This window comes from Leptodactylus fuscus, chromosome 7, assembly GCF_031893055.1.
Source record: "Leptodactylus fuscus isolate aLepFus1 chromosome 7, aLepFus1.hap2, whole genome shotgun sequence".
Lineage (NCBI taxonomy): Eukaryota > Metazoa > Chordata > Amphibia > Anura > Leptodactylidae > Leptodactylus > Leptodactylus fuscus.
The window spans coordinates 72,498,929-72,643,107 of NC_134271.1; the positions used below are offsets into that span (position 1 = coordinate 72,498,929).

Sequence of the window (144,179 nt, forward strand, 5' to 3'; positions counted from 1 at the left end):
TATTGGGCACCCCTGCTATAGATCATTGTTATTTATAGTTTTCCCCACAAACACAGATCACATAATTGACACTGTAATGAGACAAAGTCTGTGCAGTGCTGATTATTTCATAATATGTCATTTGTCACCATCTAGTGGATTCAAAAGGGAATTGGTTTTTTTTTTTTTTTTGTTACACAAGGTCCCCTAGAAAGATTAAAGAGTAGTTAGAGCCCCTTTAATATCTTAACAATTTTCTATCAGCAAAATTATGCTGTATGAGCCCCACATATGCATGAATAGCCTTTAAAAAGGCTATTCAGGAACCGCTAATCTTATTTTAAATCCCCTCCCGTTTTAAAATAATACCCTAAAAATGAATATGCAAATTATACATACTCTGCACGGTGGTCAGTCGTGCACTGTCTGATGGCATCTTGCTGTCACGCCTTCCTCTTCTTTCTTCTTCCAGCGACGCTCTCCTGTCCTGGCTCTTCCCCGCCTTCATCTTCTGGTCTTCTGGCGGGTTTGGTTCAAATCCCGCGTGTGCGCAGTAGTGCTCCCATTGGGGACATTTTTGTAGTTCTAAGTTCCCCTTGCCAGTGGGGTAACTAGGAATGGTGGGGCCCCGTGGCGAACTTTTGACATGGGGGCACCCCCTCCCTCCCGACACCGAAGACCTCGACCGACCCCCTCCTACGCATTTCTGCGCGTTCTATTATGCCCCACAGTGGCCCCTTAACACAGTATTATCCCCCATAGTGGCCCCTGCACACGGTATTATGTCCCACTGTGGACACCCATAAACAATTATTATACTCTGGGGTCCCAGAGTATAATAATTGGAGACCCGGGGGAATAAAAACATAAAAAACTACTGTTACTTACCTGTCCCCCGGCTCCTACGCGGTCTTCTCCGCTGCTGTCCTTGTTCAATGACGTCGGACGTCACATGACCTGGGACGCAGGCTGGGTTCATGTGACGTCAGAGACGTCAGAAAGGACATCAGGAAGGAGGCCTGGCAGGATCCTGGAGAGGTAAGTAACATGTTTTTTATGTTTCTTACCTCTCCCGGTCCGCCGATCATTATACTCGGGGTCCAAAAAGACACCCCCCCCCCCCCCCCCGAGTATAATGGTAGCAGCTGTCACCGGGCCCCTAATGGCCCGGGCCCTGTGGCAGCTGCCTCCGCTGCTATGGCGGTAGTTACGCCACTGCCTCTTGCATGCGCATGAGCAGTACGCTCGCGAACCTCTTCATTCCGGAAGAACAGAAGATCAAGGCATGGAAAAACCAGGACAGGAGGGCGTCGCTGGAAGACGAAAGAAGGAGGAAGAGTGACAGCAAGATGACGTCTGACAGTGCACAACCACCCAGCGTGCACGGGTAAGTATCATTTGTATATTCATTTTTAGGGTGTTAAAATAGGATTAGCGGTGCCTAAATAGCCTTTTTAAAAGTTATTCAGGTATAGGTGGGATCTCATACAGCATAATTTTGCTGATAGAGCCCCTTTAAGTGGCCCAAATATAAATATATGTATATACCATGTTTCCTTGAAAATAACACAGGGTATTATATTATTTTTTGCTCTGAAAGATAGGTTAGTGCTTATTTTCAGAGGATGTCTTATTTTTTCCATGAGCAATACCCCCATACACCAAAAACAATTTAGAGTTCTCAAGTGCTAATGGTGGATGGGTTCTTACACACAGATATGCGACACTCCTTTCTCAGGCCCCTTGCCATTGCAGCAGCGTTCCACTGCATCCAAGTGTAGCAGTTGGCTCCCCCTGGTGACCGGAAGCAGCCACAACGTAGTCATGTCAGCGGGACTACACAATCTGTGTGTGAGAAACCAGCACTACTGGTAGTCAACTCTCTCACTAGTGCCAGCTACTAGTACCAGTGTACAGCTAGCCACCATTAAAATCGAATTTTTCTCGACACGTAGGAATAGCCTTAAGAAAGGCTATTCTTCTTCTACCTTTAGATATCTTCTCCGCGCTGCCGTTCGGTATAAATCCCTGTTTTCGCCAGTATGCAAATGAATTTTTTTGCAGGGCCAAATGTACTTTTTAGTTATACCATTTTGGGGAATGTTTATTGCTTAGATCACCTTTTATTTAAATCAGAGGCAAAACGGTGAAAAAAAACCCCCGGCGGATTGGCACATTTGATTTTGACGTTCACCGTACAGGAAAACTATTAGTAGACCGGGCATTTGCGGACACAGGGATACCTAATGTGTACGTGTTTCACAGTAATTTTCTACTTTTATATGTATTCTAGGGAAAGGAGGTAATTTAGAACTTTTATTTATTTTTATTTTTTTTATTATGTATTTTTAAAGTTTTTTTTTTTTTTTTTTAACTATTTTATTAGTCCCCCCCCCAGGGGGCTTGAACCTGCGGTCATTTGATTGCCAGTCCCATAGATAAAACTGTATTGCCGTCTATGGGACATTCTGTATATTACTATTGCGGAAGGTCATAGACTAGCTGCAATGGTAATATAGCAATGACAGGCCTAGGAGCCCTCAGTAGGCTCCCAGCTGTCACCAGAATAGGTCGGCTCCTGCGATATCGCCACTCAGGAGCCGGCCTGCAACTTTACAGGCATGGGGCCGGTGGGGACTGGCTCCGGGGGGGTGGGGGAGTATTTTTTTATACTTTGGGGGGGAAGGGGGGGGTTCCGTTTTTATGCCTGCAAATAGAATGCATTCTGATTGCGGGCATTAGCTTCGGGCATCCGCGTATAGCGGAAGCCCAGTTGCTATGGCAGCCGCTCTGCAGCAGAGCAGCCGCCAATACAGACCCGGCATCTGCCTTACAGCGGATGCTGGGGAGGGTTAGACACCGGCACAGGTAACGGGGCCTGCGGTATAGCTATGCTCCTGTCCTGCAGGAAGCTAGCAGCGGCAGGAGCGATGCTGCTATTCCGCTCTTCCGCCCCCCCTTCCCCCCAGCTCCTCAAGTCCACATCCAAGTTTGGGAGAAAACAGTGCGTCTTATAGTCCAAAAAATACGGTACTTTTTTTTTTTTTTTTTTTTACATGTACTGCTGCAGTGGTGTAACTAGGAACAGCGGGGCCCTGTAGTGAACTTTTGACATGGCCCCTTCCCCCCTTATCGATGCCTGCCGAAGACCCTGACCGACACCCCCCCCCCCCCGCACTCTCTATTATGCCCCGTAGTGACCCCTGCACACACTATTATGCCCCATAGTGGCCCCTGTACACAGTATTATGCTGCATAGTGACACCTACACACAGTATTATGCCCCATATTGTCCCCTGCACACACTATTATGCCCCACTGTGGACACCCATGAGTATAATAATCAGAGACCGAAGGGAGGGATACCAAGATAAAAAACAATGTTAATTACCTATCCCCGGCTCCGCTGCAGTCCTCAGTAGTGTCAGCCATCTTCAATGACATCTGGGACGTCACATGACCTGGGACGCAGGCCCATTTGTGAGTCACAAAAGTAGGCCTGAAGCCTGCCCGGAGAGGTAAGTAATATATTTTTTTATGTTACCTTAACTCCCCTGGGACTCTGATCATTATACTCGGGGGTCTGAAAAGACCAGAGTATTATAATAAAACTCCAGCCGGTAACAGCCTATTAAGAAAAGAAAAAAAAGAACGCAGCGGTAGTGGCTGTCGCCGGGCCCCTAATGTCCCGGGCCCTGTGGCAACCGCTACCCCTGCTACCCCGGTAGTTATGCCACTGTACAGCTGTCTGGACACTGTCTTTTTTAGTAAACTGAAGCTATTTTCGGGGTAGGTCTTATTTTTGGAGAAAAGTGGTATCTATCTATCTATCTATCTATCTATCTATCTATCTATCTATCTATCGAACTGTTACTAGGATGACGCCCAGTGGGTAGGCCAGTACTATGACAGGTATTTTAATTGCTCCAGAGAGGTATTTCGATAGCACCATATATACATCTGAATAGTATACTGTGTATTGATCTGGAAGTCACACATTTAGTGTCAGCTGTTTCATATATATTTTGAATGTTCCTTTAAGACTAACATGTGACCTTGTTTATTGTATTGTATTTGTTGCAACTTTTTTTTTTTTTAGTGTAGATTGTGAGCCCCATACAGGGATCCCAATGTCCACGCAAACACGGGGAGAACATACAAACTCCTTGCAGATGTTGCTTCTGGCAGGATTCTAACCCAGGACTCCAGCGCTGCAAGGCTTCAGTGCTAACCACTGAGCCACCATGTTGCCCCATATGTGTTGCAACTTCTGTTAGGTGTTTTGGACACCACAGACCAGGGATCAGTATTTGGCACTTCAGCTGCTGTGATACTACAATGCCCAGCATGTTCCACACACTTCTAGTGGGGTTCCAAGAAGAGCAGAGAAAGTATGGCGTTGGTACAATCTGTTCAACAACGGATTGAATGCTGAAGGTTGCCTATCCCTGACTGTATACAATACTGTAGATAGAGAAGTAAGGTCCCTAGCAGAACAGGGCAATTCAGAAGAGGTGATGGAGACAGGATTCACAGCAGAGTATTTCAGGAGAGAAGTGGAGGCAGTGACTTATCCACTCAAGAAATTCTGTTATTGAAGCTTTAAAACTCCATAAAAGTGAAATTTATTTAAAAGTAGAAATTAGATCACTGACGCTGTCTGATTTACAAGTAAAACACACCCCTGCCCCCTGCACTGTAGAGGAAATTGCTTTGCCTCTACAATTCACTGTGATCACTTTCATCCACTGACTCTGTCCGGATTTTCTCTGGAAGCACCTTAGCCCAGAACTTGCGTTTGTCCTCCTTCAGCCTTGAAGATATTTTCTGCTTTAGATTAATCTCCAGAAACTGTTCATCTGTCCCGTATTGTGGCCAAGCTGTCAGGTCAGGACCGTTGGGGTTCCTTTAGTAAACAATGTGGCATTAATATTAATGAACAGATAAGAAGGAGACACCAGCACAGTCAATGTGTAGTCATTCTACTTTAGTGTTACAGTCTTACCCAGTCCGTGCAAAGTTTGCCCAGTAACTCATCATTGTCCTGCTCAGGACTTTCTCTTCATGGGTTGCCTTTCCTGAAAAAGTAAATATCATTGTTAGTGACAGACATGCAGTCCTCTAGGAGTTGTAGTTTGTTACAATGTACAGATAACATGCATCATCCACAGGCTTTTCAGCTCACAGAGGACTGCCTGGCATTACTAGGTCAGACTGGTTTGTCTCTACTTCAGAATTGCTAATGTCTCAATACACTCAAAAGAATGAGTAAGGCTGTAAGGCTGCTTTAAAGGGGCTCTATCACTAGGAAAAGTCATTTTTAACTAATCACACCTATGCATAGCCTTCAGAAAGTCTATTTCACACCTACCTATAGTATGTAGATTGCCTCAGTGGTTTCTGAATAAGTCCGTTTTTATTCATATGCTAATTAGACTGGTGCACGATAGATCGTGCACACCTCTCCTATTGTCTTCTATGGGAGGCTGCTGCTGCTGCTGATGACTCAGCTTCCTGTTTGCTTCACACACATAGAAGATAATGGGAGAGAGGAGGCTGCTGGGAACTTCCTGAGCTGGCTAGAAGCTCATTAGCATATCAATAAAAACAGACTTATTCAGAAACCACCGAGGCAATCTACATACTAAAGGTAAGTGTGGAATAGACTTTCTAAAGCCTATACAAGGATGTGTTTAGATAAAAATGACTTTTACCAGTGATAGAGCCCCTTTAACCCCAGTGCAGACATTTTTCGATTTTTGTTTTTGACTTCCCACCTTCCAAACTCCATACATTTTTTATTTTTCCCTTCACAGAGCCATATAAGGGCTTAATGTTTGTGGGACAAATTGTAGTTTATAATGATCTCATTTAATATTCTGTACAATGTACTGAAAAGCTAGAAAAAAAAAACTGGAGAAAAACTGCATCTGTGAGACATTCTTATGGGCTTCGTTTCTTATCTTCACTGTGCTGTCAAAACTGCATGTCACCTGTATTCTATGGTTCGATATGATTCCGAGGATGCCAAATTTATATACTTTATATGGTTTTATATATAGCTGAAATCCCTTAAAGTATCTAAAACTTTGCAAAAAAAATTTTCTTGGAGTTTTTTTTTCTTCTGTATTTATTAGGCCTCCTAGTGGGGCTTGAACCCCAGGGGGTCTGATAACTAATGTGATACTTCAAAATTCTAACACATTACAATGCATTGGAAAGTGGCGGTACTTCTATTTTAGATTGCATAAAGCAGCCTGCAATAGAAATGAATGCCAGGCAATCTTGGAAGCCTTCAATAGGCTCCTGGCTGTCATGGCAATGCATCACTGGCCCTGGATCTCATTCCAGAAGTCAACAATCCTCCTCAATATGGTGGTGCTGGGAAGATCCTTCCCCATGTGCTGCCAGGAAAATGATGCCTCAACCATCTTTGACCAAGGCACCTGGGTCTTTGCCATTTAATACATATTTAAATACCCACCAGTGGCTGTATTATTAAAGTGGATGTCGGGAATGGGTTAATAACAAAAACAATAGGTCTATTCACATGTCCACTTTTTTGATTCACTATTTTATGTGCCTATCAAAACAGACACGCTCTATCTTTGGCTTCATTCACATGATAACACCCTGCACTCCCCTGTGATAAAGGTATTTTTATGCAGCTGAATGCACAACCCAGGGTAATCCTATTTCATGACTGCCCTGGGGACCACCATTAATACATACTTTACTTTTAACCAGATTGGTGTCTTCAGGCCTGCGGTTTACAAGACACCAAGGGCACAAACAGAAGATGTTTGCTTCTTGGCACAGGTGGGTGCCATGATATCATGGTATTGCACCTCCTGTGTTGAGAGACAGATGTCTTCTGTCTCTGCTCTCGGTGTCTTGTTAACCGCAGGCCTGAAGACATCGATCTAGTTAAAATAGAGCAGATCAAGAAGTGAAGGTGACGACTCAGTCCGTTAAAGGATCACAGATAGGGGAGTATATTTTATTCTTTTTTTTTTTTTGTGTGTAGGCATTTTAATATTATAAGGGGTTGTTAGCAGGGTACAGTCTGATGATAGGGTGGTAATTATACAAGGGGTAATTTATATAATGGTGCATTTATAGAAAGGCTATTAGAAGCATTATGAATACAAGGGGGGTGTTATTCACTGTATATAAGGGTTCATTAGGGGGATTATGATTAGAAGAGGACATCATTTATATAAGGGGTCATTAAGGGAGCAGTATTTACTTATTTTTAATGTAGATTCTGAGCCCCATATAGAGCTCACAATGTACTTTTTTTTCTTCCCCCCTATCCCTATCCCCCCTATGGAATATGGGATGGAAATCCATACAAACACGGGGAGAACATACAAACTCCTTGCAGATGTTTTTTTGCCCTTGGCTGGATTTGAACACCAGGACTCCAGCGCTGCAAAGCTGAAGTGCTAAACACTGAGCCACCGTGTGGCCCCCAGGGGAGCAGAATTTATGTCACAGGATATAATGTAAGGAGGTAATTTATTTAATTAAGGTGGCATTTGGGCTTTATTAAGGGAGTTTTCCAGCTCATTTTGATTGATGATCTATCCTCACAATAGATCATCAATAAGAGATCAGTGGACTCCCCCCCCCCAACACAATGATCAGCAGTTTGAAAGGGCTATGGCGCCTGTTTATATCACACAACTTCTGTTTATAGTGACCGTGTGATTTGCAGTCTAGTCAAGTGTATACGACGAGGCTGTAGTTATATTACATGGGTGCTATAAAATCAATGACACTATGTAAATAGAGAAGGGGTCACGGCGCTTACACAGGTACTACAGTTTATTCAAACAGCTGATCAATCGGGGTTCCTGGTATAACCTTTTATTTAGGAAACACACAATGCATTATTAATAAGGGACATTAAGAAGGTACACACAGACATTATTATTATAAATATGCACTTGGGAGTATTATTCATTATGGAGGGGTTATATCATATATTTTATAATTGGGGGTAGCAGCAGGATGGGAACTTTATGTAGGTGAGGGCAATATGGGTCAAATGCCTGGCAAAGTGAGGAGCCAAAGATGTCTGTGCTGCAAACTATACAGAGACCAGGCACTGCTAGAAGAAGTGGTCATGGCGGTGAAATGTAAATGATTGGTGTGAAGTTGTTATAAGTATGTTCTTTTCTGCTTACTTATTTTGCTTTGTCTGCCTAGCAACAGTGAGGCAGTAATGGAGGAGGAGCTGAGCTTGGGGGGGGGGGGGGGACGACTTGCTAGACAAGGAGCCATGATGGAAGCATGGGATAAAGAGTTCTGATCCATAAAAGTAACTATCGCATAGTTGACTTATTCCAGAAGACCTGCATCCTCACTACAACACTACAATTGGTCAGAGGCGTCACCTGTAAATCACTAAATATTACTGCACTGTATTTGCCTAAAATGGTCTGTAGAGCCCTGTGTAGAACTATACAGTCACTGTATAATATTGGTATACCTGAATTGGGGGCCCACTTGGACGTGTTTGCTCCCACTGTGCTGAACCCTTAGCTACATATTGTGCGAAATGGCCACTGCCACTTTGCTGGTCTGATCCTCCATCCCAGCCTCCTGTACCTTTTATTGGGAATTGGTAAAAAGGATGTTTTTAATTTACCACGTTTTGGTGATTGCCCCTCTTTTCTCCATTCTTGGATTGTACTTCTATTTAGTTATTTATTTTTTTACTAAATTATGCATTTTTTGAAAGTTTTTGATTTATTTATGTTTTCTACTTTTTCTCAAACTTATTATCCTTTTTATATATTTTTTTTGTAATTTGGTCCCCTGTACTAAATACTGCAATATTTTTGTTCAGCAAACCATGCAATCCATAATGGTGGCATTATTAGCAGCGGATAACAAATATAATACCACTAATAAAGGCTTATACAACCATAGATGCTGCAATGTTTTTGTATCAATTGGATAATCGTGTGTATTGTTTGTACACTTGATAAAGGGGTAATACCCGAAACACTGTTCTAAGCGTCGTGTGTGTGGAAAATTCAATAAAGTGTGTGTTTATCCAACGCCAACGGAGTTAGCGCAGTGTCTTTCCCATCCTCTGGTCATTCTTCACACTATTTACTTACTGATCCCTGTTCCTTCTCACTGCTGCCTGCACTTCTCCTTCTGCAGAAGGTGAGGCAGCTGTGATCAGGAGTGGGGATCAGTAAGTGAGGTCACGGGCTCACGAAACCCACAAACAATGCTATCATTATACTCTGGGGTCTTTTCAGACGCCGGAATATAATGATCGTTGGACCAGGGGAGGTGAGGGAACATCAAAAACACTTACTTACTTCTCCTGAGGTCCAGAAGGCTTCGGGTCTGTTTGGTGACATCACAGACGTCACATGGCCAAGGCCAGCATCATTATGCGTCGCAACGCTGGCCTGGGTCAGGTGACGTCTGGTCCAGCATTGAAGATGGACGAAATCAGCAGGGAATGCGCTCTTACCCAGCGAGAGGTAGGTAATGTTTTTTAGGTTTGTATCCTCCCCATGGTCTCCAATCACTATACTCTGGGGTCTGAAAAGTAATAATTGCTCATGGGTGGTCCATAGAGATGAGTGAACACTGTTCGGATCAGCCGTTCCGAACAGCACGCTCCCATAAAAATGAATGGAAGCACCTGGCACGGCGACCGGCCGCCGGCAAAGTGTACGTGCCAGGTGCTTCTATTCATTTCTATGGGAGCGTGCTGTTCGGAAAGGCTGATCCGAACAGTGTTCACTCATCTCTAGTGGTCCACAATGGGGCATAATACTGTGTCAAGGGACCACTATGGGGCATAATAGTGTGTGCAGGGGCCACTATTGCGCATAATAGTGTGTGTGTTTAGTAGCCACTATGGGGCATAATAGTGTGTGTGCAGGGGCCACTATTGCGCATAATAGTGTGTGTGTTTAGGAGCCACTATGGGGCATAATAGTGTGTGTGTAGGGGCCACTATGGGGCATAATAGTGTGTGCAGGAATGCGGTTTGTAGGGAGGGAGGTTGTCAGGGGACTGGGGGGTGCCATTCCTAGTTACACCACTGCCTGTTGGTTTGGGTGTGTAAAGTCAATCAGGATTAGTAAAGTATAGGATTCTGAACAGTGGGTCAGCAATTGACTAGGATGTTACACATTCAAAGTATGTGACCTAGGGTATTTCACACCACATTCACATGCAGTAAAAATATATATAGAATTATGTCTGTAATGTAGAAAAGTGAACTATTGAGTACGAGCTTTGGATTTCAACTGTAGATACTCTTGTAAATATAAGTCAGATTTTCATATTCATAAATATTCAGCAAATCTGACATGTGTGAATATAGCCTAAGAGGTTTACCAAGGTATTCAAAATAACACTATAGAAAACTTTTAGTTTTCATTTCATGGACTCACCAGAGAATACTACTTCATCCCTCAGGAAGGGTCCTCCAAATATACTCACAAGCTCATCACCATGATCAGCATTCACAAAGTCTGGTCTTGAATGAGCCAGCAAGCTTGGTGGGTGCTGGTACTCATAAAAGTAGACAGGGAGCCCCATATCTAACAAGTGAAAAGAAGAGTTAACTAACAAGCATGCATTGTTATGTGTTCTTATACATCATTGTTGTCCATGTGATACATATACATTATAGTCTCCTACCGTAAAGGAGGCAGATGAAATAATTGTTAAATATTGTACTTAGGGGCTACACCCATCTTTCTGCTGCCTGAGGCAAAAAGGGAAATGGAAATAATACCTCCCTCTCCCAATAAGAGCAGAAATTGAGAATTATACCAAACAAGATAAGTGATACTGTGTAGTATGTATAATACACACACACACACACACACACACACACACATATACACATATATATATTTAATTAAAAAAAACCCAGGAAAATAAATAAACCTTGACTTTAGACACAAATGGAGCAAAACAAAATACAGCTTTGTAAGGCTAAGGCCCCATGTGGTGTCCTGCAACAAAAAAAAGTGCTGTGGAAAAGAACACAACCACAACGCATCTTGTTTTTTCCCCAAGTGCTTTTCATAGAAAGCCCACAGAGGTTTTCTCTGTGGACTTTCTGCTTCCATCAGATCTATAGGGAAACAACCGTACCATGTTTCCATAGATATAATTGACATGCTGCGTGTCCACCTTGTGTATTTTCCCACACTGTAAGGATGGGATTTGCTAGAATCCCATACACTATACAGTGACTGTAAACCACCGCAGTTTTTTCTGCGGCGTTTACACTACATGGGGCCCCAGCCTAAAGTGGTTTTGTCATTGCAGTCCTGGAAACTCCAATGAAGTGAACAGAGTGCTGGTCGAATAAGCACACTGGCACTTTCTTCACGTGGAAGGTACAGGCAGACTTTTAGGTCCTTGTTTTACTGATTGCTATAGGTCCCAGCAGTCTCACCCCCAACAATCTGACACCTCTCTCCTATCCACAGGATAAAGAGTAAGTGTATGTAATAACATATGATATGGAATAATGTGAAATTGGGAAAATTATCTGCTCCATCCTTTAGAGATTTACTGACAGGGAAAGGTATTTGTGGGCATCCTTAATCTCCAAGCCCATTGACATGGACCAAGTACCTATTCAGATCACACCTAATTGTTATTAAATATGTTTTGATTTTACTATTTTTTTATTGAAATACATGTGGTGCAAATAGTATCTACCCAATATGGTGTTTTTGTTAAGATTTTTAACAATGTAGCTGCAGCTGACAGGGGAATCACATGATACATAACTGTATTGTACATTATTGTATATTATATTATTGTATATTATTTGCTACAAGAAACGATGGACATTAGAGTCTCAGGATATCATTTTTAATACTTTTGTTTCAATACATTGAATTCTACAACTTCCAACATGTCCTGACACTCAATACCTCTACATATGAGCTACAATCTGAATGGGTTTTACCTTGATGGTATTTTGCAAGCTTTGTAGCTGGATTAACAAACAATATATCTCCACACAAATCCAGGAATTGATCACGAATTTCCAATGGATCAGTGGAGTCACCAAGATACTCCTCAACAACAATAGGAATTTCTTCAGGACTCAGACCCTATGAAATTAACATTAAGTATAATAAAAAGAAGGATGTTTAGAGAAAATTAATCTGAAAATAGGACATAGAACATAAAGGAGATGTGCTTATTTTATCTTACCAGTATTGGAATATTTTGGAGCGCCGTCACCACAGACTCCCAAGTCATTCCTTCTGTTATCCCAGTTATATTTAATATCTAAATAGAAAGATATAATATAGTTGTAAGTATTCCCTGAGAAATGGTGGCTATTCGATGCTGGGTTTGATTGTAACACGTTTCTGAATGTGCTGTGTAACCATTGTTAATGCAAAGTGTATAGTGTCATGTTTGCAGGTGCAATGTGGGCAGGCAGAACGTTGATTTCACAACGCCAGGGCAAAAAAAGTACTGCTTCATGTGAGGTCTGAGGCCCAGTCTGTGAGTGTGGCAGGAAACATTGCCTGCGAGTGGTGCCCACTTTAAGTGACTGAAGTTACTGGGTAACGTGTGTACTCATTACCTGTCAACTATTATGAAAAAGGGTAAAAATCACATTTAGGCCGGGGCCCCACGGGCCGGAAATACCGCGATTTGCCCGTGTCAGAGACATTGTGGGAAAAATCGTAGCATTTTACAGTATCTGCAAGGTGGATGGGATTCATGCGAATCCCATACCCACTTTACGATTAAAAGCACAGCACGGACACACTCCGATTTCCAAAACCAGCACGGTTTTGGGAATCGCAGCTTGTCAATTATATCCGGAAACGCCAGCGGACACATATATGAAATGGTGGGTTATATTACATACAACAATGCAATGTTTTCTTTTTGGGCATACAACAGGGCATAGAAGGGAACTAACGTTATTCTGCTTTCAGGTTTAGATGATTTGTTTTTTATTTTCATACCTCTAGGTTCCAGTAAAGTGGAATCTAGTGGGAGTGGAAGAAACCCATCTAAAACATTTAATAAACTCTCTGCCCTCTGCCCGCAACTTGTACTTTTTTTGTTACCATTTTGCAGTACATATCACTTTATGATCGCATTTTTATTTTTTATTCCACATTTTGTGAGGCTAGAAGATGATAAATCATTACGTTTGATTTTAATTTTCTTATGGCACTGTTTGGGTTAAATAATACTTTTGTTTTATTGTACAGGTTGTTATAAACTTTGCAATGCCAAATTCGTATTTTTAATTCACTCATAACTTGTTCTTCCCTTTTTTTTTTAACATTTTAATTAATTTAAAATTTTAGAATTTTTAAAAACTTTTAAAACTTTTTTTGGTTCCACTAGGTGACTTAGTGTATAATACTGAACCAGCATTTAGCTAGGCTGTTATACTGTGTTGCCATATATTTCTTTTTTTTTTTTTTTAAATGTAGATTGTGAGCCCCACTTAGAGCTCACAATGTACATTTTTCCCTATCAGTATGTCTTTTTTTTGGAATATGGGATGGAAATCCAAGCAAACACAGGGAGAACATACAAACTCCTTGCAGATGTTTTTTTGCCCATGGCGGGATTTGAACACCAGGACTCCAGTGCTGCAAGGCTGCAGTGCTAACCACTGAGCCACCGTGTGGCCCCTGTGTTGCCATATATTTCTGAGCAGGTGCCATCGCCATAGCATAACAAGACTTCATGATACCTTAACTCCTTGATATACTGTATTATTACACCATGGTGTGGCATGTGATTAAGGAGTGTCTTGTGGTTTTCCTTCTGACGTGACTACATTGCAACATCATTCTGTGCGGGTGTAACATGCATACTGCTGCATAGTAATACCTGAAGTTTCCATTATAGGCGGATCATTATTGGTAGATCACTGTTATTTAAGAACATTGCACCTACCATTGTGGAAGTCCAGCCAAACTCATGATTATTCATTCCAATCAGAAATGGGACCCTGTTGCATTCCTTGTTAGCCAGCATCTCCTCCACTGGTTTAGGTAGAAAAATCCCATCCACACGGGCAGGAAGAAATGTCATGCCCTGTAAAGATAGGCAGGACATGACGGATAGAACACAGAACTGGTCATACATATCCTGCAGAAGCAGACCACACATCTGCGATAGATCAGCAGTTATACCTGTGGTTAACAGTGCATTCTATAGAAGAATATTTTACACTGCACATTTAATAGGTAGTAAGCGGGAATGATTAAGTTTAATTGTCCGGTTCTATTGGAAAGTTGGCTTACAATCCATACCAAGCCAAATGGATACTCCTTCTGATGATAGTCTGCCGCAAGTGTTACACAGATTGCCTATCATAAATGTTCCATACATTGACCGCAATAGTTATCTCATACATTGACTGCTACAGATGCACTATATGTTTTATGGTGAACCTAGCTCTATATGTGGCCTGCCACAGATTACCCATACATTACCTGCCACTGAGCACTGACAATTGGCAATTGCTAAAAAAGCAAGATATTTTATTGGGAAAAACAGTAAGATTTGGGCTATGACCTTGACAAGATTTGGTTTAAAAATTCACCGATATCCATCAAGAAGCCCCTGAAAGTGGAGGAAGGTTCTAAAAAGGAAAATAAATTAAGCAATATACTTGATTGTGATATGTAAAAATGCCCAAGTACCTGAAAAAAAGAGTATATAACATTGCAGTGTGATGCAACACTTACCATTGCTTTGGCAATAGCGGCAAGCTCTTCCTCCGATTTCTTCTTCAGACAGTCAGCTATAGAGGCCACATCACAGTCTGATGTCTTAGCTACCAACTGTAGAGAAAACCAGATGTTACATTCCGATATTGCAAATATTAATTTCAGGATTGGTTGTTGGTGTCGTAGTCAAATAACAAAAGGAGATGAAGATGTTGTAATTGGAAAATGCTGGGAAATCTCCAATAATACAATATGTGAGAAGTCACCCATACTGTATACTGTGTAAATTGAATATACTACTGAAAGTTCAGAACATACATACAGTAAAATGAAAAGTCTATATCACACAAATAGGTATGTGGGGTAGCAGAAATTCATGTCAGTCTAGTAAATAAATTGAAATAAACTGCATAGTGGAAGCAGTAAAGTTATAAGGAAAACCCTTTAAAGAAACTATTAGTCAGCAGGCAAATGCAATTTGTCACAGCCACATAAATGGTTGGGAATATTGTTTAGCTGCCAGTTATCATGTCATCTCCTCACAATTACATGTAAAGTCTGCTCTATCCATTGTGCATATTACTGCTTTATGGAAATAGGAGATGTAAATCTCCTTTATCACAGACTCAGACTGGCCCACAGGTGAACAGGCAAATTCCTTATTGAGCCAGTTGAAGCCCATCTAGTCAATCACATTGCAGGGACCCCAATAACCAGTCATCCTGCAGCGTCTTGCTGCTGTGTGGGCACACACCTCCAGCTTAAAGAGCTAAGATGACCTAGTTCAAGGCAAGAGTCAGTCAGCAGGCTTAAAACAGGACCCCAGAACAGTAACAATAAGAAAATAGGACTAGGAAGCTGGCTACTAGTGAAAAATAGATTTATACTGGCGACCTTATAGGAATTTGTCAGGTAATATTGGCATATAGCTGAATAGTGAGCTCCCAGAATGAACTTTACGGGTGGGCCCTGGCCCTAGGCATCCAAGTCCGACACTGATCACAAATAATGTTATTTCACAAACAAAAAACATGGCTGTTCCTCCTCTGAGAATAAATGCATGCTGCAGGACCCGGCTTCACATGGGAATATTTCATTTTTTGTTTGCGTAGTGGCCCCATAAGAATTGGGACTGGTCTATTTCGTATGTTGTTTGTGTGCAGTTTATATACGTTTCAATTTCTAAAAATGCTGACATCCAGTTTGGCAGTCCAGTATAGGAACACTCTATTTATGGCTGTGTTGTTATGGAAACCTGGTAAATGAAATTTGAAGATAGATTGGCTGATATACGTCATACGACTGAATACTTAAGGACCTTTGAACTGCTATTGACTAATACAGGTCCTAAATAGCTTGCTTGCTATGAACACCTGAAGAACCTGCGAGTTTCCATTGGTTCATAAGCATCATGTAATCATTTGTAACTCAGTTTGGATATCAGTGAAAAACCTGCGATTGGTTATTAAGGAAACCTGGAGTAAAGCTGTGTGCATGTGACCTTGTGTAACTGTGTCATCCACAGTTACCTGCGTCTTTAAGGCTGACCTACAGCAGTGAAGACAAATGGCTGTGTTGTTATGGAAACCTAGAGTAAAGCTGTGTTGCTTGTGGAGACTGCCTGCGAGCTTCTATTGGCTGATGAGTGACATGTGACTGTGTGTATGGCAGTCGGAATATGAGTGCCGGCTTCTCTTGGCTAATGCAGGTCGTTTTCTGGGAATACTGTGTCTCAGGAACAGTTTGCCCTAGAGAGCTGAGACTAAAACCTTCCCAGACAATTGAATTACCTGTGTGCCAAATTTGGTGAAGATCGGTCCAGTCGTTTGTTTGCGCATACAGACAGACAAACAGACGAACAGACAGAAACAAACTCATTTTTATATATAGAAGAGATACCTACATTTTGGAAGTAGAGGACATCTTTAGACTTGCTGACCACAAAATACGGCATTGTTGTAGCTCCACTTTGAGCAATAGCACGGTGAAAAAGTCCTTTGCTCAAAGGAGAGAGCACCTGTATGGGAAGGCAATTCATAGGATTCTCATCATAAACCCTTGGATTAGGGACATTTATTATGACTTTTACCATAATATTTTCAGGTTAAAAACACAGGCCTCTATTTTCTGGTACAAGCTGTCACAGACCAGACTAATCTGATTATAGAAGTTAAGCAAATTCTCCATTAGCAATTTCTACTATATGACTATGAATGGAAAAAAAGTTTCACTATGAAGTCTATTCACAATCATAAGCTAGAAAGTTTATCTGGAAATGACAGATGCCCAATAAGTAGAACCTCCCAACAAATACTAGACACAACTTACGAGAGCAGAGACGCTGATTGCCCCAGCAGACTGACCAAATATAGTCACAGACGTGGGGTCACCACCAAAATCTGCAATGTTTTCCTGAACCCACTGGAGAGAAGCAACTTGGTCCATAAAGCCGTAATTGCCTGACAATTGTTTATCTTCAGTACTGAAATAAGAAAAGGGAAATATTATTAGATAAGAGAGACGGAAACTTGTGGCCACCTCAGACCACCATTTAAGGGCTGTATTATACGAGTCTGCTGATGGAGATAGTGTGTGTGTGTGTGTGTGTGTGTGTGTGTGTGTGTGTATATGTATATATATATATATATATATATATATATATATATATATATATATGTACAAACGTTATTTTTTTACTGAACCTAGGGGTGTAGCTATAAAGATTCCAGCGATAGCCAGGCCCTGGATCCTGAGGGGTCAAAAGATTCCTTTTGATGTACACCACTCAAACTATTAATATACTCTTGGGTCTTTTTAGACCCCATAGTATAATGATTGGAGGCCCAGGGAATGTGACAAACATAAAAATCAGTGGTTCTTACCTCTCCACTGCGGTTCTCTTTAATGACGCTATTATGCGCCATGATGCTGGTCTGACTCACATACCTTCTTTGACGTCACTACAGAGGCTGAAGACTGCATGGAGTCTCATCAGAGTGCAGGTGAGTAACATTGGTTTTTATGTTTGCTCACTTAAGCTGGGTTCACACTACAGGAGGTGTCCAACAGCTAGTGTCCGTAGCCAATGTCCACGCAAGATATTAGCAACGGACACTAGCTGTGTCCGTTTACAATTTCCATTAATTTAAATGGTATATTGTGTTGTGTCCTTTAGTGTCCGTGTGTGTCCTTAATAGAGATGAGCAAGTAGTATTCGATCGAGTAGGTATTCGATAGAATAGTACGGTATTTGAAATACTCGTACTCGTTCGAATACTATGGCTATTTGCAGTAAAGATTCGATTCAGAACCAGCGTTGATTTGCCAAATGCTATACACTGGATACCATTCGGCAAATTAACGCTGGTTCTGCAGCAGGCTCGTCCTTGCTAGTCAGGAGAGCTGGCAGCTTGCATTTATGCGAGAGCTGACTTTTTCTCATAGGAATGCATTGACCAGCGTGGATTGGCTAGTGTACAGCATTCAGCCAATCAACGCTGGTTCTGCCGGAGGCTCGTCTGTGAGGAGGCGGAGTCTAAGTTCGAACCACAGCAGTCTCCATTGTGGTCCGATCTTAGACTCCGCCTCCTCACAGACGAGTCTCCAGCAGAACCAGCGTTGATTGGCCGAATGCTGTACACTGTATAGCATTCAGACAATCAACGCTGGTCAATGCATTCCTATGAGAAAAAGGCAGCTCCCGCATAACCGAAAGCTGCCAGTAGGGTTGAGCGATCGGCATCTGAGATGTAGCAGAGCTGTGTGCTCAACTCTGCTACATCACTGATGTGGATACATCTGCAGCCACCCTCATCTTGGTTAATGACAAGCTTTGACTGACGTTGTGACATTCACAATCATATAAGGGGAGAGGCCAACTGGTCATTTCTGTATATAAAATACAGAATTCTGCTATTTGCTGCTTAGTGCTTGTACTTTTTTCCCTCTTTAAATGATCTAACCCATTTTTAGAGAGTAAACTGAGAAAAGAAAAAGGTGCAGTCAATGAGAAAAAAAAAGTTTTTAATGGTATAATCCCTTTAAATAAACTATGGTTCTGCTCCTGTGTATGGATGCAAAGTAGATTACTCTCACAGATATGACAGAGCGTCTTACACTCTAATGATAGCTGTAAAACTAAGACCACTCTCAGTCTCAGCTCAAGTCTGACTTGTTCAGTAGGGACACAGAGAACATCCATGCAGGCATGTGCTGCCTTCAGGCTATACAGCAGAATTGATACAGTCAGATGCTGGCTGAAGTTCACCCTACTTATCCTACACAAAAGTCCCAGTAGAGCACACAAAAATAGTTAAATGGTCCTATTGAAGCAAAGGAGGCGCTCTGAAATATAATGCTACAAAGTAGATATTTTGCTGTTTTAGTCACTCTAGTCTAGCTCATCAGGAGAGTCATAGCTATTAGAGATGAGCGAACAGTGTTCTATCGAACTCATGTTCGATCGGATACTAGGCTGTTCGGCATGTTCGAATCGAATCGAACACCGCGTGGTAAAGTGCGCCATTACTCGATTCCCCTCCCACCTTCCCTGGCGCCTTTTTTGCTCCAATAACAGCACAGGGTAGGTGGGACAGGAACTACGACACCGGTGACGTTGAAAAAAGTAGGCAAAACCCATTGGCTGCCGAAAACATGTGACCTCTAATTTAAAAGAACAGCGCCGCCCAGCTTCGCGTCATTCTGAGCTTGCAATTCACCGAGGACGGAGGTTTCCGTCCAGTTAGCTAGGGGTTAGATTCTGGGTAGGCAGGGACAGGCTAGGATAGGAAGGAGAAGACAACCAACAGCTCTTATAAGAGCTAAATTCCAGGGAGAAGCTTGTCAGTGTAACGTGGCACTAACGGGCTCAATCGCCGCAACCCAGCTTTCCCAGGATCCTGAATGGAATACACTGTCAGTGTATTCCCGTATACCCGATATATACCCCCGATACCCGTTCCAACGGTGTGCCCCCCCACCTTCACCCCAGAAATACCCTGCAAGTCCCCTAGCAATAGGATTGGGGCTATATACACCCACTATTTTTGCTACTGCCATATAGTGCCATTGTCTCACTGGGAATTCAAAGAATATATTGGGCTTACATATAACTTCAATTCCAGGGAGAAGCTTGTCAGTGTAACGTGGCACTGACGGGCTCAATCGCCGCAACCCAGCTTTCCCAGGATCCTGAATGGAACACACTGACAGTGTATTCCCGTATACCCCATATATACACCCCAAATCCCCGTTCCAACGGTGTGCCCCCCCACCTTCACCTCAGAAATACCCTGCAAGTCCCCTAGCAATAGAATTGGGGCTATATACACCCACAATTTTTGCTACTGGTATATAGTGCCATTGTCTGACTGGGAATTCAAAGAATATATTGGGGTGACGTGCACCCACAATTTTTGCTACTGCTATTCAGTGCCATTGTCTCACTGGGAATTCAAAGAATATATTGGGGTTACGTGCACCCACAATTTTTAATACTGGTATACAGTGCCATTGTCTGACTGGGAATTCAAAGAATATATGGGGGTTACGTGCACCCACAATTTTTAATACTGCTATACAGTTCCTTTGTCTCACTGGGAATTCAAAGAATATATGGGGGTTATGTGCACCCACAATTTTTAATACTGGTATACAGTGCCATTGTCTGACTGGGAATTCAAAGAATATATGGGGGTTATGTGCACCCACAATTTTTAATACTGGTATACAGTGCCATTGTCTGACTGGGAATTCAAAGAATATATTGGGGTTATGTGCACCCACAATTTTTACTACTGGTATATAGTGCCATTGTCTGACTGGGAATTCAAAGAATATATGGGGGTTATGTGCACCCACAATTTTTAATACTGGTACACAGTGCCATTGTCTGACTGGGAATTCAAAGAATATATGGGGGTTATGTGCACCCACAATTTTTAATACTGGTATACAGTGCCATTGTCTGACTGGGAATTCAAAGAATATATGGGGGTTATGTGCACCCACAATTTTTACTACTGGTATACAGTGCCATTGTCTGACTGGGAATTCAAAGAATATATTGGGGTGACGTGCACCCACAATTTTTGCTACTGCTATACAGTGCCATTGTCTGACTGGGAATTCAAAGAATATATGGGGGTTATGTGCACCCACAATTTTTAATACTGGTATACAGTGCCATTGTCTGACTGGGAATTCAAAGAATATATGGGGGTTATGTGCACCCACAATTTTTACTACTGGTATATAGTGCCATTGTCTGACTGGGAATTCAAAGAATATATGGGGGTTACGTGCACCCACAATTTTTGCTACTGCTATACAGTTCCATTGTCTCACTGGGAATTCAAAGAATATATGGGGGTTATGTGCACCCACAATTTTTAATACTGGTATACAGTGCCATTGTCTGACTGGGAATTCAAAGAATATATGGGGGTTACGTGCACCCACAATTTTTAATACTGCTATACAGTTCCTTTGTCTCACTGGGAATTCAAAGAATATATGGGGGTTATGTGCACCCACAATTTTTAATACTGGTATACAGTGCCATTGTCTGACTGGGAATTCAAAGAATATATGGGGGTTATGTGCACCCACAATTTTTAATACTGGTATACAGTGCCATTGTCTGACTGGGAATTCAAAGAATATATTGGGGTTATGTGCACCCACAATTTTTACTACTGGTATATAGTGCCATTGTCTGACTGGGAATTCAAAGAATATATGGGGGTTATGTGCACCCACAATTTTTAATACTGGTATACAGTGCCATTGTCTGACTGGGAATTCAAAGAATATATGGGGGTTATGTGCACCCACAATTTTTAATACTGGTATACAGTGCCATTGTCTGACTGGGAATTCAAAGAATATATGGGGGTTATGTGCACCCACAATTTTTACTACTGGTATACAGTGCCATTGTCTGACTGGGAATTCAAAGAATATATTGGGGTGACGTGCACCCACAATTTTTGCTACTACTATACAGTGCCATTGTCTGACTGGGAATTCAAAGAATATATTGGGGTGACGTGCACCCACAATTTTTGCTACTGCTATACAGTGCCATTGTCTGACTGGGAATTCAAAGAATATATGGGGGTTATGTGCACCCACAATTTTTAATACTGGTATACAGTGCCATTGTCTGACTGGGAATTCAAAGAATATATGGGGGTTATGTGCACCCACAATTTTTACTACTGGTATACAGTGCCATTGTCTGACTGGGAATTCAAAGAATATATGGGGGTTATGTGCACCCACAATTTTTACTACTGGTATATAGTGCCATTGTCTGACTGGGAATTCAAAGAATATATGGGGGTTACGTGCACCCACAATTTTTGCTACTGCTATACAGTTCCATTGTCTCACTGGGAATTCAAAGAATATATGGGGGTTATGTGCACCCACAATTTTTAATACTGGTATACAGTGCCATTGTCTGACTGGGAATTCAAAGAATATATTGGGGTTATGTGCACCCACAATTTTTACTACTGGTATACAGTGCCATTGTCTGACTGGGAATTCAAAGAATATATGGGGGTTACGTGCACCCACAATTTTTAATACTGCTATACAGTGCCATTGTCTGACTGGGAATTCAAAGAATATATGGGGGTTACGTGCACCCACAATTTTTAATACTGCTATACAGTTCCTTTGTCTCACTGGGAATTCAAAGAATATATGGGGGTTATGTGCACCCACAATTTTTAATACTGGTATACAGTGCCATTGTCTGACTGGGAATTCAAAGAATATATGGGGGTTATGTGCACCCACAATTTTTAATACTGGTATACAGTGCCATTGTCTGACTGGGAATTCAAAGAATATATTGGGGTTATGTGCACCCACAATTTTTACTACTGGTATATAGTGCCATTGTCTGACTGGGAATTCAAAGAATATATGGGGGTTATGTGCACCCACAATTTTTAATACTGGCATACAGTGCCATTGTCTGACTGGGAATTCAAAGAATATATTGGGGTTATGTGCACCCACAATTTTTACTACTGGTATATAGTGCCATTGTCTGACTGGGAATTCAAAGAATATATGGGGGTTATGTGCACCCACAATTTTTAATACTGGTATACAGTGCCATTGTCTGACTGGGAATTCAAAGAATATATGGGGGTTATGTGCACCCACAATTTTTAATACTGGTATACAGTGCCATTGTCTGACTGGGAATTCAAAGAATATATGGGGGTTATGTGCACCCACAATTTTTACTACTGGTATACAGTGCCATTGTCTGACTGGGAATTCAAAGAATATATTGGGGTGACGTGCACCCACAATTTTTGCTACTGCTATACAGTGCCATTGTCTGACTGGGAATTCAAAGAATATATGGGGGTTATGTGCACCCACAATTTTTAATACTGGTATACAGTGCCATTGTCTGACTGGGAATTCAAAGAATATATGGGGGTTATGTGCACCCACAATTTTTACTACTGGTATACAGTGCCATTGTCTGACTGGGAATTCAAAGAATATATGGGGGTTATGTGCACCCACAATTTTTAATACTGGTATACAGTGCCATTGTCTGACTGGGAATTCAAAGAATATATTGGGGTTATGTGCACCCACAATTTTTACTACTGGTATATAGTGCCATTGTCTGACTGGGAATTCAAAGAATATATGGGGGTTACGTGCACCCACAATTTTTGCTACTGCTATACAGTTCCATTGTCTCACTGGGAATTCAAAGAATATATGGGGGTTATGTGCACCCACAATTTTTAATACTGGTATACAGTGCCATTGTCTGACTGGGAATTCAAATAATATATTGGGGTTATGTGCACCCACAATTTTTACTACTGGTATACAGTGCCATTGTCTGACTGGGAATTCAAAGAATATATGGGGGTTACGTGCACCCACAATTTTTAATACTGCTATACAGTGCCATTGTCTGACTGGGAATTCAAAGAATATATGGGGGTTACGTGCACCCACAATTTTTAATACTGCTATACAGTTCCTTTGTCTCACTGGGAATTCAAAGAATATATGGGGGTTATGTGCACCCACAATTTTTACTACTGGTATACAGTGCCATTGTCTGACTGGGAATTCAAAGAATATATGGGGGTTATGTGCACCCACAATTTTTAATACTGGTATACAGTGCCATTGTCTGACTGGGAATTCAAAGAATATATGGGGGTTATGTGCACCCACAATTTTTACTACTGGTATATAGTGCCATTGTCTGACTGGGAATTCAAAGAATATATGGGGGTTATGTGCACCCACAATTTTTAATACTGGTATACAGTGCCATTGTCTGACTGGGAATTCAAAGAATATATTGGGGTTATGTGCACCCACAATTTTTAATACTGGTATATAGTGCCATTGTCTGACTGGGAATTCAAAGAATATATGGGGGTTATGTGCACCCACAATTTTTAATACTGGTATACAGTGCCATTGTCTGACTGGGAATTCAAAGAATATATGGGGGTTATGTGCACCCACAATTTTTAATACTGGTATACAGTGCCATTGTCTGACTGGGAATTCAAAGAATATATGGGGGTTATGTGCATCCACAATTTTTACTACTGGTATACAGTGCCATTGTCTGACTGGGAATTCAAAGAATATATTGGGGTGACGTGCACCCACAATTTTTGCTACTGCTATACAGTGCCATTGTCTGACTGGGAATTCAAAGAATATATGGGGGTTATGTGCACCCACAATTTTTAATACTGGTATACAGTGCCATTGTCTGACTGGGAATTCAAAGAATATATGGGGGTTACGTGCACCCACAATTTTTGCTACTGCTATACAGTTCCATTGTCTCACTGGGAATTCAAAGAATATATGGGGGTTATGTGCACCCACAATTTTTAATACTGGTATACAGTGCCATTGTCTCACTGGGAATTCAAAGAATATATGGGGGTTATGTGCACCCACAATTTTTAATACTGGTATACAGTGCCATTGTCTCACTGGGAATTCCACAAATAATTTGGGGATTCATTCACCCTACATCTCAGGCTCTTGCCATATTCACCCAGGTTGTCAGTGCTGCACCAGCTCGTTCCCAGACAGCTCGGCCCGAAAAACACGTTACCTATATAGAGGATTTGGACAATGAAGACAACATGTTCTAAATCTAATGTCTGCACCTTCTCCAGAATTAAAATAAAGGCAGCGTTTAACTTTCAAATAGCACTGCACAAAGGAAGAGCTTATCAGCTTGTCTCATGACATGCTACTGAAAAGTTTCATTTGTGTATCTTAATGTAAATATAGTTGTATAAGCTTTTTGGGTTTTAGGCACTGCCAAGTTATTTATTACCACCCGCTCCCTTATAATGATGATGACGCCAAAGTCACTGTGGGTGTTCAGAGCTCACAGCTTTGGGTGACATTTGTCTTGCTCTCTGTCGGTACCAGCTGTCTTTTTGGATACCGTAAAGTTATGTTGACTTTATTAACAGCTATAGAAGCTTTAGCCAGGTTGTGACGGTGTGTAACCCTAACAACACTAAGTGGGATACACATTAATAGTCAGTCTATGTACGCTAAACGTATCACTGAAGTAATTTTTTTTCCCTCTCCCCTAATATAAGAAAGGAACAGACATTAGACCTAGACCGGGGTTCGAGGCTTGAAAAAATCCAGTATTATTTGTTCTTCATGATGTGAAATATGTGTTGAAAAGCAACCCAAGATGAAGTCAGCCATGTGTGCCAGTGTGTTACTTGGCATGCCTTTGCTGGCCCCAACTGTAAGGGTCACTCTCCATTTCCTCCATTTTCCACTCCCCTTCACACCATTTGTGGTGAAGCAATGGGATGCACTGAAGTGCACCCTCTAGCCTCGTGTGGGATAGGGACATCAGATGCCACTCCAACCCCCTCGTCTTCCTCCGCCAGCCAACGGTGCGAAGATGAGAGGAGTGTGCTCTGAATGTTTTCTGCCTAGCAGAGGCTAGTTCTCACTTACGAAAATGGCCCCACTTTGACCTGTATATCAGGCACAATGGTGTAGGTTTCAAAGAAACATGGCACCAACAAGTTGGAAAACGTGGGCCATGCGTGGACCGTGTTTGAGTCTGGCAAGCTCCAGATCTGCTACCAGGTTCCAGCCATTATCACAGGCGCAAAAATGCCAGGCCCCAGGTGTAGCAGGGAAAAAAAAATGCCATCTCAGCCAGGATGGCATCCCTGACCTCGGAGGCACTGTGCTGTCTGTCCCCCAAGCTGATCAGTTTCAGCACGGCCTACTGACATCTCCCCATGCCAGTGTTACAGTGTTTTCCGCTAGTAGCTGGGGTGGAGGTTGCAGCTTCGTAGGGTTTCAGTCTACTCCTGCCATGAATTTTGGCCTGGGAGAGGAGATAGGCCACCCCAGTTTGCACCCGGGGAACAGACTCCACCACATTCACCCTGCCTGTCATTAAAGATAAGCACTGCAGCATCCCTGACCACAGGCGCTTGTCCATGTGTCGGTGGTCAAGTGGACCTTGCAGCAAAGCGCAGAGCTCTGGGCCCGACTGATGTTATGGGACACATGCAGGCGCAAGGCAGAGACAGCACACCAAGAGAAGTAGTAACGGCTAGGCCCAGCATAGGGAGGTGCCCCAGCTGCCATCTGCTGACGGAAGGCCTGGGTCTCCAGAAGCATAAACAAACACCAACATCTCCAGGGCCAGCAGTTTATCGATGAGGCTGTTACAGGCTTGGGCATGGGGGTGGGTTGTATTGTACTTCTGCCTGCAATGAAAAGCTTGGGAAATGTGGAGTGGCTGGGAAGAGGCGCATGATGGTGCAGGCCAAAAGGGCGCATGAGGGTGAACTCCCCAATGTGTCAGAGATAGGTGTGTAGGTGTCCTTGCATCATATACTTGCACCATATTTGGCTTTGGAAGTTAATTTTGTGCCAAAAAGTGGTTAAGACAGCAATCCCTCAGCTACTCCCGTTACACTGTCTATTGAAGTTACCATCTGTGGAAGTGGACCACCATTTCTAAGATCCCAAAGGAAGCAGGCAAGAGATGTGCAGTTCAGAAAAAAAGATGAGAAAATAAGTTTAGGCTGTAGAGCACAGAGGGATCGGAGAGGACAGAGCTGGTGTCGGCCAGGTATTCCCACAACATGCGCCTATACTTGTCCCTCCTGGTGACACTAGGCCCCTGAGTGGCAGTAATTTGTCCAGGGGGGCCATTAACGTGTTCCAGACCTAGGAATAAGTCTTCCAACAGGGTAGAGTTTTGCATGCCTTTGCTTCTACCCACTGTTTTTGCTGCTTAGCTTCCCTCCACATCTACTCTGCTTTCACCCCTAAACATCACCCCAGTTTATGCCTTTGCTTCTACCCAGGTTTTTTGTTGATTTAGCTTCCCTCTACATCTACACTGCTTTAGCCCCTAGACATCACCCCTGTCCATGTGGGGTCGGTGGCCTCGTCATCCACCAACTCCTCTTCCAATTGCGCACTGCCCCCTTACTGCAAACCGCACATGACCACAGCTTGCCTTGATGGCAACTGTGTCTCATGATCCCCACTTAGGTCCAGACAAGTCGGTGGCGGGTCCAAAACCCCAAAATTGGAAGGAAATGGCAGATGCTGCAGTATTTCTAACACCTGTTCCTGGTGCTCGGGCCTGGTCTGTGTTGTACCCTGCACCCTGCTTAACGCATCTGCCATATCCGAAGTTGTGCTGAGCGCATGCTAATGTTTCGTGTCCAGTGCAATGGATGGGATGGGATTTCACATAAGTCTGCCACCCATGGCCACTCATGGTTGAGCAACTGAGGGAGTTGACTTTGACGAACCCGAGGGTTTTGGAGTTGGAACTACATCAAAGGTCTGTGCTGCTCACACACTCTGCTCAACACATGATATGTTTAGTGCCAGCAGTGTGGAGACGTCGCACAACAGCCGTTGTTCCAGCAGGTACAGGCGTTGTAGGAGTGCATAGAGGCTAGCAGCGGCAACTATACACTTTAAAAACTATCCGCACAAGCGCCACACTTTCACCAGTAGCTCAGGAACATTGGGGTACCTTTTTCAAAAGATTAGCAGCAATGAGTTAAAAACGTGGCCCAGGCATGGAATATGTTGCAGGCTGCCAAGCTACAGAGCCAATCCCAGGTTACGGCCATTATCACACATGACAACATGCCTGGGCCCAGGTGCAGTGGCAAAAACCACATTGCCGTCTCATCGAGGATGGCATGACTCACTTTGTAGGCAGTGTGCTGTCTGGCCCCCAAGCTGATGAGCTTCAGCACGGCCCGCTGACGTCTCCCCACACCAGTGTTGCAGCGTTTCCAGCTCGTAGCTGGGGTCAATTTAACAGCGGAGGAGGGTGGTGTTTCAGCCCTCCTCCCAGGAATGTTGTGTGGGGAGACAAGTCAGGCCACCACATTTTGCGACCCGGTCCACGCCTCAACTACATTCAACCACTGTGCCCAAATTGAAAGGTAGCGTCCCTGTCCGCATGCACTTGTCCATTCGTAACTGGTCACATGGAACTTTAGGGCTAAGCGCTGAATTTAGGGACCGCCTCATGTTTGGGGGAAAGTGCTGGTGTGGACGGCACAGTGCGGTGGCGCAGTAGACACTCTGGCCAAAAAGGGCAGAGTGTCCCCCAGCCGGGATTCCAACATCTCCTGGGCCAGATTTCTTGAGATGAGGCCGTTGAAGCCTTGGGCATGTGGGTGGGTTGCGCTGTACTTTAGCATGAAATGAAAGGCTTGGGAGATGGGGAGTTGCTGGGAAGAGGCGCATGATGGCGCGGGCAAAAGGAGAAATGGCAGGAAAAGGTGAGGATAAGGGTGAACTCCCCAAAGTGTCAGAGGCAGATGTGGAGGTGTCCTGGCTCCTGGTCTGGACTGCAGCGCCAGCCCTGTCAACAGTGGAAGAGGCAGTGGCCGCCAGGCCAAACGACGATTATCCTGCGCTTGCTCTCACCCACTGAGCCCAGGGCTTGCCTTCCAAATGATGGCACCCGCAAGAGGTGGTGAGATTCCTCTCCGCAGATCTCCAAACCATCTTGGACTTGCAAATTGCACTAAATTTGTCATGTAACTGACATGTATATGATGAGTCTATCCATTGTCTGTTCATTTTGGTGAAAGTCAGCCTGTCAGCTGACAGACAGCTGTGCTTGTCAGTGATGATGTCACCGGCTGCTTGTACCCCCAGTTTTTGCTGCTTAGCTTGCCTCCACATCCACACTGCTTTTGCCCCTACACATCACCCCTATCCATGCCTGTGCCTCTAGCCATAAGTCTGCCACCCATGGAAACTCATGGTGCAGAAAGTGAGGGAGCTGACTCTGAGGAACCCTTGGGTTTTGTAGCTGGTACTCCATCAAAGGTCTCTGCTGCTCACACACCCTGCTGAACATACGGTATCTAGGGTTAGAGCGTGTGGTGACCTCGCACAACAGTAGGTGCTTCAGGCAGATGTAGGCCTTGCTGGAGTGTATTGCGGCTAGCTCCAGGTACTGTAGACTTGGGAAAGTGGGTGTCCAAGTGCCGCACTTTCACCCTTAGCTCAGCTAATTTGGGGTATGTTTTTAAAAATCATTGCACCACTACATTGAACATGTGGGCCAGGCATGGAACGTGTTGGAGGCTGGCAAGCTCCAGAGCCCTCCAACAAGCTAAAAAACCTGGCCCCAGGGGCAGCGGGGATAAACAAATTGCCATCTCATCCAGGATGGCATCCCTGACCTCAGAGGCAGTGTGCTGTCCGTCTCCCAAGCTGATGAGCTTCAGCCCAGCCTGCTGACGTCTCCCCACACCAGTGTTGCAGCGTTTTCAGCTCGTAGCTGGGGTAAATCTAACAGCGGAGGAGGAGGAGGGTGGTGTTTCAGCCCTCCTCCCAGGAATGTTTTGTGGGGAAACAAGTCAGGTAAATTCTTGAAACGGGAGAGTTTTGCATCTTTGCCCTTGCTGCCTATGGACATCCCTTTGCCTCTAGCCACCATTTTCCCTGCTTTGCTTGCCTCCACATCCACACTGCTTTTGCCCCTAGACATCACCCCAGTCCATGCCTTAGCTTGTACCCCTAGTTTTTCCTGCTTAGCTTGCCTCCACATCCACACTGCTTTTGCCCCTAGACATCACCCCAGTCCATGCCTTAGCTTGTACCCCCAGTTTTTCCTGCTTAGCTTGCCTCCACATCCACACTGCTTTTGCCCCTAGACATCACCCCAGTCCATGCCTTAGCTTGTACCCCCAGTTTTTCCTGCTTAGCTTGCCTCCACATCCACACTGCTTTTGCCCCTAGACATCACCCCAGTCCATGCCTTAGCTTGTATCCCCAGTTTTTCCTGCTTAGCTTGCCTCCACATCCACACTGCTTTTGCCCCTAGACATCACCCCAGTCCATGCCTTAGCTTGTACCCCCAGTTTTTCCTGCTTAGCTTGCCTCCACATCCACACTGCTTTTGCCCCTAGACATCATCCCTATCCATGCCTCTTCCCCTAGCCATAACTCTGCCACCCCTGGAAACTCATGGTGCAGAAACTTTGGTTGCTGACTTTGAGGAACCCTTGGGTTTTGTAGATGGAACTCCATCAAAGGTCTGTGCAGCTCACACACCCTGCTCAAGATATGGTATTGTAGGGTTTCAGCGTGTGTGAATGACGGACAACAGCCTGTGTTTGGACAGATGTAGGCCTTGCTAGAGTGTTTTTAGGCTAGCAGCGACTCCTGTGCACTTGCAAAAGTGGGCGCACAAGCGCCGCATTTTCAACAGTAGCTTCGGTACATTTGGGTATGTTTTTAAAAAACTTTGCACCACTAGGTTAGACGTGGGCCAAACATGGAACGTGTTGGAGGCTGGCAAGCTCCAGAGCCGCTACCAGGTTCCAGCCATTATCACAGGCGTAAAAATGCCAGGCCCCAGGTGTAGCAGGGAAAAAAAAATGCCATCTCAGCCAGGATGGCATCCCTGACCTCGGAGGCACTGTGCTGTCTGTCCCCCAAGCTGATGAGCTTCAGCACCGCCTGCTGACGTCTCCCCACACCAGTGTTTTAGCGTTTGCCGCTAGTAGCTGTGGTGGAGGTTGCAGCGTCGTAGGGTTTCAGTCTACTCCTGCCATGAATTTTGGCCTGGGAGAGGAGATAGGCCACCCCAGTTTGCACCCGGGGAACAGACTCCACCACATTCACCCTGCCTGTCATTAAAGATAAGCACTGCAGCATCCCTGACCACAGGCGCTTGTCCAAGTGTCGGTGGTCAAGTGGACCTTGCAGCAAAGCGCGGAACTAAGGGCCCACCTGATGTTGAGTGACACGTGCTGGTGCAAGGCGGGGACGCCACACCGGGAGAAGTTGAGACGGCTAGGGACGGCATAGTGAGGTGCCACAGTTGCCATCAGGTCCGGGAAGGCGGGAGTTTCAACAAGCCGGAACGCCAACCTCTCCTGGGCCAGCAGTTTAGCGATGTTGGCGTTCTAGGCTTGCGTGGGTGGGTGGTTAGCGGTGTATTTCTGCCGGCGCTCCAATGTCTGAGAGATGGTGGGTTGTTGTAAAGAAGCGCCTGATGGTGCCTTTGATGGTGCAGGAGAAGGAGATAAGACAGAAACAGGGGAGGATGAGGGAGAAGTCAACAAAGTGGCGGAGGCAGATGAAGTGATGTCCTGGCTCGTCCTCTGGAGTGCATCGCCAGCACTGTGAGCAGAGGCAGTGGCATGAACGGCGGGCGACGTTTGTCCTGCCGTTGCTGCCTGCCACTGATTCCATTGCTTGGATTCCAAATGACGGTGCATTGAAGTGGTGGACAGGTTGCTCTTCTCAGGGCCCCTACTCGATTTCGAGAGGCAAATTGTGTAGACGACACTATATCTGTCCTCGGCGCATTCCTTGAAAAAAACTCTACACCTTCAAGAAACGTGCCCTCGATGGGGGAGTTTTTCTGGGCTGGGTACAAAAGGGAACATCTTCGGACATTCCGGGTCTGGCCTGGCTTCGGCAAAGCAGCTGACCTCTGCCTCTGGACATGTCTCTGCCTCTAGCTACCCTTTTTGGTGCTGCACCTGCCTCAACATCCACACTACTTTCCCAGCTTGACATCTGCCTTGTCCAGGTGGGGTCGGTGTCCTCGTCGTCCACCACCTCCTCTTCCAACTCCTGTCTCGCCTCCTCCTCCTGCACAATGCGCATGTCAACTGGCTGCCCTGACAGCAACTGCGTCTCATCGTCGTCGATGAGGGTGGGTTGCTGGTCATCCGCCACCAAATCGACCGGAGATGGAATGGAGGAGACTCTAGTGTTTGAGCATCTGGACACAGATACTCGTCTGTTAGGTCCGTGGAATCGCGAAATGGAGGGGCAGGTTGCGGTACAGTCAAAGGAAGGGAGAACAGCTCTGGGGAGCAGGGACAGTTGGGGTTATTGTTCTGAGAAGATTGGGAATTTTGGGTGGAAGGAGGACAAGACTGTTGGGTAAGAGGAGGTAGAGGCTGACTGGCTGGTGGACAATGTGCTTTAAGCGTTATCCGACAGCCATTGCAAGACCTGTTCCTGGTTCTCGGGCCTACTAAGGTTTGTACCATTCAGCCTAGTTAATGTGGAACTTTTGTGCAAAGCGCAGAACTTAGGGCCCGCCTGATGTTAAGGGACACACGCTGGTACAAGGCTCAACTCACCCTAAGTGCCAAAAACACTGCTGGTGCAAGGCTCTACTCATGCCAAGGGCCTCAATCTCTGCTGGTAGCTCAGCTTAAGGTCATGTAACTTTGTTTGGAAGGGCTCATGTTAAGGGCTAGAAAAGTGAATTTTGGAAGGTCTTACCACATCACACACACACACACACACACACACACACACACACACACACACACACTCAAAATGACAGTTAAGGGTGAGGGCTTTTGGAATTCCCATTGCCTATTCCATTTGTGGTTGTCATGGGGAACGTGATTTAAAGGGGTGGTTGTTACTGTTTGTTGAGCTTAAATTGGGGTTTGTGTCCATCCATTTGGGGAGTAAAGAAGGTTTCCAGGTATTTTCCCACTTTGATAGAGGTTTTTTTGAATGTGGAAAGTGTGTAGTTGTTAGGCAGTGATGTTGGGGTAATAGAGGGTCTTTGGTGTGTTAGATGCCCCCAGGCATGCTTCCCCTGCTGTCCCAGTGTCATTCCAGAGGTGTTGGCATCATTTCCTGGGGTGTCATAGTGGACTTGGTGACCCTCCAGACACGGATTTGGGTTTCCCCCTTAACGAGTATCTGTTCCCCATAGACTATAATGGGGTTCGAAACCCGTTCGAACAGACGAACATTGAGCGGCTGTTCGAATCGAATTTCGAACCTCGAACATTTTAGTGTTCGCTCATCTCTAATAGCTATGAGAGTTTTTGATGTAATTGCGGTAAAAACTGCAGTTCCCGGGATCTGGATGGCAGGTCCCGGTATGTGGCAGGTTCTCCGACGCTGTTTGCTGAGTATGCTGGGTTTAAATGAGTTGTCCCATCACAAGGATCCTATCTATACTGCTAGTTTATGTGGATTTAAGCCTTTTCCTAAATACATTGCTTTATCAAAACTGCTTTGTTTGGTCGCTATCTTAATTTATTCACTTCATTGTATACACTTCGTTTCTATGGTGCTTGGGATTATCTCCTCATTTGTCAAGTGATGTAGCTGCTTGCTCTCAGAGGGGGAGGGAGGGGCTGGGAGCAGCTCTGAGCTTTTTGAGAACTCCGCTACTTAAATGACACAGATAGGGGAGGTGAGAGCGCCGAGATTTCTGAGCTCTTATCAGTCAGTTTAATTGAATTTGGCTGATAAGGGCTGAGATAGGGAGTCCATTACCTCTGTATGCAATGCAAACTGACTCAAATCCAGCTCTGCTACATCAGCTTCACACTGTGGTAATTCATTTACAACCAATACTGTGCAAGTGAAACCCCACCCACCTATTGTCAAGTCTGAGAACATGAATCAAGTTTCATATGCTTTATATGTCTGATGTGTTTTGGAAATACTAATTTTTCCTACAACTCTGAGACAAAGGACTTTGAATCCAAGATGGAGCTTGCCATGCCTCATGGTGGAATTCTTCAGGTCAGAGGAGGTGGTGCCCAGCTGGATGTCAGAGGTCTGAAGCCAATGAGAGATGGACAACACTCAGGAATTCCAAAGGATGCATTAACCCCTCCTTTCTTTGTCTCTAAAGTGTGTGTACTTTCAATAAAGAGTCAGTTGTGCTGAGCTGGGCTAAGGGGCTAGCATGGCTGGTTTGATACGGAACTCTGTGTCTGTCTCATTATTAGCGATTTGTGCACAAACATGCTCATTTAATTTGGACTGACTGATTGATCCATGATATAGTCAATTCGACTACGACAGTATGTGCCGAGAGAAGCAGGAAGTGAAGAGAGCACAACAGCCTGCAGGTTAGTGAACAAGCGTCATGGGAATACCCCTTTAAATAGATCAACTGTCGCGCCAACGCCACACCCACAAGATGCACCTTTCTCTCTGCAGCCAATTAGATGCTATCTGGCCACTTGCATCATGAGGGGGCATGTCCAATGGGCAAGCTTCATTCTATCGCTCAGTAGCAGCACAGGGGAGGAAGTTACATGGCTCGCTGGCTAGGTAAGTATCCCATGAGTGATTTAACTATCTCTATTCCATGCTACTGTTCACTAAGCCAAATCTGTATGTGATTAAATCAGAACACAGGCACCTATTATAGACGATGCATCTATAACACAGGGTATAGAGAAAGGGAACCATCTTGGAGAATGTAATTAATTACTCATATAGAATATACTAATTCAGGATGGATACAATAAATAAGATGAAGGAGATCATCAATCACTTGTGGCCTCATGTCTAAATCCAAGGCACTAAAATTATAATAAAGTATTCAATCCTCAATTTCAGCCGGATGATCTATATCCAGAATATTTGGAATTCAATAACAGCCTGCTGTTTAATGACACCAAATGTAAATTAATAGAAGAATAGAACCCAGACTAATCCACAAAACGCTGATGCTCGGCTATATTCTTCAGGATCAAAGTTCCCATCAATAAATGGGGTGAAGGATAGGGCCTCATTCAGGCTCAAAGGTTGCACAGACCGGAATAGAAAAATCCATTGCGCTTCTCTGTGCAGAATCGCAGTGTCCCAATCACGCCTTCGAATAGATTTATGGATGCATTCAATCCCTTGAAATTTGAGGGAGAACACGTCACCATGATGGAACTGTCTAACATGATTGGCTACTGGCATGTCTGTCCCTTCAATACATCTACCACGTGATCGAGGATGCGCCTTCTAAATTGTCTTTTAGACTTGCTCACATAGTTCTTTGGACATGGGCAAGAGGCGACATATATGACAGCTCCTGAGGAGTTAGCGAAATGCGTTGAGAGGAAATATCTACTTTGTAGCATTATATTTCAGAGCACCTCCCTTGCTTCAATAAGACCATATAGCTCTTTTGTGTGCACTACTGGGACTTATGTGTAGGAGGCTAAGTAAGGTGAACTTCAGTCAGTACCCGACCAAATCAATTATGCTGTATAGCCTGAAGGCAGCACATACCTGGGGACATACTAAAAAGAATGAAGAAAAAGAATAAAGAAAAAGAATGAACATTATTACCAATGGGGAAAGAAGTAAAATAAAGATTTAGTGAGCTTTCTAGGTTTAAAAGAACTGGAATGAACAGGTTATATCTGTAGTCTATAGTGTAATGAACATATATTCCATAGAAACAGATGTATAACACTTTTCCTGTGCTAGATACACCAGGAATGAACAGGATATATCTGTAGTCTATAGTGTAATGAACATATATTCCATAGAAACAGATGTATAACACTTTTCCTGTGCTAGATACACCAGGAATGAACAGGATATATCTGTAGTGTATAGTGGAATGAACATATATTCCATAGAAACAGATGTATAACACTTTTCCTGCGCTAGATACACCAGGAATGGACAGGATATATCTGTAGTGTATAGTAGAATGAACATATATTCCATAGAAACAGATGTATAACACTTTTCCCATGCTAGATACACCAGGAATGAACAGGATATATTTGTAGTATATAGTGGAATGAACATATATTCCATAGAAACAGATGTATAACACTTTTCCTGTGGTAGATACACCAGGAATGAACAGGATATATCTGTAGTGTATAGTGGAAAGAACATATATTCCATAGAAACAGATGTATAACACTTTTCCTGCGCTAGATACACCAGGAATGAACAGGATATATATGTAGTGTATAGTGGAATGAACATATATTCCATAGAAACAGATGTATAACACTTTTCCTGCGCTAGATACACCAGGAATGGACAGGATATATCTGTAGTGTATAGTAGAATGAACATATATTCCATAGAAACAGATGTATAACATTTTTTCCTGTACTAGATACACCAGGAATGAACAGGATATATCTGTAGTGTATAGTAGAATGAACATATATTCCATAGAAACAGATGTATAACACTTTTCCCATGCTAGATACACCAGGAATGAACAGGATATATCTGTAGTGTATAGTGGAATGAACATATATTCCATAGAAACAGATGTATAACACTTTTCCTGTGGTAGATACACCAGGAATGAACAGGATATATCTGTAGTGTATAGTGCAAAGAACATATATTCCATAGAAACAGATGTATAACACTTTTCCTGTGCTAGATACACCAGGAATGAACAAGATATATCTGTAGTGTATAGTGGAATGAACATATATTCCATAGAAACAGATGTATAACACTTTTCCTGTGCTAGATACACCAGGAATGAACAGGATATATCTGTACTCTCTAGTGGAATGAAAATATATTCCATAGAAACAGATGTATAACACTTTTCCCATGCTAGATACACCAGGAATGAACAGGAGATATTTGTAGTGTATAGTGGAATGAACATATATTCCATAGAAACAGATGTATAACACTTTTCCTGTGCTAGATACACCAGGAATGAACAGGATATATCTGTAGTGTATAGTGGAATGAACATATATTCTATAGAAACAGATGTATAACACTTTTCCTGTACTAGATACACCAGGAAGGGACAGGATATATCTGTAGTGTATAGTAGAATGAACATATATTCCATAGAAACAGATGTATAACACTTTTCCCGTGCTAGATAAACAAGTAATGAACAGGATATATCTGTAGTGTAGAGTGGAATGAACATATATTCCATAGAAACAGATGTATAACACTTTTCCTGCGCTAGATACACCAGGAATGAACAGGATATATCTGTAGTGTATAGTAGAATGAACATATATTCCATAGAAACAGATGTATAACACTTTTCCCATGCTAGATACACCAGGAATGAACAGGATATATTTGTAGTGTATAGTGGAATGAACATATATTCCATAGAAACAGATGTATAACACTTTTCCTGCGCTAGATAAACAAGTAATGAACAGGATATATATGTAGTGTATAGTGGAATGAACATATAGTCCATAGAAACAGATGTATAACACTTTTCCTGCGCTAGATACACCAGGAATGAACAGGATATATCTGTAGTGTATAGTGGAATGAACATATATTCCATAGAAACAGATGTATAACATTTTTCCTGCGCTAGATACACAAGGAATGAACAGGATAAATCTGTAGTCTATAGTGCAATGAACATATATTCCATACAAACAGATGTATAACACTTTTCCTGCGCTAGATACACCAGGAATGAACAGGATATATCTGTAGTGTATAGTGGAATGAAAATATATACTCCATAGAAAGAGATGTATAACACTTTTCCTGTGCTAGATACACCAGGAAAGAATAGGATATATCTGTAGTGTATAGTGGAATGAACATATATTCCATAGAAACAGATGTATAATACTCTTCCTGTGCTAGGCACACCAGGAATGAACAGGATAAATCTGTAGTGTATAGTGGAATGAACATATATTCCATAGAAACAGATGTATAACACTTTTCCTGTGCTAGATACACCAGGAATGAACAGGATATATCTGTAGTGTATAGTGGAATGAACATATATATCATAGAAACAGATGTATAACATTTTTTCCTGTGCTAGATACACCAGGAATGAACAGGATATATCTGTAGTCTATAGTGGAATGAACATATATTCCATAGAAACACATGTATAACACTTTTCCTGTGCTAGATACACCAGGAATGAACAGGATATATTTGTAGTGTATAGTGGAATGAACATATATTCCATAGAAACAGATGTATAACACTTTTCCTGTGCTAGATACACCAGGAATGAACAGGATATATCTGTAGTGTATAGTGGAATGAAAATATATACTCCATAGAAAGAGATGTATAACACTTTTGCTGTGCTAGATACACCAGGAAAGAATAGGATATGTCTGTAGTGTATAGTGGAATGAACATATATTCCATAGAAACAGATGTATAACACTTTTCCTGTGCTAGATACACCAGGAATGAACAGGATATATCTGTAGTGTATAGTGGAATGAACATATATTCCATAGAAACAGATGTATGACACTTTTCCTGTGCTAGATACACCAGGATTGAACAGGATAAATCTGTAGTGTATAGTGGAATGAACATGTATATCATAGAAACAGATGTATAACACTTTTCCTTTGCTAGAAACACCAGGAATGAACAGGATATATCTGTAGTGTATAGTGGAATGAACATATATTCCATAGAAACAGATGTATGACACTTTTCCTGTGCTAGATACACCAGGATTGAACAGGATAAATCTGTAGTGTATAGTGGAATGAACATGTATATCATAGAAACAGATGTATAACACTTTTCCTTTGCTAGAAACACCAGGAATGAACAGGATATATCTGTAGTGTATAGTGGAATGAACATATATTCCATAGAAACAGATGTATGACACTTTTCCTGTGCTAGATACACCAGGATTGAACAGGATAAATCTGTAGTGTATAGTGGAATGAACATGTATATCATAGAAACAGATGTATAACACTTTTCCTTTGCTAGAAACACCAGGAATGAACAGGATATATCTGTAGTGTATAGTGGACTGAAAATATATACTCCATAGAAAGAGATGTATAACACTTTTCCTGTGCTAGGCACACCAGGAATGAACAGGATATATCTGTAGTGTATAGTGGAATGAACATATATTCCATAGAAACAGATGTATGACACTTTTCCTGTGCTAGATACACCAGGATTGAACAGGATAAATCTGTAGTGTATAGTGGAATGAACATGTATATCATAGAAACAGATGTATAAACACTTTTCCTTTGCTAGAAACACCAGGAATGAACAGGATATATCTGTAGTGTATAGTGGAATGAACATATATTCCATAGAAACAGATGTATAATACTTTTCCTGTGCTAAATAGAGTAGGAATGAATAGGATATATCTGTATATATCTATAGCCACATGTGGCTATAGTGGATTTTTTTCCCCTATTTTCCAAATTATGGCATGTTTTTTTGTTATTTTTGTTTTTATATGGACGACCACAAATAATGATCATTATTTGTGGCTGTCTATAATGAGACGATCGCCTTTCACTGAAATGTTCCCAAGTGAGAACATAATCGAAAGGGGAACTCAGGACTGGGCATGTCTGAAAACGGTTGTAGTGGTGTCCGACCTCTGCCATTGACTGCCTGAGTAGAACTGCTGTGTAACATGGCAGGTCCCAGACCAGGAAATGATGAAGACCACAGCGGCAGACTCTAGGAGTCAGTACTGGAAGCACGGTGGGGAGTGGATGTTTTTGTTTTCACCTGGGGTCTACCTGGCCATATTGAAAAAAATAGCCTGTTCATTCCTGATCTATCTAGCACAGGAAAAGTATTATACATCTTTTTCTATGGAATATACTCTCATTCCACTATACACTACAGATATATCCTGTTCATTCCTGGTGTATATAGCACAGGAAAAGTGTTATACATCTGTTTCTATGGAATATATGTTCATTCCACTATACACTACAGATATATCCTGTTCATTCCTGGTGTATCTAGCACAGGAAAAGTGTTATACTTCTGTTTCTATGGAATATATGTTCATTCCACTATATACTACAGATATATCCTGTTCATTCCTGGTGTATCTAGCACAGGAAAAGTGTAATACATCTGTTTCTATGGAATATATGTTCTTTCTACTATACACTACAGATATATCCTTTTCATTCCTGGTGTATCTAGCACAGGAAAAGTGTTATACATCTGTTTCTATGAAATATATGTTCATTCCACTATACACTACAGATATATCCTGTTCGTTCCTGGTGTATCTAGCACAGGAAAAGTGTTATACATCTGTTTCTATGGAATATATGTTCATTCCACTATACACTACAGATATATCCTGTTCATTCCTGGTGTATCTAGCATGAGAAAAGTGTTATACATCTGTTTCTATGGAATATATGTTCATTCCACTATACACTACAGATATATCCTGTTCATTCCTGGTGTATCTAGCACAGGAAAAGTGTTATACATCTGTTTCTATGGAATATATGTTCATTCCACTATACACTACAGATATATCCTGTTCATTCCTGGTGTATCTAGCATGGGAAAAGTGTTATACATCTGTTTCTATGGAATATATGTTCATTCCACTATACACTACAGATATATCCTGTTCTTTCCTGGTGTATCTAGCACAGGAAAAGTGTTATACATCTTTTTCTATGGAATATACTGTATGTTCATTCCACTATACACTACAGCTATATCCTGTTTAATCCTGGTGGATCTAGCACAGGAATAGTATTATACATCTGTTTCTATGGAATATATGTTCATTCCACCATACACTACAGATATATCCTGTTCATTCCTGGTGTATCTAATACAGGAAAATTATTATACATCTGTTTCTATGGAATATATGTTCATTCCACTATACACTACAGATATATTCTGTTCATTCCTGGTGTATCTAGCACAGGAAAAGTGTTATACATCTGTTTCTATGGAATATATGTTTATTCCACTATACACTACAGATATATCCTGTTCATTCCTGGTGTATCTAGCACAGGAAAAGTGTTATACATCTGTTTCTATGGAATATATGTTCATTCCACTAGAGACTACAGATATATCCCGTTCATTCCTGGTGTATCTAGTACAGGAAAAGTATTATACATAAATTTTTATGGAATATATGTTCATTCCATTATAGACTACAGATATATCATGTTTATTCCTGGTGTATCTAGCACAGGAAAAGTATTATACATCTGTTTCTATGGAATATATGTTCATTCCACTATACACTACAGATATATCCTGTTCATTCCTGGTGTATCTAGCACAGGACAAGTGTTATACATCTGTTTCTATGGAATATATGTTCATTCCACTATACACTACAGATATATCCTGTTCATTCCTGGTGTATCTAGCACAGGAAAAGTGTTATACATCTGTTTCTATGGAATATATGCTCATTCCACTATACACTACAGATATATCCTGTTCATTCCTGGTGTATCTTGCACAGGAAAAGTGTTATACATCTGTTTCTATGGAATATATGTTCATTCCACTATACACTACAGATATATCCTGTTCATTCCTGGTGTATCTAGCGCAGGAAAAGTATTATACATCTGTTTCTATGGAATATATGTTCATTCCACCATACACTACAGATATATCCTGTTCATTCCTGGTGTATCTAATACAGGAAAATTATTATACATCTGTTTCTATGGAATATATGTTCATTCCACTATACACTACAGATATATTCTGTTCATTCCTGGTGTATCTAGCACAGGAAAAGTGTTATACATCTGTTTCTATGGAATATATGTTCATTCCACTATACACTACAGATATATCCTGTTCTTTCCTGGTGTATCTAGCACAGGAAAAGTGTTATACATCTGTTTCTATGGAATATATGTTCATTCCACTACACAATACAGATATATCTTGTTCATTCCTGGTGTATCTAGCACAGGAAAAGTGTTATACATCTGTTTCTATGGAATATATGTTCATTCCACTATACACTACAGATATATCCTGTTCATTCCCAGTGTATCTAGCACAGGAAAAGTGTTATACATCTGTTTCTATGGAATATATGTTCATTCCACTATACACTACAGATATATCCTGTTCATTCCTGGTGTATCTAGCACAGGAAAAGTGTTATACATCTGTTTCTATGGAATATATGTTCATTCCACTATACACTACAGATATATCCTGTTCATTCCTGGTGGATCTAGCACAGGAAAAGTGTTATACATGTGTTTCTATGGAATATATGTTCATTCCACCATACACTACAGATATATCCTGTTCATTCCTGGTGTATCTAGCACAGGAAAAGTGTAATACATCTGTTTCTATGGAATATATGTTCTTTCCACTATACACTACAGATATATCCTGTTCATTCCTGGTGTATCTAGCACAGGAAAAGTGTTATACATCTGTTTCTATGGAATATATGTTCATTCCACTATACACTACAGATATATCCTGTTCATTCCTGGTGTATCTAGCATGAGAAAAGTGTTATACATCTGTTTCTATGGAATATATGTTCATTCCACTATACACTACAGATATATCCTGTTCATTCCTGGTGTATCTAGCACAGGAAAAGTGTAATACATCTGTTTCTATGGAATATATGTTCTTTCCACTATACACTACAGATATATCCTTTTCATTCCTGGTGTATCTAGCACAGGAAAAGTGTTATACATCTGTTTCTATGGAATATATTTTCATTCCACTATACACTACAGATATATCCTATTCATTCCTGGTGTATCTAGCACAGGAAAAGTGTTATACATCTGTTTCTATGGAATATATGTTCATTCCACTATACACTACAGATATATCCTGTTCATTCCTGGTGTATCTAGCACAGGAAAAGTGTTATACATCTGTTTCTATGGAATATATGCTCATTCCACTATACACTACAGATATATCCTGTTCATTCCTGGTGTATCTTGCACAGGAAAAGTGTTATACATCTGTTTCTATGGAATATATGTTCATTTCACCATACACTACAGATATATCCTGTTCATTCCTGGTGTATCTAGTACAGGAAAATTATTATACATCTGTTTCTATGGAATATATGTTCATTCCACTATACACTACAGATATATTCTGTTCATTCCTGGTGTATCTAGCACAGGAAAAGTGTTATTGTAACATCTCTGCCTGTTCGGGCCTCTGCGCCACCCTCTGCTCGCATGCTGCGGCGCCGGAGGCGTGTGCAGTTTGACAATCTGCTTAAGGTTTTTAGTTGCACTGTGTGAACACGGCTCTGTCCTTAATTGGATTTGCACCACACCCGTCTTCTGCCAAGGTTACCTCTGTTCATTAAGTGGTTAATCTGTCTTGCCTGTGATTGACAGCTTTTCTTCCTGTCAGGTTCTGGGCGGGTTCTTCCTTCCCTATTTAGTCTTGGCTCACAGTCACACTGGTGCCGGTTATTGCCTCTAGCTTTCTGGTATCTCTTGCTGTTATTTACTTGTATACTGATCCTTGACCTCTGGCTTTCCTACTGACTATTCTCTTGACTCCGTTTTGGCACTGCATCGCTCTCTTGTTACCGAACCCTGGCTACCTGACCTCCCTTTGTTGTTGTGCGTCTTGTCTGCGTTTTGTGTTTCACGTATTCAGGGAGGGTTTGTCCTCGTGGTTGTCGCCTATCACCTAGGATAGGGTCTGGCAATAGGAAGGGAAAGTGGGGGGCTTCAGTTTAGGGCTCACTGTCCCTTGTGCCCCTCCCTCCAGGGTTCACCAGCAGCTTCTGGGGAATTATCATCTGCTATTCCCTAACAGTTATACATCTGTTTCTATGGAATATATGTTCATTCCACTATACACTACAGATATATCCTGTTCATTCCTGGTGTATCTAGCACAGGAAACGTGTTATACATCTGTTTCTATTAAATATATGTTCATTCCACTATACACTACAGATATATCCTGTTCATTCCTGGTGTATCTAGCACAGGAAAAGTGTTATACATCTGTTTCTATGGAATATATGTTCATTCCACCATACACTACAGATATATCCTGTTCATTCCTGGTGTATCTAGCGCAGGAAAAGTATTATACATCTGTTTCTATGGAATATATGTTCATTCCACCATACACTACAGATATATCCTGTTCATTCCTGGTGTATCTAATACAGGAAAATTATTATACATCTGTTTCTATGGAATATATGTTCATTCCACTATACACTACAGATATATTCTGTTCATTCCTGGTGTATCTAGCACAGGAAAAGTGTTATACATCTGTTTCTATGGAATATATGTTCATTCCACTATACACTACAGATATATCCTGTTCATTCCTGGTGTATCTAGCACAGGAAAAGTGTTATACATCTGTTTCTATGGAATATATGTTCATTCCACTACACAATACAGATATATCCTGTTCATTCCTGGTGTATCTAGCACAGGAAAAGTGTTATACATCTGTTTCTATGGAATATATGTTCATTCCACTAGAGACTAAAGATATATCCTGTTCATTCCTGGTGTATCTAGTACAGGAAAAGTATTATACATAAATTTTTATGGAATATATGTTCATTCCATTATAGACTACAGATATATCCTGTTTATTCCTGGTGTATCTAGTACAGGAAAATTATTATACATCTGTTTCTATGGAATATATGTTCATTCCACTATACACTACAGATATATTCTGTTCATTCCTGGTGTATCTAGCACAGGAAAAGTGTTATACATCTGTTTCTATGGAATATATGTTCATTCCACTATAGACTACAGATATATCCTGTTCATTCCTGGTGTATCTAGCACAGGAAAAGTGTTATACATCTGTTTCTATGGAATATATGTTCATTCCACTATAGACTACAGATATATCCTGTTCATTCCTGGTGTATCTAGCACAGAAAAAGTGTTATACATCTGTTTCTATGGAATATATGTTCATTCCACTATACACTACAGATATATCCTGTTCATTCCCAGTGTATCTAGCACAGGAAAAGTGTTATACATCTGTTTCTATGGAGTATATGTTCATTCCACTATACACTACAGATATATCCTGTTCATTCCTTGTGGATCTAGCACAGGAAAAGTATTATACATCTGTTTCTATGAAATATATGTTCATTCCACCATACACTACAGATATATCCTGTTCATTCCTGGTGTATCTAGTACAGGAAAATTATTATACATCTGTTTCTATGGAATATATGTTCATTCCACTATACACTACAGATATATCCTGTTCATTCCTGGTGTATCTAGCACAGGAAAAGTGTTATACATCTGTTTCTATGGAATATATGTTTATTCCACTATACACTACAGATATATCCTGTTCATTCCTGGTGTATCTAGCACAGGAAAAGTGTTATACATCTGTTTCTATGGACTATATGTTCATTCCATTATAGACTACAGATATATCCTGTTCATTCCTGGTGTATCTAGCACAGGAAAAGTGTTATACATCTATTTCTATGGAATATATGTTCATTCCACTATACACTACAGATATATTCTGTTCATTCCTGGTGTATCTAGCACAGGAAAAGTGTTATACATCTGTTTCTATGGAATATATGTTCATTCCACTATACACTACAGATATATCCTGTTCATTCCTGGTGTATCTAGCACAGGAAACGTGTTATACATCTGTTTCTATTAAATATATGTTCATTCCACTATACACTACAGATATATCCTGTTCATTCCTGGTGTATCTAGCACAGGAAAAGTATTATACATCTGTTTCTATGGAATATATGTTCATTCCACCATACACTACAGATATATCCTGTTCATTCCTGGTGTATCTAATACAGGAAAATTATTATACATCTGTTTCTATGGAATATATGTTCATTCCACTATACACTACAGATATATTCTGTTCATTCCTGGTGTATCTAGCGCAGGAAAAGTATTATACATCTGTTTCTATGGAATATATGTTCATTCCACCATACACTACAGATATATCCTGTTCATTCCTGGTGTATCTAATACAGGAAAATTATTATACATCTGTTTCTATGGAATATATGTTCATTCCACTATACACTACAGATATATTCTGTTCATTCCTGGTGTATCTAGCACAGGAAAAGTGTTATACATCTGTTTCTATGGAATATATGTTCATTCCACTATACACTACAGATATATCCTGTTTATTCCTGGTGTATCTAGCACAGGAAAAGTGTTATACATCTGTTTCTATGGAATATATGTTCATTCCACTACACAATACAGATATATCCTGTTCATTCCTGGTGTATCTAGCACAGGAAAAGTGTTATACATCTGTTTCTATGGAATATATGTTCATTCCACTAGAGACTAAAGATATATCCTGTTCATTCCTGGTGTATCTAGTACAGGAAAAGTATTATACATAAATTTTTATGGAATATATGTTCATTCCATTATAGACTACAGATATATCCTGTTTATTCCTGGCGTATCTAGTACAGGAAAATTATTATACATCTGTTTCTATGGAATATATGTTCATTCCACTATACACTACAGATATATTCTGTTCATTCCTGGTGTATCTAGCACAGGAAAAGTGTTATACATCTGTTTCTATGGAATATATGTTCATTCCACTATAGACTACAGATATATCCTGTTCATTCCTGGTGTATCTAGCACAGGAAAAGTGTTATACATCTGTTTCTATGGAATATATGTTCATTCCACTATAGACTACAGATATATCCTGTTCATTCCTGGTGTATCTAGCACAGAAAAAGTGTTATACATCTGTTTCTATGGAATATATGTTCATTCCACTATACACTACAGATATATCCTGTTCATTCCCAGTGTATCTAGCACAGGAAAAGTGTTATACATCTGTTTCTATGGAGTATATGTTCATTCCACTATACACTACAGATATATCCTGTTCATTCCTGGTGGATCTAGCACAGGAAAAGTATTATACATCTGTTTCTATGAAATATATGTTCATTCCACCATACACTACAGATATATCCTGTTCATTCCTGGTGTATCTAGTACAGGAAAATTATTATACATCTGTTTCTATGGAATATATGTTCATTCCACTATACACTACAGATATATCCTGTTCATTCCTGGTGTATCTAGCACAGGAAAAGTGTTATACATCTGTTTCTATGGAATATATGTTCATTCCACTATACACTACAGATATATCCTGTTCATTCCTGGTGTATCTAGCACAGGAAATGTGTTATACATCTGTTTCTATGGAATATATGTTCATTCCACTAGAGACTACAGATATATCCTGTTCATTCCAGTTCTTTTAAACCTAGAAAGATCACTAAATCTTTATTTTACTTCTTTCCCCATTGGTAATAATGTTCATTCTTTTTCTTTATTCTTTTTCTTCATTCTTTTTAGTATGTCCCACATACCTGCATGGATGTTCTCATGCCTCTGTGTCCCTACTGAACAAGTCAGACTTAAAGCGGTATTCCCACATCGCATACTCACCAGTCTTCGTTGCTGTAAATTCTTCTTTCTTCCGGCTTTGTTGCGTCATTGGTGGGCGGGGTTACATATGCAAAGCCAGCGGTGAGATGCCGCTGGCCCTGCGTGCACGCTCATAGACCAGTCTAGCCTTCACAATGTGAATACAGACTCGGCATCCGCTGTAATAGAGAGGCGGATGCCGGGGAGTGTAGACGCCGGCACAGATGCACAGATGCCTGCAACATCGCTATGCTCAGGCTAAGACGCTCAGACGCTAAGTCAAGGGATGTGTAAAAAAAAATGAATAAAGTAAGATAGTGGACAAACAAAGCAGTTTTGCTGAAGCAATGTATTTAGGAAAAGTCTTACATTCACATTAACAAGCAGTATAGATAGGATCCTTGTGATGGGACAACCCCTTTAAGCTGAGAGTGGTCTTATTTCTACAGCTATCATTAGAGTGTAAGACGCTCTGTCATATCTGTGAGAGTAGAGTAATCTACTTTGTATCTGTACACTGGAGCAGAACAATAGTTTATTTAAGCTGTATGTGTTATCCCTCTTGCAGTGTGATCTGGCTATGTGAGACCTGACAAACAGAGGAACTAGCTATTCTCCTGTAGTTACAAATTAGTAACATACGAGGTCCTAATACATTACAGAGAGGCCTCCTTTTTAGGGTTAACGCTACATTTTTATACATATTTAATAAAAGTTATGTTTTAGGGACTATCAGTTTTCTAGATGGTACCTACTTTTTGTTTTGATAAATCAAAGACGACAGCAGGAGGCACACTGGTACAAGTCAATTTCTTTATTCAACACACAACGCGTTTCGGTTTAACTACCCTTTTGTAGTAAAATGCAAAAAACTTTGGTCATGAAAAAGCTCACCTGCACGAATTTCTTAGGGAGGTGCACGATCCGCTGCCTTTGGGACTCCAAGACCAAGATAATGTATATACCAATTTCAGGTTAAAGATGGATCTGCGACACTCCTCTTCATTAATAAAACTTTTACTTTATTCCATTATCCAAGACAATACAAAAACTCCATGTAAAAGGTAGAAAAAACAAAAAAATACAAAAAGACGCAATAAAAACCGCTGTCAGTGAAGCATAGCTGACGCGTTTCAAGACCGTCTAGGTCTCTTATTCATAGCTGTTTAAGGTCTGCTGATGCACTGGTGAAATGTTACATATATACCCTTATTCAACATGTGTAAGCTATAACACTAATGACACTTAGCATTAACAAAAGGGGGGGAGCAACCCGCCTCTAATTATACCTGTGACCAGAAAGCTTCTCCATCATAACACAACCATAGGTGAAACGAAGAATAACTATTAATACAAAAATATAGTTACTAAAGATCCAACCCAAACACTTGGCTAAAAGTTCAAATCTCACCTTATATGATTAGGGCTGTGGTCGTGTCTAGGATCGGATATTACTTCCTGGTTCATGTCTCCGGAAGCTATGTACCTTGGTTTTATCAATGGATTGGGATTGCCGTTCTAATCTCGCCCTGATTGGCTCAAAATCACATGGTCAAAAGCAACCAATCAAGTCTTACTCCATCTTTGCCATTCATAATCATATGATGCAAGGCCGTGGCTAATCATAGGAAGAAATTCGATTTGGTAATTATATCAATGTAAATTCCAAGCCAATCAATGGCCTTAAAGAGAAATAGCCTTAAAGAAAATATTCCTGATAGATGTGAAACACTATTCATATAACCAATTTAATTCATCTGGAATGCCACAAGGTTACACACTAATATGATTTATGTATTAATAGATATAAGTCAAGTCGGTTCTAATATTTAACCCTTTTGGGTAACGGCTGTCAAATCTATAGATCCATAGGGCTTCTCGTTTATGTAATAATTTTTTACGATCGCCACCTCTTATGGAATCCGTAATGCTATCAATGCCCCAAAATTTAAATGTTTTCATTGAACCTCTATGTGTTGTAAGAAAATGTTTAGAGGCTGCCGAAATGCCTTCCAAAGAACTTTTTTCACTATCTTTCACATGTTCTAATATTCTAGTTCTCAAAGTGCGTGACGTGCATCCAATGTAGTCTAAATTGCATTCCATACATTTGATGCAATATATTACAAATGTACTATTACAATCAATATGATTATAATATTTTACATTAAAATTGGACGCAAAACTTGTTAGTGTTTTAGTGTTGTTAGTTAATTTGCATGTTCGACACTTGGGGGCACCACACTTAAAGAAACCACAAATGTCCATATTGATATCATTTTGTACCGGGTACAGAAAACTGGGAGCTAAGACGCTTCCCAATGTTTCCCCTCTCCTAGATACAAATCTAACTCCCTGTTGTAATATTTTATTCGCTATTTCATCTGTTTCCAGGATGGAAAGATTTTTCTTAACAATTTTAATGATTTCATTATACTCCATACTGTATGTAGTGCTGAATGTGATGTTCGCCTTTTTTATGATGTGTGTGTCTGAAATTTTCTTTTTATCAGATAATAATTCCTTCCGTGTTCTATGGTTTACTTGTGCTAAAGCTCTATTTAACATCCAATATGGGTATTCCCTGTCACTCAGTCTGTTAATCACCTCGCGGCTCTTGACATTGAACTCCTCAATGTTACTGCAAGCCCGCTTGGTGCGGATAAGTTCTCCCACAGGGACACTCTGGATGGTGGCAAGAGGATGGTTACTACTTGCTTTTAAAATACTGTTTCCTGCTGTCGGCTTTCTGTAGATGGTGGTGAATACTTTTTTGTTTTCAATTGACCCTATCAATGTGATATCCAAAAAATTAATTATATTGGAATGATGTTCAAAAGTAAAAGTGAGTCCTAAATTGTTCATATTCAAAAAATTTACAAAATTTATTACCTCCTCCACCTTTCCTTTCCATACAATCAATAAATCATCTATATAACGGCCCAACCATTCTATGCTGTTCAAAAATGGATTATTTATAGAAAATAGGACCTGTTCTTCCCAACATGCTAAAAAAAGATTTGCTAGAGATGGAGAAAACGGGGCACCCATGGGTGCCCCGCATACCTGCAAATAAAAAATATTGTCAAAAACAAAATAATTGTGTCTTAATAAAAAATTCGTAACAGAAAGTACATATTCACAAAAAATTTCAGAAAACAGACTATATTTATACAGATGCCAACCAAGTGCTTCCAGAGCGTCCCCATGGGGAATGCTAGGATATAGAGCGCACACGTCGCATGCAATCCACGAAAATTCTTTCTTCCACTCAAAATTTTCAAAAGATTTTAAAACTTCTTTGCTATCACGTATATATCCTCCTATACGTAATACCAGAGGTTGGAGGACACTATCCAACCATGAGGCTAAACGTTCATGTATAGAATTTTTACCTGATACAATAGGTCGCAATGGTACAGGTTTTGTTTGTTTATGTAATTTTGGTAGCCCGTAAAGTGTGGGCACACTTGGTGTTTTATTGACTAAATACTCAGCTTCTAAATCCGAAAAAATGCCTAGGGCAACAGAAAGTGAAAAGAAAGGAAATTAATCATATTAAAAAGAAAAATAATTTGACATTCAGAGAAAGGAAAGCATTTAAAGAATTAAAAGAAACTAAAAACATAATTATAAAGAAGGCGGACAAGGGGGGGAAGACGGTAATTTTGGATAGAGCGGAGTATATTGAAAGTTGTTTGCAAATATTAAATGATGAAAAAACTTATAGAAAATTATCATACAATCCCACTATAGAATTTGGACAAATCCTTAAGGAGATTGTGTCTGAGGGGGTTGCCCTAGGCATTTTTTCGGATTTAGAAGCTGAGTATTTAGTCAATAAAACACCAAGTGTGCCCACACTTTACGGGCTACCAAAATTACATAAACAAACAAAACCTGTACCATTGCGACCTATTGTATCAGGTAAAAATTCTATACATGAACGTTTAGCCTCATGGTTGGATAGTGTCCTCCAACCTCTGGTATTACGTATAGGAGGATATATACGTGATAGCAAAGAAGTTTTAAAATCTTTTGAAAATTTTGAGTGGAAGAAAGAATTTTCGTGGATTGCATGCGACGTGTGCGCTCTATATCCTAGCATTCCCCATGGGGACGCTCTGGAAGCACTTGGTTGGCATCTGTATAAATATAGTCTGTTTTCTGAAATTTTTTGTGAATATGTACTTTCTGTTACGAATTTTTTATTAAGACACAATTATTTTGTTTTTGACAATATTTTTTATTTGCAGGTATGCGGGGCACCCATGGGTGCCCCGTTTTCTCCATCTCTAGCAAATCTTTTTTTAGCATGTTGGGAAGAACAGGTCCTATTTTCTATAAATAATCCATTTTTGAACAGCATAGAATGGTTGGGCCGTTATATAGATGATTTATTGATTGTATGGAAAGGAAAGGTGGAGGAGGTAATAAATTTTGTAAATTTTTTGAATATGAACAATTTAGGACTCACTTTTACTTTTGAACATCATTCCAATATAATTAATTTTTTGGATATCACATTGATAGGGTCAATTGAAAACAAAAAAGTATTCACCACCATCTACAGAAAGCCGACAGCAGGAAACAGTATTTTAAAAGCAAGTAGTAACCATCCTCTTGCCACCATCCAGAGTGTCCCTGTGGGAGAACTTATCCGCACCAAGCGGGCTTGCAGTAACATTGAGGAGTTCAATGTCAAGAGCCGCGAGGTGATTAACAGACTGAGTGACAGGGAATACCCATATTGGATGTTAAATAGAGCTTTAGCACAAGTAAACCATAGAACACGGAAGGAATTATTATCTGATAAAAAGAAAATTTCAGACACACACATCATAAAAAAGGCGAACATCACATTCAGCACTACATACAGTATGGAGTATAATGAAATCATTAAAATTGTTAAGAAAAATCTTTCCATCCTGGAAACAGATGAAATAGCGAATAAAATATTACAACAGGGAGTTAGATTTGTATCTAGGAGAGGGGAAACATTGGGAAGCGTCTTAGCTCCCAGTTTTCTGTACCCGGTACAAAATGATATCAATATGGACATTTGTGGTTTCTTTAAGTGTGGTGCCCCCAAGTGTCGAACATGCAAATTAACTAACAACACTAAAACACTAACAAGTTTTGCGTCCAATTTTAATGTAAAATATTATAATCATATTGATTGTAATAGTACATTTGTAATATATTGCATCAAATGTATGGAATGCAATTTAGACTACATTGGATGCACGTCACGCACTTTGAGAACTAGAATATTAGAACATGTGAAAGATAGTGAAAAAAGTTCTTTGGAAGGCATTTCGGCAGCCTCTAAACATTTTCTTACAACACATAGAGGTTCAATGAAAACATTTAAATTTTGGGGCATTGATAGCATTACGGATTCCATAAGAGGTGGCGATCGTAAAAAATTATTACATAAACGAGAAGCCCTATGGATCTATAGATTTGACAGCCGTTACCCAAAAGGGTTAAATATTAGAACCGACTTGACTTATATCTATTAATACATAAATCATATTAGTGTGTAACCTTGTGGCATTCCAGATGAATTAAATTGGTTATATGAATAGTGTTTCACATCTATCAGGAATATTTTCTTTAAGGCTATTTCTCTTTAAGGCCATTGATTGGCTTGGAATTTACATTGATATAATTACCAAATCGAATTTCTTCCTATGATTAGCCACGGCCTTGCATCATATGATTATGAATGGCAAAGATGGAGTAAGACTTGATTGGTTGCTTTTGACCATGTGATTTTGAGCCAATCAGGGCGAGATTAGAACGGCAATCCCAATCCATTGATAAAACCAAGGTACATAGCTTCCGGAGACATGAACCAGGAAGTAATATCCGATCCTAGACACGACCACAGCCCTAATCATATAAGGTGAGATTTGAACTTTTAGCCAAGTGTTTGGGTTGGATCTTTAGTAACTATATTTTTGTATTAATAGTTATTCTTCGTTTCACCTATGGTTGTGTTATGATGGAGAAGCTTTCTGGTCACAGGTATAATTAGAGGCGGGTTGCTCCCCCCCTTTTGTTAATGCTAAGTGTCATTAGTGTTATAGCTTACACATGTTGAATAAGGGTATATATGTAACATTTCACCAGTGCATCAGCAGACCTTAAACAGCTATGAATAAGAGACCTAGACGGTCTTGAAACGCGTCAGCTATGCTTCACTGACAGCGGTTTTTATTGCGTCTTTTTGTATTTTTTTGTTTTTTCTACCTTTTACATGGAGTTTTTGTATTGTCTTGGATAATGGAATAAAGTAAAAGTTTTATTAATGAAGAGGAGTGTCGCAGATCCATCTTTAACCTGAAATTGGTATATACATTACCCTTTTGTAGTGTACACAAGGGTAGTTAAAAGGTAGATGTACACGCTTGAAAAAGGGTAGTTAACCCAAAACGCGCTGTGTCTTGAATAAAAGAATTGACTTGGACCAGCACGCCTCCGGCAGTCTTCTTTGATTTATCCTTGGATTTCCATATTTAGAGAGTGTATTTATGTTGTTTAAAGCTGCAGATCATTTCAGTTTCTAACAAAATATTAAAAATTGTCCACTCTGTGTTATGTCAAAACATATATGAAAATTTGGAGAAAGGTGATCCTTACTGCGAGGCTACCACCTTAGCAAGTATATCTAACTGTCACTGATGCAAGACCAGTGTATGAGGGGGAATAGTGAAGGGGCCATTGTATGGGGGTGGGGGGAGTTGGCGATTTTGCCAAGGTATAGGGGGAAATAGTGAAAGGGCCACTATATAGCCTGTATAGCAGCCTCTTCACTGGTCCCCCCTTTAGCAGTATTGGATAATTACTTACCTCTCTGCTCCTGGCCGCACTCCTTCTTGCTCTGGGAGCACTGATGTGACATCATATGTGCCCAGAGCAGGAAGAAGCCGGAGAGCAGACAGGTAAGTATTGGGGCTCCATGGGCCCTGTGGCCTACAAGCCTGAGAGTGGAAGAGCAGGAGGATTGTGGCTTTCTGCTCTATTAGTAGCAGAACCAGGTTGGTGGTGCCACTTCTCCCTGGGGCCCCGGCGCCACTTCAAAACCAGAGAGAACCTGGCTGAATCACTTACCTCTCCCCACTCCTGCTTGCGGCCTTTCCCTTCTACACTTCAGCCTGGGCCCTGTGCGCTGCACATTACGATGTGATGATGTAATGCACTGCACGCGGGGGGACTGTAAGTGAATAGGGGCCATTACTGCACCTACACTGCCTATTAAAAGCACGGGGCCCAAATGGATATTGCCCGGTCCCCCGGAGGGCCAGTCCAACCCTGTATATGTCATATTTTCTATATTTTTGAGGAAACAACATTGAAGTGCTATGCAATTTAGAAAGTTGGTGCACTGGGTATGGGCTTTCAGCTCCCAAAGCACTCAGGACACCTATGATCTCCTGCCTGCACTCCCACCACACCCTGTGCTGCGAGAGTTGATATTTTCACTGCTATGATAGTGCCTATTCAATTTATGAAACATAAGCAGTGCTCCCAGGGCTGAAGGATCGCCCACAATGCACCAATTGTGTCATTTGCATATCCCTATATCTCTTCACCATTGTTTTTCTCCAGATCTACAAAAATGACATTGATAACCAAGGTATGTCATTTATCACTGCAATGTGCTCTTTAACATGGTTGTGACAGTCAAATATGCTTGAAGGAGGTGATAGACTCCCTTTAACCAAGGACCATAATGCTTGCTTGTGTACACATTTCCAGAGATTGTGATAGATATCATTGCTTGGTTGGTAGCATTTTACATAAGAATTCACCTCTGAGGAAAAAATATTAGACTGCAATAGAGCAGTGATATATGCCCTATACATTACACTCAGTGGCATAACTAGGAATGGCGGGGCCCCCCCTCCCTCCCGACATCGAAGACCTCGACTGACCCCCTCCTACGCATTTCTGCGCGTTCTATTATGCCCCAATAGTGGCCCCTGCAAACAGTATTATCCCCCATAGTGGCCCCTGCACACAGTATTATGCCCCATAGTGGCCCCTGCACACAGTATTATGTCCCACTGTGGACACCCATAAACAATTATTATACTCTGGGGTCCCAGAGTATAATAATCGGAGATCCGGGGGAATAAAAACATAAAAACTACTGTTACTTACATGTCCCCCGGCTCCTACGCGGTTTTCTCCGCTGCTGTCCTAGTTCAATGATGTCGGACGTCACATGACCCGGGATGCAGACGAAGGGGCCACAATGGGACATAATGTTGGGTGAAGGGGCCACTATGAGGTATAATGTTGTGTGCAGGGACCACTATGGGGTATATTATTATGTGCAGGGCCATTATGGGGTATAATACTGTGTGCAGGGGCCACTACGGGGTATAATACTGTGTGCAGGGGCCACTATGGGGTATAATACTGTGTACAGGGGCCACTATGGGGTATAATAGTGCGCGCAGGAATGCGCGGGAGCGGGTCGGTCGGGGTCTTCAGCATCGGGGGAGGCCTATGTAAAATGTTCGCCACGGGGCCCCCCCATTCCTAGTTATGCCACTGACTTACACCCAATTAACAACATAATGCAATCCTTCCCCCCACCCTCCAGCGTAATTTATAAGTAGTTCATGGACAAAAGAGTAAAATTGGTTTACAGTTAAGCAACTATCTATTGTAGGGCTTCAGTGATGAAAGCTCCCTGTATAGTAAGCAATAATGACAATCTTACTATCAGGCAGTTTTCGCCTCACCAATATTGCTGCTCAGTAAGGCTGCTTGCACTCTACAGTAACACTACAGTCTCCGGACCGTGGATTCTATATCTCCATAGACTTCTATGGAGCCTGTAAAAGTCACAGATTTGTGCATAAAGAAGTCTATGGAACCACCAAATCCATGTCCTGGAGGCCCATGAAAAATACTATAGTGTGCAAGCAGCCACTAAGGATACCAGACATGTTTTGTTAGTGCATGTGTGCGTGTACATGTGTGTGATCCATGTGTATGTATGCATGTGTGCATGCATGTGTGCATGGTCCGTATGTATGCATGTATGTTTGTATGCATGCGTGTGATCCATGTGTATGTATGCATGTGTGCATGCACACGTGTGGTCTGCGTGCACAGAGCAAGTTTCAATGCGTGCGGTAGTTGTGTGTGAGTATGCTTGTGCTCTGTTCGTCTGTGTGCGTGTGTGGTCCTTGCGTGTGTGTGTGTGTGTGTGTGTGGTATTTATGCAGTGGTCTTGTGACATTTGTGTGGTGTTGTGCTTGTGGGTTGGTGTATGTGTGCTGTCTGTGTGATGTTTATATGGTGTTTGTGAAATATTTGTGTGTTGTGTGTGGTGGTGCGAACCCTTTAGCAGCGACTCTTTGGCGTTGTTGCTATAATCCATCCCTGTCAGTCACAACTGTTGTTTTCCCCTCAGCGCTTTCACTTTCACATTTCCCCATTATATGCATAGGGCCTAAATTTAGGAGCCCCAATCTCATGATGGGGGGGGGGGGGACGCTAGCGAGATGTAACGTGCGCAGTATTCTGCTCCTGTGGGTGGAGAGGAGGCGTGCCAAATTTCACCCAAATCGGGCGAGAACTATGGATTTGTATAGAGCAGACTAATACAGGATTTGATATATAGATATATATATATATATATATATATATATATATATATATAGATATACAGTCCTATGAAAAAGTTTGGGCACCCCTATTAATCTTAATCATTTTTAGTTCTAAATATTTTGGTGTTTATAACAGCCATTTCAGTTTGATATATCTAATAACTGATGGACACAGTAATATTTCAGGATTGAAATGAGGTTTATTGTACTAACAGAAAATGTGCAATATGCATTAAACCAAAATTTGACCGGTGCAAAAGTATGGGCACCTCAACAGAAAAGTGACATTAATATTTAGTAGATCCTCCTTTTGCAAAGATAACAGCCTCTAGTCGCTTCCTGTAGCTTTTAATCAGTTCCTGGATCCTGGATAAAGGTATTTTGGACAAACAATTCAAGTTCAGTTAAGTTAGATGGTCGCCGAGCATGGACAGCCCGCTTCAAATCATCCCACAGATGTTCAATGATATTCAGGTCTGGGGACTGGGATGGCCATTCCAGAACATTGTAATTGTTCCTCTGCATGAATGCCTGAGGATTTGGAGCGGTGTTTTGGATCATTGTCTTGCTGAAATATCCATCCCCGGCGTAACTTCAACTTCGTCACTGATTCTTGAACATTATTCTCAAGAATCTGCTGATACTGAGTGGAATCCATGCGACTCTCAACTTTAACAAGATTCCCGATGCCGGCATTGGCCACACAGCCCCAAAGCATGATGGAACCTCCACCAAATTTTACAGTGGGTAGCATGTGTTTTTCTTGGAATGCTGTTTCTTTTTGGACGCCATGCATAATGCCTTTTTTTATAACCAAGCAACTCAATTTTTGTTTCCAAAATGAAGCTGCCTTGTCCAAATGTGCTTTTTCATACCTCAGGCAACTCTATTTGTGGCGTACGTGCAGAAACGGCTTCTTTCTCATCACTCTCCCATACAGCTTCTATTTGTGCAAAGTGCGCTGTATAGTTGACCGATGCACAGTGACACCATCTGCAGCAAGATGATGCTGCAGCTCTTTGGAGGTGGTCTGTGGATTGTCCTTGACTGTTCTCACCATTCTTCTTCTCTGCCTTTCTGATATTTTTCTTGGCCTGCCACTTCTGGGCTTAACAAGAACTGTCCCTGTGGTCTTCCATTTCCTTACTATGTTCCTCACAGTGGAAACTGACAGGTTAAATCTCTGAGACAACTTTTTGTATCCTTCCCCTGAACAACTATGTTGAACAATCTTTGTTTTCAGATCATTTGAGAGTTGTTTTGAGTAGCCCATGATGCCACTCTTCAGAGGAGATTCAAATAGGAGATCAACTTGCAATTGGCCACCTTAAATACCTTTTCTTATGATTGGATACATCTGGCTATGAAGTTCAAAGCTCACTGAGGTTACAAAACCAATTTTGTGCTTCAGTAAGTCAGTAAAAAGTAGTTAGGGGAATTCAAATCAATAAAATGATAAGGGTGCCCATACTTTTGCACCGGTCAAATTTTGGTTTAATGCATATTGCACATTTTCTGTTAGTACAATAAACCTCATTTCAATCCTGAAATATTACTGTGTCCATCAGTTATTAGATATATCAAACTGAAATGGCTGTTGCAAACACCAAAATATTTAGAACAAAAAATGATTAAGATTAATAGGGGTGCCCAAACTTTTTCATAGGACTGTATATATATATATATATATATATATATATATATACACACACTGTATATATGTATATATATTCTACACTGATCCTGAATTACAGTCTATATTTTGCTGGCTTCTAAACTGAAATTTTCCACCATTCCCTTCCTGTTCCAACCCCCCCCCCCCCCCAACTAGCAGAATTGTGAATGTTGCTCTGTAGATAGATACTTAGTATAAGTGATGAAATATATTTACAAAAGTATTTAGGTTTATGTGTACATAAAACGATGAACAAAAGTATGCAGCATTAGAAATATTTTTACCTGTAGAATCCTAGGATCCCAAGCCTGTACTGCATGGCCACAACCACTACATTCTGAGTGGCACTAAGTGCAGAGCCATCATACATGCTGGCCAACCCAAACAGCAGTCCACCACCATGTATATAAACCATAACCTAGGAGAAAAAGGACAGATTAAAATTTATAGTTAGCATCTCATAAAAATGGATCTTGAAACAACAGAGAAACATTGGGAAACCCTAGGGTGTGGATCTTACTGTCAAGAATGTGGGAGTCCAAGGGGGTTGGGGGTTGAATGTTGGGATAATAAAACCGCAGTTATTGGTGTGCAGTTGACACGTAGATTATCAAGACTCATTAATACATCTTTAGTATTGGTTTTATGCCAGCTATCTGGTGTAGAAAAGTTGCAAACCTTGGAATTGTGATTTTTAAACGCCAGTTGCAACAGTAATTGTGGCAAAACTAGTTTTTGCGCCTCCCTGTATATTTGAACCAATATACTGGCTCAAATAATCGCTGAAATCTACTCCAGTTACAAGCTAGTGTAGATTTCAGTACAGATATTTGATGTGGTGGAGGAACCACCGCATTTATTGAAGAGGTGTGCACCTCCTCATAAATCAGGTGACTGCTCCACCAGCACCCAGATTATAAAGGCTGGAATTCAATGCACCATTCTTCATAAATATTCCCCATACATGTGAGTAAACCAAGGCGCAGTCAAACAACACAGCCCTGAGAATTCCTGAGTGGAATTCAAGAGGGGAAGAGCATGTAGAAGTGTACTGGAAGAAGGGAGCGGATGGTGGAGTTCAACCAGCGGAAGGAGCTCTGATACCTTCCTCATATATCTCACCCAAGGTGCAGGAAGACATTCCTTTCATTGGTCAGGTGGCTGAAGACCAGCAGTAAGAAGTTTTTACGTAATTAGTACTCTGCACCATAGACAATTTAAAGAGTTGTTACTTTTTCAGTAAAGAAACTTTCAAATTCTACTTGGTTCGTATTATTGCGTCCCATTCTTGCAGGTTTCATTTGGCACTAGTTGGCAGGATGACTGCAGGTTTAGTCCCCATACAAGAGGGAGTGTTGCCTTCCCAGAGTGAGTACTGGCACGAGTACCGGAGCACTGCCTCCCCATCCCAAGTTGGAGTAGAGGTATCACTAGGAATGCTTCTGAATCATCTTCCAAAGTCTTATGGCCCTAGTGTGCTGCTAGCTGACAGTAAGGAGTGGGTTGTAGTTGGTGGCTAAATAATGTAATGTGGCTGCCAATTTGAAATCAGAGTTTGCATTGCAGAGTAAGCATTCTGGAATAAGAGATGAGGAAAGCAGTGATTCTGCAGCCAGATGACCCCAGAGGTATTTTTGAGCAGATTAAGGTTCCATTCACATGGAGGAAAATGGCGCTTTATTTGATGCCGAATTTTCAGCGCTGGAAAAAAAGCCTCCCATTGATTTCAATGGGTTCTGCTAGCTTCCCCCCCCCCCCCTAGCTAGCCTATTAAAGTCAATGGAAGGCTTTTTTTTTTCAGCACTGAAAATTCAGCAGCAAATAAAAAGCTATTTTCATCCGTGCAAATAGACCCTTATGGTGATGTGAGGAAAAGGTTCTTCATGAAGATTCAGGGGGAATAAGAGCCCCTGGCTGGCTCAGTTTGCTAAAAGACTCCAGGAGCTCTTGGCCACTCTGCAGAGGAAAGCGGGGACAAGAAGTTAAGTTTTGGCAAATCTAGAGATTGTGCTGTAGGATCAGTTTTTATGAGTCTCCACTGGTTGTTAAAGTGATTTTCTGGGCAAATGCTATTGATGGGATAGGTCATCAATATCAGATCAGTGGGGATCCGACACTTTTGTTCCCTGCCAATCAGTTGTTCTTAGCAGCTTCTACAGAAATAACAGAGCCTGAAGCAAATTCTGTCCTTTATGCGGTTTACTGCACCCTGGTTCCAGTTCACTTGTATAGGAGCTGAGCTGCAAAAACTTAGCACAGCTGTCACAAAAAAAACCCCCAAAAAAACCAAAAAACAACCCCCCCCCCCCACAGCTATCTGCTTCCAGCTCTGTACTCCATATAGTGGTTGCAAGGAAAAGCTGATCAATAGGTGTCAGACCTTCATCTATCTAATATTGATAACCTACCCTAAGGACAGATCATTAGTATTATTTGTTAAGAAACTCCCTTAAGGAAAGGGCCCCACATGATGTAAAGGCTCCAGCAAAAACTGAGGTGTTTTACAGTCCTTGCAATATGGATAGGATTCTAGCAAATTCCATCCACCCATTGTGTAAAAATATGCGCAGCAGGAATGCTGCGATTTCCAAACTGTTGTGTTTTTGTAAATTGCACCATATCAATTATACCTACAGAAATTTTGGCCGGTTCGCTATAGGTATGATGGAAACAGAAAGTCCACAGATGAAATCTCTCCAGACTTTCTGTGAAAAGCACTATGGGAAAAGCCACAATGCGTTTCTGCCAGATTTGGAAGGAGAGAAGGTGCTGCCAAAGGCCTTTTGAGAGGTACTCAAGGAGGCAATCACATGAGAAATGGAAAAACAGACTGAAACACTGGCAATTGCTTTGCAATGGCCCTAGATGGGCACTGAGTGTAAGCCAGCCCCCGCCCAGAAACCCATGTCCTAGTGGAAGGATATGCTGAACATGCTGCCAAGAAGCGCACTTTGCTCAAGATTGGCCCCTCCAGGGAGCTGCATCTGCCATGGCAGAAGTTATAATATGGAGCACAGCTAACTCCAGGAATACTAGAGGGTGTTGGACTACATCACTTGATAAACCGTCCATGACAATAACACCAAGAGGAGCCATGGTTATTGGCATCCATAGGGCCATTGGTGCACAGAGTACTACAAATCAGGGAGTCCCAATGTGTGCAAGAAAAGTGAGGCAACAGAGCCCAGAGGAGCCTGGAGTGGAGTCTAGGAGGGGAAGAGGAGAGTAGGCGGTAGGGTGAGACCATTTGTTCTTTTCCCTCAAGTTTTAGTAAAAAACTATTTGCTTGCCATTGCTGCATGTCACAACTGCATTTAAAGAGAACCTGACACCAAGTAGAAAATGCTAAATAATATACATCATCTGGTTCTTGAACAATTTTGTGGTTTCTTTTTAAAAGCCATCAACAAATTCAAAAGATAGGACTCCTGAAAGGAGATATATATATATATATATATATATATATATATATATATATATATTACTACGTGCTTGGAGAATCAGAGCTAGTTTACATACTCTTTTAGGCCGGGTTCACACGGAGTTACGTGCCGCGAGATTTGGCACGTAGACGCCGCGTGACCCTTTGCGTGCCGTACACGCTCCCATTCATTTCAATGGGAGCGGGGAGCGTATGCGCCGCGCTAGTTTGCGGCCGTGAATAAATGCACGGCCGCAAACTAGCGCGGCGCATACGCTCCCCGCTCCCATTGAAATGAATGGGAGCGTGTACGGCACGCAAAGGGTCACGCGGCGTCTACGTGCCAAATCTCGCGGCACGTAACTCCGTGTGAACCCGGCCTTAGGAATCATAGGTTTCAAAGGGGGTCAGATTTTAAAAAGCAAAACACCAAATTGATCCGGCGAACACTGTAACAATCAAATGATGTATGGCATTTAGCATTTTGTACTTGGTGATTGATCCTCTTTAACTCTTTCCCAACATCCGCTGTATTATTATGACGGGTGTTTGGTATTTAAATAAGGCTGGGCACTAACCGCCCTGATGCCTTGATCCAAGCTGACTGAGGCACCATTTTCCCAGAGGCACACCATTATAGGGTTGGCCACCAGCCTCATATCTCACTTCCAGGATCGGTGATCCATTACTATAGCCGCCTATTAAAGGCTCCCAGGCTTGTCATTGCATGTATTAGTAATAAAAGCAGTGCTATTTTATAGTGCATTGTACTATTGATCAGAACCCCTCGGGTTCAAAACCCCTAGTTAAAAAAAATAAAAATAAAAATCAACCCTTTTAACCTAGAGACTCACTCCCAATTAGGCCAATTAATTCGGGTCTAATCTTGAGCGGGATGTCACATTGGGATGCTAGTGCATTGCATCGGCATCTTGTCGTGGCTAGCCTTGCAGAAAGTTCACACGGTGGAAAAGGATTCCGCTGTGTGAATATACCCTTAGGGCATGCAAGTAGTTTTACTACAACAGCTGAAGGACTAAGCATGGCAGATTATAATATTACTTGCAACAAGTATTGAATATTGCGTTCCTGATACTATATTTACAGGTAATTTTGAGGTCTTGTCTCTGTTGACTGGCGTATATACATTCAGATACAAGCAATCTTCTGAGGCCCGGGGCATCTTAAAAGAGGTTTGGTAATATTCTCCAAATCCAATCATCACATCTTCTACCTGTAAACACCTGAAATATGCAGAATCAATAATAAAAAGTATCTTATCTTGTGACACATTTTGTCATAATCTTGTAGTTTGTGATATTTACTTTATTTTTTACAAATAGTAATGAATAAAAATATTAATATCTATATTACTACAAATGAGGCAAATTGATTAGCCATAAGATTAAAGCCAATTGCCCAACATTATGTAGGGCCACCCCATACTATCAAAGCAATTCAGGTGCATCAAGGCATGACCATTAAATGTGCCATGTACTATCTGGCACGAAGGCATTAGCAGCAGATCCATCCTGTATATTGTGAAATGGATTGGACTTCTTTATCCAGAACATTCCGCAAAGTTTTTATCAGATAAAGGTCTGGAAAATTTGAAGGTCAAGTGAACTCTGTCATATTCCTCAAAAATGTATATATATATATATTTTTTATAGAAAAGGTAGGACACATTACCGTGCTGAAAGAAGCCCATACTTTAGATAATACCATTGTCATGTACCTTTTCTCCAACAAAGTTTAGGTAGGTGGTACATGTCAAAGTAACCACTACACAAATACCAGGATCCAAGGTTTCCCAGCAGTGCCAAGTGTAGGCGATGGTCAGGGGTCAGGCTAGTCCACCCTCCACATCTGCATCGTTTTTCTTTGAGCACTCATAATATAGTCATGAGATATTGTTCTTACATGAACCACTTTTTGATAGGTACTAAGTGCTAACTACAGCACTCACGGAACACGGAGATATTCTGAGATATTCTGAGCAAGATGTCTAGCCATTAGATGTCTAGCCCTTGTGAAACGTTTCCGCCATGTGGGGCCCCAGCCTACGAATGGAATGTTCACTTGGTGTCTAATAGATCCCACCCATTGACATGTCCCATTAGAATGAGATAATCCAGTCACTTCACCTGCCATTGGTTTTAATATTATGGCTATTGTATATCTTGCAACGCAATTACATGAGACTTACATGGGAGGGTATTCAGATGCATCTCTAACAGATCTCCAGGGCTCAGGAGGTTCTGGATTGGCAAATCTCAATAATCCGACTGGAGGTTTCGCAAAAGGTACTCCAAGAAATACATCTACCTTTCCAGATGTTTCCTTTACAGGCACCGTAACACCAAGCAGTTGTCCATATTTCGTATTTACTAATGGCCTTTTATCATTTTGAGCTAGAAATAAAAAAACATTTTTTTTTTCTTTTTTACAGTACTTGATAATACTATAATTGTTAATACATTTCAGATTTTCCTGTCCTTAGTTGTGCTCCCTAATGGGGCATGCACTTTGTACTAGTTGAATCTATCTATCTATCTATCTATCTATCTATCTATCTATCTATCTATCTATCTATCTATCATTAAACACACACTGCTAGAACTACTATCATACAAAAAACATAACCTCTATAAAACTGTCCTTTTCATTCAGAATATGCCTACTGTAATAATGCCTCTATGATCAACAATATAACTATAATAAAATTGTTCCTTTGTCAAAGAATATATCTACTATGATGCTACTGCTATCTACAAGGATATAACTTCTATGTAAAAGAATATAGGTACTATAATACGACATCTTATGAACAATAATATATCTACTATAATATTGCCCCATTTATATATGGATACATGTGCTATAATAATACATATATAATAAATAGTAATTCTATAAGAATGGAATGACTATAATGTTGCCCCTATGTACAAAAATATAACTACTTTCCTCTTCATCCTCGGCACACAATGGGGGAATTCTGTCAATAAGATTATACCCTAGGACCAGAGTACCTACAACAGTGGTTCCCAAACTGCGGGTTACGATCCCCTGGGTGGGGGTTGTGTAAAGACTGTCTGGGGGTTACGAGCCATCAGCATTAATTAGGCTTTTGTGGTGGGCATAGGGGAGGTGAGTAAAAAACAACTAACACTTATACTCCCCTCTCCTGGGTGCCTGCCGATGTGATGTCATACTTTCCAGGTGTCTTTCAGCTTCTAGTGACATCACGCACCCTTTGGGACACTGCTGGGCATGTGATTGGGTCTTAGCTGTTACATGGGGCGTGCTGGCGTCATAACAGGACGAGGAAGGAAGAGGATGCGAGGTGACTGCAAAATGGGACCAGACACCGCAAGGATGCATCTGAGAGTTAAGGCAAGGCGAAATACAAATGTTAAAAACTGTTATAAATTTGTAACGTCTCTGCCTGTTCAGGTCACTGCACCACCCTCTGCTCACGTGCTGCGGCGCAGGAGGCGGGTGCAGTTTGGTTCTTGGCTTAAAGTTTTTGGTCACACTGTGTGATCTCGGCTCTAGTGCTGTGATTGTATTTGCACCACACCCGTCTTCTGCCCTTGTTTGTCTCTTCTCTAATGGTTAATCTGGCCTTGCCCTGTGATTGACAGCTGCCTTCCTGTCAACTCCATGGGCGGGTTCTTCCTCCCTATTTAACCTTGGTTCTCATTCACACCAGTGCTTGCTATTGCCTTGTGCATACTTGCTCTTTACTGTCCCTATTTTTGCTTACACTATTATCCTTGACCTTTGGCTTTCCTCACTGACTATTCTTTGGACTCCGATTTGGCACTGCATCGCTCGACTGTTACTGACCCTTGGCTAGCTTTCCTCTCTTTCTTGTTGTCCGTCTTGTCTGCGTTTTGTGTCTCACCTATACAGGAAGGGACTGTCATCGTGGTTGCCGCCTATTACATTGGATAGGGCCTGGCAATAGGAAGGGAAAGTTGGGGGCTTCAGCTTAGGGCTCGCTGTCTCGTGTCCCGTCCCAGGGTTCAAACAGTTACTGGGGAATTGCTGTCTTAGCAATTAATCTAACATAATAGCAAGCCCAAAAACCTACTGCCATTGCTTCTCTCCTGATAAGCATGGATCCTATTCAGTGCATTGCAGCCAAGTTGGACGGATTGACAGGCCTGGTAGCTGAGCTAGCTAAACAGGTTCAGGCCCTAACTGAGGCTGCTGCATCATCCCCAGCTGGTTCTTCAGTTAAGAGAGTCAAGATGTTACTCCCGGATCGTTTCTCAGGGGACCGTGAAAAATTTGAGACGTTCAGGGAGTCTTGTCGTTTGTATTTTCGGATTAATCCACATGTGACTCAGGCCCAAATGGTGGGAGTGGTTATATCTCTGCTACAGGGTGATCCACAAGCTTGGGCCCTTAAACTCCCTCCTGAGGCTGAGGAGTGGCTTGATGTGGAAAAAATTTTTAAGTCCCTGGGCTCTATCTATGCTGAGCCAGACCACATTGCGCTTGCGGAATCGCAACTCCTCACCATGCGGAAGGGCAAACGCTCTGCAGAGGAGTATTGCTCTGAGTTCCGTAAGTACAGTGTAACTGCAGGTTGGTGTGAGTCAGCGCTAAAAGCTCACTTTAAAAAAGGTTTGTGTGATCAGGTTAAGGAGCTCTGGGTTGGTCACCCAGATCCCCCTACTCTTGAGCAGGCCATGACTTTGGCAGTCTGTATAATAATTCACTGAAATAAACTGGGGGAAAATCTCTCAAATATCTGTTGAAATTAATTTCATGGGGTTCACTCATCTCTAATTAATGAAGCAGCCCCAGGTATTATAATGCGCTGGGGCCACTGTGGAGCATTATACTTAGGGGGCCCTCACTTTCTCTGGGACTTGGCGCTCTGTTGCTGAGGGAGTCCGTCGCAGCTTCAACATAGTCGGGCCATGGCAAGGCGTGGTGCGTGGTTGGCCTTCAGTTCTTCAGAATGGCCCTTGGACTGCTGTAGGGATTTAATGTATTTCTACTTGTCCCGCTTGAAGTCCGAGGGTGTCTCTGTGGACATGGGTGGAAGGCATTTAGCAGGGGTGGCCTTCAGTTTAAAGTTACTGGGTTTGCCCAATGTTACCAAGGACTTCAACTTCCAGTTAACCTTTGGCGACATGTCATACAGGTCATCAAGGTGTAACAAGGCCTGCCTGTATGTTCTAGTTATTTAATAAAGCTGTGGCTGACGCCCACATCTTCACCCACCAGCCAGTGTCTGTCTTTATTGGACTGGTTATTACTTATAAAGGGGTTGTGTATCACAGAGTTGGAGGGAGGGGGTGGTGTATAATGGTCCATTGCAGCTGGTCTGATTGTGTCCTCTGTCCCTGCCATGTATAAGTCAATTAGGACCTGCCAGGAGCTGGTTATAAAAGACTGTTTGAAAGCATAAAACATGATTTCATGAAATGTTAAAAAAGATAATATATATATATATATATATATATATATATATATATATATATATATTATTATTATTATATATTATCTCACCATTTTCCCACAAAGCATAGTTTAAGTGCCCAAGAGTATTGGGAGAATGTCCTATGGTCTGATGAAACCAAACTGGAACTGTTTGGTAGATACACAACTTTTCGTGTTTGGAGGAAAAAAGAATACTGAGTTGCATCCATCAAACACCATACCTACTGTAAAGCATGGGGGTGGAAACATCATGCTTTGGGGCTGTTTCTCTGCAAAGGGGCCAGGACGACTGATCCGGGTACATGAAAGAATGAATGGGGCCATGTATCGTGAGATTTTGAGTGCAAACCTCCTTCCATCAGCAAGGGCATTGAAGATGAAACGTGGCTGGGTCTTTCAACATGACAATGATCCAAAGCACACCACCAGGGCAACGAAGGAGTGGCTTTGTAAGAAGCATTTCAAGGTCCTGGAGTGGCCTAGCCAGTTTCCAGATCTCAACCCTATAGAAAACCTTTGGAGGGAGTTGAAAGTCCGTGTTGCCAAGCGACAGCCCCAAAACATCACTTCTCTAGAGGAGATCTGCATGGAGGAATGGGCCAACATACCAACAACAGTGTGTGCCAACCTTGTGAAGACTTACAGAAAACGTTTGACCTCTGTCATTGCCAACAAAGGATATATAACAAAGTATTGAGATGAAATTTTGTTACTGACCAAATACTTATTTTCCACTATAATTTGCAAATAAATTCTTACAAAATCAGACAATGCGATTTTCTGGATTTGTTTTCTCATTTTGTCTCTCATAGTTGAGGTCTACCTATGATGTAAATTACAGACGCCTCTCATCTTTTTAAGTGGTGGAACTTGCACTATTGGTGACTGACTAAATACTTTTTTTGCCCCACTGTGTGTGTGTGTGTATGTATGTATGTATGTATATATATATATATAAAATAAAAAATGAATTTCTGTCTGTCTGTCCTTTATGCACGACTAAACAAATGGACTGATCTTCACCAAATTTGGCACACAGAACCATCATGTGTCTGGGAAGGTTTAAAACAAGGCCTCAACTTGCTCTCACATAAGGTTGCTGAGATACAGCATTCCCAAAACAATGACCAGTTTTAGCCAATACAAACCTGCAAGTCTTTCACTCATATTCGAACTGCCATACACACAGTCACTCCACATGCGCAATCCAACACTGATATCCAAACTGAGATTCACGCATCAGAGGATTAGATACACAGGTCAGCACACAGTACCACACGCCAGAGGATTAGATACGCGCATCCGCACACAGTTCCACACTCCAGAGGATTAAATATGTGCGTCTGCACACAGTTCCACACGCCGGAGAATTAGATACATGGGTCTGCACACAATACCACACGCTGGACGATTAGATACACACCACTGCACACAATTCTACACGGGGGAGGATTAGAAACGCACATCTGCACACGGTACCACACGCCGGCGGATTAAATATGCGCGTCTGCACACAGTTCCACATGCTGGAGGATTAGATATGCGCCTCAGCACACAGTACCACATACCAGAGGATTTGATACGCGCATCTGCAGGACACTGTTTCACAAGGTCACAGTCACACAGCTTTACTCCAGGTATCCATAACAACCGATCGCAGGTTCTTCACGGATATCCAAAATGAGATAAACATAATCACATGACGCTTATGGACACACACACACACACACACACACACACACACACACACACACACACACACACGACATAAAATACACCAGTGCAAAACTGGCCAATTATTTTGGAGTCACTACACAAACAAAAGATGAATTATACCCGTGTGAAGCTGGGTCCTCCTGCTAATAAGTTTCTATATCTATAATGTTATATTAGTAATTATATAAAGAATATAAAAATAATCGATAACATTCTTATTTCCTTCTTGATGTAAGGAGGTAATATCTGTGCTGTCATCTTAGTTGGATTCTATATACTTTCCATTGTGTCCTGCATTGTAATATCTTGCACTTTGGTTCTCACCTGTTCCAATTGCTGACAGAATCAAAGGGCCAAGGAGCAGAATGTGCAGCTGTATCGCCATGTTCTGTGGCTGCATTCACCTGTGAACACTGTTCTTCTCTTCCAGACTCAGGGAAACTGAGTTTATCGACGATAAATATCTGGTTACTGTTTAACAAATCATAATGTAATTTCAGGTCAGTTAGCTACGCCCAGTTTTTATGTTCTACCTGCCTTGCTACCTGGCACATGCCCATGTGTATCGCAGGTTCAAAGTACCAGCCCTACAGATACATAACAAGGCAAGTATGAACAAAGTTTTGGGATTCTGTATTCACTTCTAAAACTGTGGGAACTTTGCATGACCTCTCTCTCTGTAAGGGTCCATTTACACGGAGGAAAATGGTGCTGAATTTGGTGCTGAATTTCAATACTGAAAAAAAAAGCCTCCTATTGACTTCAATGGGTTCCTTTTTCAGCTAGCAGAATTTCAGTTCTGCTAGCAGAAAAGGGAACCCATTGAAGTCAATGGGAGGCTTTTTTTTTTTTCAGAGCTGAAATTCAGCACCATTGAATGGACCCTCAGAAATCCTTGCACTGCTGTCATCTGGCTCTCTTTCACCTCCATCCTCAACAAGATAAAAGAGTGACATGACTCGCTAAAGTAAAAGTGGGTGCAGTAACACATAGGTTTGGATACACTTGCCTTCAATTCAGCTCCACAGTCCATTTGCATTCATTGGGGCACATTTAAGCTTTTTTTTATTTTTTTTTTTCTACAGAAATTGCATTTTTTGAGGTCTTTTTCTGCCCTACTCTTCATTTATGAAGCATTTGTGCTTCTTTTCACAGCTGTTATTCTGCTCTTGACACTTTTGGTTTTTGGCGATAAAAGGAGTCATTGATCCTTTTCATGCTGAATTTATGACTTGTGCCTTTTTTTTAAAAAAGGGCAAAGAAATGCTCGAATGCACTCCCGTCTATGGGCAGTGTAAAAAAAAGTGGAAGGTTGGAAAGCATTAAAAATGGCCTTTTTTTGCACCTTTTTGACCAAAAAATGGGCAAAGTGTATATTGCCTAAAAAGGCACATCTATAGAGATGAGCGAACACTAAAATGTTCGAGGTTCGAAATTCGATTCGAACAGCCGCTCAATGTTCGTGTGTTCGAATGGGTTTCGAACCCCATTATAGTCTATGGGGAACAGATACTCGTTAAGGGGGAAACCCAAATCCGTGTCTGGAGGGTCACCAAGTCCACTATGACACCCCAGGAAATGATGCCAACACCTCTGGAATGACACTGGGACAGCAGGGGAAGCATGTCTGGGGGCATCTAACACACCAAAGACCCTCTATTACCCCAACATCACAGCCTAACAACTACACACTTTACACACTCAATACCACATCTCTGACAGTAGGAAAACACCTTGAAACATGTGTATTTGGCACTTGCAGTGAGGAGAGCTTGTCACCAGCAGTGAATTTGGCCCTTGTAGTAAGTTGAGGTTGGCACCAACATTTGTTTTGAAAATCAGGGTGGATTGAGCCTCTAACCAGCAGAGTTTGGGCAAATTCATGGTGGAGGGAGCCTCTAAACACCCCAGTTTGGGCAAATTCATGGTGGAGGGAGCCTCTAAAAACCCCAGTTTGGACCAATTCATGGTGGAGGGAGCCTCTAACCAGCCCAGTGTGGGCAAATTCATGGTGGAGGGAGCCTCTAAAAAACCCAGTTTGGACCAATTCATGGTGGAGGGAGCCTCTAACCAGCCCAGTTTGGGCAAATTCATGGTGGAGGGAGCCTCTAACCAGCCCAGTTTGGGCAAATTCATGGTGGAGGGAGCCTCTAACCAGCCCAGTTTGGGCAAATTCATGGTGGAGGGAGCCTCTAACCAGCCCAGTTTGGACCAATTAATGGTGGAGGGAGCCTCTAACCAGCCCAGTTTGGACCAATTAATGGTGGAGGGAGCCTCTAACCAGCCCAGTTTGGACCAATTAATGGTGGAGGGAGCCTCTAACCAGCCCAGTTTGGACCAATTAATGGTGGAGGGAGCCTCTAACCACCCCAGTTTGGACCAATTCATGGTGGAGGGAGCTTCTAAACAGCCAAGTTTGGACCAATTCATGGTGGAGGGAGCCTCTAAAAACCCCAGTTTGGACCAATTCATGGTGGAGGGAGCCTCTAACCAGCCCAGTTTGGGCAAATTCATGGTGGAGGGAGCCTCTAAACAGCCCAGTTTGGGCAAATTCATGGTGGAGGGAGCCTCTAACCAGCCCAGTTTGGACCAATTAATGGTGGAGGGAGCCGCTAAACAGCCCAGTTTGGGCAAATTCATGGTGGAGGGAGCCTCTAAACAGCCCAGTTTGGACCAATTCATGGTGGAGGGAGCCTCTAAAAAACCCAGTTTGGACCAATTCATGGTGGAGGGAGCCTCTAAACAGCCCAGTTTGGGCAAATTCATGGTGGAGGGAGCCTCTAACCAGCCCAGTTTGGACCAATTAATGGTGGAGGGAGCCTCTAAACAGCCAAGTTTTGGGAAATTCATGGTGGAGGGAGCCTCTAACCAGCCCAGTTTGGACCAATTCATGGTGGAGGGAGCCTCTAAACAGCCCAGTTTGGGCAAATTCATGGTGGAGGGAGCCTCTAAAAAACCCAGTTTGGACCAATTCATGGTGGAGGGAGCCTCTAACCAGCCCAGTTTGGACCAATTCATGGTGGAGGGAGCCTCTAAACAGCCAAGTTTGGACCAATTCATGGTGGAGGGAGCCTCTAAAAACCCCAGTTTGGACCAATTCATGGTGGAGGGAGCCTCTAACCAGCCCAGTTTGGGCAAATTCATGGTGGAGGGAGCCTCTAAACAGCCCAGTTTGGGCAAATTCATGGTGGAGGGAGCCTCTAACCAGCCCAGTTTGGACCAATTAATGGTGGAGGGAGCCGCTAAACAGCCCAGTTTGGACCAATTCATGGTGGAGGGAGCCTCTAAAAACCCCAGTTTGGACCAATTCATGGTGGAGGGAGCCTCTAAAAAACCCAGTTTGGACCAATTCATGGTGGAGGGAGCCTCTAACCAGCCCAGTTTGGACCAATTAATGGTGGAGGGAGCCTCTAAACAGCCAAGTTTGGACCAATTCATGGTGGAGGGAGCCTCTAAACAGCCAAGTTTGGACCAATTCATGGTGGAGGGAGCCTCTAAAAACCCCAGTTTGGACCAATTCATGGTGGAGGGAGCCTCTAACCAGCCCAGTTTGGACCAATTAATGGTGGAGGGAGCCTCTAACCAGCCCAGTTTGGACCAATTAATGGTGGAGGGAGCCTCTAACCACCCCAGTTTGGACCAATTCATGGTGGAGGGAGCCTCTAAACAGCCAAGTTTGGACCAATTCATGGTGGAGGGAGCCTCTAAAAACCCCAGTTTGGACCAATTCATGGTGGAGGGAGCCTCTAACCAGCCCAGTTTGGGCAAATTCATGGTGGAGGGAGCCTCTAAACAGCCCAGTTTGGGCAAATTCATGGTGGAGGGAGCCTCTAACCAGCCCAGTTTGGACCAATTAATGGTGGAGGGAGCCGCTAAACAGCCCAGTTTGGGCAAATTCATGGTGGAGGGAGCCTCTAAAAAACCCAGTTTGGACCAATTCATGGTGGAGGGAGCCTCTAAAAAACCCAGTTTGGACCAATTCATGGTGGAGGGAGCCTCTAAACAGCCCAGTTTGGGCAAATTCATGGTGGAGGGAGCCTCTAACCAGCCCAGTTTGGACCAATTAATGGTGGAGGGAGCCTCTAACCAGCCCAGTTTGGACCAATTAATGGTGAAGGGAGCCTCTAACCAGCCCAGTTTGGACCAATTAATGGTGGAGGGAGCCTCTAACCACCCCAGTTTGGACCAATTCATGGTGGAGGGAGCCTCTAAACAGCCAAGTTTGGACCAATTAATGGTGGAGGGAGCCTCTAACCAGCCCAGTTTGGACCAATTAATGGTGGAGGGAGCCGCTAAACAGCCCAGTTTGGGCAAATTCATGGTGGAGGGAGCCTCTAAAAAACCCAGTTTGGACCAATTCATGGTGGAGGGAGCCTCTAAAAAACCCAGTTTGGACCAATTCATGGTGGAGGGAGCCTCTAAACAGCCCAGTTTGGGCAAATTCATGGTGGAGGGAGCCTCTAACCAGCCCAGTTTGGACCAATTAATGGTGGAGGGAGCCTCTAACCAGCCCAGTTTGGACCAATTAATGGTGAAGGGAGCCTCTAACCAGCCCAGTTTGGACCAATTAATGGTGGAGGGAGCCTCTAACCACCCCAGTTTGGACCAATTCATGGTGGAGGGAGCCTCTAAACAGCCAAGTTTGGACCAATTCATGGTGGAGGGAGCCTCTAAAAACCCCAGTTTGGACCAATTCATGGTGGAGGGAGCCTCTAACCAGCCCAGTTTGGGCAAATTCATGGTGGAGGGAGCCTCTAAACAGCCCAGTTTGGGCAAATTCATGGTGGAGGGAGCCTCTAACCAGCCCAGTTTGGACCAATTAATGGTGGAGGGAGCCGCTAAACAGCCCAGTTTGGGCAAATTCATGGTGGAGGGAGCCTCTAAACAGCCCAGTTTGGACCAATTCATGGTGGAGGGAGCCTCTAAAAAACCCAGTTTGGACCAATTCATGGTGGAGGGAGCCTCTAAACAGCCCAGTTTGGGCAAATTCATGGTGGAGGGAGCCTCTAACCAGCCCAGTTTGGACCAATTAATGGTGGAGGGAGCCTCTAAACAGCCAAGTTTTGAGAAATTCATGGTGGAGGGAGCCTCTAACCAGCCCAGTTTGGACCAATTCATGGTGGAGGGAGCCTCTAAAAAACCCAGTTTGGACCAATTCATGGTGGAGGGAGCCTCTAACCAGCCCAGTTTGGACCAATTAATGGTGGAGGGAGCCTCTAAACAGCCAAGTTTGGACCAATTCATGGTGGAGGGAGCCTCTAAAAACCCCAGTTTGGACCAATTCATGGTGGAGGGAGCCTCTAACCAGCCCAGTTTGGGCAAATTCATGGTGGAGGGAGCCTCTAAACAGCCCAGTTTGGGCAAATTCATGGTGGAGGGAGCCTCTAACCAGCCCAGTTTGGACCAATTAATGGTGGAGGGAGCCGCTAAACAGCCCAGTTTGGACCAATTCATGGTGGAGGGAGCCTCTAAAAACCCCAGTTTGGACCAATTCATGGTGGAGGGAGCCTCTAAAAAACCCAGTTTGGACCAATTCATGGTGGAGGGAGCCTCTAACCAGCCCAGTTTGGACCAATTAATGGTGGAGGGAGCCTCTAACCAGCCCAGTTTGGACCAATTAATGGTGGAGGGAGCCTCTAACCAGCCCAGTTTGGACCAATTAATGGTGGAGGGAGCCTCTAACCACCCCAGTTTGGACCAATTCATGGTGGAGGGAGCCTCTAAACAGCCAAGTTTGGACCAATTCATGGTGGAGGGAGCCTCTAAAAACCCCAGTTTGGACCAATTCATGGTGGAGGGAGCCTCTAACCAGCCCAGTTTGGGCAAATTCATGGTGGAGGGAGCCTCTAAACAGCCCAGTTTGGGCAAATTCATGGTGGAGGGAGCCTCTAACCAGCCCAGTTTGGACCAATTAATGGTGGAGGGAGCCGCTAAACAGCCCAGTTTGGGCAAATTCATGGTGGAGGGAGCCTCTAAACAGCCCAGTTTGGACCAATTCATGGTGGAGGGAGCCTCTAAAAAACCCAGTTTGGACCAATTCATGGTGGAGGGAGCCTCTAAAAACCCCAGTTTGGACCAATTCATGGTGGAGGGAGCCTCTAACCAGCCCAGTTTGGACCAATTAATGGTGGAGGGAGCCTCTAACCATCCCAGTTTGGACCAATTAATGGTGAAGGGAGCCTCTAACCAGCCCAGTTTGGACCAATTAATGGTGGAGGGAGCCTCTAACCACCCCAGTTTGGACCAATTCATGGTGGAGGGAGCCTCTAAACAGCCAAGTTTGGACCAATTCATGGTGGAGGGAGCCTCTAAAAACCCCAGTTTGGACCAATTCATGGTGGAGGGAGCCTCTAACCAGCCCAGTTTGGGCAAATTCATGGTGGAGGGAGCCTCTAAACAGCCCAGTTTGGGCAAATTCATGGTGGAGGGAGCCTCTAACCAGCCCAGTTTGGACCAATTAATGGTGGAGGGAGCCGCTAAACAGCCCAGTTTGGGCAAATTCATGGTGGAGGGAGCCTCTAAACAGCCCAGTTTGGACCAATTCATGGTGGAGGGAGCCTCTAAAAAACCCAGTTTGGACCAATTCATGGTGGAGGGAGCCTCTAAACAGCCCAGTTTGGGCAAATTCATGGTGGAGGGAGCCTCTAACCAGCCCAGTTTGGACCAATTAATGGTGGAGGGAGCCTCTAAACAGCCAAGTTTTGAGAAATTCATGGTGGAGGGAGCCTCTAACCAGCCCAGTTTGGGCAAATTCATGGTGGAGGGAGCCTCTAAAAAACCCAGTTTGGACCAATTCATGGTGGAGGGAGCCTCTAACCAGCCCAGTTTGGACCAATTAATGGTGGAGGGAGCCTCTAAACAGCCAAGTTTGGACCAATTCATGGTGGAGGGAGCCTCTAAAAACCCCAGTTTGGACCAATTCATGGTGGAGGGAGCCTCTAACCAGCCCAGTTTGGGCAAATTCATGGTGGAGGGAGCCTCTAAACAGCCCAGTTTGGGCAAATTCATGGTGGAGGGAGCCTCTAACCAGCCCAGTTTGGACCAATTAATGGTGGAGGGAGCCGCTAAACAGCCCAGTTTGGACCAATTCATGGTGGAGGGAGCCTCTAAAAACCCCAGTTTGGACCAATTCATGGTGGAGGGAGCCTCTAAAAAACCCAGTTTGGACCAATTCATGGTGGAGGGAGCCTCTAACCAGCCCAGTTTGGACCAATTAATGGTGGAGGGAGCCTCTAACCAGCCCAGTTTGGACCAATTAATGGTGGAGGGAGCCTCTAACCAGCCTAGTTTGGACCAATTAATGGTGGAGGGAGCCTCTAACCACCCCAGTTTGGACCAATTCATGGTGGAGGGAGCCTCTAAACAGCCAAGTTTGGACCAATTCATGGTGGAGGGAGCCTCTAAAAACCCCAGTTTGGACCAATTCGTGGTGGAGGGAGCCTCTAACCAGCCCAGTTTGGGCAAATTCATGGTGGAGGGAGCCTCTAAACAGCCCAGTTTGGGCAAATTCATGGTGGAGGGAGCCTCTAACCACCCCAGTTTGGACCAATTAATGGTGGAGGGAGCCGCTAAACAGCCCAGTTTGGGCAAATTCATGGTGGAGGGAGCCTCTAAACAGCCCAGTTTGGACCAATTCATGGTGGAGGGAGCCTCTAAAAAACCCAGTTTGGACCAATTCATGGTGGAGGGAGCCTCTAAAAACCCCAGTTTGGACCAATTCATGGTGGAGGGAGCCTCTAACCAGCCCAGTTTGGGCAAATTCATGGTGGAGGGAGCCTCTAAACAGCCCAGTTTGGGCAAATTCATGGTGGAGGGAGCCTCTAACCACCCCAGTTTGGACCAATTCATGGTGGAGGGAGCCGCTAAACAGCCCAGTTTGGGCAAATTCATGGTGGAGGGAGCCTCTAAACAGCCCAGTTTGGACCAATTCATGGTGGAGGGAGCCTCTAAAAAACCCAGTTTGGACCAATTCATGGTGGAGGGAGCCTCTAACCAGCCCAGTTTGGACCAATTAATGGTGGAGGGAGCCTCTAACCAGCCCAGTTTGGACCAATTAATGGTGGAGGGAGCCTCTAACCAGCCCAGTTTGGACCAATTAATGGTGGAGGGAGCCTCTAACCACCCCAGTTTGGACCAATTCATGGTGGAGGGAGCCTCTAAACAGCCAAGTTTGGACCAATTCATGGTGGAGGGAGCCTCTAAAAACCCCAGTTTGGACCAATTCATGGTGGAGGGAGCCTCTAACCAGCCCAGTTTGGGCAAATTCATGGTGGAGGGAGCCTCTAAACAGCCCAGTTTGGGCAAATTCATGGTGGAGGGAGCCTCTAACCAGCCCAGTTTGGACCAATTAATGGTGGAGGGAGCCTCTAAACAGCCCAGTTTGGACCAATTCATGGTGGAGGGAGCCTCTAAAAAACCCAGTTTGGACCAATTCATGGTGGAGGGAGCCTCTAAACAGCCCAGTTTGGGCAAATTCATGGTGGAGGGAGCCTCTAAACAGCCCAGTTTGGACCAATTCATGGTGGAGGGAGCCTCTAAAAAACCCAGTTTGGACCAATTCATGGTGGAGGGAGCCTCTAAAAAACCCAGTTTGGACCAATTCATGGTGGAGGGAGCCTCTAAACAGCCCAGTTTGGGCAAATTCATGGTGGAGGGAGCCTCTAAACAGCCCAGTTTGGACCAATTCATGGTGGAGGGAGCCTCTAAAAAACCCAGTTTGGACCAATTCATGGTGGAGGGAGCCTCTAAACAGCCCAGTTTGGGCAAATTCATGGTGGAGGGAGCCTCTAAACAGCCCAGTTTGGACCAATTCATGGTGGAGGGAGCCTCTAAAAAACCCAGTTTGGACCAATTCATGGTGGAGAGAGCCTCTAACCAGCCCAGTTTGGACCAATTAATGGTGGAGGGAGCCTCTAAACAGCCAAGTTTGGACCAATTCATGGTGGAGGGAGCCTCTAAAAAACCCAGTTTGGACCAATTCATGGTGGAGGGAGCCTCTAACCAGCCCAGTTTGGGCAAATTCATGGTGGAGGGAGCCTCTAAAAAACCCAGTTTGGACCAATTCATGGTGGAGAGAGCCTCTAACCAGCCCAGTTTGGACCAATTAATGGTGGAGGGAGCCTCTAAACAGCCAAGTTTGGACCAATTCATGGTGGAGGGAGCCTCTAAAAAACCCAGTTTGGACCAATTCATGGTGGAGGGAGCCTCTAACCAGCCCAGTTTGGACCAATTCATGGTGGAGGGAGCCTCTAAACAGCCCAGTTTGGGCAAATTCATGGTGGAGGGAGCCTCTAAAAACCCCCAGTTTGGACCAATTCATGGTGGAGGGAGCCTCTAAAAACCCCAGTTTGGACCAATTCATGGTGGAGGGAGCCTCTAAAAACCCCAGTTTGGACCAATTCATGGTGGAGGGAGCCGCTAAACAGCCCAGTTTGGACCAATTCATGGTGGAGGGAGCCTCTAACCAGCAGAGTTGGTGGAAATCAGGGTGGAGGGAGCCTCTAACCAGCAGAGTTGGGGGAAATCAGGGTGGAGGGAGCCTAGTATTAGCAGAATTGTGCAACGCTTATGGTGGATGAGTATGAGGAGGAATTGGAGAGGTTGAGTACAGACATGGAGTTTCATGTTGGGGTGCTTTACACAGGTGGGCACAAAAATGACGGCTCTACCCAGTGGTGGTTCATTTTTATCAAAGTGAGCCGGTCGGCACTCTCAGCTGACAGACGGGTGCGCTTGTCAGTGATGATGCCACCGGCTGCACTGAACACCCTCTCAGATAGGACGCTGGCGGCAGGACAGGACAGCACCTCCAAAGCATATAGGGCAAGTTCAAGCCACAGGTCCAACTTCGACACCCAATACGTGTAGGGCGCAGAGGGGTCGGAGAGGACAGGGCTGTGGTCGGAAAGGTATTCCCGCAACATGCGCCTATACTTCTCACGCCTGGTGACACTAGGACCCTCCGTGGCGGCACTTTGGCGAGGGGGTGCCATCAAGGTGTCCCAGACCTTAGACAGTGTGCCCCTCGTTTGTGTGGACCGGTGAGAACTTGGTTGCCTACTGGAGGAACTGCCCTCCCTGCCGCCAACGTCACATGCTGGAAACATCTCCATCATATTCTGCACCAATTGCCTGTGGCAAGCATTGATGCGATTGGCCCTCCCCTCTACCGGAATAAAAGACGAGATGTTGTTTTTATACCGGGGGTCAAGGATAGCAAAGATCCAGTACTGGTTGTCCTCCATGATTTTGACAATACGCTTGTCGGTTGTAAAGCACCCCAACATGAACTCAGCCATGTCTGCCACAGTGTTAGTTGGCATGACTCCTCTGGCCCCACCGGAAAGTTCAATCTCCATTTCCTCCTCATCCTCCATGTCTACCCATCCGCGCTGCAACAATGGGACGATTCGAAGTTGCCCGGAAGCCTCCTGTATCACCATCACATCATCGGACAACTCTTCTTCCTCCTCCTCCTCCTCCTCCTCCTCCTCCTCCTCCTCCATTAAACGCAGTGAAGCGGACAGATGTGTGGACCTACTCTCCAGCTGTGACGGATCGGATGCTATCCCTAACTCCTCTGTGTGATCTGAGTTATCCCTGATGTCAATCAGGGATTCTCTCAGAACACACAAGAGCGGGATTGTAAGGCTCACCATCGCATCCTCAGAGCTCACCCTCCTTGTGGACTCCTCAAAGACCCGTAGGATGTCACAAAGGTCTCTCATCCATGGCCACTCATGGATGTGAAACTGAGGCAGCTGACTTTGTGGCACCCTAGGGTTTTGTAGCTGGTATTCCATCAAAGGTCTCTGCTGCTCAACCACTCTATTCAACATCTGAAACGTTGAGTTCCAGCGTGTGGGGACGTCGCACAAAAGCCGGTGTTGTGGCACATGCAGGCGTTGCTGGAGAGATTTTAAGCTAGCAGCGGCTACTGTCGACTTGCGAAAGTGGGCGCACATGCGCCGCACTTTCACCAGTAGCTCTGGAACATTGGGGTAGCTCTTTAGGAAACGTTGCACCACTAGGTTGAAGACGTGGGCCAGGCATGGAACATGTTGGAGTCCGGCAAGCTCCAGAGCTGCTACCAGGTTCCGGCCGTTATCACAAACGACCATGCCTGGGCCCAGGTGCAGCGGCTCAAACCATATTGCCGTCTCATCGAGGAGGGCATCCCTCACCTCGGAGGCAGTGTGCTGTCTGTCCCCCAAGCTGATCAGCTTCAGCACAGCCTGCTGACGTCTACCAACGCCAGTGCTGCAACGTTTCCAACTCGTAGCTGGGGTCAATCTAACAGCGGAGGAGGAGGCGGTGGCGGAGGAGGAGGCGGTGGCGGAGGAGGAGGCGGTAGAGGAGGAGGAGGAGGGGGGTGTTCTTCTCGTGTCCCTGCCAGGAATGTTAGGCGGGGAGACGACACCGGGCCAGTTTGGGAAGCAGTCCCAGCCTCAACTACATTCACCCAGTGTGCCGTCAGTGAAATGTAGCGTCCCTGTCCGCATGCACTTGTCCACGCGTCGGTGGTCAAGTGGACCTTTGTGCAAAGCGCGGAACTAAGGGCCCGCCTGATGTTGAGTGACACGTGCTGGTGCAAGGCGGGGACGGCACACCGGGAGAAGTAGTGACGGCTAGGGACGGCATAGCGAGGTGCCGCAGTTGCCATCAGGTCCAGGAAGGCGGGAGTTTCAACAAGCCGGAACGCCAACATCTCCTGGGCCAGCAGTTTAGCGATGTTGGCGTTCAAGGCTTGCGCGTGTGGGTGGTTAGCAGTGTATTTCTGCCGCCGCTCCAATGTCTGAGAGATGGTGGGTTGTTGTAAAGAAACGCCTGATGGTGCCTTTGATGGTGCAGGAGAAGGAGATAAGACAGGACCAGGGGAGGATGAGGTAGAAGTCAACAAAGTGGCGGAGGCAGATGAAGTGGTGTCCTGGCTCGTCCTCTGGAGTGCATCGCCAGCACAGTCAGCAGTGGCAGTGGCAGAGGCAGAGGCAGTGGCAGAGGCAGTGGCAGTGGCGTGAACGGCAGGCGGCCTTTGTCCTGCCGTTGCTGCCTGCCACTGATTCCAGTGCTTGGATTCCAAATGACGGCGCATTGAAGTGGTGGACAGGTTGCTCTTCTCAGAGCCCCTAATCAATTTCGAGAGGCAAATTGTGCAGACAACACTATATCTGTCCTCGGCGCATTCCTTGAAAAAACTCCACACCTTCGAGAAACGTGCCCTCGAGGTGGGAGTTTTTCGGGGCTGGGTACGAACTGGAACATCTTGGGAGATTCCGGGTGTGGCCTGGCTTCGCCTAAGCTGCTGACCTCTGCCTCTGCCTCTAGCTACCCTTTTTGGTGCTGCACCTGCCTCAACATCCACACTACTTTCCCCGCTTGACATCCCCCCTGTCCAGGTCGGGTCAGTGTCCTCATCATCCACCACTTCCTCTTCCAACTCCTGTCTCATCTCCTCCTCCCGCACAATGCGCCGGTCAACTGGATGCCCTGACGGCAACTGCGTCACATCATCGTCGATGAGGGTGGGTTGCTGGTCATCCACCACCAAATCGAACGGAGATGGAGGAGACTCTAGTGTTTGAGCATCTGGACACAGATGCTCCTCTGTTAGGTTCGTGGAATCGTGACGTGGAGAGGCAGGTTGAGGGACAATGAAAGGAGCGGAGAACAGCTCTGGGGAGCAGGGACAGTTTGGGTTATTGTTCTGTAAAGCTTCGGAATTTTGGGAGGAAGGAAGACAAGACTGTTGGGTAATAGGAGGAGAGGAGGCAGAGTCTGACTGGCTGCTGGACAATGTGCTGTAAGCGTTCTCTGACAGCCATTGCAAGACCTGTTCCTGGTTCTCGGGCCTACTAAGGTTTGTACCCTGCAGTTTAGTTAATGTGGCAAGCAACCCTGGCACTGTGGAGTGGCGCAATGCTTGCTGCCCCACAGGAGTAGGCACGGGACGCCCTGTGGCTTCACTGCTACCTTGCACCCCAGAACCATTCCCCCGACCTCGCCCACGGCCTCGTCCACGTCCCTTTCCGGGAGCCTTGCGCATTTTGAATTCCTAGTTAGAAATTGGCACTGTATACCAGTAGTAAAAATTGTGGGTGCACGTAACCCCAATATATTCTTTGAATTACCAGTCAGACACTGGCACTATATGGCAGTAGCAAGAAATGAGGGTATTTGTATTCCCAATATATTCTTTGAATTCCCAGTCAGACACTGGCACTATATGGCAGTAGCAAGAAATGAGGGTATTTGTATTCCCAATATATTCTTTGAATTCCCAGTCAGACAATGGCACTATATGGCAGTAGCAAGAAATGAGGGTATTTGTATTCCCAATATACTCTTTGAATTCCCAGTCAGACAATGGCACTGTATACCAGTAGTAAAAATTGTGGGTGCACGTAACCACAATATATTCTTTGAATTACCAGTCAGAAACTGGCACTATATGGCAGTAGCAAGAAATGAGGGTATTTGTATTCCCAATATATTCTTTGAATTCCCAGTCAGACAATGGCACTGTATACCAGTAGTAAAAATTGTGGGTGCACGTAACCCCAATATATTCTTTGAATTACCAGTCAGAAACTGGCACTATATGGCAGTAGCAAGAAATGAGGGTATTTATAACCCCAATATATTCTTTGAATTCCCAGTCAGACAATGGCACTGTATACCAGTAGTAAAAATTGTGGGTGCACGTAACCCCAATATATTCTTTGAATTCCCAGTCAGACACTGGCACTATATGGCAGTAGCAAGAAATGAGGGTATTTGTATTCCCAATATACTCTTTGAATTCCCAGTCAGACAATGGCACTGTATACCAGTAGTAAAAATTGTGGGTGCACGTAACCCCAATATATTCTTTGAATTACCAGTCAGAAACTGGCACTATATGGCAGTAGCAAGAAATGAGGGTATTTGTATTCCCAATATATTCTTTGAATTCCCAGTCAGACAATGGCACTGTATACCAGTAGTAAAAATTGTGGGTGCACGTAACCCCAATATATTCTTTGAATTCCCAGTCAGACACTGGCACTATATGGCAGTAGCAAGAAATGAGGGTATTTGTATTCCCAATATATTCTTTGAATTCCCAGTCAGACAATGGCACTGTATACCAGTAGTAAAAATTGTGGGTGCACGTAACCCCAATATATTCTTTGAATTACTAGTCAGAAACTGGCACTATATGGCAGTAGCAAGAAATGAGGGTATTTATAACCCCAATATATTCTTTGAATTCCCAGTCAGACAATGGCACTGTATACCAGTAGTAAAAATTGTGGGTGCACGTAACCCCAATATATTCTTTGAATTCCCAGTCAGACACTGGCACTATATGGCAGTAGCAAGAAATGAGGGTATTTGTATTCCCAATATACTCTTTGAATTCCCAGTCAGACAATGGCACTGTATACCAGTAGTAAAAATTGTGGGTGCACGTAACCCCAATATATTCTTTGAATTACCAGTCAGAAACTGGCACTATATGGCAGTAGCAAGAAATGAGGGTATTTGTATTCCCAATATATTCTTTGAATTCCCAGTCAGACAATGGCACTGTATACCAGTAGTAAAAATTGTGGGTGCACGTAACCCCAATATATTCTTTGAATTCCCAGTCAGACACTGGCACTATATGGCAGTAGCAAGAAATGAGGGTATTTGTATTCCCAATATACTCTTTGAATTCCCAGTCAGACAATGGCACTGTATACCAGTAGTAAAAATTGTGGGTGCACGTAACCCCAATATATTCTTTGAATTCCCAGTCAGACACTGGCACTATATGGCAGTAGCAAGAAATGAGGGTATTTGTATTCCCAATATACTCTTTGAATTCCCAGTCAGACAATGGCACTGTATACCAGTAGTAAAAATTGTGGGTGTATATAGCCCCAATTCTATTGCTAGGGGACTTGCAGGGTATTTCTGGGGTGAAGGTGGGGGGGCACACCGTTGGAACGGGTATCGGGGTATATATCGGGTATACGGGAATACACTGACAGTGTATTCCATTCAGGATCCTGGGAAAGCTGGGTTGCGGCGATTGAGCCCGTCAGTGCCACGTTACACTGACAAGCTTCTCCCTGGAATTTAGCTCTTACAAGAGCTGTTGTGGTTGTCTTCTCCTTCCTATCCTAGCCTGTCCCTGCCTACCCAGAATCTAAGCCCTAGCTAGCTGGACGGAAACCTCCGTCCTCGGTGAATTGCAAGCTCAGAATGACGCGAACCTGGGCGGCGCTGTTCTTTTAAATTAGAGGTCACATGTTTTCGGCAGCCAATGGGTTTTGCCTACTTTTCTCAACGTCACCGGTGTCGTAGTTCCTGTCCCACCTACCCTGCGCTGTTATTGGAGCAAAAAAGGCGCCAGGGAAGGTGGGAGGGGAATCGAGTAATGGCGCACTTTACCACGCGGTGTTCGATTCGATTATGCCGAACAGCCTAATATCCGATCGAACATGAGTTCGATAGAACACTGTTCGCTCATCTCTACACATCTACACTAACCAACATGTGCACAACATTTAACAAGGAGATGCACCGACATCAGAAACAAATACCACAGTAAAACTAGTCTCAACAAAGGAGCACCTGCAAAAAGTATGGGATAGATGATAAATAACCCTCATTGATGATACAATGAACTCTGACCATAGAACTATTTCCACTGGTATCAAAAATTGGAAATAAAAATTGTTTGGGTAGGTAACTTCTGTAAGATATCGATTAAAAATCAGCTTGTTTTCTTTAAATCCTTCTAGTCATGCGGCAATTGTTCCTCGTTCCTCCAAAAATAAACCTTACCTCCAGGACGAGGGAGTAGAGTAGCTGATTTTTAACCTGTCAGCATTAGAAATATGAAATTTTATTAGAATGAATCAATTTTTCAGGATATTGTTCCTTTTCCTTCATAACATTCAGCTACTGGTGCTCTAGAGACCTGCAAGAAAGCAACTGGCCAGTATTCAGCAGATAATTATTGCTTTCACTGTGTATATTGCTTTATGCATAGTATACAATGCTGCATAGTAATTATAAATGCTGGCAATGACTGCACTGGCAGATCCTGCGCTTTTCAGGTGGTGTTGCCCAGTCCTATCACAAGGTGGCAGCACAGTCAGCAAAGTGTATTACTTATTACCAGGGAACACATTTGGAAAAGAAAAAGCACATGTTTGTAGTTACATGGCCTCACTCGCCTATACAGAAGAAATATATTAATAATTTATTATGAGACTGCAATTTCAGCAATTCTATAATATTTTATTTTTTATGTTTATCTAGAAGATTAGAGACAGAATAGTTTTATAACAGTGCAGTGCTGTGAAATGTGCTGCAGATAGGTCATTTATTAACAATGATAACCACACAAAATACAGGTTAGTAAAGAACAAGACCATCACCTGAGAATTACATAAATGATACTACATACAGAATGTACACACATATACAATACAAGTGTGTGTGTGTATAATATATATATATATATATATATATATATACATATATATATATATATATATATATATATATATTGTAACAAATAATGAGGAGAAGAGAAGGGATACTGTACAGTTTCCATATATACAGAATAAGAACAGATAATGAGAATTACACCCAGTATAACTGATACTCTACAGTGTTTATACATACAGAATAAGAGCAGATCCTGAAAAGTACACCCAGTATACAGGACAATGAGAACTAGTACTGTGCAACACCCGCATATACAGAATAAGGCCTCCTGCATACAAACATACTTTTGATCCGCAATTGTGGATCAGAATACTGACACACGTACACATGTACCTATGGGCCCAGACACATGCCCACATTTTTTGTGGCTTTGTATCCAAGGGCTGCAATTTTTGAAGCATGTTCTATTTTTGTCTGCATTTGCAGCAAATACAAATGTAGGGGATAATAAAAGTCTTTTGGCCGATCTGTGTTTGTGGATGACATACTGACATATTTTTTGTGGATTAAGGATCAGGTTTTTTCCAGACAGTAGTAAACACCACTATGGTCATGCACAGGAGGCCTAAGAGATGATACTGAGAATTATACCCAGTATACAGGACAAGAGAACTGGTACGGTGCTGTGTCCGTACTGTATATACAGAATAATAGTAGAAACTTGGCATTAAACCCAGCATACAAGACCAGAGAAATTGTGGTGTAAAGACCACAAAAAAAATCAAACCTATGTTCTTAAACCGACAATGATTTGTCCTCTTGAGCTCAGATTGTTGGTCATTTGAGAAAATTTCAGCTGTGGGAGCAGCAACCTGATTCCCTGGAAGGAGGAGAAATAAGCAATGACTATGGATTATTTTACTCACAATGCAGACATAACCCATTGCAGCATTATCTAGATCAGGAGACTCAAACATGTGTCCCAATGCGCACACGTGATCCCTGAGGCTGTAAACTGCAGACCATGGATTTCTCCTTATCCAGATGGATTCGCAGAACTGGGGAGAAAGCAACCCCCGACCACTGCTGGGGAACATTCAACTGTATGGGGCTGCTGCAAGGGGACATTAAATTGTACAGGGCCACAGTTTAGGACATTAAACTGTATAATCTACTGCTGGAGGACATTAACCTGTATGGGCCTCTGCTGGGGTTATTTAACAATAAATTTGTATTGTATACATTTGGAAGGAATGCGTCCGTTCAGCTTGAGCCTTTTTCTGTGTGCCGTCCATTGACCTGACCTAGTTTGGGATTCCTGGTCTAGAATATGTAGGCATATTACCTGTAGAGCTCAGGATATTTCTTCGGTCTTTTGTCTGTCTGCCAGAGATGTCACACATACTGCTGCCATCCTACAACATCATCATTAACATCCTTCTACTAAAATTTTGCCAAGTTTGCAGAGTATGCTGAGAAAGCTGGATAACGTCTTGTATGGAAACTGTAAGGCTTAGTTCACACGTAAATAACGTGTGGCTTATTTTGGCACTGGAAAAAAACGCTTCCAGGCAGTTTTCCCATCCTTTAAGAGAATGGGCCACAAAAAACGCGTTGCGTTTACCGCACTTTTTTTGTAAAAAAAAAAAACAAACGCACGGTAAAAAACGCTTCCCATTCACTTCTATTGCTTTCTTCAGGCGGAAAACGCCTGATGAAAGGTCATGTCGCTTCTTTTTCTCTGCTAGCAGTCTACATAGACTAACATTGTATGGAGGAGGATTATGACGTGGATTCCGCTGTCAAAATCCTCCTCCATGTCCCCGTGTGAACTAGCCCTAACACTGACAATATTGTTTTGCCAGAAACAGATAATCTGTGGGTTTGTCACAGTACCTCCACCCTCGTTCCTGAGATTTATTCAGTGTAATGCTTCATTTACACAACTGTGTACATGTGCCAGGTTTGTGGATGAATAGCTAGAACAGCAACATGAAAAATGTATGTAAGCCAACTGTGCCTCCACAGAGCCATTCACTTTCTTCGGATAGCCTGGGCCACAAAATGGACAGATATAGGACACGTCCTGAGTTTTGCCTTGGGCTCATGGCCTCATACATGGGTCCGTGATAATACACAGGTGTGAAAAACATAGCTAGCACACTGACACGTTTCTGTGCATGGAGCCTAAACCTGAGAACATGAGGCATACTTGTAAGTTACCTGGAATTACCAGAGTGGGCGTTGCATAATAGACTATGAGACAGTGACACCTGAATCTATTAAACCCTATATAGAAATGCTACATAGTCTGTAATTATAATATGTTATGAAAATAGACTTCATTGAATAGAACTATTCTAAATACTTCAGTCTCCACTCCGATCCCTATCCTCAGTACACAAAATAATTAAGAGAAATGTTCGGGTCATAGACTGGGAAGGATGTACCGGATTGGGGGCAGTGTTAGCTTTCTGATGTGTCTCCATCTTTCCAGGAAGCTCTCCGACCATTTCCTCTTCTTGTTGTAGTAAATTAGGACCTTCATAAACTCTGGATTTCTTCTGCACCTATTATCAAAGACAGAGTACAGTCAGTGATGGGTATTTATTTATATACAAATATGGAGATGACAGTGAGCAGGAATAACAATATTCAGCAAAATGTAAAGCTTAAGGGACCACCACAACAAAAAAAGTCAAAGTAGTGTGGGTTGCAAACCACAAAGTACTAGGAGTAAAACTGCTTCCATTTCAGTTAGCCTGCTAAACTCAGAAATCTGAGAGAGACAGAGTCGTTGGAGGTTAATGCCCCGTTTATTGCTGTGCAATAGGTTGTTGGCCCATCATTGCAAGGGAGCGGGACCACATAGCTGGTGAATTGGAACATGCTACGGTCCTGTGCCAACACCTGTACTGGAAAGAACCACGGATTATGAAGACTGATGTATTGCAAAGGCGGCCCCACTAAAAGCAGGACACCATCACGGGGACTTCCATTGAAGAAACACCTAGGCTGTGGCCCCACGTAGTAGGCCATAGCAAAAAGCGCTACGGGAAAACCCGCGACAGCATACATGTTTTTTTTCCGCAGATCTATTCACAATTTTTGCTACAATTGTATCCATAGGGAAATTGGTGTTTCTGGCAACGGTTTTGGAAATTACAGCATGTTCATAGCGCATATTTTCTCGAGTGTGTGGATGGGATTCACAGGGACTGTAAAACTTTTTCTTTTTTTTTTCAGCGGCATTACCACTGTGTGTCAACCGCAGTGTTTACACAATGTGGGGCCCCAGCTTAAAAAAGGTGGCCCAGGCTAAATAATATTTTCTAGTGAGGCCGGAGGAGGTGAAAAAAAAAAAAAAATTAAGAAAAAAATAAATAAAATACATTACTCAGTCACTATAAAACAGATCTGTGCTATGTAAGTAGTGAAGGGGTGCAGGCGCTCACAAAAGTACAACTTTCCCTTCAAACAGTTGATCAGCAAAGGCCCTGGGTGTTAGACCCACACTGATCTCTCAGATCTTAGGGCCGGTTCACATTAGCGTTCGGCTTCCGTCCGGAAGGAGTCCGCATGAGGACCCACCGAATGGAATACCAACGCTAATGCAAACGCTGTGCATTTAAGCACACAGACCCCATAGACTATAATGGGGTCCGTGTGCTTGAATCTCATGCGGGCAGTGCGCGGCAAGCACACGGATCCCATTATAGTCTATCAGGCCCATTTGCTTAACTGCACAGCGCTTGCGGCTTGCAGCGGGGGACAGCTTCCTGCTCAGGTACATTACTGGATGCTCCTCACCATTTACAACCTGGGACAGCACTGCTCCTAGACCTGCATTTGAGGCATCTGTCTGCACCAGAAACGCCTTCCTAAAGTCAGGGGCTATCAGCACTGGCTGCTGGCATAGAGCTTGCTTTAACCTCTGGAACACCTCCTCTGCCTCTGGATCATCACTGACTTCCCACCTTTGGTTAGGTCAGTGAGAGGAACTGCAATAGAGGCAAAGTTTGGCACAAACCTCCGATAGTAGCCCGCAATACCAAGAAATGCCCTGACTTTGTTCTTGGTTAGCGGTCTTGGCCAGTTCTGTATTGCCTCCACTTTATTGATTTGGGGCTTTATTACCCCTTTGCTAATGACATAGCCCAGGTACTTGGCTTCCTCCAGCCCTAAAGCACATTTCTCAGGGTTGATAGTAAGGCCTGCCTCACTTATGGAGTCTAATGCCTGCACCTTACAGAGGTGACTTCCCCAGTCTGGGTTATGAATGATCACATCATCCAGGTAAGCCACTGCGTAGTCACGATGTGGCCACAAGATCTGGTCCATCAACCTCTGAAAGGTAGCAGGAGCTCCATGCAAACCAAATAGCATAACCCTGTACTGGAACAGACCTTCCAGAACAACAAAGGAAGTTTTCTCCTTGGCTTCTTTAGACAAAGGTATTTGCCAGTAACCTTTTGTCAGGTCCAGTGTGGTTATGTACCTGGCATAACCCAACTTCTCAATAAGCTCATCAACCCTGGGCATGGGATAAGCGTCAAACTTGGAAATCTCATTCAATTTTCTAAAATCATTGCAGAACTGCCAAGTACCATTGGGCTTTGGCATCAATACAATTGGGTTAGACCACTCACTTTTGGATTCCTCAATTACACCTAACTCCAGCATACGTTTAACCTCAGCTGACACTACCTACCTACGTGCCTCTAGTATTCTGTAGGGTTTGAGGTTTACTTTCCTCCCAGGTTCTGTCTCTACATGGTGCTCTATCAGGTGTGTACGCACTGGTAGATCAGAGAACTTGCGTCTATTGTTCTGCAGGAACTCTCTTGCCTCCTGTTTCTGGGGCACTGAGAGGGTCTCATTCACACGGACTGGAGGGATTGGTGGCAACGAATCACCCACCTCTGTATTTGAGGCCACCAAAGATTCCCTCTGGTTCCAGGGCTTAATGAAGTTCACATGGTAGATTTGAAAAGGCTTCCTTTTCCCTGGTTGGTGAACCTTATAGTTGACTGGCCCTACTTTTTCCACAATTTCATATGGGCCTTGCCATTTCGCTAAGAACTTGCTCTTCACAGTAGGCACCAAAATAAGGACTCTGTCCCCTGGGTTAAACTCTTGGACTCTGGCAGAACAACTGTAAATTCTGCTTTAGGCCTCTTGTGCTCTTTGCAGATGTTCTTTTACAATTGGCATGACTGTTGAGATGCGATCCTGCATTTGAGCTACATGCTCTATGACACTACGGTATGGGGAAGCCTCCGTTTCCCAGGTTTCTTTGGCTATATCAAGTAAGCCCCTGGAGTGTCTACAGGTTTTTCCCCTTTTGAATTAGTCTATGGTAGATGCTTGTGGAACCTCTCTAATAGAGAACATCAGGTATGGCAACAGGCAATCCCAGTCACGACCATCTTTTTCTACCACCTTTTTATGCATATGCTTGAGAGTCTTATTAAAGCGCTCCACTAACTCATCTGTCTGGGGGTGATACACAGAGGTCCGTATGTGGGAAAATTTAAACAGCTTACATAGCTCCTTCATCACCTTTGACATGAACAGGGTGCCTTGGTTGGTCAGTATCTCTTTAGGTATGCCGGTTCTTAAGAACATGTAAAACAACTCACGGGCAATACTCTTTGATGTCATATTACGCAAGGGAACCGCCTCAAGATAGCGGGTAGCGTAATCTAAGACAACCAGAATATATTGGTGACCTCTAGCTGACTTGACTATTGGACCGACCAAGTCCATACCAATCCTATCAAAAGGCACTTCAATGATGGGCAGGGGAACCAAGGGACTACGGAAATGTGGGGCTGGGGCATGTACCCGACATGTAGGACAGGACGCACAGTAGTCCTTCACTTCGCTGTACACACCTGGCCAATAAAATCTTTGGAGAATCCTCTGTGTTTTCTCCACCCCTAGGTGTCCCCCAAGCACATGATTATGGGCCATATCAAGTATCATACGGCGGTATGGCTTTGGTACAAGAAGCTGCTCCACAATTTCCCCATTACTTTTTGCAACCCGATACAAGAGGTCATTATTCATAGCAAAATGTGGGAATTGGTGGTCAGCATCAGGTTCCTGAGGCACATTGTTAATAACTGTCACATTATCACGAGCATTAGCAAGATTGGGATCTCTCAACTGTGCAGTACCAAAATTATCTCGTGAGGCCTCTAATTCAGGTATGTTAGGCTCAGGAGCTGGGGAAGAGGCATCATTCTCCTCTCCAGCTAGGACCTGTAACGGAAAGGTATCACCCTCCTCATGCACTTTGGGCAAAGGCGGGGTTTCCACCTTTGGCTGTGTGGTTGTACCTTTTCCCCACAAATCCCAGAACAAAGGGAAATCACGTCCCAAAATCACATTATACATAAGTTTTTTTACAACACCCACTTCATAATAAACAGATCCTAATATAGCCTCTATTGTGACCTTGGACATGGGGTAGTCCTTGACATCCCCATGGATGCAACAAACACTCATACGTTTGTCCTGGGTAAAGTCCCCAGCCATCAAGCTGGCATGCACCAGAGTCCAACAACGCCTGGACAGAATGGCCATTCACCTCAACTTGACAGACCTGAGGCCCAGTCTCTAGTCCCGGTGCTGCAGCACAGACAAGTCTGGAAAATAATGATCGACGCCCACCAGCGTCACAGTCCATTGGCTCAGATGTGACTGAGCACTGGGCAGCAATATGTCCCCGCTCATGGCATCTCCAACACTGTACCAGCCCTAGTTTCTCCAGCAGAGAGTCCCTTCTTGGGCTGGTGGACTGCCTAGAAAACCCTTCATGAGCTCTTTTCCCTCCGCTCTCATATATCAGAACAGTCTTACCGGGAGGTGCCCTCTGCTGGGTGTTCCTGGGGGATGGTCGCGCTGTAGGATCATCACGGAGTTCCGCCTCAGTCGCCAGGTACGTACATCTGGGATCTGTCAGGCTTGTCCATTTGGTAGCTTCAGGTATGTACCCGCCGGGCATGGACAGCAGTGGTTACCCCCAGCTGAGCAAGAATTTCTGCCTTTAGTTTGTCATAGTCCTGGACAACTTGCTGGCAGAGGTCATAATAGGCCTTCTGGGGTTCACCGGTCAAATAGGGTGCAATGATGTCTGCCCAGTCAGCAGCTGGCAGTTTCTCCCGTTTGGCAACTCTCTCAAACATAGTCAGGAAGGCCTCCACGTCATCTTTTGCAAAGCTCTTTGCACAGCCCGCTTCTCATCTCTCTACTCCACAGGTCTCTGCAGGCCAGTGACACCAGTCTCTTTAAGGCTGCATTCACACAGAGTAACGCCAGGCGTCACTTGTGTGTAATTTGTGTGTCTTTTACGGCCGTCATAAAACGTTTACATAGAGTTCTATAGGAAAAGACAGCCGTCATTTACAGCCGTCATTTACGGCCGTCATTACAATGACGGCCGTAAATGACACCCGTCTTTTCCTATAGAACTCTATGTAAACGTTTTATGACGGCCGTAAAAGACACACAAATTACACACAAGTGACGCCTGGCGTTACTCTGTGTGAATGCAGCCTAAGGAGCATAATCTGCTCCAACAGTAAACAGTTGGTCTCCTGTTGCTGCACATTGGACTGCACAAAATGCTTCAGTATCTCCTCCATAGTCTAGGTTTGTATAGCAACAGCAGCCTTTACTCAGGACATAAAAAAAAAAATTTCCCCAGCAAGGAGTGGACGTTTCATTGCCCCTAGCAACTGCTGTATGCCCGCATCCAGTTTCCTTTAGTCCAAAACTCTGCCAAAGGTCTGCTGCTGGAGTTGACTTCTTAAGCCTCCTGGACGAGGAGACTCTCTGCAGCCGAGTCGCTGCCGGATCATCTCCAAAGTGTGGACTGGAGGGGGTGGAATGACAGGTCCCACTACCAATCCTACCTGTCATTCCTAAAAATCCAGCCCAGTACTGAGGATTTACCAAAATGCTCAGCAGACGAAAGCTGTCTTCTGAGAACAAACATTCCTGGAGTTTTCTCATCTCACCCACCTGAGTAGTCTGGGTGAGATGTACACCCCCTCCATTACCTGACCAGCCATCGGCTTACAATATTTTGATGGCCGCCTGAATTCACATTGCTTTCAATTGGAGAAAACCTCCTCTTTCAGTGACTTATGTTGTCCAGCATGCTACATGAGAAAATTAATGCCACTATCACCAACACTCGTCCGCTCTTTTATAAGGTTTGGGCTCTTTGGGTTAATAGGTCTGGCATCCTGGGTCTGCCATACTGTCTCCAGCTCTGTTTGAGTGGTCAGATTGAGTATGCCTCTAGCGACCCCTCTCCCCTCTCTTAGGCAGGGTCCCTCCTCCATCCTTCATTATCCCTCTATATCTTAGCGCTACACACCCTTCCTTTGTTTTTTCCTATGTTGGTTTTATTGTTTTAGTAACTTTTTATTTTTCCTCTTTCCAGGAAGCCTATGCTCCCCAAGTGCATAACAATTTCCAAATGTTATATCCACTTTGCTTTATCTTGATGTATATTATTTTTAATGCTTTTGCAACATTTTAATAAATACTTTTTGAAACTAAAGAAAGTACACTTCCCAAGCCAAACATTTTCCTGGTTACTGTGGTTTTAATAACACCCTGATCTATAGATTGTGATGCTCATAAAGTGCAGGATTTGTTGGAGCTGTGGCCTAGAAACAGGCCCCAATCAGGCCGACCCAGACACATTAGCCATTAGAAGGAATAATAGAAGTAGGGTTGGCCATACTATGCTGTGGATCTTGTGTGGCTGTACAACACAGTACCACTGGGTATTCATCTTACATGTTGATGAATTGGCCACAATGGATGGTGCTAACTTTATATGAGGGTACCTGCAAATGAGTAGGGGGAAATGTAAATGCCCTAGACATTGATGGCAGGAACAACGATGACGGAGAAATGTATGATATGATGCACCATGTATTACTGGTAAACAAGAAACTGTGAGAGTTGCTCCTCCACATCAGCAAATGCAGGTGATGGGAAGTCAAATGACTGTGAAACTATAATGAAAATGGGAGATGGTCCCATATGTGGTGGTGCAGCAACCTGACCCTCATGCGTCTGTGTTCAAAGAGAGACCAGATGAAGGGACCAGATGGGAGGTGCATCGAAACATGTTACAGCCCCATGTAAGCACCTTGACTGGTACGAACCATGGGCGGCAAAAACTTGTGCATTTTGAAAGTCCTGATGCAGCAACCTGTACTCAAAGAGTTTCAAGTACCATGGAGTTCCTACTAGGAGGAGGAGATGTCACCAGAGAGGGACCATTTACATCACTGAGATGTATATGCACATACACACATATATATTATACATATATACAGCCATGGCTGTAAGCATTGGCATTCCTGAAACTATTCAAAAAAATTAAGTATATGTGTGTTTTGTTAAAAAGGAAACTATGAATTATGTCCCTATGGAAACGCTGACGGTTTCTGTATAGGTGTAATAGAGGACAGAACGTCCACAAAGAAAAACTGTGTTTTCGGTGGAAAATGGTGCAGAAATGAATGCAATGCTTTCCTGCCAAGGTCTTTTACTCAGCGTTTTCCACCTGTGGCTCACGGGCTCACGTCATAGGGCCACAGCCTAAACCAGATACTGAAACGTATAATTTTTTCTATTTTATTATTTAATTGTAGATTTTTTTTATTCAATTTTTTTTGTACATGATTATTCAGGAGCGTAAGTAAAGGCTTCTGGTGAAAAGGTACAGCTTGATAGATACATGCAGGTACCCAGTGGCGTAACTACCGTGGTAGCAGCAGTAGCAGCTGCCACAGGGCCCGGGCCATTAGGGGGCCCGGTGACAGCCACTACCGCTGCGGTTTTTTTTCAATAGGCAGTTACGGGCCCTATTCACTTGCCGATCCTGGCTGGGCCGGGATCGGCAAGTGACACCGCGGGCCCCACAAGGGCTATCATTATACTCGGGGGTCTTTGCAGACCCCCGAGTATAATGACCGGCGGATCGGGAGAGGTAATAAACATAAAAAACTGTTACTTACCTCTCCGCGATCCTGCCAGGCCTCCGTCCTACTGCTGTCTGACGTCTCTGACGTCACATGAACCCGGCATGCTTCCCGGGTCATGTGACGTCCGACGTCATTAACGAAGGACGCGAGAGGAGGACAGCACAGCACAGGAGCCGGGGAACAGGTAAGAAGCAACAGTGTTTTTTTTTTTTTTTTTTTTATGTTTTTATTTCCCGGGTCTCCGATTATTATACTCTGGGGTCTGAAAAGACCCCAGAGTATAATAATTGTTTATGGGTGTCCACAGAGGAACATAATACTGTGTGCAGGGGACACTATTGGGGTTAATACTGTGTGTGCAGGGGACACTATTGGAGTTAATACTGTGTGTGCAGGGGACACTATTGGAGTTAATACTGTGTGTGCAGGGGACACTATTGGGGTTAATACTGTGTGTGCAGGGGACACTATTGGGGTTAATACTGTGTGTGCAGGGGACACTATTGGGGTTAATACTGTGTGTGCAGGGGACACTATTGGGGTTAATACTGTGTGTGCAGGGGACACTATTGGGGTTAATACTGTGTGTGCAGGGGACACTATTGGGGTTAATACTGTGTGTGCAGGGGACACTATTGGGGTTAATACTGTGTGTGCAGGGGACACTATTGGGGTTAATACTGTGTGTGCAGGGGACACTATTGGGGTTAATACTGTGTGTGCAGGGGACACTATTGGGGTTAATACTGTGTGTGCAGGGGACACTATTGGGGTTAATACTGTGTGTGCAGGGGACACTATTGGGGTTAATACTGTGTGTGCAGGGGACACTATTGGGGTTAATACTATGTGCAGGGGCAAGTAAGGGACATAGTAGAGTGCGGAGGAGGGGGGTCGGTCGAGGTCTTCGGCGTCAGTTGGGATGGGGGGGGGGGCCCCCATGTCAAAAGTTCGCCACGGGGCCCCGCCATTCCTAGTTACGCCACTGCAGGTACCCACTCCATTCTAACATCTACCATGCAGGGTCTGAAGTCTGAAGAATTGCCAAAGTACAAACACTTGTGTATTACCTCTGTAATAGCTGCCTCTCAGCCAGTGGGTTGTAGCTTAAGAAAGACAAAGCAATGGAGGCTGAACCCTTCACCTGCTGCGATGAACTGGACAGGAGTGGACACAATAAATTCACTATATCAATGGAGACCATGGCTGCAGAAAGACCTACAAGCAAAAGATGGCAAAGAGATCAGGATTTTGCTGCCTATAACAATCTTGTATTGTATAGACGAGTGTTGGGGGAGGTGTTCCTCACCGCTCTCACAGTACAGCGCTATAGGCGCTGCTGTGAGGAAGGGCGTTCCTGACTGACTGTCAGAAATGCCCTTCTGATGGTGAAGAGCTACGGTACTGGCACAGATAACTCTTCACCCAGGGCACAGATCAACAGAAAGCCTACAATGCCCTGAAATCAGCATGTGCCCCAAAGTGATGTAAGGTCCTCTTTAAATCAACTAAGAGCAGAATTGTCCTATAAGTGGGTCTGAAAATGAACTGATATCTATATATACACATTGGTAGACATGGAAAGTAGTTTATTACTGGAATCAGTCTACAGTTTACCTGTCCGACTACGTGATATTCTGGCTATACAATCTGCAGTCAGTGCCAGGGTGTCACAGGATTGTGAAGTCTCCAGTAACTCAACCAATGTCTGTATAGCCACTGCACAGATGTATGAGGGATCCTTATCGGAAATAATGTGCGCCAACACCACCAACTGCAAAAGAAACACTATTTGCTAATGATAAGTGTCAGGAATTTTACGAATGACATCAATAATAATGATAATATTCATAAATGAAATACATTTTATTGAAGGCTCTGGAAATAATATTTTTAGGAAATGTATTTTCAACATACGGTAGCTATTGGACACCATCTCAAGATTAACACCTTTAGAAATTTTTAGCACTTACATATATTTGAGGGGACCAAAATCTGTTAATTTAGAATATAAACCATGATAAACCATACAATAAAGCATATTTTGTTTTCAATTAAAGGAGTCAGGAGGGCAAGTGAAATCTCCTTAAGGCTAAGGGCCCACGGTGCGTTCTGCAGCTAAAAAGTGCGGCGGGAAAAACAGCAGCGGCAACGCATCGTGGTTCTTTCCACAGCGCTTTAGACAAAGGTTGCATGAGGTTTCCTCTGCAGATTTTCTGTTACAATTATACCTATGGGGAAACTGCTGGTGTTTCTGTAGATATAATTGACATGCTGTGATTTCCAGACATTCTGCGGTTTTTACCGCAAAGTGGGCATGGGATTAACTTGAATGCCATCCATTTTCCCGACTCTAAAACACCATGATTTTTCCTGTGGCACTGACGCCCCTTGGGGTCCTGGCTTAAGGCTGAGGCCCCACGTTGCAGAAAGGCAGTTTCTTCTGTTGCAGATTTTGTTGCTTTTTTTTGATCCAAAGCCAGGAGTGGATAGACCAGAAGATAGAAGTAGAAGAACTTCCTATATATTTGGCTGCCTATGACTGAGGTCCCACGTTGCAGAAACGCAGCTTTTTTTTTGCAGATTTTGCTGTGTTTTTTTGAACCAAAGCCAAGAGTTCCTACAAAAAGGAAGTAGAAAGGAAGCACTTATACTTCTACCATCTGTACAATCCACTCTTGACTTTGGCTCAAAAAAATCGTAGTAAAATCCGCAACAACAAAAAAAAGCTGCGTTTCCGTAAAGTGGGGCCTCAATCCAGCCCGTTGAGCAGACAATGACCGCTCTGCTAGATAAGGAAACAGCAGCAGTATAAATGGTATGCACTGTATTGAGGAATCCTGGTGACTCTTGTGAGGATTTCGCACTAGGGACCAGCAACTTACTTGTTAAACTTTAACTTACAAAATCCGCTCTGTTGCATTTACTATAAACAGATAATAATTGGGATTGCATAGGAGTTTTCAAGGTTTCTGTACATTTTATGAGTGAGCGCAGTCAGCTTTGGCTGGTCTGCTCAATGACCTTTCTGATCTCTATACACATTTGTCACGGTTACCATGGATCAGTGCGAGGCATATTGCTTGTTATTATGGCTAGAAAGGTTGACTCGTAAAACCCCTTTAAGAATGTACAATTTTTCTATTGAATTAAAGAAGCACTCTGGAAAACTTTGGACATTTAGTGTTAACTTACTACCTGATTCTTCCCAGCTCAGTTGCTTCACTAAAGGCCCGGTTATACACAAGATACTCTACTTTATTTATTAATGCCAGCCTATGTTACATATATTTATTTATATTGTAGAATAATGCTACTAATGCTGCTAATGTAGAATTTTTTTTTTTTTTTTTTTTTTTTTTTTTTTAAAGGTCAACTAACACAATTACATTTTAATGTACAACACAACAGAGCAGATTTACTTTGTTTAGAAAGGGAGCTTGGTAGATTAATAAAATAGATCAGATTTATTAATTTTTTTTCTACATAATGCTGAAAAAGTAAGCTAAACATGAGCTAGAGATTAGTAGAGAAAGTGTCTAATTTCTAGCAAGTTGCATGGGCCACTGTTATAATTTGGCGCATCTTCTTGCTGCTTCCTCTAACTTTACAATGTCGCAATACTGTATAAGAAAAAATTAGTTAATGTGACCTAAAACTTGACTATATGGATTGAATTTCATACAGTTTGGCACACTGTAAAGCCTGTTCCTGGGTGGGTCATGCTCAGTGGCGTAGCTAGGAATGGCGGGGCCCCGTGGCGAACTTTTGACATGGGCTTCCTCCCGACCGACACAGACACTGAAGACCTCGACCGACCCCCTCCTACGCATTCCTCCGCACTCTATTATGCCCCATAGTGGCCCCTGCACACAGTATTATACCCCATAGTGGCCCCTGCACACAGTATTATGTCCCTTAGTGGCCCCTGCACACAGTATTATGTCCCTTAGTGGCCCCTGCACACAGTATTATACCCCATAGTGGCCCCTGCACACAGTATTATTCCCCATAGTGGCCCCTGCACACAGTATTATCCCCCATAGTGGCCCCTGCACACAGTATTATCCCCCATAGTGGCCCCTGCACACAGTATTATGTCCCATAGTGGCCCCTGCACACAGTATTATACCCCATAGTGGCCCCTGCACACAGTATTATTCCCCATAGTGGCCCCTGCACACAGTATTATCCCCCATAGTGGCCCCTGCACACAGTATTATCCCCCATAGTGGCCCCTGCACACAGTATTATCCCCCATAGTGGCCCCTGCACACAGTATTATCCCCCATAGTGGCCCTTGCACACAGTATTATCCCCCATAGTGGCCCCTGCACACACTATTATGTCCTACTGTGGACACCGATAAACAATTATTATACTCTGGGGTTTTTTCAGACCCCAGAGTCTAATAATCAGAGACCCGGGGGAATAAAAACATAAAAAACTACTGTTTCTTACCTGTCCCCCGGCTCCTACGCTGTCGGCCTCCGCTGCCGTCCTTCTTCAATGACGTCGGACGTCACATGACCCAGGACGCAGGCCGGGTTCATGTGACGTCAGACAACTAGGAAGGAGGCCTGGCAGGATCGTGGAGAGGTAAGTGTTTTTTGTTTCTTACCTCTCCCGGTCCGCCAATCATTACTCAGGGGTCCGAAAAGACCCCCCCCCTCCCCGAGTATAATGAAAGCAGCGGTAGCGGTAGCCTAATGTCCCGGGCCCTGTGGCAGCTGCCTCTGCTGCTATGGCGGTAGTTACGCCACTGGTCATGCTTGAGTGATCTGACTACAGCAACACTTTTGGGCAACTAAAATCACATGGATTGTTAAACGTTGTATCTTGCACTAACATGTCTTGCACTTCTAAAAGATCACTGGGTGGATCAAGGGCAGACTGAAATGTCTATGCATTGTACCTGAAATGCTGCAAAAGCTCTGTATTTTGGATTGTTTGATTGTAGGAATGAAGCAAAGTCGCTCCATGCTAATCCTCCATGCTGAGCGATTTCCTTCTGCAGACTTGTATTGTTAAAAGCAAAGGTGGCCAAGGTTTCTCCAGCAGTGAGGCGAACTTCTTCGTCAGATGAGTGCAACATGAGTAGGACGTGAGAGAAATTGAAGCCCGAACTTTTCCCGATTAGTTGCAAATTCTCACTATGCCCTGGTAAAATGGGAGAAGATGCAAATAGCTTATTGCAATCTCTCTTTAACAAGGTAATAGCTAGAAAAATCTGAAACTGCAAGAGTTTTTTTCCCCTCGAGCACCCACACCAAATATATATTTTTTAATGTGGTTTTTAGTGCAGTTTTTCAATTTACATCAGAATCAGGTTTTCATTTGTAAATTTAGAAAACCTCACCAAAAACCAAATCAAAACTGCATGCATTTTTATACAGTGTTAAATGCACCACAACTGTACCATGTGAATGCATCCACACACCTACAACACCCTATAGGTGTTATTAATAAGGGAATAATGCGGGGAGACTTTTCTCCCCCCCACTCACTAGTTAATAATAGTTCCCTCAGAGAGAGAGAAATTATTATTAATAATAAGGCATGAGGAACTGTTATATATAATGGTGGGTATTCCAGAGGAGGAAATATTAATAAGGCCAGCTTGGGAATTATTGCTAATAAGGAGGGGCTATTATTAATGAGGCTGTGGAAACTATTATTTTTAAGAAGGTTCTATTATTAATGAGGGGGATTCATTTATAAGGGGGAACTATTATTCATAAGCAGGAATTATTAGTTACAAGTGTGCACGATAACTCATAAGGGGATACAAAGGGGGTTGTTATTACTAGGGGAAGAAAAGTGATTTATTAAATCGCTATCTTAAAGGAGATTTCCACCCGCAAACGGTTTTTGATTCTGATGACTTATCCACAGGAGAGGACATCAGTATGTGATGTGACAGGCCAACTGTCCTAGCAGCCTCTGGGTGCAAATCCCGACAGACTGATGACCTGTCCTTTGCATAGGTTATCGGTGTAAAAAAATCAATTTGGGGCTGGAAAAACCATTTAAAAAGAGGACCTTTCGTGTCCTCATGCACATGTGGTTTTGTATACCGCTAGAAAGCTGACAGCGTACTGTCAGTTTTCCCGTTATGTATCCCAGGGATGGAGAAACTAAAGGCACTGATCTCTCCCCACTGGGCAGTAAGGAATGACCCCTCTGACAGTACAGGGCTATGGACAAGTACTGTCGGGGGTGTGAGTGTGTGTGTGTGTGTGTGTGTGTGTGTGTGTGGGGGATTCCTGACTCAGCCCTGTCTGAGGCTTCCCAAAGGATTGTACAGACCAGATCACGGGATGTCTAATACTGAGGAGACCCGACAGTTATGGTGCTTGTTCTACTGCTGAACATGTGTGAAAGAACCTCAGTGCACAGTCTTTGACAAAATGGTGCTGGCTTTCTCTCCAGGCATGAGTGGTGCTGCAGATCGCTTTGAGCTGCACATGCCTGACTAAACATAAATGCATGACCTTCACCTGTTCATTAATGTCACATATTGCCTTGTGTACTGTGCTCGTAACCACTGAACCAGTCTATACTGTTTGTGTTTAAGTCCCAGGGTTCACATTAGACATAACATCACAGGCGTGTGCTCACTTGCTTTATAACCAAGGAACCTATTTTAGCTTTTACAAATCAATTTCTCTGTTTCTTGGAAACCATTTACTAATATTTTATGCTCTACTGCAGCACACTCCTCATAGTAACCAGACACAGGATCAGATAAATAGTACACAATTGTTAGAACTGGTTGCTCTTTTGTGTAAAGTAACAAGAAACAACACACTAACATCACTTTGGTGGAATCAAGGCAATATCAATGGGCAAAAAATTCCATTATTTGGAAAATTCCATCCATTGTGCCACTGTGGGGCATAATATAGGCTGCAGGGGCAGCAATGGGACATTATATATATATATATATATATATATATATATATATATATATATATATATAGGCTCTGGGTGCGTGGAGAAGTGAGGAGTCAAAGATGTCTGTGTTGCAAACTTTACAGAGTCAAGTCACAGCTGGAAGAAGTGGTTGTGGCGGTCCAAGGGGAAGAGACAAGAAATGTGGGAAGAAGTCTCCTTTAAGTATTACTGCATTGTATTCACTGAAATGTCACCGGTAGCAACCCCCCCCCTACCTGAAGTGGATAATGGGGGGGGTAAGGGGGCCCGGGGTCGTGGGTTGGACAGGGGGAAGAAGGGGGCCCAGGGTTGTGGGGCAGGAAGTAACGGGGGAGTGGGGGCATAGGTGGGGAGGAATGGGGGGGGGGGGTCAGCGGGGCAAAAGGGGGTCCGTGGATGCAATGGTGTGGGAGGGGCCCGCTGCTGCCACAAGGTAAGAGGGGGGGGGGGGGCTGCAGGTGGGTCGCACAAGGGTTGAGGGGGCTGCGGATGAAGTCACAGGTAATGCTAGTAAAACTATATAATATTACATGATTTTTTGTGACGAACGCGGTACTACACTATTTATCCCTTTTGTTCTACACTCTCTTATGAAATACAGAAATATTTTCTAAAAAAACCCAAAACACCTGGCAGTGATTAAGAGGATAAATCATTGACTGTAGTGGTTATGGTGTGCACATACTTACTAGCGTTGAGAATTACATATGTTCATCAGCTAGGGAAGAGTTGAGTATTAGGACGAAGGAGTAGGACTATGGGTACATTTTACAATTTTATATTGAACATAGTAATTGATTCCAATGTGATAGACCATCTGTGTATTCAGTATGCTAACACAAACTTATCTGAAATTGTACTATATTGTATACAGCACAGTTAAACCATGCCTTGGTGCACTATATATCCTACTTGGTAACAGCACAGCAGTAGAGTTATATGACATATTGAGAAATCGGGCACAGCGCTAGTTCAGAGCTTCAGTGTGTACAGTAATTCCGACCTACCCAGAACTGATGTTGCAATTGCAAGTGCTGCTTCCACCTTAATGTGTTCTGAGTGTGAATGTCTCATCAATGCTATCAGGAATTTCAGCCCCCGGGAACTGGCTATAGAGCTTTGAAGTTTTCCATGGGGAATAAATCCTTAGAGAGAAAAGATAAAAATGTATCAGGGTCCAAAACCACAAATGTCTCCTGATATGATCTCAGTCATTTTGGGGTATTTAAGAGGTTTTTCTTGTTTTCTGTAAATGGCAAATAATCATTATATGAGGTTTAACACTTGGAAAAAAATTGCATGCAAAAGCTGATTTTTGCTGAGGCCCCACATTGCGGAAACACAACTTTTTTATTGAAGATTTTGGTGTTTTGTTTTTTTTTTCCAGCCAAAGCCAAGCATGGCTACAGAAGGAATGGGAAATATATAAGAGGAAGCACTTATAGTTCAATTTTTTGCTCAATTAATTCCTGGCTTTGGCTCAAAAAATGCAGCAAAATCTGCAACCAAAAAAACTGTTTCCGCAAAGTGGGGCCCCCACCTCATAGAGATACATATACTTAACTCACAATCCAACCCAAGATTATTTCTCTGCCAAAAAAGTATAGTGCGGAGGAATATTAAAATCTGTAGAGTTTAAATCCCCTATAGATGCTAATATAGATTGACCCCAAGAAGCTGTTTGAGGCTGAGGTCCCATGTTGCAGAAAAGCAGCTTTTTTGTTGCAGATTTTGATGCGGTTCTTTGAGCCAGAGTCAAGAATGACAAAAAAAGGAATGGGAAATATATAGTAAGATTGTATACTTCACCCTTGTGCTAAACCCACTTCTGGCTTTGGTTCAAAAAAATGTTGCAAAATCTGCAACATTAAAAGCTGTGTTTCCGCAACATGGGGCCTCAGTACCACAAGGCAAAGCGCAACTAAAAAAAGCTGCACAAAAAAACAGCAAAAAAGCATCTTGAAAATGAAAATGCATGAATGAAATCTCATTCACTTTGCTGGTACTGTAAAATGTGGCATTTTTTTCTGCTGCGTTTCTATAACTTGGGGCTTTAGCCCTATGGTACATGTATTCAGTTTGAAGCTGTTTTGTGTAGGTTATACAGTTGACTTAAGGTGTTTGCCTACAAGGTTTTGTGTTTGCCAACATGTCAGTAAGTAACACTTTGAGTCTGATGTATGCTGTTTACATTCTAGAATAACCGTTTCAACTGAGACCTATCAATAGCTATTGTTCCTGTGTCATGTCTCTATTAATGGATAAGTCCTATAAATAGAGGCCATTGCTGCCCATGGAACACGCACTTCTACAATGTGTAATATTTCTATGTGTTTGAATTTTTAATATATTTGATTCTATCTGCTTGTTTGGGATGTAGACTCCACCTCCTTTCTCTTCAGAAGCTTAAACTGAAAAACTGTAATGTCCCTTTCTACATGTTTTGCATTACATTAGCAACTGTTCACATTGACTGCTTTGTCTAAGAGTACCAAGTTTCATGAAGAGTGGATTTTAATGTAAGCATGTGCAGCCTTCCAGTGGACACTGCTTATAATGTCTTTGTTTTATTTTATTGTTCTCTGTGCCACTAGCTGTATATATGTTATTTTTATGTTTTCTATGTATTTACAGCTTCCCTTAGGCCTGGGTTCACATCTGCATTCGGGCCATTCCATTCCCCCTTTCCACATGAAATTGGCAGAGAGAAAAGTCCTTCTAGCAGCACTTTTCTCACCGCATTTTTTGTGCCGGAAACCGAGCAGAACCACCTGGACCCCATTATAGTCTATAGGGTCCGCGGGTTTCCTTAAACCACTTTTTTATACATATAGGTTTCCGTTCAGGGGGGTCCCCAAGCAGACTCCCTGAACAGAAACCCGAACGCAGATGTGAACCGGGCCTTATGTGTTTCCTCATGGTATTTCCCCACTGTTGGCTACCCCCTATAGTAGAGCCCTGGCCTGTGACTCACCAGGGCTCTACCATATATTCTAAGTCTCCAGAGAACCATTAGGGTAAGTTCACACTGAGTTTTAATGCAGGCTGATTTTGAGCCAGAATCTGCTTTGAAAAAATGCCTCCCATTCATTTCAGTGGAAGTCAGTAGCAGTTTGTTTCATCTATCTGATTTTTTCAGGTAGAGGGGAAAAAAGCAACATGACCTTTGTTAAGGAGGATTACACCTTGAAAAATCCATTGAAATTAGTGAGAGGTATGCAAAAACCGTAACCCGTTTTTTTCATGTAGTTTTTGATGCATTTTATGCAAAGAACGATCAAAAACCTGAAGTGTCTTTTTTTAAGGGACGTTTCCAGGTCTATACAGTGTACTAGAGAAAAAACTGTAAGAAACCGTGACGAAAAATGCATCATGTAAAAAACAAGTCAAAAAAAGGTTTCCTAATTCCTGAAGCAGATTTTTTCAGCCTGCAAAAAACTGTGTGAACATACAATTAGGATTTGGCAGTTGTAGTGTGTGCTGGCATTGGAACAGGAGCTCTGCATGTGTTCTCAGCAGCCCCTGAACCAGCCCAAAACTTACAGAAGACAGGGAAGATACAATTGCCATTTCACAAGAAACTGGTTGTCAGCCTAGGAGGAAGTTAGGAGTAGGCCTTCTCTAGAAGCTGTATTCCCAGACCCATTTGGCATACAGGTATTTGGGCCCAGGGAATTCATTGTGTTCAGCCCCCAGCAAAAGGTAGGGCATATACTTATTTGGAGTGGAGTAAGGGCCCCTTCACACGGAGTTTACGCTTCGCTCATTCGGACACGTATATACGAGCGCTTCAAAACACATCCCATTCACTTCCATGGGAGCGCATGTAAAGCACACCATCAGAGTCTGGGCATCCCTTGCCCAAGCCTAGGTTTAGTCAAACAGCTGGAGACTACTACCCCCATTGGGAAGCTGCATGAGTTTGTGTTCTAAATTCTATGAGTAAAGATTCAGTTTTGTTCAACTGCACCCCTGGCTCCTGAGTTGTTCTTGTACTTACCATCAGGGCTAGAGATGAGCGAACAGTGTTCTATCGAACTCATGTTCGATCGGATACTAGGCTGTTCGGCATGTTCGAATCGAATCGAACACCGCGTGGTAAAGTGCGCCATTACTCGATTCCCCTCCCACCTTCCCTGGCGCCTTTTTTGCTCCAACAACAGCGCAGGGTAGGTGGGACAGGAACTACGACACCGGTGACGTTGAAAAAAGTAGGCAAAACCCATTGGCTGCCGAAAACATGTGACCTCTAATTTAAAAGAACAGCGACGCCCAGCTTCGCGTCATTCTGAGCTTGCAATTCACCGGGGACGGAGGTTTCCGTCCAGTTAGCTAGGGGTTAGATTCTGGGTAGGCAGGGACAGGCTAGGATAGGAAGGAGAAGACAACCACAACAGCTCTTGTAAGAGCTAAATTCCAGGGAGAAGCTTGTCAGTGTAACGTGGCACTGACGGGCTCAATCGCCGCAACCCAGCTTTCCCAGGATCCTGAATGGAATACACTGTCAGTGTATTCCCGTATACCCCCGATACCCGTTCCAACGGTGTGCCCCCCCACCTTCACCCCAGAAATACCCTGCAAGTCCCCTAGCAATAGAATTGGGGCTATATACACCCACTATTTTTGCTACTGCCATATAGTGCCATTGTCTGACTGGGAATTCAAAGAATATATTGGGCTTACATATAACTTCAATTCCAGGGAGAAGCTTGTCAGTGTAACGTGGCACTGACGGGCTCAATCGCCGCAACCCAGCTTTCCCAGGATCCTGAATGGAACACACTGACAGTGTATTCCCGTATACCCCATATATACACCCCAAATCCCCGTTCCAACGGTGTGCCCCCCCACCTTCACCTCAGAAATACCCTGCAAGTCCCCTAGCAATAGAATTGGGGCTATATACACCCACTATTTTTGCTACTGGTATACAGTGCCATTGTCTGACTGGGAATTCAAAGAATATATGGGGGTTGCGTGCACCCACAATTTTTGCTACTGCTATACAGTGCCATTGTCTCACTGGGAATTCAAAGAATATATGGGGGTTACGTGCACCCACAATTTTTGCTACTGCTATACAGTGCCATTGTCTCACTGGGAATTCAAAGATTATATTGGGGTTACGTGCACCCACAATTTTTACTACTGGTATACAGTGCCATTGTCTGACTGGGAATTCAAAGAATATATGGGGGTTACGTGCACCCACAATTTTTGCTACTGCTATACAGTGCCATTGTCTCACTGGGAATTCAAAGAATATATTGGGGTTATGTGCACCCACAATTTTTACTACTGGTATATAGTGCCATTGTCTGACTGGGAATTCAAAGAATATATGGGGGTTACGTGCACCCACAATTTTTGCTACTGGTATATAGTGCCATTGTCTGACTGGGAATTCAAAGAATATATGGGGGTTACGTGCACCCACAATTTTTGCTACTGGTAGATAGTGCCATTGTCTCACTGGGAATTCCACAAATAATTTGGGGATTCATTCACCCTACATCTCAGGCTCTTGCCATATTCACGCAGGTTGTCAGTGCTGCACCAGCTCGTTCCAAGACAGCTCGGCCCGAAAAACACGTTACCTATATAGAGGATTTGGACAATGAAGACAACATGTTCTAAATCTAATGTCTGCACCTTCTCCAGAATTAAAATAAAGGCAGCGTTTAACTTTCAAATAGCACTGCACAAAGGAAGAGCTTATCAGCTTGTCTCATGACATGCTACTGAAAAGTGTCATTTGTGTATCTTAATGTAAATATAGTTGTATAAGCTTTTTGGGTTTTAGGCACTGCCAAGTTATTTATTACCACCCGCTCCCTTATAATGATGATGACGCCAAAGTCACTGTGGGTGTTCAGAGCTCACAGCTTTGGTTGACATTTGTCTTGCTCTCTGTCGGTACCAGCTGTCTTTTTGGATACCGTAAAGTTATGTTGACTTTATTAACAGCTATAGAAGCTTTAGCCAGGTTGTGACGGTGTGTAACCCTAACAACACTAAGTGGGATACACATTAATAGTCAGTCTATGTACGCTAAACGTATCACTGAAGTAATTTTTTTTCCCTCTCCCCTAATATAAGAAAGGAACAGACATTAGACCTAGACCGGGGTTCGAGGCTTGTAAAAATCCAGTATTATTTGTTCTTCATGATGTGAAATATGTGTTGAAAAGCAACCCAAGATGAAGTCAGCCATGTGTGCCAGTGTGTTACTTGGCATGCCTTTGCTGGCCCCAACTGTAAGGGTCACTCTCCATTTCCTCCATTTTCCACTCCCCTTCACACCATTTGTGGTGAAGCAATGGGATGCACTGAAGTGCACCCTCTAGCCTCGTGTGGGATAGGGACATCAGATGCCACTCCAACCCCCTCGTCTTCCTCCGCCAGCCAACGGTGCGAAGATGAGAGGAGTGTGCTCTGAATGTTTTCTACCTAGCAGAGGCTAGTTCTCACTTACGAAAATGGCCCCACTTTGACCTGTATATCAGGCACAATGGTGTAGGTTTCAAAGAAACATGGCACCAACAAGTTGGAAAACGTGGGCCATGCGTGGACCGTGTTTGAGTCTGGCAAGCTCCAGATCTGCTACCAGGTTCCAGCCATTATCACAGGCGCAAAAATGCCAGGCCCCAGGTGTAGCAGGGAAAAAAAAAATGCCATCTCAGCCAGGATGGCATCCCTGACCTCGGAGGCACTGTGCTGTCTGTCCCCCAAGCTGATGAGCTTCAGCACCGCCTGCTGACGTCTCCCCACGCCAGTGTTTTAGCGTTTGCCGCTAGTAGCTGTGGTGGAGGTTGCAGCGTCATAGGGTTTCAGTCTACTCCTGCCATGGCCTGGGAGAGGAGATAGGCCACCCCAGTTTGCACCCGGGGAACAGACTCCACCACATTCACCCTGCCTGTCATTAAAGATAAGCACTGCAGCATCCCTGACCACAGGCGCTTGTCCATGTGTCGGTGGTCAAGTGGACCTTGCAGCAAAGCGCAGAGCTCTGGGCCCGACTGATGTTATGGGACACATGCAGGCGCAAGGCAGGGACAGCACACCAAGAGAAGTAGTAACGGCTAGGCCCAGCATAGGGAGGTGCCCCAGCTGCCATCTGCTGACGGAAGGCCTGGGTCTCCAGAAGCATAAACAAACACCAACATCTCCAGGGCCAGCAGTTTATCGATGAGGCTGTTAAAGGCTTGGGCATGGGGGTGGGTTGTGTTGTACTTCTGCCTGCAATGAAAAGCTTGGGAAATGTGGAGTGGCTGGGAAGAGGCGCATGATGGTGCAGGCCAAAAGGGCGCATGAGGGTGAACTCCCCAATGTGTCAGAGATAGGTGTGTAGGTGTCCTTGCATCATATACTTGCACCATATTTGGCTTTGGAAGTTAATTTTGTGCCAAAAAGTGGTTAAGACAGCGATCCCTCAGCTACTCCCGTTACACTGTCTATTGAAGTTACCATCTGTGGAAGTGGACCACCATTTCTAAGATCCCAAAGGAAGCAGGCAAGAGATGTGCAGTTCAGAAAAAAAGATGAGAAAATAAGTGTAGGCTGTAGAGCACAGAGGGATCGGAGAGGACAGAGCTGGTGTCGGCCAGGTATTCCCACAACATGCGCCTATACTTGTCCCTCCTGGTGACACTAGGCCCCTGAGTGGCAGTAATTTGTCCAGGGGGGCCATTAACGTGTTCCAGACCTAGGAATAAGTCTTCCAACAGGGTAGAGTTTTGCATGCCTTTGCTTCTACCCACTGTTTTTGCTGCTTAGCTTCCCTCCACATCTACACTGCTTTCACCCCTAAACATCACCCCAGTTTATGCCTTTGTTTCTACCCTGTTTTTTTTGTTGAATTAGCTTCCCTCCACATCTACACTGCTTTAGCCCCTAGACATCACCCCTGTCCATGTGGGGTCGGTGGCCTCGTCATCCACCAACTCCTCTTCCAATTGCGCACTGCCCCCTTACTGCAAACCGCACATGACCACAGCTTGCCTTGATGGCAACTGTGTCTCATGATCCCCACTTAGGTCCAGACAAGTCGGTGGCGGGTCCAAAACCCCAAAATTGGAAGGAAATGGCAGATGCTGCAGTATTTCTAACACCTGTTCCTGGTGCTCGGGCCTGGTCTGTGTTGTACCCTGCACCCTGCTTAACGCAGCTGCCATATCCAAAGTTGTGCTGAGCGCATGCTAATGTTTCGTGTCCAGTGCAATGGATGGGATGGGATTTCACATAAGTCTGCCACCCATGGCCACTCATGGTTGAGCAACTGAGGGAGTTGACTTTGACGAACCCGAGGGTTTTGGAGTTGGAACTACATCAAAGGTCTGTGCTGCTCACACACTCTGCTCAACACATGATATGTTTAGTGCCAGCAGTGTGGAGACGTCGCACAACAGCCGTTGTTCCAGCAGGTACAGGCGTTGTGGGAGTGCATAGAGGCTAGCAGCGGCAACTATAGACTTTAAAAACTATCCGCACAAGCACCACACTTTCACCAGTAGCTCAGGAACATTGGGGTACCTTTTTCAAAAGATTAGCAGCAATGAGTTAAAAACGTGGCCCAGGCATGGAATATGTTGCAGGCTGCCAAGCTACAGAGCCAATCCCAGGTTACGGCCATTATCACACATGACAACATGCCTGGGCCCAGGTGCAGTGGCAAAAACCACATTGCCGTCTCATCGAGGATGGCATGACTCACTTTGTAGGCAGTGTGCTGTCTGGCCCCCAAGCTGATGAGCTTCAGCACGGCCCGCTGACGTCTCCCCACACCAGTGTTGCAGCGTTTCCAGCTCATAGCTGGGGTCAATTTAACAGCGGAGGAGGGTGGTGTTTCAGCCCTCCTCCCAGGAATGTTGTGTGGGGAGACAAGTCAGGCCACCACATTTTGCGACCCGGTCCACGCCTCAACTACATTCAACCACTGTGCCCAAATTGAAAGGTAGCGTCCCTGTCCGCATGCACTTGTCCATTCGTAACTGGTCACATGGAACTTTAGGGCTAAGCGCTGAATTTAGGGACCGCCTCATGTTTGGGGGAAAGTGCTGGTGTGGACGGCACAGTGCGGTGGCGCAGTAGACACTCTGCCCAAAAAGGGTAGAGTGTCCCCCAGCCGGGATTCCAACATCTCCTGGGCCAGATTTCTTGAGATGAGGCCGTTGAAGCCTTGGGCATGTGGGTGGGTTGCGCTGTACTTTAGCATGAAATGAAAGGCTTGGGAGATGGGGAGTTGCTGGGAAGAGGCGCATGATGGCGCGGGCAAAAGGAGAAATGGCAGGAAAAGGTGAGGATAAGGGTGAACTCCCCAAAGTGTCAGAGGCAGATGTGGAGGTGTCCTGGCTGCTGGTCTGGACTGCAGCGCCAGCCCTGTCAACAGTGGGAGAGGCAGTGGCCGCCAGGCCAAACGACGATTATCCTGCGCTTGCTCTCACCCACTGAGCCCAGGGCTTGCCTTCCAAATGATGGCACCTGCAAGAGGTGGTGAGATTCCTCTCCGCAGATCTCCAAACCATCTTGGACTTGCAAATTGCACTAAATTTGTCATGTAACTGACATGTATATGATGAGTCTATCCATTGTCTGCTCATTTTGGTGAAAGTCAGCCTGTCAGCTGACAGACAGCTGTGCTTGTCAGTGATGATGCCACCGGCTGCTTGTACCCCCAGTTTTTGCTGCTTAGCTTGCCTCCACATCCACACTGCTTTTGAACCTACACATCACCCCTATCCATGCCTGTGCCTCTAGCCATAAGTCTGCCACCCATGGAAACTCATGGTGCAGAAAGTGAGGGAGCTGACTCTTAGGAACCCTTGGGTTTTGTAGCTGGTACTCCATCAAAGGTCTCTGCTGCTCACACACCCTGCTGAACATACGGTATCTAGGGTTAGAGCGTGTGGTGACCTCGCACAACAGTAGGTGCTTCAGGCAGATGTAGGCCTTGCTGGAGTGTATTGCGGCTAGCTCCAGGTACTGTAGACTTGGGAAAGTGGGTGTCCAAGTGCCGCACTTTCACCCTTAGCTCAGCTAATTTGGGGTATGTTTTTAAAAATCATTGCACCACTACATTGAACACGTGGGCCAGGCATGGAACGTGTTGGAGGCTGGCAAGCTCCAGAGCCCTCCAACAAGACAAAAAAGCCTGGCCCCAGGGGCAGCGGGGATAAACAAATTGCCATCTCATCCAGGATGGCATCCCTGACCTCAGAGGCAGTGTGCTGTCCGTCTCCCAAGCTGATGAGCTTCAGCCCAGCCTGCTGACGTCTCCCCACACCAGTGTTGCAGCGTTTTCAGCTCGTAGCTGGGGTCAATCTAACAGCGGAGGAGGAGGAGGGTGGTGTTTCAGCCCTCCTCCCAGGAATGTTTTGTGGGGAGACAAGTCAGGAAAATTCTTGAAACGAGAGAGTTTTGCATCTTTGCCCTTGCTGCCTATGGACATCCCTTTGCCTCTAGCCACCATTTTCCCTGCTTTGCTTGCCTCCACATCCACACTGCTTTTGCCCCTAGACATCACCCCAGTCCATGCCTTAGCTTGTACCCCCAGTTTTTCCTGCTTAGCTTGCCTCCACATCCACACTGCTTTTGCCCCTAGACATCACCCCAGTCCATGCCTTAGCTTGTACCCCCAGTTTTTCCTGCTTAGCTTGCCTCCACATCCACACTGCTTTTGCCCCTAGACATCATCCCTATCCATGCCTCTGCCCCTAGCCATAACTCTGCCACCCCTGGAAACTCATGGTGCAGAAACTTTGGGAGCCGACTTTGAGGAACCCTTGGGTTTTGTAGATGGAACTCATCAAAGGTCTGTGCAGCTCACACACCCTGCTCAAGATATGGTATTGTAGGGTTTCAGCGTGTGTGAATGACGGACAACAGCCTGTGTTTGGACAGATGTAGGCCTTGCTAGAGTGTTTTTAGGCTAGCAGCGACTCCTGTGCACTTGCAAAAGTGGGCGCACAAGCGCCGCATTTTCAACAGTAGCTTCGGTACATTTGGGTATGTTTTTAAAAAACTTTGCACCACTAGGTTAGACGTGGGCCAAACATGGAACGTGTTGGAGGCTGGCAAGCTCCAGAGCCGCTACCAGGTTCCAGCCATTATCACAGGCGTAAAAATGCCAGGCCCCAGGTGTAGCAGGGAAAAAAAAATGCCATCTCAGCCAGGATGGCATCCCTGACCTCGGAGGCACTGTGCTGTCTGTCCCCCAAGCTGATGAGCTTCAGCACCGCCTGCTGACGTCTCCCCACACCAGTGTTTTAGCGTTTGCCGCTAGTAGCTGTGGTGGAGGTTGCAGCGTCGTAGGGTTTCAGTCTACTCCTGCCATGAATTTTGGCCTGGGAGAGGAGATAGGCCACCCCAGTTTGCACCCGGGGAACAGACTCCACCACATTCACCCTGCCTGTCATTAAAGATAAGCACTGCAGCATCCCTGACCACAGGCGCTTGTCCAAGTGTCAGTGGTCAAGTGGACCTTGCAGCAAAGCGCGGAACTAAGGGCCCACCTGATGTTGAGTGACACGTGCTGGTGCAAGGCGGGGACGCCACACCGGGAGAAGTTGAGACGGCTAGGGACGGCATAGTGAGGTGCCACAGTTGCCATCAGGTCCGGGAAGGCGGGGGTTTCAACAACCGCCTTGCACCAGCACGTGTCACTCAACACTCAGGTGGGCCCTTAGTTCCGCGCTTCTGCTGCAAGGTCCACTTGACCACTGACACTTGGCCAAGCGCCTGTGGTCAGGATGCTGCAGTGCTTATCTTTAATGACAGGAGGGTGAATGTGGTGGAGTCTGTTCCCCGGGTGCAAAACTGGGGTGGCCTATCTCCTCTCCGCAGGCCAAAATTCATGGCAGAGAGTAGACTGAAACCCTACGACGCTGGATACTCTCCACAGCTACTAGAGGCAAACGCTCAAAACACTGGTGTGCGGGAGACGTCAGCCGGCGGTTGCTGTCTGCCACTGATTCCATTGCTTGGATTCCAAATGACGGTGCATTGAAGTGGTGGACAGGTTGCTCTTCTCAGGGCCCCTACTCGATTTCGAGAGGCAAATTGTGTAGACGACACTATATCTGTCCTCGGCGCATTCCTTGAAAAAACTCTACACCTTCAAGAAACGTGCCCTCGATGGGGGAGTTTTTCTGGGCTGGGTACAAAAGGGAACATCTTCGGACATTCCGGGTCTGGCCTGGCTTCGGCAAAGCAGCTGACCTCTGCCTCTGGACATGTCTCTGCCTCTAGCTACCCTTTTTGGTGCTGCACCTGCCTCAACATCCACACTACTTTCCCAGCTTGACATCCGCTTTGTCCAGGTGGGGTCGGTGTCCTCGTCGTCCACCACCTCCTCTTCCAACTCCTGTCTCGCCTCCTCCTCCTGCACAATGCGCATGTCAACTGGCTGCCCTGACAGCAACTGCGTCTCATCGTCGTCGATGAGGGTGGGTTGCTGGTCATCCGCCACCAAATCGACCGGAGATGGAATGGAGGAGACTCTAGTGTTTGAGCATCTGGACACAGATACTCGTCTGTTAGGTCCGTGGAATCGCGAAATGGAGGGGCAGGTTGCGGTACAGTCAAAGGAAGGGAGAACAGCTCTGGGGAGCAGGGACAGTTGGGGTTATTGTTCTGGGAAGATTGGGAATTTTGGGTGGAAGGAGGACAAGACTGTTGGGTAAGAGGAGGTAGAGGCTGCCTGGCTGGTGGACAATGTGCTTTAAGCGTTATCCGACAGCCATTGCAAGACCTGTTCCTGGTTCTCGGGCCTACTAATCTTTGTACCATTCAGCCTAGTTAATGTGGAACTTTTGTGCAAAGCGCAGAACTTAGGGCCCGCCTGATGTTAAGGGACACACGCTGGTACAAGGCTCAACTCACCCTAAGTGCCAAAAACACTGCTGGTGCAAGGCTCTACTCATGCCAAGGGCCTCAATCTCTGCTGGTAGCTCAGCTTAAGGTCCTGTAACTTTGTTTGGAAGGGCTCATGTTAAGGGCTAGAAAAGTGAATTTTGGAAGGTCTTACCACATCTCACACACACACACACACACACACACACACACACACACACACACTCAAAATGACAGTTAAGGGTGAGGGCTTTTGGAATTCCCATTGCCTATTCCATTTGTGGTTGTCATGGGGAACGTGATTTAAAGGGGTGGTTGTTACTGTTTGTTGAGCTTAAATTGGGGTTTGTGTCCATCCATTTGGGGAGTAAAGAAGGTTTCCAGGTATTTTCCCACTTTGATAGAGGTTTTTTTGAATGTGTAAAGTGTGTAGTTGTTAGGCAGTGATGTTGGGGTAATAGAGGGTCTTTGGTGTGTTAGATGCCCCCAGGCATGCTTCCCCTGCTGTCCCAGTGTCATTCCAGAGGTGTTGGCATCATTTCCTGGGGTGTCATAGTGGACTTGGTGACCCTCCAGACACGGATTTGGGTTTCCCCCTTAACGAGTATCTGTTCCCCATAGACTATAATGGGGTTCGAAACCCGTTCGAACACACGAACATTGAGCGGCTGTTCGAATCGAATTTCGAACCTCGAACATTTTAGTGTTCGCTCATCTCTAATCAGGGCCTTTCCGAAGACCACCACACAGCTCAGGGTGAGAGAGGACCCCTCTTCAACTGGAAGCGGCCCAGGGGAACAACTACCACCACCACCACCACCATCAGGTATTCATCAGTGTCTAGCCTGGGAGGTGGGCTGGAGGAGTGCAGTTGAATGTACTCTGCCTACCTGTGACATCACCACCATCACTACTACTCCCATCCTTCGGTTCCCTACATTGGTTTGTGTCACATGGAAAAAATGAATGTAAACGACAATCAAACCCCCAATGAGGAATCAGATCGTAGCCCTACACTCTAAAACATCACTGGATAAAGTCTACATACCAACTCCCAGACAGATGTGCTGTAAAGCTTGTACAGCACTCAGAACAATATCCTCCTGGGTAGATCTCAGGAGGCGTACAAGATGGTGGGCTCCATTAGCAGCCATCACTGCATTTCTCATGTCATAGGGTCCTTGCACCAAGACCCTCAGTCCTCTGGTTCCAATCAAATTTAAAATGTAGGAGGAAGAGGAGAGAAAGTCAACCAACAAAGGTACACCTGCAAAAGAAGCGAGTGAACAGGCTCACATTACAATGCATATATTCAACAGTAATGTAATGTTATTGACTAGCATCACCAGAGCTGTAAGGTGTTAAGGGTACCCATATATTTTTATTATGGACTGGATAATAAGCTTGTTGTTCTGGCTACTCCCAAGTGTAACTAGCTTTAAAGGGGCTCTATCATTAGATATACGTGTTATGAGCTAAAGATATGCCTGAATAGCCTTTAAAAAGTCTATTCAGGTGCTGCTATTAATTTGTAAAAAGACCCCCTTGTTTTTGTTTCTCACCTCGGAAATCAATATGCAAATGAGCTTGATTGTGCACCGCTGCCTCCAAGCCCTCCTCCTGCTTCTTCACCACCTCCACAGTCGGCAGTTTCTATTGAAATAACGCAAATGCACAGTAGCGCTCCCTCCAACACGTTACTGCGCACGCTCCAGCACCATTTTCCCGTAGAAAACATTGTGAGCTGGCGCTGGAGCATGCGCAGTAGTGCGCTGGAGGGAGCGCTACTGCGCACTTGCATTATTTCAATAGTAACCGCCGATGATGGAGGCGGTGAAGAAGCAGGAGAAGGGGGGCTTGGAGGCACAAGGAAGAGCGGTGGGCGTCCAGAAGCTATGACACTAAGGAGTGCATGGAACGCCCACCGTGCATGATCAAGCTCATTTGCATATCGATTTTTCCGAGGTAAGAAACAAAAACGTTGGGGGGGGTCTTTTTATATCTAGTGATAGAGCCCCTTTAAAACAGGTACAGATAAAACATCCTGTTGAAATTGTAATCACAGCAGCACAGAGTTTTTCAAGAAGAGTGTGCTAATGTTGTCAGAGAGCAGAGCTACATGTGACAACAGCAATGTCATTATGTGAGGAAGTAAATGAAAAGAACTGGTACATGAAAATGTAAATTATAAAATATATGCAGAGAGGAACAGTGCCAAGATAAAGTCCCAACATGCCCGTGGCCACATCAATTTCCAACCCAAAATCTACATATCATACAGGAAGGTCAGTACATCACACAGACAAACGCCTGGTGGTGCTTGGACCTGTTAATGTTCCTTGTGTAGTTTGCAGTGGAGCCATTGAATACTGTGTAATTACTGGCGGCGCCTTTCATTAATGCTTTACCTACAATCTGGCACCTAATAATGAGATAAATACAGGTTCCAAAAACAAATGTCACTTGATACCGACCTATTCTAGCTGCCACCATCCTCTGAGTTTCTGTATTCAGTTCGGACAGAGCCCACAGTGACTTGGCAATGGCTTCCTGTGTGAACTGAGACTTGCTCCTTTTGAGAAGATGTATAAGTGGTGAGAAGTTGTTAGACCCCATGACTTTCTTCTGAGCCAGAGGATTTCCTTCTACAAGTCTAGAAAATCACCATTAACAAGTATTAGCACCATCATCTATCTATAGTAGTATGTATTTTGGACTAAAATGTTTTTGGAAAAAAAAGAACCCAGACATTTGAGTTTCCCAACCATATGTAAATAATGTTAATAGGGAAGATTTATTATGCCTTCTATGCCAAGACATAAAAGTCACAATTTTTTGTAAAAATTGGCACTTTTTTTTGTAACTTCTGGGCCACCTTCGCCACTTCCCTGAAAAGAGGGCACGTATCATTTACAATAAAAATCTGATGTAGGAAATGTATGACAGCTCATAGCTGACGTACATTTCCCCAGCAGGTGCACCGCCGAGGGAGGGTGCGTCATTTAGGAGGAGTTCTGTGCCTCATTATAAATTAGGAGCACCCCCTGTCAACTCCAAGCTAAATAACCTTCATAAGTGTGCTCCAATAACTGTACTGTATAATGAAAAGTTGTGCGACTTTCTAATAAACTTTCTGCTTCAGTAAAGCAAGCATTATTGTTGCAATTGTATCCACCGTCTGTGAGCTTTTTCCTTTACATGATTTCCCTCTCACCTTTACACATAATATATTTGCTCTAGAAATCTGCCAATGCATGTACTGAATGTAAAGGCCAAGCATATGTCACTATATATCATACAGTGGACAGTGCAAGACTCATTAGGCCATTTTGTTAAAAAAAAAATAAAAAAAAATTATAGCACGTTATACAGTTTTTGTAATGGCCCACTGTATAGAACAGTGCACCTGATTAAGGCTAGGTTCACACTTGGGCTGGGCTCTCTGGTGGAGCCGAACGACAGAGAGCCTGTCTGCTAAAACAGTGGTTACCTGCAAACCCCATAGACTATAATGGGGTCCGCTGGGTTTCCTCCATTTTTATACTGAAACTAGTGGAGAGAAAAGACCCATGGAGACTGACGTAGATGGATTACAGCTCAGCCCCACGTATGTGAAAACCATTCACAGTCCATGGACAAGTGGAATGCGGTTTTTGGCACAATATGAGCAAGGGTCCTGTTTGCATATGGTAAATACCCAGAGGGTATTCCTGGAGTGAGACATATGTGCCATGTATGTTGCACTTTTCAATGTGTAATTATGCATCTACAGGTGGACAAAAATTCTGTTTGCTAGAAGATTATCTGTTCCTTGGAGTGAAATATCTATTAAAGGGGTTGTCCCATAACAAGCATCCTATCTATACTGCTAGTTTATGTGGATATAAAATTTTCCTAAATACATTGCTTTAATCAAAAAACTGTTTTGTTTGGCTGCTATCTTAATTTATTCACTTCATTGTTGACACTGGCCCTTGGGATTATCTGCTCATTTGTCAAATGACATATCTGCCTGCTCAATGGAGACTGCTGTGGTCTGATCTTAGACTCCGCCTCCTCACAGACAAGCCTCCGGCAGAACCAGCATTGATTGGCCGAATGCTGTACACTGGCCAATCAACGCTGGTCAATGCATTCCTATGAGAAAAAGTCAGCTCCCTCGTAACAGCAAGCTGCCAGCTCTCCCGACTAACAAGGACGAGCCTGCCAGAACCAGCGTTGATTTGCCGAATGCTGTACACTGGCCAATCAATGCTGGTTCTGAATCGAATATTTACTGCGAATAGCTAGTAGTATTCGATCGAGTACAAATATTTTGAATACTGTAGTATTCGATCGAATACCTACTTGATCGAATACTACTTGCTCATCTCTAGTTATAGGTATATAGTTCATCGACATTGTTTTTGGGCATCCCACAAACTCACTAATGCATGAGATTACAGCCATTATTTGCCATTTACATTAGATTTTATTAAAATTTGGAAATTAACAACCCAACTATTTGCAAAGACTGCTCATGAACGGTTGTGCACCACAGTCGCTGATAAACATCTGAAAGAAACCAACATCATGGTTTGTACCAACTGCAGTATTTGGCAGATGTTGACTTGTGGAGGTATCAAGATCATGTCATAGTTTACTTTACCCACACTGAATAAATGTATAGCTACATTCATTTCTAGGTTAGTTGTATTACCTGTAAAGGGTTTTTACCACAGCCATATGGACATCTCTGTTATGGGATTTTAACATCTGATGGAGACATGAACCGATGTTTTCACTAAGAAAAATGTCTTGGTTGTTTAAGTTTCCTTCTGCGATGCTGCCAATAGCATCATTCCAGACCATTAGTAAAGAATTTGTTCTACAAACTTTAAAGAGTTTAACCAGGATTCCAAGAAGACCAGTTTCTTTACCAATAGCATTCTTACAGATCACTGACCCAGCTGCCAGAATGCCCAAAACTTTCAATGTTGACTGCAGAACATCATCTTGGCTCTCTTGCTCTAAACTGGAAACCACTTTGCTGAGTGCTGGGATAATAGTCGCCAAAAGGTCTTCTGCAAAGTCTTTGTCTGTCACCAGCTTGCATATGCAGTCCATAACTACAGGAAGGACCAGTTTAGAACCATTGAAGATAAGAGATACAAGAACCTGAAACCCATCTACCTCCACTATTTTTCTCCTCACATTTTTATTCCACAATGTACAATTAAGCAAATATAATATTTGCATCTTTATGCTCTCAGAAAGGTTCTTCCTAAGGACATCAACCAACTGGGAGACCAGTCCTTCATCTACAAAATGGTTCAAATGACACATTGAATCTTGATCTTCGGATATATTGGACAGCTCTGAGATAATAAAACAAGACCCACTGATAACATCTTCTGAGTCATGAGCTAGAAGTGCAGTTAGATTTTTATATACATTTATGTTCTTATTATTAAGACTCAAAAAGTATTTGATAAGATTGACATGGCCAAAAAGAGCAGAAATTTCTATCACCCCCTGTTTGCAAGTGTTTGCATATGTGACATCTGCTCCATGACTAACCAGTAGTTGGACCATTGGTTGACTTCCACTTGCAATGGCCAAAAGCAAAGTAGTATTTTGAAGGGTATCGTTAGTCTTCTTCTCAATATGTTCATATGCTGAAGATTCAATGAGACGTTCCACAAGTGAGAGATGGTTTTTGAAGGCTGCATGGTGAATTGGAGACCACCCAGAATCATTCATGGTTGTCATTTCATTTACTGTATCTGATAAAATAAGTGTTGTAATACTGTCAGCATGTACCCTTTAGAGATGCTATAATATTGTGAAAAGTTATGTTTATAACACCATAAATCAATATTATGCCAAAAAAATAAATAAATATCTATAGCCAAACACAAGTAAACAAAGTGTAAAATATCACCAACCATCAGCAAAACCCAACAGTACCGATGTATAAATATATAAAAATATTCTAAGCCTGGTATGAAAAGGTATCCGGTACATCAACACAAACTACTTGTAATAGAACCCAAGATCAAATATATCATGGCTAGGAAATGGCATGAACTTACCAAGAGACATAATCAAGTATTATAGCGAACCCCCTGGCTAGCACCCCAATTAAAAATGTCAAACGCCTTGTGAGAAATGCAGCCTGGTGTCCATACGTCTAATGTATCTTTCACTTTAAGAGAAATCAACTCACTGGCAACAACTAAGTAACATGCTTGTATTGTGCACAAAACTTCTAAAAGCCTTGACGGAATGAAAAGAAAAGCATTTAGAAGTTCTGCTGCATCTCTGACTCATGACTTTTTAGAGTTTTGTGCCATCACTGTCCTTGCATTCGCTTGCTGCGTGTCATTCATGTGCAGCATGTTGTCAGACTAGAAGTATCTTCATCCACTAAGCGGGAAGTCATCCTTGACCCAGGTTCACAGATTATTCCATTTTACCCACATACAGACAATTCATAACTCTCTGCATAAACAAAAGTGGTTTAGAGATTGTCAATTACAGATAAACCATACAGGATCTCTACTAGGTACTTGGAAGAATTTCTTCTATACAAAAATCCAAGTTTAAAATATGAAACTCTATAGCATATGACCATTGGTGTAACTAGGAAAGACCAAGCCCCCTAGCAAGATTGTGACTGGGCCCAAATGGTATAAGGTCTCCTTTACTGGTTGCCACGTGGTATAACACTCCCTTTACTGACCCCATCACATGGTATATTGCCCCCTTTTCAAACCCCTGACATGGTATATCTACTCCTTTCCTGACCCACAAATGGTAAAACGCCTCTTTTACTGACCTCCCCCACACACCGTATAACACCCCTTTACTGATCCCTCGCATGGTATGTTTTTATGTTCCCCCCTTCTATGTACCCCCCCACACACACAGACAATATATTAACTCCTTTATTGGCCCCTATACAGTATACTGCCCCCTTTTATGCAGTAAGAGTGGCCATTTTTTTTTTTTTTTTTTTAACTAATTTTTATTGAAATTTTTCAAAAACATTTAACAATACGCAGAAAAGGAGACAAGGAAAAACAAATACCCAAAATAGCAAAAAGAAGCAATACTGCATAGTCTCAACTGCAAACTAGAACTTAAACATACAACTTAAAAGCAAAATAAGGGGTAACAACAAACATACAAAAAACAGAATAGGAGTGAGGGTGGGGGAAGGGAAGGGAAGTTCCAAGATTAAAGGCCACCTAGCGCACAGTAGGCGTCCCAAGGGGACCAAACAGAATGGAAAGCATCCAATGTGTTATTAAGACTAGCAGTGAGAAATTCAAGACTACGTGTATCCTTAATACGAGCTAGAAGTTCAGCGCCGGATGGAGGGTTAACGCTCCTCCAGTGTTTAGCTATAAGAGTTTTTGCGGCTGTGCATAGATGGAGAAAAAGTCTTGAAGTCTTGCTACCCAGATATCTAGGAGGGAGGTTCAGTAAATATAAAAAGGGATCTAAAGGAACCCCCTGTGTGAAGAGGACATCCGTCAAAGCTTTCACCTCCTCCCAGAAACGCAAGACAAGAGGGCAAGACCAAAAAATGTGAAATAATACAATACCGCAAGATTGCAGCGCCAATACTCAGCAGGATGCGCAAGGTTAAGGGTGTGAAGAAGAACCAGAGTATGATACCAGTGCATTAAGATTTTAAATTGCAATTCCCTGAAGGTTATACACAGACGATTTCTGGGCTCGAGACCAAACAATCCGCCACTGTCCCTGAAAGATGGAGATCATATATCGATGTTGAATAGGAGAACCAATAGTCTTAGAGGCAAGGATTTGGTATACAGAGGATATAAGGCCCCTTGTAGAAGTAACAGCCATACAGATCTTTTCAAATGACGTAGGGGGAGAGACTCTAACAGAGCCATAGAGGGAGCGAACAAAATGAACTACCTGGAAATAAACGAAGCCATTCTGTCTGAGGGAGGCCTAGATTAGCTACAAAGTAATCAAAGGGCCTAAACTCCAACGTCGTAGGGTCAGATTGTCAATCCGGAATAGGCCTGCCGCCGACCACACTCTGACCATAGCGGGTGACAAACTATCAGGGAGAAGAGGGTTATATAAAACAGACACCATAGACGAGTGCGGGGACATCAGGGAAAACTTAGCATTACATGTAGACCAGAGTGGACATGGTTAAGTGAATATATTAAAAAGAAAAAAAAAAAAAATATATATATATATATATATATATATATATATATATATATATATATATATATATATATACACACACACACATACACACACACACACACACACACACACACACACTCTCTATGTCACAGGCCATGTCAATAGTTCTGCCCCTGCATAGGTTTTTAAAGGTAATTCTGCAAATTCGCCAGAGTCATAGTGATAGGTATAGAGGATGCTATTGCTGCTAGTTGCCTGAAGGCACAAATGTTATTCTGAGACATAAGAAAAGTAAAGAATGTAAAAGGAATGTTCTGTATGAGATTCACGCTGCACAATGAGTTGGTGGAAAATTCTCACTGTGAATTCATGGCATTGTTTGTTACCTGTGCCATCTGCAGGCTCATCCGTAGCCTCTTATGTAGGGGTGGGATAGGTCCATACAGAACCCTCCATATATCATTTCCATGTCAATAAAAGTGCACAGTGCACCAGGCATTGTTTAGGGTAGTACAGCATGAATCGTTCAGAATACAAGTTATAACAGCAAGCAGTTCTCTTACCTGGGTTCCACCCGTGTCTTGGATGTCCAAGGAAGATGACAGAAGCTCTGATCAGCTTTGTTGTACTCCGGTGCATCCAGTGGAGGATCTCGTGGGAAAGGACAAGCTTCTGAGACCATGTAGCAGTGAGCAGAGGGAGTGTCAGAGTCTGCACTGTGTGTACAGGGCCGTACTGTCATTAATTACACAAGCTCTTAGCAACTTCACATATGCACTCAAGAAAATACAGACCCAAACTTTCTTCTCAGGCCTCTTTCACACGAGAGTATATTGCATCACGATTTGTAAGTAAATAATACCAGAAGTATCAGTACAGTGCATCAGCTAAATGGATGTGGCCTTTCTGACCTTGGGACCAATGAGTGAAACTAGCAGCATTATAGCAATTCGGATTTGTAGCTGTCATACGGTACATATAATAGAAGCTTAAAGAGGACCTTTCATCAGATCGGGCACATGCAGTTTTATATACTGTGCCCGGTGTAAAGCGCTATCGGTCCTGGTACCGTAGGGCTTTACAGTCAGAAGGGCGTTTCTGACAGTTAGCCAGGGACGCCCTTCTGCCCAGCAGCGCCAATCGCGCTGTGCTGTGTGAGCAGGGAGAAACGCCTCTTCCCCTCCTGATAATGCTCGTCTATGGACGAGCTGTGTGAGCAGAGGGAGGGGCGTTTCTCCCCACTCCACAGTACGGCGTGATAGGCGCCGCGGGGCAGAAGGGCATCCCTGGCTAAGTGTCAGAAACGCCCTTCTGACACTAAAGCGCTACGGTCCCGGGACCGATAGCGCTTTACACCGGGCACAGATCAGGAAAGCCGATAGTGCGCTGAATTCAGCGCACTGTCAGCTTTCCAGCAGTATATAAAACTGCATGTGCCCGATCTTATGAAAGGTCCTCTTTAAAAAACCCTGCAACAACCCCCCAGCTTTTCCATAACATGGGGCCTTAGCATAATGCTGGTGATACACTAATATTTTTTCAGCAAAAATAAGCATTTTCAGCAATTTTGGTTATTGATTGGCCATGAGAATGTCTGGTGGTCTCCTAAGAAGGAGCCGATCATCAGCTAATTTGGACAGAATCACTGCGCTTTATTTTTTTTCATTAGTAAACTGCCCTGATCTAATTATTATTATTATTTTTTTTTTTTATGTAGATTGTGAGCCCCATATAGGACTCACAATGTACATTTATTTTCCTATCAGTAGGTCTTTGTAGAATGGGAGGAAATCCACCCAAACACGGGAGAACATACAAACTCCTTGCAGATGTTTCTGGTGGGATTCGAACCCAGGACTCCAGGGCGGCAGTGCTAACCACTGAGCCACCGTGTTGCCCCCTGATTTAATTGTTTAAGCTGGTTTCACAGCGTTTAATGACGTTTTTTTAGGGTAGAAAACAAATACAGTAGCAAAGCAAGAAAACCCCCCCAAAAAAAACCTAAAACGATGTTTAATGTTGATGGTATGATCATACATACAGACAATTCCATCAAGGATCAGAAGGCCACATAGCAGCAGTCTGAAGTCTCATGTGTATTGCCAGCCTTAGGCCAGGACTGCGCAGGCAATAATGGCAGCATGTTAGCCAGCACAGACTCAATGGCAGCTAACCTGCTAAGAATTACTGTAGCACCATAGTGGACAAGATGACAAATCTACATGCTATAACTTAAAACAATTGTGTGAACAACAGTATGTTAATCCTCTATGGCTTCAGATAGGATTATTTAGCCCGTGAAATACAGACTACATTACCTGGACCAAATACTGAGTAGGGATCTGGACTCCAAGCATCATAGTCATCTATGATGCTTGGATTCCGTGCATCTCCAGGAGCCCAATGTCCCATACGATGATAATATTTTCAGTATGGGACAGTAGTCCTGCAGAGATGACGATGATGCTTTGATTCTGTTTCCCTGTTTGATCTTTGGGCTGGGAGATACCGAACAAACAGATGGTATTTCATGGACTAAATAGTCCTGTGTGAAGGTGGTCTATGACTATATTTGTGCCCCCTCCATAAGTTAATATTAGCAGTGGTCTGCCCAAGATTGTGCTGTGAGAACAGAGAGATATTGTATAACAAGCCATTTTGTTCTTGTGTCGAACAGAAGGTTTTAAAGAAGACATTTCACCACTTCCAACAAATCCAGTTCTTTAAATTTTTTAATAGACACAGCTCCACTGTTTCCAGCACAGTTGGAATTTTTTTTTTCTCTCATCCCCACTGTGCCTGAGTAATCAATGCAGTTAGTTTTGGTGTCTGAAATACTATTTAGACTATGTACTGTCAGGAGGGTGGTGTCAGGCAGGAGCAGACAAGGCGATTCTGAGCATTGACACTGGATGCCTCTAATTAGAGCTCCGAATCACACCTCCTGCTTGACACTACCCACCTGACATTATAGAGCTTAAGGGTCCATTCACACGGAGGAATTTGGCGTAGATTCTGGCGCGGAATCTGCGTCAGAATCAGCGCTAAGAAAAAAATAAAAAAATGTGGAAAACTGAACCCATTGAAGTCAATGGGAAGCTTTTTTTTCAGTGCCAATTCTGACGCGGATTCCACAACAGAATCAGTGCCAAATTCCTCCGTGTGAATGGACCTTAAATATCACATCAGCCATCAAAACTACCTGCTCCTGTTGCTCGAGAACGGTGGGGCTTGATAAAAACAAATTCCAACCTTGCTGGAATCAGTGGTACAGTGGCTATTAAAAGTAGTTAAGGACTGAAGTTGGTGGATGGAATGACAGGTCCTCTTTATAAGGAATGTATCACTATTTTTTCTTAATTTTTTTTTAAAACCACATGAAATTTTTTTTCTAATTGTTTTAATTTTCAGATTATATGTATATGATTATACGGGTGGCCATCTTGCCTGAGCATCTCTGCTCTGTCAACAACATTTAGGGTGCATTCACAAGGAGGAAAATGGTGAGGAATTTGGTGTGGAATTTCAGCGCTGAAAAAAAAGAAACCCATTTAAGTCAATGGGAGGCTTTTTTTCAGTGCTGAAACTCCACACCAAATTCCTCACCATTTTCTTCCATGTGAATGGACCCTTAGGGCATACAGTCCTGGCCATAGGTAGCAACAATCTAGAGATTATTGGGAGTTTTCTAGGCACTCTCTGTACAGGAAGGGAAGTAGATAAGTTGTGACTAGAGATGAACGAACACCGTTCGATCGAATAGGTATTCGATCAAATATCAGACCGTTCGAGGTATTCGTTTGCAATCGAATACCACGCGGCATGTAAGAGGGTGAAACAGCCCCTGTGTAGTGAATGTGCAATGTGTAATTGAGTTGGTGTTTTCATAACCTGACATTTTGTTGTTTGACCACAAGAGGTCGCTGTTGCGAGATAACAAGTAAAAGGAAAAAGGCTGTATGCCCCTGGAAGATTGATGTGGAGACCCTGATCGTTGTAGGAAGGTTCTAGGAGCCATTTTGAGTCAGAGTGTGCTGGACTCTAGAGGAGAAGAGAGAGCTGTGGAGACATCACTGTGCAGAGAGGGTCCTTGGAGGGAGAAGCCACAGCAAGAATAGCTGAGGATTTGAGACTTTCAGAGTCTGTCCAGACACCATCCTAAGGAGAAGATTACTGTCAGAGACTTGGCTGAGAAGTGAGACTGCCAGTGAGACTGCATGCTGTCCGAGGAGCTCCTCTTCACCCTGATGCTAACAGAGACTAAAAGGAACCCAACAGAAGTAAGCGTGCACGCACCACACTGCAAGTTTTGCACCATATTGCTGGGACTGAGTAAAAAGCCTGTAGTTAGTTAGTTAGGTATAATCATCACCCCAGGCTGCAATACTGGTGAACTATCTGCCTGTCTGGTAAAAGGACTAAGTCACAGAGGATTTCTACAGAGTTATATCTCCCAGAGGGACTTTTAAGGAAGTCTGGGAGCAACATTTAGTTTAACTTTACACTGTTTGGTTTGCAAGCTAACTAACCATTATACTTGCTTAGTTGTACTTGGTTTGGGGGGAATTTAGTAGTATTGTGATAAGATTGTAAACCCTGGTGTTACACCGCCGGATGCCTGTGTCACACACACTGAATTGTTCCTGTGTAATAGGGTAATAACAGGTAACAGGCAGCTGCATAGGCACAGCCTGCAGGCAGGTAAAAGCTTGGAGTATATTGAAGGCCACACTAGTGGGCACCGTGCTGTATAACACCAGGGTCCCAGCCTCTAGGCTGTGTAAATGTAATACCTGGGAGTGTTCTTTTGGACAAAAGAGGTTATCTAAACTAAGTAAAGTCCTATCTTGGTTAAATTGAATTGGACTCACTTCCTTTGTTCGTGACTTCGCTGTATCCTGGGGAGCCCACCTCGGTACACGGCTTACAACTTGGCGTAGTCGGCAGGATACAGCGACCCTCATGGACGGGAATGTGGCGGGAGAGAATCCCCTGGCACCAGCTGTGGTGGTCCAGGGTGCCCCTGCACAGCAAGCCCCAGCACTGGTAATGCCGGCCCAAGTGGGGTACTTATCGGCCGGGGCACTAATGCAGCATCTGCCAAAGTTTGATGGTAATAATATGATGTTGCAGGACTGGACTGAAAGGGTACGAAGTATAGTTAGACTGAGCAACCTGATACCGGAACTGCGTGCAGAGATAGCATTAGGGGCCCTAGAAGGTGACGCTAGACGGACAGTGATGGTACGGCCCGAATCGGAAAGAGACACTTTAGAAAAAATATTTGCTCTGCTAGAGGGAGCTCAGGGAGGGCGTGCCAAGGTAGCGCAGTTGCGGAGCAACTTCTTCAATCGGTCACAGAGGGAGGGTGAGACTTTAACGCAATACTCTAACGCCTTACAAGAGATGCTGAATGAAGTGCAGCGACGGGACTCAGAGGCTATGGGAGCCTTCAAAGAAGTGGACCAGCTGCTACGAGATCAATTCATCCTAGGGTTATCCAATAAGTTGTTACAGGATAAACTGCAAGAGATGATCCGGGCAGATGCCAACCTGACATTCTATAATGTTTACCTGGCTGCTGTAGAGAGGGAAGAAGCGCCCGTGGCTGTGAATGTGAAGGCTGTGAGTAGCACCCAAGTGACAGGGACCCGAGGAGGTCCTGAAGACCCAGGGTCCTTAAAGGATGTAGTCCAGGCTCTACGGGCAGAAATGAGAGAACTCCGACTGGAGGTGTCCCAGATGCGAGCAGGTCAATCCATGGTTCCAGAAATGACCGCATCGTCCTACTCTCCCCGCTGAGAGTACACCGTGGCCGAGGACCCACCAACCGAGGCTCATCAGCTGGGCAGGGATCAAGGGGACCCCTCTGCTGGAGTTGCAGACAGTATGGCCATATCGCCAGAGTGCAAGGGGGAGGTGGAACCCGAGCCGGCTTTACACTCCCGACCGCCGCAGTAACGGGGCGTCCTGTGGCGGTTCACCAACAATCAAGCCCCGTACGTGATGAATGCGACCTATATGCTAGCAGCCCCATTATGGAAGCTGAGCTGGAGGGCCAGAAGGTACGCTGTTTAGTTGATACTGGATCGGAGTGCACCCTGATGCCCCTGGAGTTCTTCGAGAGACACTTCGGACATATGATGGAGCCAGAGGATGGAAGTGTCATCCGGTTGATAGCTGCCAACAATGGTGCGATGGACGTACAAGGGATCGTCTGGATGCGGGTCCGGCTGTTTGGGCAAGACATTGGCAAAAAGAGGATCGTGCTGATAGACCATCCGTCCAGGAGAGGACTCGATGTGACGCTGGGCATGAACGTGCTGAGAGACCTAGATCACCTTTATGCAAAGGAAGGACCTAAATACTGGCAGCGGGCCACCACACACCGGCCGACTCAGAAGGTCCTACAGCAGATGGTGAGGAGCTGTAGTTTGCAGAAGAGCACCATGGCAGGGCGCTCCATTGGATACGTGAAGGTGCCGCTGAGTGCCCCAATGAAGATTCCACCGCGACAGGAAAATATTGTGATGCTTCCGGTGGGGGCTGGACGACCATTAAATGGACTAGAGGTCTTGATAGAGCCTGCGCTGCAGGGAGAAACGCAGACCCGTCCTCTGGTAGCCCGAGCACTTGCCACTGTGAAGGATGGGTGTGTGCCTATACGCTGTCTCAACGTTCTGGACAGTGAGTTGTTCGTGCCTGGGAATACCCTGCTGGCTGAAGTTCACGTGCCCGGGGGTGACATCCTTCGCCGGAAGAGCTTCACGTTGCAGCCTGATGGGAGGTCGTCTTGGACCTATGCTGTGAAGGTCCAGCAAAGGCAGGCTCCAACGGCAGAGTGGAATGGCCAAGTGATCATGTCTCTGATGGGAGTAGATCACCGGTCTCTGACCCCGGGACAACAGAAGCTTCTGGAGGACACTCTGTGGGAATTCCAGGAGGCGTTTTCAAGACACGATGAAGACTTCGGGTGTGCTACCGCCATTGAACACGAAATCCCCACTGGCGACGCTGCGCCTATTCGGGAGCGGTATAGGCAGATTCCCCCCAAGATGTATCAGGAGGTGAAAGAAATGGTGGCTAGCATGCTGGAGAATCAAGTGATCCAGGAGAGTAAGAGCCCATGGGCTGATCCGGTGGTCTTGGTGCGGAAGAAAGACGGAAGTCTCCGTTTCTGTGTAGATTACCGGAAACTAAATGCTAAGACCGTCCGTGATTCATACCCCCTTCCACGGATTGAAGAGTCACTATCCTCCCTCGGTCATGCCAAGTATTTCTCAATGCTTGACTTGGCCAGTGGATATTGGCAAGTGCCAGTGGCCGAAAAGGACAAGGCCAAGACAGCGTTTATCTTACCCATGGGACTCTGAGTTTAACAGAATGCCTTTCGGTCTGTCCAATGCCCCAGGGACATTTCAGCGGTTGATGGAGCTCTGTTTGGGTGACCTAAACTTTGAGTCGGTATTGATATATTTGGATGACATTGTAGTGTTTGGGTCCTCATTTGAAGATCATCTCGAAAAGCTGCGGCAGGTCCTAGGGCGATTGCGTGATCATGGGCTAAAAATCAAGCCCAAGAAGTGTCAACTATTCCAGCAGCGAATAGAGTACTTGGGACATGTAGTTACTCCGGAAGGGGTACAACCTGCGCCCAGCAAGGTGGAGGCCGTCCAGAAGTGGCCCCAACCAAGAACCCTGCGTGAAGTACAAGCCTTTCTAGGGTTGGCCAGTTATTACAGGAGATTCATACCCAAGTTCTCTCATCGGGCTGGCCCCCTGAATGAACTACTGAGAGGCACAGCTGGTGGACCCAAGAATCGCCCCATTGAGTGGGGGCCACGACAGCAAGAAGCCTTTGAGGGGTTAAAGAAAGCTCTGACCAGTACCCCGATCCTGGCCTATGCACAGTTTGATAAGCCATTCCTGTTGTACACCGATGGAAGTCTACATGGTCTGGGAGCTGTGCTATCTCAAGTTCAAGATGGACGTGAGAAGGTGATTGCCTATGGCAGCCGGTCCTTAAGGGAGTCAGAGCGTAACCCCGACAACTACAGCTCCTTTAAGTTGGAGCTTTTGGCACTTGTATGGGCCATGACTGAAAGATTCACAGAGTATCTGACGGGTGCAGAAGTGATTGTGATGACGGACAATAACCCTTTAGCACACTTAGAGAACGCTAAGTTAGGTGCCCTTGAGCAGAGGTGGATGTCCCGCCTTTCCAAGTATCAATACCGTATCCAGTTCCGATCAGGGAGAGAGAATGGCAACGCTGATGCCCTCTCCCGAGTCCCTGTGGGGTTGCCAACCAAGAGTGGAGAGGAAGGGCTAGAAGACAGTGAAATCCCACACCTCGGCAGAATACCGCCATTCCAGAACATAACCCATTCAAGTGGGGTGGCTTCAGGGATGCCGATGGTGCTGGGGAAGACATTGGAAGATTGAGAAAGGGTTCAAAATAGCTGTCCGGACCTATGTAAAGTGTAAGAGTGGATCCGGACTAAGATCTGGCCACGGCCGAAGGAGCGGGCTAGCTTAACCCAAGAAGGTCAGAAGTTACTGAGACTGTGGGATAAGCTGGTTGTCATCCAAGGACTCCTATGTCGGACCATATGCATACAGTCAGAGCTGCAGCACCGGCAACAGATTGTCATCCCGATGTCATTGGGACCAGTAGCCGCTCAGGAAGCCCATGAGAGTGGGGCCCATTTTGGGAGTGCCAAAACGTACCAGTGGCTCCAACGATTTGTGTATTGTCCAGATTTGGGAAAGATGGTGACCAAGGCATGTCTTCAATGTCGGTCCTGCGGGCTGAGTAAAAGTCCCGAACAACGTGCCCCTGTACAAACTATTCAAACATCTGCCCCCCTGCAAATTCTAATGATTGATTATGTACAGATTGGGTACTCTACCTCAGGACATTCTTACTGTTTGGTTATGACGGACCATTTTACAAAGTATGCAGTAGCTGTACCCACCAGAGATCAGACGGCTGAATCAGCTGCCGAAGCGGTCTGCAAACACTTTATACAAGTGTTTGGGTGTCCACAGAAAATCCATTCAGATCAGGGGGCATGCTTTCAGGGGGCTTTGATGAGTGAATTGTATCAACTCTATGGGATTGAACGTTCTCGCACGACCCCATATGATCCACAGGGGAACGGGGCATGCGAGCGGTTCAACCGCACCTTGATACAGATGTTGCGGACGCTAGAGGATAGTCAAAAAGCTCGGTGGCCAGAGTATCTACCTGAACTGATGTGGGCCTATAACAATAGAGTACACAACACCACTGGTTACTCTCCACACATGTTGATGTTTGGGAGGGCAGGTCAAGAGATTGAGGATCTCCACATGCCAGATCCAATGCAGCCTTCTCCAAGGAGCACTACCGCATGGGCGCAAGAACACCGTCGCCGACTGAGAGCAGTACATAAGGTTGTGGGCGAACGCATGAGACAAATAGTACACCCCAACCCAGGGCCGGTGCAGAGGGATGAGTACGCCCCAGGTGATCGTGTGATTGTCAGGGCCAAGAGGCCAACGGGAAAATTGGATGGGCGGTGGGAGGCGGTACCATATGTTGTGAAGAGAAAGGTAGACCCGGATATTCTAGTGTATGAGGTACAGCCAGTAGGGACTGGAGGACCCTCAAGGAACCTTCACCGTAACATGTTAAGACGCTGCAATTTTGAACACTTGGTGGCCGACGAGGTGGTACAGGCTCCTAGCATTGTTACCAGGGAAACCCCCTTAGACGATGAGTGGTGGGTTGTCCCTGCCCCAGCCGATCCAGGGAACCAAGTCGAGTCTAGTTTGCCGCCCAGGGAGGGAGTTGTACAACCTGCAGAACAGCCATCATTGGGTGTGCCGGGTGCCCCTGATTCTGTGACTCTGCGTAGGACAGCCAGGTCCAATGCTGGGGTACCCCCACAGCACTATGCGCAAGATGAGTTTATATGGGAAAGGTTGCCAGGGACGTCAACCTCTAGTGGGGTGGCATGTAAGAGGGTGAAACAGCCCCTGTGTAGTGAATGTGCAATGTGTAATTGAGTTGGTGTTTTCATAACCTGACATTTTGTTGTTTGACCACAAGAGGTCGCTATTGCGAGATAACAAGTAAAAGGAAAAAGGCTGTATGCCCCTGGAAGATTGATGTGGAGACCCTGATCATTGTAGGAAGGTTCTAGGAGCCATTTTGAGTCAGAGTGTGCTGGACTCTAGAGAAGAGAGAGCTGTGGAGACATCACTGTGCAGAGAGGGTCCTTGGAGGGAGAAGCCACAGCAAGAATAGCTGAGGATTTGAGACTTTCAGAGTCTGTCCAGACACCATCCTAAGGAGAAGATTACTGTCAGAGACTTGGCTGAGAAGTGAGACTGTCAGTGAGACCGCATGCTGTCCGAGGAGCTCCTCTTCACCCTGATGCTAACAGAGACTAAAAGGAACCCAACAGAAGTAAGCGTGCACGCACCACACTGCAAGTTTTGCACCATATTGCTGGGACTGAGTAAAAAGCCTGTAGTTAGTTAGTTAGGTATAATCATCACCCCAGGCTGCAATACTGGTGAACTATCTACCTGTCTGGTAAAAGGACTAAGTCACAGAGGATTTCTACAGAGTTATATCTCCCAGAGGGACTTTTAAGGAAGTCTGGGAGCAACATTTAGTTTAACTTTACACTGTTTGGCTTGCAAGCTAACTAACCATTATACTTGCTTAGTTGTACTTGGTTTGGGGGGAATTTAGTAGTATTGTGATAAGATTGTAAACCCTGGTGTTACACCGCCGGATGCCTGTGTCACACACACTGAATTGTTCCTGTGTAACAGGGTAATAACAGGTAACAGGCAGCTGCATAGGCGCAGCCTGCAGGCAGGTAAAAGCTTGGAGTATATTGAAGGCCACATTAGTGGGCACCGTGCTGTATAACACCAGGGTCCCAGCCTCTAGGCTGTGTAAATGTAATACCTGGGAGTGTTCTTTTGGACAAAAGAAGTTATCTAAACTAAGTAAAGTCCTATCTTGGTTAAATTGAATTGGACTCACTTCCTTTGTTCGTGACTTCGCTGTATCCTGGGGAGCCCACCTCGGTACACGGCATACGCAGTAAAAATTCGTATCCCCTCCCACCTTCCCTGGCGCTTTTTTTGCACCAATAACTGTGCAGGGGAGGTGGGACAGGAACTATGACAACGGAGGCATTGAAAAAAAATTGAAAAAACCCATTGGCTGCCGAAAACATGTGACCGCCCATTTATAAGAATAGCCAGCGCACTCTTCGTGTCATTTGCGGTTAGAAATGGGGAGAGAGAGAAAGATCTGCTGAGGGCTAGATAGCTTCTAGTAGGCAGGGAAAAACGGAAGAACAACAGCAGCTCTTTTAAGTGCTATACACTGCAGGGAGAGGAGTCGAGATTTCAACGGGGTGTCTCCCCAAATCAGGGATACACCAGCCAGTCCAGCCAGATACACTGATCCCAGCTTTGCAGACAGTGTCTCCCCAAACACCTAACAGGGATACAGAGCAAATCAGTCCAGCCATATAGGCTGAACTCAGCTTTTCAGGCAGTGTGTAACCCCAAAACAGGGATACAGAGCAATTACGTCAGGCTATGTACACTCAATTCAGATATCGACTGTGTGTACCCCCAAAACCTAGGTGGGAGACACAGAAATTCAGTCAGGCTATGTACGCTGAATCCAATTTTTAAGGGTCTAACCCACAAAGCTAAGTGGGAGACACAGCCGTTCATTCAGTCCATATACGCGACATCCAGCTTTCCCCGTGCTGTACCCCCAAAGCTAAGTGGGAGACAGCCGTTCATTCAGTCAGGCCAAGTGGGCTCAAACCTGTTTTTAATGCTGTACCCCCCAAAGCTAAGTGGGATACACAGCAATTCAATCAGGATACATCAGGTCAATCCAATTTTTAAGGCTCTAACCTCCAAAGCTAAGTGGGAGACACATTCGTTCATTCAGTCAGGCCATGTATGGTCAAACCTGTTTTTAATGCTGTACCCCCGAAGCTAAGTGGGAGACACAGCAATTAAATCAGGCTAGATCAGGTCAATCCAATTTTTAAAGGGTCTACCCCCCAAAAGCTAAGTGTGATACACAGCAATTCAGTCACGCTACATAAACTCAATCAAATTTTTGGACAATCCAGATCTGCTAGCAGGTTCCGGCCATTATCACATATGCAAACATGCCTGGGCCCAGGTGCAGCGGTGAAAACCATTATTGCCATCTCATCCAGGATGGAATCCCTGACCTCGGAGGCAGTGTGCTGTCTGTCCCCCAAACTGATGAGCTTCAGCACGGCCTGCTGACGTCTCCTCACGCCAGTGTTGCAGCGTTTCCAGCTCGTAGCTGGAGTCGATTTAAAGGCGGAGGAGGAGGGTGGTGTTTCAGCACTCCTGCCAGGAATATTAGGCGGGGAGACAAGGCAGGCTGCCACAGTTTGCGACCCGGTCCCAGCCTCAACTACATTCAACCAGTGTGCTGTGATTGAGATGTAGCGTCCCTGGCCGCATCAAGTGGAACTTTGTGCAAAGCGCAGAACTTAGGGCCCGCCTGATGTTATGGGACATGTGCTGGTGCAAGGCTCAACTCGCCCTAAGGGCCAAAAACACTGCTGGTGAATTTTGTTCAGTTCCAAAGGACTCTGTGTTTAGATTTGGCTCAGTCGCAGCTCCAGAACGTGTCTTTGAAGGCAAGGTTTCCTTTAGTGGCTCCATCTCAGCAGGATGATGATGGTGAAGCTTTGTTAAATCTGGTGTCGGAAGGGAAAGTGGTCTCTGATCTACATCTAAAGGACTAGAGAATGCTGTTTGGACTATTAACACCTGATCAGAACCCTGTAGAGGTAATGTAGAGTCCCATATTAGAGGACCATTACCGGTAGTAGTGGTTGCAGCCAATTCTCCACCTTTGTAGTCCTCTAAATAAAAGTTACCCCCAGGACTTGATGCCAAAATGTTATCAATTTCACAATCAAAATCAAGGTCAGTGTCTGGGTCCTCAGTCCAAGCCACTGCATCAATCCCACACAATGAGAGTGATGGTTCTGGAACCACTGTTTTAGGGGCTAACAATTTTAAAGGGGCTAACACTCTGCTGGTGCAAGACTCAACTCACCCAATAGGCAAAAAAACTCTGCTGGTGCAAGGCTGAACTAAGTTAAAGGGCCTAAAACTCTGCTGGTAAAAGGCTGAAGTCACCTAAAGGGCCTCAATCTCTGCTGGTATCTCAACATGAGCCCTTCCAAATTAAGTTGGAGTCCCTTGAGCTAAGGGCCAGAAAAGTGAATTTTTGAAGGTCTCACCACATCACACACACATAAACAATGACAGTTAAGGGTGGGGCTTTTGGATTTCCCATTGCCTATTCCATCTGTGATTGTCATGGGCAACATGATTTAAAGGGGTGCTTGTTAATGTTTCTTTAGCTTTAAATTTGGGTTTCTGTCCATCCATAGACTATAATGGAATAGACACTACATGTTGGGTTTTTCTGTCCGCTTGAAAAGTCGGACATCTTTACATGCAGACAGTGAAGGAAAGACACGGAGTGCAAAAGAACGCACCCGATGCTCATTTAAATAAATGACAAGTGTCACGGACACAGCTAGTGTCCGCTCTTAATGTCCGTGCCAGATTTTGAGCGGACACTAGGAGCAGACACTACCTGTCGGACACAGACGGTAGTATGAATGCTCCCTTACACCAAAGTTATTTAACACCTGCCTATCTGCATAAGATGGGGCTCTTGTCACATCAGGATGTCTCCGATGTTTCCTTACTTACTTGGACTTCTAGCATATTATATGGGACTGTCCTGTTGTAAAACATTTCTGGAAAGAGGTTGTGAGTCTCCTGTCTGAAATACTAAACATACCTGAGATATGTCTGTTTGGAATCATAGATAAAAGCATATGGTTATACTTAGAGATGAGCGAACAGTGTTCTATCGAACACATGTTCGATCGGATATCAGGGTGTTCGCCATGTTCGAATCGAATCGAACACCGCGTGGTAAAGTGCGCCAAAATTCGATTCCCCTCCCACCTTCCCTGGCGCCTTTTTTGCACCAATAACAGCGCAGGGGAGGTGGGACAGGAACTACGACACCGGGGGCATTGAAAAAAATTGGAAAAAGTCATTGGCTGCCGAAATCAGGTGACCTCCATTTTAGACGAATAGTGGATTTCAAATCCGGGTCATATGAGAATGTGAACTTTGTGACTATGAGACAGGGATAGCTGTACAGGCAGGGATAGCTAGGGATAACCTTTATTTAGGGGGGAATGTTATTAAAAATAACTTTTTGGGGCTCTATCGGGTGTGTAATTGTGATTTTTGTGAGATAAACTTTTTCCCATAGGGATGCATTGGCCAGCGCTGATTGGCCAGAGTACGGAACTCGACCAATCAGCGCTGGCTCTGCTGGAGGAGGCGGAGTCTAAGATCGCTCCACACCAGTCTCCATTCAGGTCCGACCTTAGACTCCGCCTCCTCCAGCAGAGCCAGCGCTGATTGGCCGAATTCCGTACTCTGGCCAATAAGCACTGGCAAATGCATTGTATTGGCGTGATGAAGCAGTGCTGAATGTGTGTGCTTAGCACACACATTCAGCTCTACTTCATCGGGCTAATAGAATGCATTGGCCAATCAGCGCTGGCCAATACATTCTATTAGCTTGATGAAGCAGAGTGTGCACAAGGGTTCAAGCGCACCCTCGGCTCTGATGTAGCAGAGCCGAGGGTGCACTTGAACCCTTGTGCACACTCTGCTTCATCAAGCTAATAGAATGCATTGGCCAGCGCTGATTGGCCAATGCATTCTATTAGCCCGATGAAGTAGAGCTGAATGTGTGTGCTAAGCACACACATTCAGCACTGCTTCATCACACCAATACAATGCATTAGCCAGTGCTGATTGGCCAGAGTACGGAATTCGGCCAATCAGCGCTGGCTCTGCTGGAGGAGGCGGAGTCTAAGGTCGGACCTGAATGGAGACTGGTGTGGAGCGATCTTAGACTCCGCCTCCTCCAGCAGAGCCAGCGCTGATTGGTCGAGTTCCGTACTCTGGCCAATCAGCACTGGCCAATGCATTTCTATGGGGAAAAGTTAGCTTGCGAAAATCGCAAACTGACAGGGATTTCCATGAAATAAAGTGACTTTTATGCCCCCAGACATGCTTCCCCTCCTGTCCCAGTGTCATTCCAGGGTGTTGGTATCATTTCCTGGGGTGTCATAGTGGACTTGGTGACCCTCCAGACACGAATTTGGGTTTCCCCCTTAACGAGTTTATGTTCCCCATAGACTATAATGGGGTTTGAAACCCATTCGAACACTCGAACAGTGAGCGGCTGTTCGAATCGAATTTCGAACCTCGAACATTTTAGTGTTCGCTCATCTCTAGTTATATTCTGATTTTTTTAATTTATTTATTTTTTTAACGTGAGTCACCCTTTTTGGCTAGCCAAACTATTGCATTACTATGTATGGCTCCCGCCCACCCCATTTATCCATGTGGAAAAGACTAGTTAATACCATTTTACCATACAACCAAATGGTGTACAAGGGAAGAGCTTATCTCCAGAAGATTCAAAAGGTCTGAGGCCCATGGTGTAACTAGCCGTCAACTCTGCACACTACCCCATAACTTTGCATAGTCCTTAGTTTACTTGTTGTTTAGGCGATGGGGACTGATAGTAGTACCCAGGACCTCTACTAAGGTTTGGACTTCTGTATTTTCTTGCTTTTTGTAATGTTGACTGCATACTGCACAATATTGCTCTGTTATATGCTCTAGCAGCGCTACTCTACTTGTGTTTCCCTTATTTCTGAGCACACTGTTATACACTTATATTTATGTATCCTAGCATAAAGGAGTTAATGTAACAGTAATCTGAAAAGGTTTTAGGTTATGTTAATTGACTGGGATTAAGGTTTTGTGTACTAAGATTTACCTGTAGCTTTGAAGGTACTGTATATCATATCATATCTGGTTACATTGTACCTCCAGGTGAGATCTCTGGAAATAAAATGCAGGTAGATACTAAAGCAACACTAAGTACTGTAACGATGGAGAACAATAGTGAAGTTTTATTTTTATAGGCAAACAATTATTTGGATATATTTCAATACCCCCCAAGGGTTCAACATTCATGGGACAGTGGCATTAAAGAAGCAGTCCAGGGAAAACAAGGGCTCCCGCTGCTGCTGCTACTGCATATATATATATATATATATATATATATATATATATATATATATATATATTTATTTATATATTGTAATCAATAGACTACCTTCAGAAATGTTACCTGTCACATTACTGTTTCCTATCCTATGACAAATCACATACAGGAATATTTATATGCATGACTTTTACTGCTTGGCGAACCCAGTGAAGACCAAACTGAATTTTTTATATACTTATTAGTATATAAAGTTATGGATTTTAAAAGGAAGGGAGTAAATAATAGAAAGGTTAAAAAAAAAAAAAAAAAAAAAAGTGGCTCAGCCCTTACGGGGGTTTTCTGGGCAATTTTTTTAAAAAATGTCTGTTAATACTATTAATGGGTTTAACCAGTGCGGTACAGAAACACCAGCAGTTTCCCCATAGGTATAATTGTAACAGAAAGTCCACGGAGGAAAACTTCATGAACTTTCTGTTTAAAGTGCTGGGGAAGAACAGCAATGTGTTGCCACAGCGTTTTTTCCCGCAGCCCTTTTTCGCTGCATGATGACTCGTGGGGCTTTCGTTTCCATCGGTTAAAGGAGTTATACACCTGACCTCATATCACTATGGGGAGTTTTGCTATGAAGTGTAAGCCTTACACCAATCTTAGTAAAATAAGATATCCATTTTAATAATTAAAGTAAAATTTAAACTCATCATACTGTATATGTATCTATATAAGCCTTGTATAGTAGCCTGGGGACATGCCAAAATCAGTGCACAAGCTCACAAAAAGAGTGAATATCCAATTTTAAGAAAAGCACCATTTTAATTCAACAATTAGTGACATGTTAAACTTACCCAGTGAGGTTATCTAGGAGGTTGCAGTGCACACAAAAAAAAAAAAAAAAAAAAAATGCAGCAAAGACATTAGCTAATACATAAAGTAAATAACACACAACAGAGCAATGTGACCACTGTTTTCAGTGGTGAACCCAGCCTCTCTGCTGCCTGAGGTGGACGACCAAAAGACACCACCCACCCTCAGCCCGACTGAATACCAGAGTGTGGTGATGTTGATCCTTTGATCGTCTGCCTCAGGCAGCCGGGGAGGGTGGGGGGGTCGGGGGGTGCTGGTGGTAACATTACCACGTAAATGCAACGCAGTAATAATTTGTGCAGTAATACTTACAGGAGGATGTCTTCCCACATTTCCCGTTTCTTCCCTTTGGACCTCCATGACCACTTCTTCCAGATGTGACTTGAGGGCAAATTGATGTATTGTGGAGGTAGCAACAGGTTTACGAAGCCATAAAGAGACCCAGTGGAAGAGCGGAGGTGGCAGCAGCATGAGGAGGCCATAAAGTCACCCAGTGGCAGAGTGTGGAGGTAACAGCAGTGTGAATAGGTCACAGAGTGGCAAGTCAATATAATTTGTAGTTAGTTTTAACAGTGGTCAAGAATGGCCGTGCTTCAAAGGAACCTCCTTGTAGAACAATCCTGACAGATGTTCCATCTGACAATGATTCAGTAATGGTGACTCTTACACTTTATGCTGATGGGTTTAAGCCAAGTGGGATGAGCTGCGTCTACCAGTTTACGATTCCAGGCCAACCAAACGTAGAACGTATTTAGGGAAAGTGTTTCCCAAAACCAAACCCGGTTGCGCGCTCTCTTGGAAGAACAGGAATCCGTTAGGCAGAAGTAGTGGCAAAAGAGGATTTTTATTGGTATAAGATAACGCGTTTCGTGGTAATGGTACCTAGCGCAGAGGCACCACCCCATCTTCAGATCTAGTTTAAAACAATAATAATAAAAAAACCTTAAATTAAAACAAGGGAGGGGGATACATGGTGTAGAAATTATATACATTGTGGGGAATCGCTCAGGTAGATGCTTGTAGCAGTGCAGGAAACAGGGACACAGACACTGGATTGCACACAGGTTCAGGCTTTATTCACATGTAACGCATACACTGCTTTTGCAAAGCCACAGGATAAACAAAACAAAACCCTTCTCAGCTGAGAAACTAACTTAAACGTAAGGAAACTATTCCCTGACTATACAGGAGACTGGCTACCAGTCTCTCACCTTGGCAACAACAATGGGTGGCACAGTACCTGCTTTGGAGGTCCATTCTGGACAGTTCAACTCTGTCAGTGTGGTGCCACCCTGCTAGTCTTCACACTCAGACTATTAGGGCCGGATTAGTCAGCTGACCTCCCTGGTGTGGGTCTCATCACTTTCCCAGACTACACCCTTCACTCTCTTTATATATATATATATATATATATATATATATATATATATATATATATATATATATATATATATATATATATATATATATATATATATATATACATACATACATACACACACACACACGTGTGTGTAAGAATAGGTTTACTGAAAAAAAAAAAAAAACTTCAGTTTTAATCATAGACAAAACATTAACAAACATCGCAGTTTTCCCTCAGCGTGTTTGCCATTGCCTACTACGCGCGGCGTCTACTTCCTAGCTCTTGCCTACTGACTCCAGTGCTTCTAAGCTTTTAAGCGGACCCTGCTTGGGAACGAGTGGAGTTTATGCTGATACTTACCTTTCTCATGAGTACATATTCCTTTCGTGCTACTGACATCACATGTTAAGAGTCTAAAGAAGGTATTTGTATATACCGAAAAACGTTTAACTCTGTCTCTACCATCATCACGTGTTAATAAGTAAGAAAAATATTTCAGCACAATCCAAGTGTGACGTTCAATTCTTCACGTATAATAAATGTTGGGATCCTACGTCCACACATCAAGTATCTCTAACTGCATCCCTCAGTATTATTAATAAACATCAGTGAAAACTTATACAGCCATAGTTGCTCCACTGCAAAGGAACATGGGAAGAATATGCAAATCTGTCTCCCAAGATGTAAACAGGGAGACAGTGCCTCTGTTATGCTGCCCTCTATAGCAAGCACCCTGAACAACATGCCCGACTTCACAGAAGCCTTTACTGCATGATGCGAGGTTATAACCAAATCAATTTCTCAGCTACGGACGGCACCGTTTCTGTCTCTTTGGACTTCATCAGCGCAGCCTAGAGAGAAGTCTGGCATGTTGTTCAGGGTGCTTGCTATAGAGGGCAGCATAACAGAGGCACTGTCTCCCTGTTTACATCTTGGGAGACAGATTTGCATATTCTTCCCATGTTCCTTTGCAGTGGAGCAACTATGGCTGTATAAGTCTCCACACACCTGAGAAGGTGGTCTCTCCTTAAGGAAAGACATTATCCCCTCAATCTGGTCTTTCAGCCTCTCACTTAAACCAAATCAATTATCTCTAGGCTGCGCTGGTGAAGTGTTATCTTATACCAATACAAATCCAATTTAGCCACTACTTCTGCCTAACGGATTCCTGTTCTTCCGAGAGTGCACAACCCTTGTAATGTGACACTGTGTGCATGATTTCTACACTGTGATATCACTGTGTGCATTACCCATGTACTGTCACATCACTGTGTGCATGATTTCTACACTGTAGCTACACTGTGTGCATGCATTCTACGCTGTGACATCACTGTGTGCATGATTTCTACACTGTAACTACACTGTGTGCATGATTTCTACACTGTAACTACACTGTGTGCATGATTTCTACGCTGTGACATAAATGTGTGCATGATTTCTATGCTGCGACATCACTGTGAGCATAATTTCTATGCTGTGACATCACTGTGTGCATTACCCTTGTACTGTGACATCACTGTGTGCATTACCCTTGTACTGTGACATCACTGTGTGCATTACCCTTGTACTGTGACATCACTGTGTGCATTACCCTTGTACTGTGACATCATTGTGTGCATGACTCTTGTACTGTCACATCACTGTGTGCATGATTTCTACACTGTGACATCACTGTTTGCATGATTTCTATGCTGAGAATTCACTGTGTGCATCACCATTGTACTGTGACATCACTGTGTGCATGAACCTTGTACTGTGACACAACTGTGTGCCGTACCCTTGTACTGTGACATTACTGTGTGCAGTACCCTTGTATTAAGACATCACTATGTGCAAGAATTCTACGCTGTGACATCACTGTGTGCATGATTTCTACACTGTAACATCACTTTGTGCATGACCCTTGTACTGTCACTACTGTGTGCATGATTCTATGCTTTGACATCACTGTGTGCATGATTTCTACGCTGTGACATCACTGTGTGAATTACCCTTGTACTGTGACATCAGTGTGTGCATGATTTCTACGCTGAGATATCACTGTTTGCATGATTTCTACGCTGTGAATTCACTGTGTGCATGACCCTTGTACTGTGACATCACTGTGTGCATTACCCTTGTACTGT

At 43.9% G+C, this 144,179-nt stretch overlaps 1 protein-coding gene across 1 annotated transcript; it reads right to left on the reverse strand.

Moving 5' to 3' along the window:
- Positions 1-4,565: 4,565 nt before the first annotated feature.
- Positions 4,566-69,634, reverse strand: LOC142213684 (fatty acyl-CoA hydrolase precursor, medium chain-like). Its single transcript, XM_075282113.1, has 13 exons — positions 69,537-69,634; positions 64,240-64,444; positions 63,136-63,274; positions 58,894-59,027; positions 17,040-17,193; positions 16,615-16,728; positions 14,730-14,825; positions 13,933-14,073; positions 12,208-12,285; positions 11,957-12,104; positions 10,416-10,565; positions 4,985-5,057; positions 4,566-4,885 (listed from the first exon to the last, which is right to left on the reverse strand). Exons 1-13 carry the CDS (start codon positions 69,610-69,612, stop codon positions 4,699-4,701), a joined length of 1,695 nt encoding a protein of 564 aa, XP_075138214.1. The 5' UTR covers positions 69,613-69,634; the 3' UTR covers positions 4,566-4,698.
- Between the last annotated feature and the right edge of the window lie 74,545 nt (positions 69,635-144,179).

What these genes read in the sequence shown, in the direction of transcription:
- LOC142213684 (XM_075282113.1), bottom strand. Translation starts at nt 69,612, where the DNA reads ATGCAGCCACAGAACATGGCGATACAGCTGCACATTCTGCTCCTTGGC. An exon ending in TCTGTCAGCAATTGGAACAG is followed by an intron (nt 64,445 to 69,536) that starts GTGAGAACCAAA and finishes TTTTATTTCTAG; the next exon opens with CTCAAAATGATAAAAGGCCA. An exon ending in GCAAACTTTGCACGGACTGG is followed by an intron (nt 4,886 to 4,984) that starts GTAAGACTGTAA and finishes TGTTTACTAAAG; the next exon opens with GAACCCCAACGGTCCTGACC.